General features: G+C 33.3%; 7 protein-coding genes and 1 pseudogene across 19 annotated transcripts; 7 read left to right on the plus strand and 1 right to left on the minus strand.

Annotated features, from left to right (window-relative positions):
* The first annotated feature begins 4,359 nt into the window (after positions 1 to 4,359).
* LOC18035547 (helicase protein MOM1) lies at positions 4,360 to 19,765 on the plus strand. Of its 5 annotated transcripts, XM_024179633.1 has the most exons (14): positions 4,360 to 4,530; positions 5,223 to 5,843; positions 6,107 to 6,488; positions 8,280 to 8,376; positions 8,466 to 8,774; positions 9,254 to 9,427; positions 12,179 to 12,740; positions 12,840 to 13,100; positions 13,264 to 13,427; positions 13,587 to 13,691; positions 14,795 to 16,492; positions 16,869 to 17,708; positions 17,800 to 18,019; positions 18,787 to 19,765. In XM_024179633.1, the coding sequence occupies exons 2-14, from the start codon at positions 5,231 to 5,233 to the stop codon at positions 19,518 to 19,520; spliced, it is 6,159 nt and encodes a 2,052-aa protein (XP_024035401.1). In that variant the 5' UTR covers positions 4,360 to 4,530; positions 5,223 to 5,230; the 3' UTR covers positions 19,521 to 19,765. The 5 variants fall into 5 exon arrangements, with proteins under 5 accessions (XP_024035401.1, XP_006424539.1, XP_024035400.1 ...); XM_006424476.2 differs by having other exon boundaries at positions 12,179 to 13,100; XM_024179632.1 differs by having other exon boundaries at positions 8,469 to 8,774; positions 12,179 to 13,100.
* A 171-nt stretch (positions 19,766 to 19,936) lies between these two features.
* On the minus strand, positions 19,937 to 23,817 carry LOC18034906 (phenylalanine ammonia-lyase). Its single transcript, XM_006424477.2, has 2 exons — positions 23,200 to 23,817; positions 19,937 to 21,892 (listed from the first exon to the last, which is right to left on the minus strand). The coding sequence occupies exons 1-2, from the start codon at positions 23,592 to 23,594 to the stop codon at positions 20,143 to 20,145; spliced, it is 2,145 nt and encodes a 714-aa protein (XP_006424540.1). The 5' UTR covers positions 23,595 to 23,817; the 3' UTR covers positions 19,937 to 20,142.
* An 18,113-nt stretch (positions 23,818 to 41,930) lies between these two features.
* LOC112096107 lies at positions 41,931 to 46,845 on the plus strand. Its single transcript, XM_024178956.1, has 2 exons — positions 41,931 to 42,568; positions 44,500 to 46,845. The coding sequence occupies exons 1-2, from the start codon at positions 42,323 to 42,325 to the stop codon at positions 46,429 to 46,431; spliced, it is 2,178 nt and encodes a 725-aa protein (XP_024034724.1). The 5' UTR covers positions 41,931 to 42,322; the 3' UTR covers positions 46,432 to 46,845.
* Positions 46,846 to 48,839: 1,994 nt separating this feature from the next.
* LOC18035406 (receptor-like serine/threonine-protein kinase NCRK) lies at positions 48,840 to 56,096 on the plus strand. 7 transcript variants are annotated; one of them, XM_024178749.1, is made up of 12 exons: positions 48,840 to 48,972; positions 49,095 to 49,211; positions 50,135 to 50,191; positions 50,863 to 50,949; positions 51,294 to 51,413; positions 52,164 to 52,280; positions 52,762 to 53,031; positions 53,258 to 53,496; positions 53,647 to 53,943; positions 54,150 to 54,431; positions 54,767 to 54,994; positions 55,542 to 56,096. In XM_024178749.1, the coding sequence occupies exons 4-12, from the start codon at positions 50,880 to 50,882 to the stop codon at positions 55,860 to 55,862; spliced, it is 1,944 nt and encodes a 647-aa protein (XP_024034517.1). In that variant the 5' UTR covers positions 48,840 to 48,972; positions 49,095 to 49,211; positions 50,135 to 50,191; positions 50,863 to 50,879; the 3' UTR covers positions 55,863 to 56,096. The 7 variants fall into 7 exon arrangements, with proteins under 7 accessions (XP_024034517.1, XP_024034516.1, XP_024034522.1 ...); XM_024178748.1 differs by having other exon boundaries at positions 48,840 to 49,211; XM_024178754.1 differs by having other exon boundaries at positions 48,840 to 49,211; positions 52,167 to 52,280.
* A 1,631-nt stretch (positions 56,097 to 57,727) lies between these two features.
* On the plus strand, positions 57,728 to 60,654 carry LOC18034699 (exosome complex component RRP41-like). Its single transcript, XM_006424481.2, has 7 exons — positions 57,728 to 58,010; positions 58,450 to 58,528; positions 58,755 to 58,857; positions 58,943 to 59,063; positions 59,701 to 59,789; positions 59,968 to 60,117; positions 60,399 to 60,654. Exons 1-7 carry the CDS (start codon positions 57,860 to 57,862, stop codon positions 60,486 to 60,488), a joined length of 783 nt encoding a protein of 260 aa, XP_006424544.1. The 5' UTR covers positions 57,728 to 57,859; the 3' UTR covers positions 60,489 to 60,654.
* A 950-nt stretch (positions 60,655 to 61,604) lies between these two features.
* On the plus strand, positions 61,605 to 64,614 carry LOC18034502 (annotated as a pseudogene).
* A 5,832-nt stretch (positions 64,615 to 70,446) lies between these two features.
* Positions 70,447 to 74,195, plus strand: LOC18034702 (protein CNGC15b). Of its 3 annotated transcripts, none has more exons than XM_006424484.2 (8): positions 70,447 to 70,555; positions 71,026 to 71,082; positions 71,198 to 71,735; positions 71,813 to 72,025; positions 72,255 to 72,550; positions 72,697 to 72,808; positions 73,019 to 73,255; positions 73,370 to 74,195. In XM_006424484.2, the coding sequence occupies exons 2-8, from the start codon at positions 71,054 to 71,056 to the stop codon at positions 74,036 to 74,038; spliced, it is 2,094 nt and encodes a 697-aa protein (XP_006424547.1). In that variant the 5' UTR covers positions 70,447 to 70,555; positions 71,026 to 71,053; the 3' UTR covers positions 74,039 to 74,195. The 3 variants fall into 3 exon arrangements, with proteins under 3 accessions (XP_006424547.1, XP_024035426.1, XP_024035427.1); XM_024179658.1 differs by lacking the exon at positions 70,447 to 70,555 and adding an exon at positions 70,574 to 70,635; XM_024179659.1 differs by lacking the exon at positions 70,447 to 70,555 and adding an exon at positions 70,644 to 70,818.
* A 23,492-nt stretch (positions 74,196 to 97,687) lies between these two features.
* On the plus strand, positions 97,688 to 100,917 carry LOC18034687 (cytokinin riboside 5'-monophosphate phosphoribohydrolase LOG1). The gene is made up of 7 exons (XM_006424485.2): positions 97,688 to 97,927; positions 98,532 to 98,629; positions 98,830 to 98,860; positions 99,454 to 99,553; positions 100,223 to 100,293; positions 100,389 to 100,532; positions 100,625 to 100,917. The coding sequence occupies exons 1-7, from the start codon at positions 97,793 to 97,795 to the stop codon at positions 100,715 to 100,717; spliced, it is 672 nt and encodes a 223-aa protein (XP_006424548.1). The 5' UTR covers positions 97,688 to 97,792; the 3' UTR covers positions 100,718 to 100,917.
* The last annotated feature ends 9,426 nt before the right edge of the window (positions 100,918 to 110,343 follow it).

Below are 110,343 nucleotides of genomic sequence, written 5' to 3' on the forward strand. Positions count from 1 at the left end.
CCGAAACTCGAACAACCCGAACCGAAACCCGATTTGCCCACCCCTAGTTGTAAGATCTGAATCTTTGCATTCGGGTCGACCTGATCCACCCATTAACCCGTCAAATCTCAACCGTTCTTTGACCAAATCAGACGCTTTACAAGATGCCACATGTAATGTTGACTTTTGATGTTTGACCAGCTGTAGGATCTTGATGTAGTGGTTGTGAGGAGCGCATGCATGAAGCTTATGATGGACCACAAAACACTGGATTACGAATTTATTTTTAATAAATAGAGCCTCATTTTTATGTTTTTAATCATCTCTCTTCTTCTCAATTTCTCTTAATCTCCTTGTAATCTTGTTTTTTAGGTGTGTTTTTAATATTTTGCTTAATTATTTTTATAAATAAATTTAGTTTTATTTTCAATTTTAGTTGTTTTTATTAATTTTAATTATGAGTAATTTAATTTTAATAATCACTTTTATTTCAATTATGCTTAACTAAATAATAATAATTAGGGTAAAGTGAAACTCTTAGGAAATAAATATGATTTAATCAAATTCTATTTTTAATTTTGTAAATTAAATTATTTTCTATTTAATTTTACCATACCTTATATTAAGATATTAAGAATTTATTGTGTCAAGTTGTCTACAATAAATCACAATTTCAAAATATAAAATATGTATAAAATTAAATAGAAAGTAATTTAATTTATAAAATTAAAAATAGAATTTGATTAAATCATATTTATTTCCTAAGAGTTTCATCTTACCCTAACTATTATTATTTAGTTAAGCATAATTGAAATAAAAGTGATTATTAAAATTAAATTACTCATAATTAAAATGAATGAAAACAACTAAAATTAAAAATAAAACTAAATTTATTTATAAAAATAATTAAAAAAAATTTAAAAACACACCTCAAAAACAAAGATTATAAGGAGATTGAGAGAAATTGAGAAGAAGAGAAATGTAGAGAGATGATTAAAAACATAAAAATGAGGCTCCATTGATAGAAAAATAAATTCATAATCTAGTGTTTTGTAGTCCATCATAAGCTTCATACATGCGCTCCTCATAACCATTAGATCAAGATCCTACGGCTGGTCAAACTTCAAAAGTCAACATTACATATGGCATCTTGTGAAGTGTCCGATTTGGTCAAAGAACAGTTGAGATTTGGCGGGTTAATGGGTGGATCGGGTCGACCCGAATGCAAAGATTCGGATCTTACAACTTGCTTCACCAACCATTGCCACGTGGCACAATCGTGGCCATTGAATCATGAACGATTAAGATTTAGTCAAAATTGACAGCTATCTCATGCACTCACATTTATTGTAAGCTCGTTTTATCATATAATTAGTGTTTGGTCAACAAAAAAAGTCAATTTTTTTTACACAAGCCTAATTTTAAGCCGATCTTGACTCATCTTAAGGTTTTTGGACCTTCGGAATCCAAATTTGACATCCGTTTATCTGTTTGGAGTCTCAAATTACGTGGAATTAATATTTTACCTAATAAACACACAAAAATACACAAAATTAGATATATTTTAAACACAATTAATAGTCCCTAATATATTGCATACACACGAATATAAGTTATAACATAAGCACAAAATAACATTATTATTGCTTGATAATTAAACAATTTTTAATATTAATCACACTCCCAACCAACTTATTACTAACCCCTAACAACTAAAGCGTTATATTAAATTAAGATTTACAAAATTCACATGCAAGTTAATAGTTGTTCGTAGAGCTGGCAAAACGGGTCATCGGGTCGTGTTCGTGTCGTGTCAAATTTAGGTCGACCCAAACCCGACCCATTTAATAATTGTGTCAAAATATTGAGACCCAAACCCGACACGGAAAAATAATCGAGTTACCCAATAACTCGTTTAATATCTATATATTGAACAAAAGTTACATAAAATATTTACACACTATCATACATACGTATGTACATAAATACATACATACATAATTTATCGATATTATAAAATATATATATCTACCAATATATTACACATTTACACTATTGAGGTTTTAATTATATATATATATATATAATATTATATATCAATATTATAAAATATACATGTCTATCAATTTTTACACATTTACACTATTGAAGCTCTAAATGTATGTAAAATTTTATAAATAAAACATTGTGTTTATATTCACAATTTTAAAGAATAAAAAAAAATATCTCTAATATTTGAGTTTTAATTATAAGAATATGTAAATTATTTTAAAATAGAAAATATAATCGGGTCATTGATCGGGTAAATGGGTCAAGAATTTTAACCCAAACCCGACACGGAAAAAAATCGTGTTGACCCGGACCCGACCCATTTAATAATCGTGTTAAATTTGACGACCCATACCCATTTATTTATGTCGTGTTCGTGTCGGGTAATCAGGTCGTGTCAAATTTTACCAGCTCTAGTTGTTCGTCTATCCTCTAAACTATCAAATAAATAAACTCTCCCAGATTTCTTTACCTCTTTGTCGTTCACTCATTATTCAGAATATCATCAAACCTTCTTTTGTGCTCAAATAATTAACACAATACTTATGGGGTTTCATTAAAAGAGAAACAACATTTTTGTTCCAAAATTCATTAGAAATTCTATCTTTAGACAGTAGATTATTCACACATATCTCAAAATATCATATTTTTAACCCATGTAGCGAGCTTTAGGCCAGTGACTCCCAGATCAATTGGCCTTAGGACACTAGGTGTTGAAACACCCCTACAGACTTAATTACTCGAGTTCTAGATATAATAAAATTAAACAAAAATTCACGTAATAATGTAATTAAAACCAATACTCACGTACCCCTTCCTCCTAAAGTTCAAAAAAGGAAAAAAAAATTCAATACTACACCCAACACCGAGAAGTTTTTTATTATCAATTAAATCATCCACTAAATGTTATAACAAATTCCAATAAGAGATTTGGTTGAGTTCTTACAAATTCATTGACATTTATTTTTGAATTTACAAAAATACTCTTTAAACATAAATTACTATTTTGAACTAACAGCTCGCCTGTCACAAGATGAAGTAAAGTTATGTTTTGAATGTTTCTATTTCATTTCCTACAAAATGATTATTTTTTCAGCGGCGTCGTTTTAGTACGGAGGAAACATCAGTTTTCATTTTTCGCGCCAACATATCGCGAAGCGTGAATGTCAAAGTGGCAAGTGCCAAACAAGCAAGGACTCATTCGTCATTTGCACCTCTAAGGATAAAACAGTAATTCTAAAAACCACTGTAGCATTTACCGTACTGTAGCAATCACAATTCACACACACGAAGTCCACACCGCCCAACAGTGGAAGCGTGTGAATCACCAAAACAGAACATAGGGATGGCAAAAATCCCCATGGGAACGGATATTCTCGGAAATTTTCTCTATTTAGAGAGGATATATAGATAATTTTATACCCAATTTCTTATTTGGAGAAAAAATAAAAATTTTTTTTACCTAATTTCTTATTCGGGGAGAGGACGGGAATAAGGTGGAATCCTCATTCCCTACCCATTTCCCTATTTTAATTTTTAATTTTTAAAATTACTAGTAAATAAATAATAAGATTTGAATTATAAAATTATAAAAATTGGTAAAAATAACAAATATCAAAATATTTATATTATTAAATTTTTAGGTCTAATTAACTAATTAAAGTTCTAAATTTTTATTTAGGACATTAAAAAGACCGGATAGATTCTATTAGCTCAAAAATTTTGTTTTAATTTTAAAATTCATTAAATATTTTAAACTTAAATCTATTTTTTATTTTTAGATGTTATAATTATCTACAGCGAATCACAATTTTAATATCTAATCTAATGTTTGCTCTTGATTTGCTCCGACTTAACTATTGTGATGTAAAGGGAATAGTCCACATTTATAAAGTACCCACGCCACCATTGAAAAAGTTAATTTTGAATCTAAATTTGATTTTATTTATAACAATTTTATATTAAACTATTAATTTGTTCATGATAATTTGTAAAAGAAGTTTATATTCCTTGCATGCTGCGTTACTTACTAATTTAATATATGTAACTTTTATAATGGATATTAATGTAAGATATATTTCAAACTTTATTTTTATTTAAATTTTTTTATTTTAATATAATTAACTCAAAATTTAAAATTAAAAAATATATTAATTATTCAGAGATCAGGAACCCTCGAAAATGTCATGTTATTATTCAAAAATTGAATGAAGATTCTTTCAAATAATTTTAACAAAAACAAAAAAAAGACAAAAATATACGTAAAATATCATGAATGGGTACGGAAAATTAGTCCCCTCCCCTCCGCTCCCAGTTGACATCCCTAACAGAACATAACACAAAGGAAAAGTAAAACAAAACATCTCGCGTTGTCCATACTTCACTTATTTTCTCGGAAAATCTCGTGTCACCACGGATTTTCTCGCGAAAATCCAAACCAAAAAGCATCCGTCTCACCATCACCTGGAAAATTCAGTTGTGCAATTTACATTTTGCCTGCAGGTCAGTCTAGTCCTGCTATCGCAAATCCCTTCTTCAAACTAAATTGTTAAAATAAACTCGTTAATTTGTTGTAATTATCGAATTAGGGTTTGATTTAGGGTTCATGTAGTTGTGTTAGTAAATTTGCTTGCCAATGCTGTTGAGTTTGTTTGATTACTTTTGCTAAAATTTGTGAGTTAGGGCAATTAATGGTTCTAGCCTTGACATTGCTTTTAGGTTATATCTTTTCAAGTGAATTTTTGAGTTTTGGTTTTTAGTGATTAGTGAGGTCGTTTTTATATTGGACCAAATTTAAGCTATAATATATGTCTATTTTTTATGTATAAATTTTTTATGATCATGGAAATGCATGCTTTTGAGTTGTAATTGAGTGAGCTTGCTTTATTGAGTAACTTATGCTGTTTTAAGGCTTAAATTGTTAGGAATTACACTGCTATCAATAATTTAACATCCTCAGTTAGTCCATTAAACAAAGTGTCGAAGTGATGCTTTGGGATACTATTTGTGTGCATGTTGCATCTTCTTATTATATTGCAAAGAGGGATTTCATCGGAAAATAGGAGTTGTAGAAAAATGTCAAAAAGCTTTTTACTTATTGTTAATTTGGGTTTTGAATTGATGTGTGCTCAGAAAATAAAATTCTTTTAATCGTTTTCTTGTTAAGTTTATGTGGATTTCTAATTTCCTTTCAGCTAAAGTTATGGCAAATGATACTCGATCTGGTCGGAAAATTAAGGACGATGGAAATAGTATTTCAAAAGGGAGGCACACTGGTGGGAATGGAGTGACTAGTTCGAGCACTGAAAGTCCAGATACATCTAATCTAAGGAGGTCATCAAGAGAAACATCATCATCAATGAAAAATATGATTTCAGAATCGTCATCATCAAAGAAAAATACGACTTCAGAAACCCCACCATTGAAGACGAATGTGACTCCAAGTCCTTCAAGTATCCGGAAGTCTGAGCGTATTGAGAAGCGAACCTCGACAACTGCTCCAGTTAAGAGGAAATCAGAGAGACTTGAGAAGCAGTCTGAGCCAATCCCTTTGAGAAGGTCTGAAAGGGGTAAGGGGCCCTCCTCATCAAGTTCTTCTGGTTCAAAGAAGTCTGATAAAAGCTTGGTCTCATCAGAACTGAAACAAAAGAAAGAGAAAAAGGAGAAAAGTGTGAAACAGTTGACTATGGAAACCAAAGAGGTTAGCTGTGAAAGTAAGAAACAGGATGCAGATCGAGTCCAGGTGCAAAAAAGGAGAATAAATGCACATTCTTATAGGGCATTGCTCAAGCGAAATAAGAAATATATAGCTAAAGGTAATTGGTAGTCTATATCTTCTTCAATCCCCATAAATGATGCTTATTGCTTTTAAAATCACGCTATTTCTTGGGAAAGCTATACCATAAACATAATGGAAGCTGCATTATTATGAGTACTGATATTTTGTGGCTTTGATTAGGAAATGTGCCATTCATTTTTACATTAATGCAGTTTGTAGCTGTGGGAATTTTATCTGTTGCAAAATTATTTGTTGTACTCCTTTGAAGAATCATCTTATACTTTATTGCTCCACTCATAGATCATAACAAGGAGCTGAACAAGATAGAAAAGTCCTCTCAGGAATACAGCAGCAATTGTGAAGATGGCAGCTCTGAGCAAGTCAATGAGGTCAGAGGGACAAGCAGTGATGCTGAACAGGCACAGGTGGAGTGCTCTACAGAAGAAAATTTTCTGTCACCTGAGTCATTAGAGTATACAACGGAGAGTAGAACGCTTGATGATGATATTGGTTTGAAAAGGGGTCAAAATGTTATGCATTTGAAAAGAAAAAGAAATGAAGTTGACATGGTTTCTGATTCTTCTGCTGTGGTTGCAAGTAAAGAAACATGTGTCTCTCAGGCTGATGTCAACCCTTTATCACCAGCAAGAAGTACTGGAATATGTGGTGATAAGAAGCAAAGGTATTGGATCATACAATATCTGTTTGGCTTCCGTTCTTTGGAGTTTAGATCTGTAAATGATTTGAAGGTAATCAAGTGATGTTCTACTGCTTTCATTAGCAATGAAAATAAATAATCACTAAGAAGCATAGGTATTGGATCATACAATATCTGTTTAGCTTCATTTCTTTGGAGTCTAGTTCTGTAAATGCTTTGTAGGTAATTAAGTGATGTTCTACTTCTTTATTAACAATGAAAATAAATAGTCACTGATACTTATATATTGTTAAAAATTACAAAATCTAAAGGGCTCCACATTCTTACTATCCTGTGCTGCTCTAATCATGTTTGCAGAGCATGATATATTCTATTTCTGTATTGGAATTTGAAGAAGTTAAGTTTATGTGTCTTCTCTGATGGTTTAGTTCCATCATTATTGCATAGCTGATTTGGAGCATCAGTATATTGGTTTGATAAAGTCAATTTTTTTTTTTTTTGTGGGATAATGACATAAAGTCAAATATTGGTAGGGGACAGCTCTAGAAATGAAGTTATAATTTCGACCTAGAAGAACTTTAATGATGAAACAAGATTAATGTTGACTAAGGTAGTTGAGTTTAAGCTTCTGTCATGAATAATTAATTTTGACAGGGGATAATAATGGATTGGAGATCTGATAGTTTGTGTTGAAGGGTGGTTAGTGACTGGTATTGGGGTATGCAGTTGTATATTCTTGACTGTAAGGAAACTTAAAACTGTTTCCGGAGATATTATAGAATGTATTTATGCTTGAAGAAGTAGAATTCTGAGGATCAATGGCTTGAAGAAACCTGCTTGTGGGTGAATTATGTGGGCAGTAATATGGTGATTAAAAAAATACAGGAAGAAGAGAATGATATATTTAATAGTAGAATAATTTTTTAACCTTTATTTGTCTTTGAGGAGCAGCAGGTCTTGAGAATCTAGGGAATGTCGTTGTTAACTTAGTCCAAAGTCAAAACGATTTGTCATTAATGACTTTCTTACTATTATTATATTCACAAGCCTCGTTTATTTAGGATATTTGACTCCTATTTTTAAAGCTGGAGATGTACTTGAATTCTTGAAACTTCTAGTGGTTGTGGGGTAAGGCTTGTGTCAATGAAAATTGGCAAACTTAATGAGCTAATGGTTACCTATTTTGTTAATAAAATCTACATGTGACTAAATGTATTTTAGCCTGCCCTTCGAATTATCAGAGTTCTCTTTCTAATAGATTCAACCGAGTAGCTTAAATCATGGTCCACAAGAATTATTGCTTTATCATCTAGCAATTACACGGGGACCCATTCGTCGTGGCCCTTGGCGGTCTTTACAACATTGTGCTTAAAGAGCATGCTCAAAGGATTTGGTCCCCTTCCATAAAATTTCGAGGGTCTTTACCACACTTTTTAAAGAGCATGCTCGAAGGATTTGGTCTCCTTCCATAAAATTTGCATCTCTTTTGATTTCCAATTTTATTCCTCTTTATTAACTTTATGCTAGCTTCCTTAAGATGCAAACAGTAAATTGTCTCAAAATAAGGAAATGTGGTTTTCACTTGGTGCTCAGTAATGTTTCATTTTGGTGTTCTTTATTGGTTTATTTGTGGCATTGACAGGCATCCTAGACTGTAAATTATAGTTGACTATGAACCTTATTTGTGATGGTAGGTGTATTTTGTTTTTAGGACTATATATACTTTATTTATGAATTATTTGTCTTTTTGTAAGTTTGTAACACTCAGACTCATGGAAGAGTGATTTATTTATATGACTTACAAGTATTTTGCAGGGCTGACATTGATTCAACAAAGCAGGAAATCTTGTTTTCTCTTCCAACATCAAGAGAAAAATTGGACGGGGAATTATGTGATGCCTCTATTGCTAAGGTTGGTGTGACTGTCTTTTTCTTTCTACTTACAATGTTCTTATGTTCAATTATCTCGTATCTTATTCTTCAGTTTGTTCTTACCTTTAGCAGACAACTGAGTACCATAATATGCCGTCTCTGCATGAATCTCGTGGTGATGTACACAGGAGAGATGACTTAATGGTAGATGCTAATGATAATCTTGGCAGTTTGAAAGAGAAGACGTCAAAATATGTTGCATATGGAGGCAAGTTAGACTCCTCTAGGTTTGTGGAGTATTGGATTCCTGTACAGATATCCAATGTGCAGCTTGAGCAGTATTGTGGTACTTTGCTTTCAAAATCTTTGTCACTGTGCTCACCCTTAAAGAATGATCCTGTTGGGGTCCTCCATGATATTCTTATTTCCGCTCGAAAGGTTGGGTTTATTCGATTGTTTTGCATTAATTACATGATTACATGAAATTTAGATGATACTGCTTTTGAGTGTAGCTTTCATTTGTGGCAGCTGCTGAATATTGAATCTAATTTATTAAACATTTGCTGGTGGTATGATCTTGAGTAGGCCTGGATATGGTCTGTGCGAATTATTTGAATTTGATCTTTGTCTTATTACTACATGTATGGTTCATAATTTGCACCTTTTATCGCACATTCAACTTTAATTCTCATTTACTCATAAATCTTGATAAATAATATTATTTACAGTTTTTAGGATGAATTTAGTTTGAGTTGCAACTTGGTCAAGATATTTAAATGGTCTTAGCCTCTTTTAGGTTCATATGGGTTTGAATTTGTTAAGAGTGTTGATTACTTTATGTGGTTAATGATCACTAGTGGATAATATGATCAAATTTCTTCATGTTGTGTCATGCATATTTTCGTACTCTTTTCCAGTGCTGTGACCATCCATATCTTGTGGATAAATCCTTGCAAAGTTTGCTTGTTAAAGACCTCGAGTTGGCTGAATATTTAGATGTTGGAGTAAAAGCAAGTGGCAAGCTGCAACTTCTTGACACAATGCTCTCAGAGTTGAAAAATCAAGGTTCAAGAGTCATTATACTTTTCCAGGTACATGCTTTCAGACTATTAGTGCCTTATTCGTGAACTTTTATCGGAATGTGTTTTCTAGAGCTTCATGAATTCTGCATTAGTTGAATCGATGCTTTATAAAATTGCTGTGTCAATATTGAATACTATTTCTATTTGCTTGGCATGACTATGCTTAGCAATAAAACACGGACAAGGAAGAGTTCATTACTAGAATATTATTTGCCCGCTATAGTATGCATCTGATTTGATAGGCTGCTTCCGAAAATGGTTTATTGGCCGTATAACAATTTATTCTTATGTGTTGCATATCATCTAAAGAACCAAAAGGATGCTACTCATCCGACATCAAACCAATTGGTAGTTCTCACTTTTCTTCCCCATATCATAGTGAGAAGGGATACCATTTATATATAAGACAACCTTATTTAACATTTTGATAACTAATATAAATCAAATTGGATCAACTGACAATGAAACTTTTCTACATGATTTAAAGCATATAAAAAGGAAAAATTACTGGAAAAGCTTGTTGGCTCTAATTATGGACTAATTTTTTTCTTTTTAATCGGAAATGTGATACCAATTAAATTAATAATGTGACTGGTTATAAAGATTGTGAACCAGCAGTCCATGTTGAATGTCCCAAACTGTACAAATGAAAATAAGCAGTTAAAAATCTTATTGGAAACATAGAAACTTATATTAAGAAGAAGACATGTACAAAAAGTGAACAAGGAATCCACAAAGAAATGTAATTAAAAGAAATTCTTAAACTACAATATCTTCCAATCTCTGAATGAAGTAAAAGAAATATCTGCAAATTGATTTAAAATTGAAGCTGTGAGGAAACAAAGAAATGGAAAATGTCCCACAGAAGATCAGCCTGCTTCTTCAAAAAATTTCACTCTCTCCATCCAAATTACTCAGTAATAGCAAATGGATATCTTTTCCGTACAAACAAAGCTTTTCCTTCCCCACCCTAAGCATATTGATTCTCAGCAAATAATGCAACACAAGGACTTGGAATAACCCAAGAAACTAAAGCCTTGCTGAATGATTTGAACCATAAAGATTATGCAGTTTAACAACAACGAAGGAATAATTGGTTTATACTTTCTGAATTTTTCTTGCACATACCACACCATAAAGTGAGAAACATGCCTATGGTCAGTGCCTTTGAGCAGTATCACAAGCGTTAACCCTTCCAAGAGAAATGACCAGAAGGAAAAGTTGGGAGGGATTTTGTTATGCAGTACCATGGAAGCTAGTTGGAATTGAAGAAAATGGTGTCCACCAGTAGTTATATATCTAGGTTCAATTTTGTTGCTTTGGAAATTTCTTGTTGGATTACACATGCATCGTTAAATGGATGTGAGGCTTGCATAATAAGACCATATTTAATGTTTTTGTTAACATTAACTCTTAATATGGGTGTTTGGTTTGAGATTACTTTTATGCTCTGGCACAGATGTGATCCTGCTTCTCTAATGCATTTAAGGGGGTGTATTTGTAATTTAGTACAGAGAAGTTTAGGAGATTCTAAGATTCCAGGAGCTGTTATAGACTGATAATGACCTATGTACTCTTGATACTTTCCCTAAGTGTTTTCTTCACTTGGAGATTTGGAATGTTTTGATATTATAGTAGTATCAACTATTTATTATTTTACTTATGGGTCCCAAATTTCAAGTTATTAACAAATATCAATATTGTTAAATAGTCATCTATATTTTGAATCAGTAGTTACAACTATTCTGCGAAATTGGGTACTAGTAATTTCTTCCAGTGGGTATTCTGCTAGTTTGAAAAATTTGCATTTCAAGAAAGCTTTCTAGTCTACAACCAAGGTATGATTGTTTGAGAACGACACTGGAGGTTGATTGTTGAAGTTGGTGTATTGGTTCATTGATGGCATAAGGGTTTGAAGAATTTGCTCTGTCCATACTCTGTTTATCTGCCTATTTTCTTCTAATTTATTGGTCTTGAAGAACTTGCTTTTCTATGTTTTATTTAAATAGATTCTCATCATCAGAGCAAAAGTTTGCGAGAATGAGATTTTAGGCTATTGTATATCACTTGGCCCAGGAGTGTCCCCAGAAGTTGTGGTTTCCCCAACAATTGTGCGATGCATCATCTTGGCATTGTGCTACTTCTGGGGATGGCATATTCCGAAGGGAATTGACAGTGTGCATGATCAGTAGGTATATGGTAGTCGCTTATAACACTTTTGAGCATGCACCTTCTTAGGGTCAATTGTATACTCTAGTTTGGGACCTTAACTTGATTGGTTGCATTTGGAGAGATTTTAACTGGCAGTTTAAAAAGAAAAAAATAGATAAAAGTAGAAGAAAGAAATAAATTGGTTTTATCTTCGCTTTGAGAGTTTTATTAAAAATAAATAAATTGGTTTTATCCAATCATTTGTATTAGTCTTTGACTACCTGGTAAACATTGACAATTACGTAAATTTTTTCACTGTCTTTAATTCCATTGCAATTGCTTCACAAATCTACGAGAGCACTTTGCCTGAATATGTCCCTCCTCTCGTATCAATTAGTCTTTTGTTTTGTTTTGTTTTGTACTGTTGTCTTTTTTTCTCTTTTTATTTTTTACAGAGTACCCAAACTGCATGGATAGTCTCTCTATCAGGCTACATGTGCCTGTTTGCATGTGTGTGTTTGCTCTTGCATTGTGCATTTTTCTTTATTCAGTTGTTCTTGTTTTGACATTCTTAGTTCTCTTGTTCTTATTTCGACATTATGTTGACAGTCTATTGGTGGTGGATCTCTTGGAGATATATTGGATGACTTTGTACGTCAAAGATTTGGTTCAGATTCTTATGAACGTGTGGATGGGAATGTTTTAGATTCAAAAAAGAAAGCTGCTCTGCAGAATTTTAATAATGGGAGCGGAAGATTTGTGTTTCTATTAGAAACCCGTGCTTGTCGTCCCAGCATCAAACTGTCTTCGGTTCATGCTGTTATTATATTTCATAGTGACTGGAGTCCGGTGAATGACCTGCGAGCCCTGCAAAGGATAACTCTTGATCCACAGCTTGAACAGATAAAAGTATTTCGTTTATATTCATTCTGTACTGTGGAAGAAAAAGTTCTGATCCTGGCAAAGCAAGATAAAACTCCTGATGGCTATGCACAGAACATGAGGCCAAGTACTAGTCATGTGCTGCTTATGTGGGGAGCCTCCTACTTATTCAATAGATTGGATGAATTTCATAGTGGCAAAATTCCAGCCTCTAGTTCAAGCAACTTTTTTGAGCAATCACTTCTAAACGATGTGGTGCAGGAGTTCTCAACCATACTTACCCAAAATGGTGAAGATAATGATACAAGAAAATTCAATATAATTTTGAAAGTCAAACAAAGTCAGGGAACTTACAGTACTTCTTTTCCTTTGTTTGGTGAGTCAAAAGTTGAAGGGATGGACGAAGAGCGGCCGCATATATTTTGGACAAATTTGTTGGAGGGAAAACATCCATGCTGGAAATATTATTCTGGTTCATCTCAAGGAAGCCGGAAAAGGGTTCAATATTTTGATGATTTACAGAAGAAACCAGAGTTAGAGATTGATGAAGTTGCAAAGAAGCAGAGGAGAGTGGCTAGCAATTGTGTTAATCAGTCCTCTCTCAAACCTGGACTAGAAGAAGGAAAGACTGTTTCGAGGGATAAGGAAGGTAAATGCACAATACCACCTCCGTTTCATCTTATGAGAACACCAGCACAAACCGTCCCCAACAACATCCCCATCCCCATCCCCCCCACCCCAACCCCCTTCTCTCATTCTATTGAATCTCTTGTTTTCTTGAATCTCTGAAAAATATTCTCTTATATCTTCAGGAACTTCTGTGGATAGTAGCACAATTCACTGGACGTGTGCTTCTTCCTCAACGTTGGTCAATAATTTCCCGGAAACTTCCAGAGAATTGAGTTATTCGCAGAAGAGTCTTCATCTTCTTTTGAAGCCAGAGATGGCAAAACTTTGTGAAGTTCTAAAACTCAGAGTATGCATCCTGTCGCCATTTTAATGAAATTAATTTTTGGATCTGTCTTTTCCAAAATCTGATGCTTCTTTTCCACTTTTCTCTTTATTTTCTTTGTTAATCTCTTTCGTCAAGATCTTGCTTCCCAGGGATAGGTTTGATGTGTTATTTTCTTTGCAGGAGGATGTTAAGGATACGGTTGGGAAGTTTCTTGAATATCTGATGATCAATCATCGTGTTGATAGAGAGCCCCCTTCAATGTTGCAGGCTTTTGAGATATCTCTGGTGTGAAACTTATTCCTTTCAGCATGTCCCACTTTTTCTTTGTCGTCTTGTGTCTGATGGTACTTCTGCATAAATTATAAATAGTTGGCTATTACTTGTGTTTGGATGAAGAATTAAATCATGCTTAGATGTATGACTTTTCGTCCTATTCAAATGGAAATTGTTTCTTTAGTATGCTTTTTCAGAAGTGGGACAATTGTCTTTATAATCCCGGCCTAACATTGTCTTATAGTTTCTGTGGACTTCCATCCATTTTAAAAGGGAATAGATATTCTCCATTTTACTGCATCATGCTTATTCTGTGGATGGAATTTTTAACACTCCCCTTAAGCTGAACCATAAATGTCATTTGATTTAGCTTGTCATATAGATAATAAGCAAATGTTGTTCAGGCCTCTTACTGGGTTGGGCTATGCCAAAAGCGAGTGAAACCCCATCACTGCTCTTTTTAAGCCCCTATGTCAGCACAAGTGGTCTCTTTTTACAGTGTAGGTCACTCAACAAATTTTTATCAAGCTTTTTCTGCTTAGATTAAGTTTAATTTCCTAATATTTAGTCTTGAGGAAAGTTGGATTACTTGCTATGCATTTAGGAGAAAATGGGTAGAGATTTGGTGAATCCAATATATTTTTCACAAGCTTGAGATTCTGGTTGTTGATCTCGTGGACTTGGACGAGGAAGAAACCTTTTATTAATTCTTGACAAACATTGCCTCTTGGATACGTGCCATGTGCATCAAGTTCTGTCAGTTTTTTGTTCATGGGGAGTGAGAAATGGAGTTATATAGTAAATGAGAACCTGATTGCACCCAAAAGTTCACCATAATGTAGGATCGTCACCTGGAAAAATACTTGCAGGTCCTCGTTATATATTTATTATGCCCAGATTTTAAGTGCTGATCTTGAATCCAGCAAGTCATTTCTCGCTCCTCTCTGTTTACACCATTTTCTTGTCATTTGCTAGCTTTTGTATGCACATGTGGACAATGGGTTCTCGGCATCTCTGATTAAGCATATTGATCTTGTCTGAACATTTTATTTATGCATATTACTCATGTGGCATGTCTAATAGCATGCTTTATTGCTGTGTGGTACAAATTTCAGTGTTGGACTGCAGCTTCTTTGCGGAAACAGAAAATTGATCATAAAGAGTCACTTGAGCTTGCAAAGAAGCATTTGCATTTTAGCTGCAAGAAAGGAGAGGCAGATTATGTTTATTCTTTGTTACAATGTCTGAAGGAAGTGTTTGAATTGTCCATGAAAGATGTTAGCAAGTATCAGTCAAATGCTAGACTGTCTCAGTCAGAAATAGTTTCTCATCGACAGGAACTTTTCAAGGTGGCCCAGAAAGATTTTTCAAGAAGTATTAGAGGAATCCAGAAGAAATGTCAAAAGCAGATGGCGAAACTTCGCCATAAGCAGCTGGAAGAGAAAAAAGACATTGATAAAAGGTATGAGGAACAAAAGGCACAACTGGAGACTAAGAAAAGAACGGAGGCAGCTGTTATTCGTTATCATTGTAATGGTAAAATGCAAATGGATAAGCTAAAGGTATTGGAAAATGAATATGCAGAGAAATTTAAAGAACTTGAACGTGACAGAGATGTGCGACTTGAAAATCTTGAGGCACTGCATGTGGCTTCCATGAAGAAGCTGAGTGACAAACAGACTAGTTGGGTGGAACAAGTGAAATCCTGGTTACAAATTCAGTTATCAAATAAGCCATCATCCAATGAATATGGACATAGTGTGGAATGCTTGCAGGCTGTTGAACAACATAATGCTCATGAGAATCAGGAGAATAATGCCTCTAATTCTATTCACATTTCTGCAGGGCAGAATCACGACAAACTTATTAACATTATTACACCGGTCAGCGGGGAGGGACGGTTGGAGTCACCTGTAATTCAAGAAACTGTAGCTGGTCCACTTAGGCTCAATAACGGAGGTGATAAATTGGATACCATAGCTTCTGCAGAAACATCAATTGCTGGATTAAAGGAACGTATAGAAGATAGCAATTCAGGTGACAATCAAGAAAACAATGAGCCTTTGAATCCTTGTTCCAGAGAACAGATTCTTGATGGAGCCACGTTAAGCATGCCAGATGGACATATTCAATTGGGAGTTACTGAAACTATTAGTTCTAGTGATGGTGCTGGGAATTGCCTTCTGCCTGTGCATTCTTCTGGTGGAAAAATTTGTGATGAGGCTAGATTGAGTCCAGAGGCGCAGGTTCCTGGGGAAGTAGCCGAGACAGTAAGTTCCAATGATGATCTTGAGAATGTTGTTCCTGTGAATGCACCAATATCTAAAGACCAAATTCCTGATGGAGCCACAACAAGCATGCCTGATGGAGAGGTTTTATTGAGGGTCCCTGAGGCTGCTAGTTCCAGTAACTGTACAGAGAATTTTATGGATTCTCCTCCAGGGGAAGAACAGATTGCTACCGTAGCCATATCAGTCGTGCCTAATGAAGAAACTCCTTTGAGAGTGCCTAAGAATGTCAATTCCAGTCATGGTCTAGAAAATGCCATCTCTCTCAATCCTTTATCTAAAGAACAAATTCCTGATGGAGCCACATCATGTATTCCTAGTGCAGAGGTTCTATTGAAGGTTCCTGAAAGTTCTCCTGGTGAAATAGTGGAGAGTGGTAATATTAATGGAGATAAAAATGAAGCATTTGCTACGACCTCTGAAAATTTCAATCATAATTTGCCTCTGCATGAACGGTCTCTCGCAAACCCACTTCCAGTTCTGACTCATACTATCATTGAGGAAAGTCCAGTGCCATCAAATCAGGTATAGTACTCACATATTATATCTATACTCCACAGGATTAACCAACATACTATATCTATAGGGATTATTGTTGGTTATTGTAAGTAGCTGCTGGGGACATTTTCTGGGCTATATTGTTTATGTTCTTTTTTCTAGTATGAGGAACTAGGCTTTTGGTTATTTTGAATGTCCAAAAGAATTGTTCAAAAACTTGTTTTGGGGCATCTATATAACAAAATTGTTGATTTGATGCCTTCTACATTTTTAAGGTTGTCTCTTCATTTGTTGAGGTACTGTTTCGCTCTTCTTCTTTTTTTTCCCAGCTGAGATAGTCTTAAATGAGCAGCAATGTTCGTCTATGCAGTATTTTTAATTTAACAATTCCTCTCCTGGGCAGGCTCTCCAAGACGTATGTTCTGAACCCACCGCATCAACTGGAGTGCAAGATGGAGATGCAACAGCTAATGATATACAGATTGCTTTGCAAGTTGATCCTCCTCTATCTAATCCTGTTGATGCTGTAGCATCAGATGATTCTAGTCACAGAGCAGCAGGCACAGGACATCAGCCAAGCAGTGAAAATTGTTTCACCAATCAATTTCCTCAGTTAGAAAACCGAGTTCAGATCTCTAATCAAGCTCTTTCAAAGCAGCTTGTAACAAGTTCTGCAGTCAATCCTTCCACTGATGTGCAGGCTCTCCAAGGTGTATGTTTTGAACCCATAGCATCAACTGGAGTGCAAGATGGAGAAGCAACAGCTAGTGAAATACAGACTGCTTTGCAGGTTGAACCTCCTCTACCTCACCCGGTTGATGTTGCAGCATCAAGTCAATCTATTCACGGAGCAGTAGGCATAGAACCTGTAGTTAGTGGGACCAGGGAAGTCAGTGGAGTAGGACATCAGCCAGGCATTCAAAACTGTTTCGTGAATCAGTTTGCTCCATCTCCAATAGCATTGGTAGAAAGCCAAGTTGAGCACTCTAATCAAGCTCTTTCGGAGATTTTTACAAGTTCTGCACTCAATCCTGCCACTGATGCTTCTGCTGATGGGTTGAGAGCAAATTTTGTGGACACCGGGACAGCGGCAATGATTTCTGGCTACAATAATCGTGCAGTACAAAATTCAGCCCCAGTGGCATCTCGGTTGCCCCCTCACATGATTTCGGACCCTCTACAGAATGAATTAGAAAGATTACGCAAATCTGCGGATGAAGCCATTAGGAGCCATGAAGAAAATGTTAGTTTACTCTTTACTTAATTGCTTCTTCGGTAAAAAATGTAGGGCCTTGTTTGTGCTTCTGTTAATGGTTGTCTTGTCTTTTGAACAGAAGCTTAAGCTGAGATCTGATTGTGACCGGGAGATTGAGCAAGTTCGTAGGAAGTATGAGATAAAGCTTCAGGAGATGGAGTCGGAATTTATGCTCAGAAAACAGGAGCTGGATGCAAATGAAAGTAAAGTTCTGATGAATAAGATTGTGGCAGCCGCTTTTAGGTCTAAGTGGATGGATATGAAAGATATGAAAGCATCCAGTGCAGGGATGCAACAAGGTATGCAACTCATTTCATTGCCATTATTTTTGTCATGAAAATATAAAGATTTTAGATAGAACTTCTGAAATATCTACTTACAGACAGTCTCTCTTTGAATATGGGGTATTGTATCTTGGAGTGAAACTCAGCCTACTAATGTTGATAATTGGGTTTATTTTTGGGCAAAACAAAGTTGACACAGTACCAAAAGGCAAGGCAAAACTCATTTGTATGGGCTGCTAGCCAGAATAGATGGCCATCCCTCACTAGACTGCAATTGTTAACTTTTTGTACGTTTCCTGATTTTGTGTGAAGTAAATATGCATGATATGACTAATGGGCCTTTGGTCCAATGGGAGAAACCTTGCACTTACAATGTTGAGTGCAAGGGTTCAAGTCTCCATAAGAGTTTTATAGAGGTTAGTTTCAGTACTCCCTCAGTTATCAGCTAATTGAGTGGAGACAGTCTCTCCCTTATGAAATGTGAGTGGAGTAGGTTTAAAGTATCTGGACAAGTGTTTCAAGTGGGTCAATGTATGGCGGTAGTCCCAGTTATATAATATGATTGTAAAAATTAGTTGTAATGTTTGATGAAATATCAGTAACAATCTGTGTATACCAGAATTCAAAAAAAAAAAAAAAAATGCATGATATGGTGATCTATTCAAATATGCATGTAATGGATGCATGTTTACCAACCCAGTGGATGTGTCTGGAGTTCACCTGCATGGTTTTTTTGAATGGCTTTCATCACCAGTAAGCTCTATGCATTACTTTCTTGGCAGAGGTTTCTTCTAGCACCATTCATCAGCAGCTGGCATACATGCTATCATGGCAAACTATGCAAAGACCTCCTGTTTTGGCAGGTTCATCTGGCCCACCTGCCACTTCTGTGCAGACTACTTCCGCTCCTGCAGCCATATCGATTACATCTCCTGCAGCCATATCGATTACATCTCCTGCAGCAAGTCAACATACTGCAGTTCCCCATGCCTCGGCACTTTTCCCAGGCATTCCTTCAAGACCACCCCATGTTAGCTCCAGAGTCTCTCCTACGATAAATCACCAAGTCAGCAGAGGAATTCGTGCTCCTGCTCCACATTTACAACCATTTAGACCATCAACATCCCTTGCTTCAACCAGTCTTCCTTCTTCTGTTTTGCCAACTCTACCCAGTAATGCCCGTCCAACCTCTATCCCACTTCTCCAGCGTCCTCTTCTATCACCATTGGCTACATGCAATACTAGTCTTTACAACAGGGCACCGGGGCCTGAAACTTCTGGAGTAGTGCCATCTGTTCCCAACCCTTCTCTGTCAGCCATGGATTTGCTTATGGATTTTGTTGACAATAGAAGTGGGGCAAGTCAAATTCTGCCCAGCAGTTTGCCCTCAGTATCAGAATTCAGTTCATCAAGTGTTCCAATTGTCCGACCTGAATCTAACATGCAGAGTTCGCAGACTAACCCCGGGCAGATGAGTGAACCTGTAGACATTGTTTGTTTGTCAGATGATGACTGACCATTTGTAAGCTACACATTTTGCATTCGTTTAACTTAGCTCCACGACGAAGAACTTTGACCGACCGTTAGTAAGCTATACATTTTGCGTTTGCTAGCTTAGCTTCACCACCATGAAGAACTTTGAGCTCAGCATTCTTCAGAGGGTTTTCAAGATGGCCTGGGGGTTTGAAACTGTATTGTCCGGTCTTTTCTGCTAGAGAATTTTGTTGCTGTATATACCTGGATACTTTAATTTTTATTATAAGTAAAAAGGGAAAAAAAAAAGTTTTCAATTACCATTATTTTCATCATTTGATTGAATCTTTCGAGTATGTTTAATTTGAGTTGAGAATATATTTACCCCTAATAAATTATTTTATAAAAAGGAGACGGCCAAAGAAATGTAACCGAGAAGTGGCTTAATTTTGCGATTGATTATCAAAGGCCCATCTTATTATTGAGTTGCAACTGTACATAAATTTCACCAAAATTACAGACTTTAAGAAGGGGGAAAAATAGAATTAAGAACACAAAGTAAAAGCATAGAGACAGTATCATCCTCACAGTAGAAGAATTATATTTGTTAACCTTCCAAGTGACATTAAAATATATATATATATAAAAAGGCATAAAAGAAAGCATTAACAAATTGGAAGAGGACTCCCATCCCATTCTTTAAGACATTCAAGCAGTGGATCAATTATTTTTCCCTGACAAATCGCTGTAAACACCTTATCACATTCCTCGCCTGGTGATATCGCCTTCTCTCCTGTCAGATACCGAGCCCCCAACTCTTCCCTTACAAACCTATACAATGGGTAGGACCTGCACTCCTTAATCCTGTTTGGTATTTCCAAATTACCACTCTCAAAAGCACTTCTAGCACTCTCAACTTCTTTCGGCAAAAGGGTCTTCAACTCCTCCTCGAAAGCACCTATCTTTAAGAAGATTGAAGCATTTGCATTCTTCAAATCTTCATTGTTTGTCAATGCATGATCAACAAGGACTTGTCTCAGTTTCTGCATCAACGGGTAAGTTGCGCTGCAGGGATCATCAGCGTATGAAAAAACGTACTCGCGATCAACTACTTTCAGCAAATCTTTCTCGCAGAATCTTGAAGGATGGAGCTCCCCATTGACCCCCATCGTCAGGACTTTCTTAGCTACTTGGCTGATTGTGCTCTTAACTGTGCTCTTCAGATTCTCCTCCAAGTGCCTCAAGTCTATAGCTTGGCAGAGTGCAATCAAGTAAGTTGAGGACATGAGCTTCAAGATATCAACAGCTTCAGCTGTTTTTCTGGCAGAGATCAGCCCTAAAGAGTTCACATCTTGGTTGTGTTGCTCAGCACTTTGGACGTGATTAGTCACAGGATTGGCTAGAAACTGGAGCTCGGAACAATACGCAGCCATTGCTATTTCGGCACCTTTGAACCCATAATCCAAGCATGGATTCCTACCACCAGACAGATTTGAAGGCAACCCATTACTGTAAAAATCATTAACCAGCTCAGAAAATTGAGCAAACATGAGTTTCCCAATCGAAGCAATTGCCAATCTTGAATTATCCATAGAGACACCAATTGGAGTGCCCTGGAAATTGCCACCGTGTAATGCCTTGTTCCTTGAAACATCAATCAACGGATTATCATTCACAGAGTTAATCTCCCTCTCAATAGACTTTGTCGATGCTCGAATCACTTCAGCTTGAGGGCCTAACCATTGTGGTGAAGTTCGAAGAGCATACCGATCTTGCTTAGGCTTCTGTAAAGGGTCAATTTCATGCAATTTTTGTGCTGCCTTAACATAAGAGCTACCATCCAAGATATGTTCCATTATAGCTGCAGCTTCAATTTGTCCAGGGTGATGCTTCAGCTTGTGAGTCAAATGATCCGTAAACTCAGGCTTTCCGTGCATAGCTTCCGCAAAAATTGCTGACAAAACTTCGGACAAAACAGTTAAAATATTAGCCTCAAAAAGAACAATAGAAGCCAAGCCAGCACCCACTCCTGTTCCGTTAACTAACGCAAGTCCCTCTTTAGGCTGCAACTCGAAGAAACCTCCATCAATTCCAGCCTGGCTAAAAGCCTCAGCAGCATTCAACGACTCCCCATTTGGCCCAACAGCTACAGAATTCGGACGGCCGGTTAGCAGCCCGGCGATGTACGAAAAGGGGACTAAATCTCCGGAGGCAGTGATGGAGGCACGCAGAGGCAAGCATGGAGTAATGTTGCGATTGAGAAACTTTGTTATAGCTTCAAGAATCTCAAATCTAATGCCTGAGTAGCCCTGGAGAAGTGTATTGATCCTCACCAGCATTGCAGCTCTTGTTGCTGTGTGGGGCAACATGTGACAGGATTCTGTCCCTTTGCCAAAGATCCCAGCATTCAAAAACCTGTCGTGACAGGACACAAGAATATTTATTGTGGTCTCACATAGCTTGCTTGATCGCGACTAATTATTTGCATCATGACAAAATGTGCACAAAACAAGATCATCAATTTTGCTGCTACCACATAACTTCAGCACATGTTGTATGTCTGAACATACAAAACGACAATAAAAGTTTGCCGGCCGTCGTCCGGGAAACTGTACAAGTTTGTGAAGGACAGAAAAAGGGGCCATACTGATAATTGATAAATAAATTTTATTTTTGTGGGACGTCTTACTCTTAGCACAAAACTGAGAGAATATCGTGCTACCAAATGAGAATGAGACACATCTGGAATTATATCTCGATAGTGAAATTTTTTAATTTTTGAGCACCCATATGCTGAAGGAGAAAATAACATTTTGACAACATGCATAATGTAATAAGACGGTCAATCTAAATTTTTCTAATAAGACACATGATGCATGTAGCCACGTTAACGACTTTTCGTGGAGAAAATATTTAGAATTTTGTTTTGTTTTTCTATTAACTGAGCAATTTCCCATCCCTTCTCTAATATCAATTTCTACCTTAAAAAAAAATTGAATAAATATATAAATGAATAGATCATGAATCGAGGGACCAAAAACTAGAAGTTCCTACTAAATTTTAAGCACATCTATGTATCAATATTCATTTATTATTCACATGACATAATTATATATGTCAGTAACTTTTGTTTAAAAAAAAAAACAATACACTAAGATAATTTGTAATAAAATATATTTTAAAAAAAAAACTTTCCATGGTTCATTTGGAACTTCTTTCTTTCATTTGTGAAAGGTCTTTCCACATAGCACAATTATTTCTTATTACGGTAAAATTATGTTGCAACCAGTCATTGGATCTATAGTTGTATAGTTATATTAACAAGATCCAATAACTGAAAACAACAATAGTACCGTACCACTGTTCCAACATAGTTAGACCCTTCTTATTATCATATTATTTTGTTTTGAACCATTTAATTAATTTTGTGGGACCCAAATCAAGATAAAAACAAACTTCAAACAAAAAACATATAAACAAATGAGAGTGACAGAAGAGAATAGCTCCAATGCTCCATGAATTTATATAAGCTACGGACATGTCACACATCATCACATACTAATCCTCAATCTACAGTTAAAAAAACAAAAAAGAAAACTCAATAAGGGTAGGCCTGAAACTCAGTAAAATAATCATAAACTTAATTACTTAATTATCATTTGATATTCACTAATCTTCCTCAATTAAGTATATAATACTTAAAAAGGCTTTTAAAATTTTACCTAATGAGCTCCTTTTGCAAGGCAGCTCCCTGTTTGGTCCTCCTATGAGAAGTTGCACCAAAACCAGTCGTGACACCATAGCTATCTGTCCCGTTGTTCATGCTCTCCATAACCCAATCACTGCTAGCCTTGACGCCAGCCCTAGCCTCCTCGTTAAGCTCCACCGTGACCCCGTCATCACGGCTAGCCACCGCCGCCACCTGAGCTATCGTCAGGGTCTCGCCGCCTAGCCTCACCACCGGCTTCCGGTACTCGCTAACCATCCTCTTCACTTCATCCAAATGGCTCCCCTTCAACGACTCCGAAGCTGATACCCAATTCAATGGATCAATGTTAGTGCACAATTTTCCCGAGGGAATATTGCCTCCACTTTGATTCTCATGCGATGCCTCCATAGTTTAGATGTTACCAAGGAATGAATATTTCCTTTAACGGGTCCAAAACGATATGTGTAGCGACCAAAAAAGATAATTATTTCAAAAGCCTTGAAACAATAAAGAGAGAGCGCACAGAAACCAAACGGACATTTGTAAGTTCCGCAGCTGTTTGGTTTCTAGGAAAGAAAAGGGGAATTTTTTTTTTGTAAGCTAAGCTAAGCGAATAAAAATAAAATCATGGGGGTTGGTTCACCAGCTTAAGAAATATTTGTTTAAATAGAAGAGAAAGGTTGAGGGGGTACGTATATCAGAAAGTGTTGGGTGGGAAGCTAGAGGTGTTAGTTGGAATAGAACGGTGGCCGTTGGATCTTCATGGATATCCTACGGATGTGATGATGACACGTCGATGTTGGAGGAGGATGGAGGTTGTTGGGGTGTCTGGTGCACGCTCACAGGCTGGTTAATGTCTGTCTATCTATGTCGTTTCATCATTTTCTGGGGCCAGAATTTTGTGGAAAATTACTTTATACTCCCCGGAATAGCCCTGTAATAACTTTATGGCCCACAGATTTTAATTTTTCTGACATTTTGTTAATTCAATAAATTTTGCTGACATTTATTCAATTTTAATAAATTTCTGTTATGGAAATTTTCAGTGGAGCACAAGTTGTCACATTAAAATGCTAAACAAGTTCAAATAATTGTGTTCTTCCAATGGAATCTAGCCTATTATTTCAGATTGAGTCATTATATATGATAAGTGCATTTTTTTTTTATATTTTACTATTAATTTCTTTAATTTTTTCTTATTTTGGTCTTAAATATTCTAATTATTTTAGTTAATTTTTAATTTAGTTATTTTATTAAATTATATGTTATTATGTTAATTTTTATCTTAAATTTTTTTATTATTATTGTAGATTTTTTCTTAATTTATAGTTGCTGGTTAATTATATTATTTTATTTGACAGGAAATTAATTGGAGGTTATGGATAAAAATGGCATAAAGAAGTTTAATTTGGGAAGCAATCAAGATTAAATTGGAAACCAATTGAAAGATAAAGGGAATAAAGTCAAGAAGCCGTGGCAAGCCAGCATTCGGTGGACATGCGTTAGCAAATAAAGAATTGGAATTGGCAATTGCACATGCATGACTTTATATGATATGGAAGGCAAATTGAAGAAAAAGGAAATTGTCATATTTAATCAAGCACGCACGTGAGGAAGAATGGCAATTAATGGCTTTGATTTGAAATCAAAGTGGATGGCATGTGGAAGGCATTGATTTTCTTGTTGATCATGGATTTGGAGGAGGTAAAGGGTACCAAATAAGTCCTCCACCAACAATTATAGAAGCCAACCTCTAGCTTATGAAGAAACACACAACTGACAGCCAATAGGAGAATTGGAGATTACAACCGCAGGAAAAGAAGAAAAAATAAAAGTAGAGTAAAGTGCCGTTTGTTTTTTAACTTAATGACTTAAAGTGACTCAATTTAATTAATTAAGTTAATTAGAGGTGTTTGTTTTTATAATTTAATGAGACTTTTTAGATAATTTTGATTTAATTTAGATTTCTCCATTAAGTAAAAAGCTAAAAAAATTAGCTTATTTTATTAAGTCAATTACTTACTAATGTAAAAAATATTCATGTTTTAAATTTATTTTTCATGTCTATCCCAAAACTCACCCATAGACATTTACCCCACATAAAAATATCACTATTTTTTCTTTCTTATATTATATACTATAAAATTTGAAATTTATGGTATTTTATATATTAAAATTCCAAAATAATTATGTATTCACTTGAATATAGTTTTACTTATAAATGTTAAAATATCATAGTATTTAATATATTATTTATTTGACATTCAAATTTAATAAGGATACAAATGTAAAAGTACACATTTTCAGCTTTTTCAGTTGAAAAAAAAAATAACTTCATACTTATTTTTCGATATTCAGACGAAAAAACAAACATATTATTCAGATTCAGACATTCAGATCTATTTAGAATTCAGATTAATTCAGATCTATTCAGATTTTAGATAAAAAAACAAATGCCGCCTAAGTCTTTTAAATTAATTTCCATGACTAGTTTTATCAACTCTTTTATTCCTAATTCAATTGTATTAGGCTAGATTTGGATCAGGATTCTCTGCTGATCTGATCTTCATCTGAACAAATTCTGTTAATATGATTGGTGGTTAATAAATTAAAAAGAAAAAATAGTTAAATCATAATCATTCACTAACACTAAAACACAGGTTATACAAGATTTGTAAAAGATCAGGAGTGCTCATATCAAGAGATGATCCCAATCCGCTAGATTTTCTATTAGTTGAGGGTGAATTCAAAACCCTAAATATGTTATATAATTAATATTCAATTTTTATCATTCAATTTATTTTATTGAGATTATTTATGTTCTTCTATAATTAATGTTTATGATTTTATTCTTATTTTATTTGAGTGGGCAATTAGATAGGACTTGAATAAATTCTACTGTTAGATTAAAATTCTTGATCCGTAATTGTCTTGATATTTTAATCATTAGTAACAGGTTGGAATCAATTATTTCAATTGGAGAACATAACCAAGGTTAAATAATCCGAGCTTGTGTGTTTATTGCCTAGATCAATCTAATATCTTTTTCTACTTAATGCTCCAATTATCTTAAATTTAAAGAGTTCGTTTTAAATTATTTAATGTTTAGAGACTAGGTGAAGAGTTTGTTTTGTTTAATGATACAGTAAGAAAATATTAAGACTAATAGAGCTTATTGTTGTCTACGGTTGATAATTTCAATAGAAATTGACGATAGATGTACATGTTTGGTGGTAGCGAATGATCCTCTAACTAAAGTTTTCATCATTATTATTTCTTTCTCCTTTAATCAAAATTTTTATTAAATTATGGTTTTCGTAGTTCTAATTTATTTATTTCTTCCTATTTAGTTAAAAATTCATAAACCCCCTTTTTTTATTTTTAGCTGGCATTTTCTTTAGTTAGATTAATTTATATTATTATGACTACTATTATTTTATTTTAAGTCTTGCTTTCGAGTTGATAATAAATATAACTAGCATAGTTTTTGTGGAATCAATCCTTACTCACTATGTATTAATTGTTTATATTATTAGTAATGTTTTAAATTTGGTGTACCCTAACGACACTACCAATAGATATGTTTAAATTTTAGATCCTTGTTAATTCTTATGTTTTGAATTGTTTTTTTATCTTGAAGATACCATTTAATGGTGTTTTTTTAATTAAAACATGGCTATTAGTTTAAAAAAATAATTAACTAATTGAAAATAATCTAAGCTTCTTTATAGACTTAAAATTTTGGTTTTTGCTAATGAGGGTTCCCTCTTTTGCAATTTTTTAAGATATCTCAAGTATTGACATTTGTTTTCATTTATATTTAAAAGGTATCCCTAATTCCTAGTGAAATGATAAAAATGGCTAATTAAAGTTAATTTACGCAGCTTAATATATACCATGGTCACAAACCCATCCATCTTAATATAATTTTTAAAACAACAATAATACAACTACAATTTTCTTTTTGTACATATTGATATGGCATAAAATAATGATTGAACGAAATATCACTTAGCCATATAATTTATTTATATCATTTTATATCTTACTTCAACTACGCATGTTATGTCACATCAATTTATACAAAAAAAAAATTATATAGGAGTTTGTAGTTATTATATTGCATTCAAAAAAATATATTATATTTAAAAATTATTTTACTTATTCTGATAAGGATCTGCTAAGGGCATGTTTAATATTAAAAGATGAATTATTATCTTCTCGTTAAAGAAAGTAAAAACTGACTATCCATCGATTTTTTTTCTTTAATATTTCAAAATAAGTGTACTATGATAATGCTATTAGAATTTTTACTAGATGTGTCAATCAGCAACCTCAATAATGAAACTAGGAGATCACAACTATGTGGCCAATAGTTTTGTTGTCTTCCCATAATTGTCTTACGATAATCATAAATGAAAAGTCCTTAATAAAGACAAGTAATTCTCATTCGCTTAAAGAATTTCCTAGTAAGTGCACAAATTTGTTGTTTTAATAGAAAAAATAAAGCAAGATTTCATTCTAACTAATAATTGATTCTCAAAATTTTGTTAACCAATAGATCCTACACGGAAAATAAAAATGCCTTCACATTAAATGAGCCTACAATCATTTATAGTAAAAAAATATCTTTACAAAGATGTAGAGTTCTCGTTAGGACTTAAAAATTCTTATCCTTTCGAATAATTATGAATCAAAACGATTTGTGAATTAATTATTATATTCTCGTATACATATGTTTGTCAAAGAAAGGAAAAAAAGGAAAAACAAAACAAAAGAAAACAATTAATTATTTTAAATTATCTCAATTAACGAAAAACTATTAAGAAATTGTAACTAAAATTTCGGCAAATCGTGTGCCGAAACCATGCTATATTCCTCTTCAAATAGGAACCACCGATTTGTATGGTTCTCATCTCATGTTCCATTTACAAAATATTCAAAGAATTTTATTTGTGCTGATAACTTTTATAAAGATATTCTTTCGCCAGCTTCCTTTTAGAAGCTCTAAAACGGATTTTTATGCATCCTAATGCAAATATATATATATAAAAAGGGGTTATTCACAAATTAACCATAAATTTATTCCAATTTTATTTGAGCATAAACTAACCAATTCTCCTTTTCAAGGGGATTTTAGTAAATTTATTTTTACACTAATTTGATCATTTTGTAATATAAAAATTTGACAATTGAAAAACAAATCAACTTTTTTTTTTCTTAAAAGAAAACGAATCAACTTTTAAATTCATTTTGAAGTAAAAAAATTAAAAAAAAATTGACAGTAAAATACTATTAACGTAAGGGGATTTCAGTAAATTTTAGAACATGAGAGATAAATGACTAATTTTACCAGACAAATGGGGTTAATTTTCTCCTAAAAAAAATTAGCTATTGGTTGATGACTTTTAAAAAACAAACTACTCTTTATTATTATTATTTTTTAATTTTCTTTTTGTTCGACCAAAATTCGCATGGTATTGGGATATACCTAAATTTGATGTAAAATTAGGGATTAGTTAAATGAAATAATTTAAACACTGCATAAAATCTGCCAAGGAAATTCTCACGACTTGCATAATTACTGTAACCTTCTGCATGAATCTAAAATTAGTGCCAGTTACTGCCATGAAATCATCTCATGCATACCGTGTACTTGTTTGTTAGCTTGTTGAATACCCTTCATCAGGTAGCTACCTGCTGGTTATATTTAAAATTAAAAGTAAAACAAAGTAAAATTAAATGACAAGATAAGAAGTAAATTTTATTTGACCGTAAATTTACACCTGAATAAATCAAAATAATAATAATAATTATTAATATTTTGAAAGTAGTGTGTCGTAATCTTACTGCTCAGATTTGGCCCTACATGCGTCTCATCAACCAAATACACCAACAATTACAAAGACCTGATATTTAGGTAAGTGTGTTGGTTGCCACCATTAGTTGCTCTCACCATTCAAGATCATTTGCTGTCTCTCAAAAAACATTTATTAAGTTCTTCAAATCATATTTTTATTTGTTGAAATGCGTATGCACTGCGACTTATTTGGACCATATGATTGAAGTTGAAGACACAGCCAGTCTAAAAGTGGAAATTCAATAACGGGGATTAAGAGAAGGTCAATTAATGAAATGGTAATCGATAATATGAAGCAAGTAATGGACAAAAAGGTTCTCAATTCTGAAGTAAAAATCAATCCATTTCAAATTCTATAAATATAATGATACTTCTCACATAAGCGAGCGTCCGAGTATATACATCAACCAAACTCTTCAATCAAGCTAGATCATCAAATCAAACTCAAAATCTACATCCACCTAATTTATTTAGGTGTTGCTTGAAATTCCCATTTGGGGATGCAATCAAATATATTTATATGAAGAAATTTACCGGTAATATGTTGAATATTTCTTTGAGAATCTAATTAATTAATTATTTTATCAATCATAAAAGTCTCCTTTTGAGAGTAGGGACTAGGGAGTTGAAAGAGCGATATTTGAAATGGAACTCTATTATGTTAATTTGTCTGATTGTATACTCTATTGGATGATTTTTTTTATATAATACAATCTTCATATTTTTCATAATTTTTTTTTAATTTTGGCATATGAAATTATATTTTCTTGAGCATTTGTTAATTAATAAAGTTTTTACAAGTATAACTTTTTATAGTAAATGATATTTTAGACATTTTAATATTTTTAAACCTCTATTCTTACAAACTTAAAATTTGAGTTTTTATCAATAGAGACTAGGAGTGTTCGCGGACAAGATTTTGCGGATTAGGCATCAATCTATATATGATCCACGATTTTGCAGATTATAAATTTTTAATCAAATCCAACCCACGGATTGGTGAAATTCAATCCATATGTCAGTAGATCGGATACAGATTTAACTCAATCCATATCCAATCCACCATTTTACGGTTTGATTTGCGCGCAAAAAATTTTGAATCATGTCCTATCCACGAACTAACTAAATAAAAAATAATATAAAAAATGATTTTACTATCGATCAAATTCTAAATTAAATAAGATTTAAATAAAGCTAAAAAAATACTTTCAAAGTTTCAAAATATAACACACCAAAAAAAATCTCATTTGTTTAGATCAATATATGAAAATTAACTTGTTAGGAAGCTATATTTTTCATTTAATTATTTTTATTTTATATTATTATCGGATAAGATATAATATGGTGTTAATGTAACTATATTTTAAATTATTTATTTATTAGTAAGTATAATGCCATATTTACAAGTTTAATTTTTTTATTAAATAAATATTTTTTTATTTTTTTATAAATTCACGAATTTTTGCGGATTTACAAAAGTGAATCTATATCCAATCTACCAACTGCGGATTTTTAAATTTTCAATTCAATCCAATCCACCAATCCACAGATTGAATTTCTACGAATCAGACGAATTGAGCGGATTGAATTGAATTCTAAACACTACTAATAAAGACAAAATAATTTATTTAATCTTCAAAAATTTTACTTAAATAACAACTAAGCAACAAAAAAAACTAAAAACCATTAAATACGTCACACTAAAAAGGTAAAACTATGTGGTGATGATGCAGATAAATAACATGATTATCGCATAAATCAATTATTTAACAATATGATTGTAGATTATAAAGGTAATGCTTTGGCATGTGTGCTCACATACCATAACTTCACTTCCATGATATAAATTTTTTTTGGGCAGCCCACGGAATTAAAGATGCCGGCAGTATTAATTATAAGATCACCTAGAATTCTTCTGTGGATATGTCATCGATCATTTACAAAGAAAAATTACCATTGGAGAAGAGAACCAAAACTTTTTTTTTTTTTTTTTTTTTTTTGGCGGTTGGTGAAGACTTTTATAGTTTCACCAACCCACTTGAATTTGAAAACGTGCATCCTTTTTCCAGTTCCACTACGGTGCATCAGCTGTACCGTACAGTTGTCATTGATTTCTTGTTATCCCTGACCTGTTTTTCGTTCATAATAATGGTATTATTATGGTAACTAGTTCTCGTAACCTACATTATCCAAAAACGGAAGTTTTATGTTCAACGAAAAAATTATAACTAATAGTAAAAAAAAAATTGTTACTAATTACAAAAAATTAATGCGACTGCTGAATGCACCCGATGCACGTTAGTCAGATGCCCTACATTGTATATATCTTATTTTATTTTTTTAATTTAAGAGAATCACGCGTGTGGGTGGGGAAAAAAACAAAAAGGCAAACGAGTTGGCCCTTTCTGTGGATGCACAAGAGCTTGGTTGGTGGAACAGCAGCATGCGTTTAACCTACCAAGCATTTGTAAACCTAATCCAACTCTATTCCACTCCCTTTTCTCACCAACAATCACGAGTTTCGATTTTCATACTTGTCCTCCACTTGAAAGTTAATCGCTCCTCTTTGCTTATTTTCTTTCCTCTTCATTTCTCCAGCATTCCTCTTTGCTGCAGTTTCATCCAAATCGATATTGCACCTTAGAAACCTTAAGTGCCTCTTTCTTATAACATGCAATGTTTTGCTTAAGTATTTCTAGTAATTTCGAATTAGGGTTTTGTGTTAATTTGAACTTGTCTAATTTTTATGGGATTCTTTAGCACATGTATACTCGATCGGTGTAATTATATCCATTGTTTTATTATTATTATTATTATTATTTTATAAACAACTAACCACATTCATGTATTCATGAAGGTGTAAATTCAAATCAAGAGAAAATATTAAATTCCTTTAAATGAATAGTGTAGATAGATCAACATATAGCAAACAAAATTTAAGACATTTACATATAATACATGGTAATTTTTATTTTTTTTTACTTTCCATATGTATGATATCTTAAGTTCCTCGTAACCATAAAGTTAAAGTGAAATAACCAGTGTAATGCTTGATTAATTCAAATGCCTTTTGATTAATCTTCCTACTCATTCGAGGGCGAAGCAAGAATTAATTATTTACTGCTCAAAGTCTGAAAGATCATGTAAAAGTAAAGAGTAAAATATTATGCTAGCTATTAAGGCTACAGCACAGAGGTCAATTCATAAAAATCTGTTTTTTAAGTAAATTTATAAACATGTGATACTTTTTTTTTTTTTTCTTTGGCCTACAACTATCCGTCAACCATAATACTTAAAAGAGTCGTGAATTGTGGGAACTTAATTATGAAGGCAACTGAAATATTGTATGTCTAAAGTCTCAATCAATGACTAAGATCATTTTCTTTTATTCTTTTTCTCTTTTTGTCTATCTTTATCTTCATAATTCAGAGAAAAATTAATTTAACTCAATTCTAATCACTCATTCCAAAATAAATAAGGAAAATAATAATAATAATAATAATAATAATAAGTAGAACATCCATATCCGTCACTTAATAGAGAAGTTGATGGCATATTTTTAAAAGTGTGATCAAGACGCATCAACTGCACATGACAGCCGTATTCTGAAGCCGGCGTCCTAAGAACTCTGATAGATTCGTGGACATGCTATAAACTGCATAATTCACCTACCTCTGCTATATATATATATATATATATATATATATATATATATATATATATATATATATATATATTTTATTACATGAAACTATTGCTCAGATTACAACTCATATTACATGAGACTATAACTGATATTTACAAATCAGACAATTACTGGGATCAACTTACATCAATGCTAATTGAGCTATGCTCAGATTTTAACGCTCACAAATATTCGAGAGATGTCTACTCTTCACTCATGGGTAAGGGAGAAGACTACCTTCACTCAAATTAATTGAGAAAAAAAAATACCCTATAATACTTTTGTGGGGGTTTGAACTGCTGCCCTCCAAGCCCTGGCCACTCGGTTGCCTATATATTTAAATCAGCCAAACGTCTCCTCAGCTTTTTATTGTTCAATAATTGCTTTTAAATTGTTCCTTTTATTTTCTTTTATTTTTATTTTTGGGTAAGATTGTCAACTTGGGAGATATTAGAGTACTATGTAAGCACAAAATTCATTGAAATACAATTACTTGAAAGTCACTCTGCCAGAACCCTGGAGATCCAAGAAATTTTACTAAACTTCTCTCTATCTGTTTATCTCAATGTGGGTCTATAAGACAAAATATTGGGGTGCTACTCCGGCCCAAACTCATATAATCCCAATGAGTGGTACTATTGGCGGCCCTAAAAACACCTTATCAAACCCCTTTCCTGAAATTACGATTTCATCACTTTATAGATTTACAACAAATCGAAGGCAAAAAAGAAATTAAATTTTAATCAAATCACTTGTCTCCATAACCGTGATTTTGTGAAACCAAAACCCAAGTGAACAATTTACTGTTTATTTTGACAATATTTGATTAGCATTCATTATTTACCGAACTGCAACTTTATTTCTTTAAATCTTGACAAAGATTTCCTCTTTTGTTTTTCATATTTGAGATCAAATCTCAAAATATCAATAACTAATGTGGGTTGTTGTTTTAAGAAATTTTAATGAAAATATTATGGCAACAGATGTGAAAAGTAATGGAGATGCATGCTGATCGTTCAAAAGCTAAACCCATCAAATTTGGAGTTCCAAGTTGAGCAAAATGGGATTGGGTGTAAAGCCAAGGGTATTTTTGGAATCAACCTATGTGGGTTGGAAATAATATTGTATTTCAACTGATTTACAGGGGGGGCATTTTGAGTAAAGGCGTTATATGAAGACTTTTTAAGGGTGCAAATAGTTGTACTCAATCCAAACTCTTTCCATCCTTTTCACCATACTACTTACTTGCACCCGCCTTATCAGAAGAGAATTAAATCCAGCCATACAAGTATAAAATGTGAGGCGGCGCGCGCGCGCGCGCGTGTATTACTGCATCTTTTAAATTTATTTTATTATTTTCAAAAAATACAGGATGAACAAAGTCCAAATAATTTGTAAGTGTGTCTATGTATTAATTTAAGTTTAAAAAGTCTAATAATGAAATAAGGAGCGAGTTAGTCAACTTGCGTAAATAACTTTAATAAAATAAAATAAAAGAAGAAAAAGAATTCACTTTTGAATATAATCCAGTTTGGTTCTATCATGACCAGCCAATTAAGCAATCAAAGATTATTTTTCTATTTATTTATGTACATCAATCGCCATGTGTAGCTTCATATTTTATACATTCTTCAGTAATGAGTATTGACCAAATTGCCTTATAATTTTCCTCTTCAAATCACATTTTTCAGACCCAATCCTCTTACGAAATTTCAGAGATAATATTCTTATTCGTTTGTCATCCACAGAGATATTTATATCAAAAAAAAATTTGAAGCCCCACATGGCAGATGTATTGATTATTGATATTTTCAATACATTTGCTAAAATTGGACAATGGGTCGGATTAAGATTAAAAAAAAAAAATTCTAATCCACGAGGATGATCCAGCTTTGAGTCTTTGACCACCTTTGCTTAATTTGTTTATAATAGACTTTGATGTTCAAATGTTATTCAATATTAGATAGTTTAGTAAAATGAGATAATAGCTTTTATAGTTTGTTTCATGTGTTTATCATTTATTGGGCGTTAGGTTTCATTTGATAATGGTGTTAAAATAAGATAGAAGTACACGTTAATTAAGTTTTTATCCTCTTATTTTAGACTTAGTTTTTGTGTGGTGCAAATCGTTGTTCTCCTAATTAAATTTAGTCCAAGTAAATTTTTATATAATTGTGATATTAACTAACAAAAAAAAAATCATCCTGCTTTGTGATAACCTAATTCGTGCAGCATATATTGGGAAATTAAAAATTAAAAGAATAATTTTTTTTTTGAAAAAAGAAAATTCATGTGAATATTTCTATTTATTTATTTATTTCTAAAGGCATAACTCAGTCAAAGGTTATACAAGTCTAGAAGAAAGACAGATTTAAAGATGCCAAAAGTGGCGTGCAAGCAGACCATCGGGCATCAGCCACAAGTTTGATTTGTTATTTTCTTATCGAACAAATAAGGTCTGTGTTTTTATTTGACAATTGACGATATTGTACGCAACGCAAGGCCGGCGAGTGTTACACAAATCATGGGGATTGAAGTTTCAGCCCCTTCATGAAGTGTAAGAATGTTCTGAAGTGTAGCTTCAATTTGGATGATTTTGATTTTGAGCCGCGGCCGGCGATCAAGTCCAAGTAAAACTTTTCTAAAGCTTGACCTAAAAGTTAGGAAAACATAAACACAAACAAAATTGAGTTTAGCTCTTTCAAAATCAGAAGTCAGAACATGATAAATTTATATAGGTCAGAACATTAAAATTCCAACCAAATTTTAACTGTTTACAATATTCGAATAGATCAATTTCGATTTATATTTAATTAAAAATTTGAGGTGATTAATTTTTTCTCCACTCATATTTTGGATAAAACAAAATAAAATTTATATAGGTCTCTTCGGTCACTTCAACATGTTGAGGTGATGAGACGGTCCAATAGTGTTCTGCCAAGTGACAAAACTGTGCGTTACAAATTGAGGCCTATTGGTGACATGTTTATTTTTTGTTTAATTAGTGTGATATAGGGTCTTCGGTTTTTTAAACATTAATTAAAATTATAGAAGATTGATTTTTGTGTAAATCCATCATTGCAGTAACTGAAATAACCAAATTTGATGATAGAGAACAATTGGAAAGAGCTTAGGAGCGAGGCATCTCTTGTATATAGTTCTAGTTTATCTCCTGTCTATTTCTCTTTTGCATCATATATTCATATTCTTCTTGTTCGTCAAGGTGATGATAAAATTAAGGTTTGACTAATTATTTATTGTATTGATGTGTCTATAAATCAACACTGGCGTTAGATTTGAAATTATATTACTATTGCACTATTATCTCTGTGTTGAATGAAAAATTATATATTTTAAAACAAACTTTGACAAAAAAATAAAATTATGTTTTAAAACATACTTTCTGTAACAATATTTTAATAAGTGATATCGTGAATGAGAAGACACTGTCTCGTAAGATTATCTAAATAACCTTTTATAAAGTATTATTAAAACGAATTATATGTGCAGTAGTTTGCTATAAAGTGGCAGATGCTTGCTTGATGATTATGTATTAAAATGCTCTCGAACTCATCCTTTTATTTAACTATATCGCCATCACATAAATAATAGAATTTAGTGATATTTATGGAATTTCAATGGTATCACATGATTGGTTTCTGTCAAAATTCAACAGTAGATAAAGCAATAACTGGATATAAATATGCTTAAAGATTCGTGCTGTAATGTCATGGAACTAACATGTTATGGTAGATAGCTAGCTTGCTAGCTTTTTATTAAATTCAACTTCGAAAGTGATGTGATACCGTAGTGCCCCATTAATTTTGTGATACCAATATATTTGACTTTTCTTTTTTCTTTTTTTTTTTTGGGGGGGTTTCAAACTTTCAATTCAATTTCAGAAGCAATCAATTTTTGACAACAATGTCCCCAACTCCATTCAATTTTCTCAACTCAGATCATGCACTGCATCCTGTCATTTCTGCCTCAACCTCTAAATATTAATTTATTAGTTGAGTATTCAAAATTGGTAACCATTTCTTTTTTCTCCCCATTAGTTCATCTGTTAGGTGTTTAAGCATTAAAAGAAAACTAGAATCACTTGCGTTCAGTCTCACCATTCTAGAAATACAGCTAAGCAATAACATATTTTCGTTAAAAAAAAAAAGGTCTAAAACTTTTAAATAATATATAGAACGGCTACAGAACAACTACTTGGCCAACCAACTTTGATGAAAGTCTTAAATTTTCATTACTTCCTGAAATTTTCTCTTGCTGACCATCCTAATTTTTTTAATTCTAGACCCAACTCAGTTATAATAAGTTATTATGTATATAAAGTATATGAAGAATTGAAATTCAAAAACAATAATTTAGGAATGTTACAAAAAATTTGTAAATTTTAGTGAGGGCATTGCACCATACAATACAGCAGTTGCTTTGCATGCATATTGATAACCCTTTTAATAAACACTTGTCTAAGTTCTATTCTAAATTTTAAAAGTATTTTTATTTAGAAAATTTGGAAAGCATTTGCCCTAGCTTTTAAATTCTCACGACTTACTGTTATTTTTGTTTTCTTGGGGGTCCTTATAAAAGGGAGGGCTGTTGTCTGGAAGCAAAAGTGATTCCTCCATACAAGAGAACATGAAGTAAGGGACCCAAGACAGTGGATATGTGGATCCCTTTTTAATTTATGCATAACTTGAGCTCCTTTTGAGGGAGAAAAAGAGAGAAGGGTTTAATTACAGTTAGTGGAGAATCATTAGAAAAAGATACCCATGGGGCTGCTTTGCTCTCTTTTAACCCTAAATTTGCCAGACTTTCTGTGGCAGCAAGTCAACAGAAAAGTTAGAAAAAGCCGGCTTTTCTCATATGCCAACATCCCCCTCTAATGCTGTCTCTGGCATCTTGTTATTTAATTGATTACCAACATGCAATAATAATAAGAATAAAGCATATATAATAGCGTTGGCAAAAAAATAAACTCCATGTATGGGCATCCGTTTGGTACATTAGCTCATCAACTAGTAAACAAAGACTATTTAGCCACCAAAGCTTTAATTTTTCTAAGGACAAAACCCTAATGCGACAATCTTATTAGGGCAGCGAGCCAGCAACATGTTGCGGCTCTTCTTGTATTAATTCCGTACCAACATGCAATAAAATGTGTGTGTGTGTGTGTAAATATATATATGATCAGTAACTGTTCACCGGTTGGTGTGATATGAACTAAACCTATTTATGAACAATATTAAAGCCATAAATTTAAATAAAAACATCATGTAAAAGCCTCGCTTATATTTATGTACGTGTATATATTTATCGATGTGTTAGCTCATCAAGCAGTAAACAATGACTATTTAGCCTCCAATGCGTTACTTCTCCTTGACCATATAGCCCTAACAAGACAATCTACTTAGGGTCAGCAACCATATTGTCTCCTAGTAATAATAATGTCGTAATAGTTCATATTCTTATTTATTTTCTTTTTGGTGTGTGTCTATATATATATATATTTCATTCTAGATAACAATGTTTATCTTTGTCATTACATTTAGTCATAAATGGTGGGATGTAGCCTGTGGGTAAGCGATATATAATAATATCTACGTAACCATCATTAGAAGGATTATTTAGATAAAAAAAATTTGGATTAAAATTGACCTTATTTATCCAATATAACGGTGTATTGCTCTAGCATGCATTTTGTTAAATGTAAATGACAGCACCAAATATATATATATGTGTGTGTGTGTGTGTGTGTAAAAGTATTTTTGACCTTATTGCCTAACCTATCCATTTCTGTTGAATATGTGCACCGCAAATGTAGTTTAGATGTTGAAGCATGGAGATTGAACTATAATAAATAATTAATACTATTGTGAAATGAGATTCGCACTTACTCAATGATTGTCGAAGACAGGCTATAAAATTCTATCTGGTTGTATTAAAGGTCAGCATATCTTTGGTTAATGTCATGGGGGTGTCTCTCATCAACTCATGTCTCTGTGGGGACGATTCAACACTCAGAATTTTTACATACACAAATTAACACCTACGCTAACACACACATATAAGTTCTCTATTTTTCAACCAACCCCATTTTTGATAATTGACACTAAAGCACATTCTTTTGATAAAAATTGCAAAAAATAGGAGAATCTACGACCTTTCGGTTCATCAAATTTAACCCCACTTCATGACCAAATTGAAGTAATTGAGTGAAAGCTAGACAAATATGGTCCATCTGTAGCTGCTATGAGTAGTCATTATTAGAGAAAGCTAGCCAGCACCCATTTGTTCATCCATGCTCTTCAACACCACATTTACTTTATTTTCTTCGTAAAGAAAATTAAAACATCCAACATTTTCTTGTTTTACATAAGCCCTTTTGGGATTTTCTTTTAAACAGAAAATCCCTTTGGGGCTTAATCAATACTTGGAGATAATTTCATGATTCAATTGGTCAACAAAGATTATTTCTTATAGCCGCCTAGTAGGGTCCTAATAAATGAGTGAAGCTACGCACGATTATGCATCATCATAAGGTTTGTAGATGATATATGTGTTTCATTATTAACCTTAAGTTGTATCATTTTGTCTCACTAAGTATTAAATGTGCCTAACCTTGCAAAAAAAAAAAAGTTAATTTATAGATAGGTACAAATATATACAATTTAATACTTATGGTTAAATGTACATTTGCATTTATCAAACATTAGATATAATAAAAAATATGTTTAGATGACTAAATCCGTAACATTAATAATTTAATCAAAATGTTTTACACGACGATTCATCATGAAAATCGTTTTTATCTTTTTGTTAATTAGAGTATTTATTCTAATTCAGTCGCATTAGGACATTTTTGTTTAATTTTATTGTAGAAGCAATATATATACACTTTTTTTTCATAATTATTCATGTACATAAAGGGAATTAGTTATGATGATTCATGGCCAACATAAAAGTTGATCAATATCCATATACGACTCTAATGCAAGACAAAAATAGTGAACAACTAATTCACTATAGAGATTTGAATAATTGTTATATGTATACATATCCACTTTAACAATTCAGCTGGCTGACATTTTGACATGCAATTCTTGATTAAAGTTATTCAAAGTCTCATTAATTTCTATTGAATTGATGTTATTTGATTAAAATAATCAATGTAAGCTTCTTGACCATGAGGTCGTTTTCAATAAAAGGGTGATGAAACATGCCATGATGAGGCAATTCCCACCGTTGGTTCATGCCCTAACTAGCCCAATTAACCACTTAGATCGGCCAGACGGGATCCTCTCAATTGAGTCCAAAAAGGGACTTATAGAATTGTGGGTAATTTTAATTATCTGAAAATGACATCAATATTAAAGATTAATTAGAAAGAAAATTAAATTAGTTAATTCTGTGGTAACAAAACAACTGTAAGTTTTGGATTAAAAGGTACTTTAAGGAAAAGCCCCCGGTGGATAAGAAGAAAAATCATTTTATATTTCAAGTTGCGCTGTATTGTATTAGATATTAATTGGGTTTGTTTTTTTTTTTTTTCGTTTCTTTTTTTGGTAATTTTGTATCATGCATTTGGATTTTTCTTTTGACAAACTTGATGGTTAAAGATCGGTGCGGGGAATGTTTTGTATGCGTGTTTAGTTTAGAAAAGGATGCATACTTTCGGAAAAATAATATTAGAGATATAAGCTTGTTTATACAAATTATTATATACTTCAAAAAATTATAATTAATATGCTAGTCAACGTTTTTAAGAGGGAATATATTATGGCAACGTTTTTAATATGCTTAAGCTATTAGACTTGGACTTTGAACTCTCAAGTTCTCCTGTTATCTATAATTATTTTTCACCTACGTTTTAGGATTTATAACCATATAAAGGTGAATAAAAATTCAGTGTTGAACTGAGTTTTTGCTGGGCACTAAATCAATAGTTGTTAGGTAAGAGAAATAAAAAATGAAAAAACTAAAATAAATCTTAACCATTGATTCAATGCTTCGAAAAAAACTCAGTTCAACACTGAATTTTAATCCTTTAGAGATATGAACTAATGCCAGAAAATATGATGCATTTTTTTTTTCGAAGAGAACAAGTTCTTTAAAAATATATATATATATTACATAAAAATTCTATGAATTAATGATATAACTAATAAAATCTAATGTTATTTAAGTGTTAATAAGAGGGGGAAAAAAGATACATCTAAATTGGCCAATGAATTATTTATTTGCATTTTCATATTCAAAGTGGTGCTAACTGTCGTACTTACATTTGTACCATCTTAAATGATTTTTTAAATAATCTTGTGTGACTTTTTTTTTATATTGTTTTTGTAGATTAGACTCATCTAAATTTCCATCCCAAAACCCTTTTTTACCACCATTCCAAAGAAATTATATCATTGTAAGTCAATTCTTTCTTCTTTTTTTTTTTCAGATGCAAAAGAATATTATATTAAATACGGACCTTCTTAGATCCAAAAATAAGAGAGCAGAGAAATAACTAATAGGTAACAAGAGTTATGAAAAAGTAAAGTCATCATTATTTTATGCTAATAAGGTGTATCCTTATAGAATGAAGAAAAAAAAAAAAAGATCAGAAAAGAAATGACCACCTAATCGAGATCTGAATGGTGAAAACAACGATTTCGATTAAAAAGATAGTGACATCAATTTACTCACAAAAATATTAAAAAATAAAAAAATCACATATAAGGTTAAAAAATTCTTACAAAATAGGGCAATAGACAATAATTTTATGCGTATTAGCATAAGTGATTTAGATATTAAATTAATAGCTTTATACGTTAATATTCTTTACAAATTATTTTGTTCAATTTCATTTCTTTAAATAATTTCACACCTTCTACTTGAGATTAGAAAAAGAAAAAGAATTATATACATTAATGCAAGTGTACAACCACTCAACCACATTCAACCACCAAAGCATTCAACTATTACCCTATCAACATTCCTAATAGACCTCCCAAAAAAATAAAAATAAAAAGCAAAAAACAAGGGCAACTCTAAGAAATAAAATAATTACAAAATCAAACAATATAATCTTCCCTAACTTTCCATTATTCAACAGTCTATCACACACACTCATTGGGCCCCATCATCCATCTCAATCTCACAATAAACAAAAAGGCTGCTAACCTCTGACCGTCACCAATCAGCACTCACCATTTCCATTACATGTAACATTACAAACATTACAACATTACCCACCGAACTTAAAACAAAGACAGAGAGTCAAAAACCAACCCCATCAACCCATTAGCCATTAAGCCATTAACCTTCACTTGTAAATCACTCTTCGCTCTCTCCTCATCTCATCTCATTCATTCATTCTTTCATTCATTTTGGTCCCTTTTTTCATGGCATGTAGCTACCAGGAGTCCAAGACCAATATCTTATTAACAAAGCATTTAATGCCGTAGCCATGTTGCCTTTTCATTTCAGTTTCAGGATCTAAAACTTCGAACCAGACTCTTATCTTTTCTTTTGCTTTGTTTGTTTTGTTTTGTTTTTTTTTTTCACCTTGGTTTTGTAATTGTAAGAGATCCAATGGGTAGCGGCAGCAAATGGAGAAAAGCAAAGCTGGCTCTTGGCTTGAACATGTGCTTATATGTTCCTGAAGCTAGAGACCGAGACTATTCACCGTCACCATCGTCACCTTCATCAAACTCAACAACAACAGCAACTCAGCCAAGACTCTCCGACGCCGTTTCCCTCTCTCCGTCCGGTCAGGCTACCTCTCCCTCTTCCTCCGCCCACCGCTTGTCCAAATCCGGAAACCCCAAATCCTCCAAGGTTATTTCTCGCCAAACCCACTTTTACTTTTGCTTTTGCCATATTCTATTAAAAGGTTATTATTTTTATTTTTTATTTTTGGCTAATCTTAGCTGTTTCTTTATTAAAGTTCATTTTTTTGGTGTCTTTTTTTTAATGAGTTTAAGTTATCATGAAGATAGAAATTTTGCATTGTAATTCTGTTATTTTGGGTTTTTTCTTTTTTAATTTTATGTGGCTGTTGTTGTCATTTTTGAGTCACTGTGAAGTTTGGATTTTGATTTTTCTTTTAACTAGTGTAGTTAGCTAGCTAGTCGCAAGGCTGTTGTCATGTGGGGCATAGAATTGGTAAGTGATAATGTGATAGATTCTGAATTTTCAGAAGATGGGAATTTGTTGTCTTGTAATTTTCAACTCTCTTGTTGTGGCCTGTGGGGGGTGAAGGTGAGAAAGTGGGACTAACTAGACCTTTTATTAGGGACCATTGTTCATTTGGCTTATTAGAAAAGGAATACACTGTCACTGTTATCTATCTTAACTTTTCTCCTTCTCTTGATGAAATATCTCTCTCTCCTTTTAATGTTATTTGAGGAAAAAGGGCTGTATACAGTTGATTCAGAAATAGAAAATGGATCTTATCAAAAAAAGAAAAATAAAAAGAAATAGAAAATGGAAATAAAAATTTTGAAACTAGCCCATCATTTTTTTTACTTCTTTTAATGTGCTCTTTGTATTTGTTTTTATGTTTTTTATTTTTTGGGTTACTGTGTTGAAAGATTCATGATTAGTATTATTTGATCGTTTTTTTACTTTTCAAAAAGTCACCAGTCCACTGCTTGGTGGTTGTTTAATTCCCCATTAGCTTTCTTTTGCAATGGTTTGACCACCTAAGATTTGACTTCTTTATTGGGTTGGCTTGCTGATTTACTGGTAAGATTTAACATTATTATCAATTTTTAATTGTAAAATTCTTGAGAGGGGGATTTGTGGTGCAGATGGGTTGTCTTCTAGTTCTTCTTTTGATGCACCACCAGCCTCAATAATAGAGCTATGTGCATAGACAAAGGGGGTCACTGAGACAATAGTGACATTTGAAATTTTCAATGCTTTTACAAGTTACAGCTGTTGGTGGTGTTACTTAAAAAGCCCATATAGCACTTTGGGATTGTGATATTGGAATGCTAGTTCCAATGCCACAACTAAATTTTGAAATGCATTCCAGTAATATGCAGACATATGCAGAAATATTTTATTCTTGCAATGGAAATTCACCAATGAAGAATGCTTTCAGGATTTCCTAAATGATTTCCAAAGAACTTCTTGAGGGGGATCTCTTCTCAAGTTTACTGGGACAGACTAGGCTATGTTGCAATTTATCTTTGTAATGCTGTCATGTGAAGTTCTAAATGCCCTAAAATTGTTAGTGTCTCATTGAATTTAACTTGATGTGTTAGATCCGTTTGGTCCCTAGTTGTTTCAGAATTGTGAACATATAGATTAATTAATGACCAAGATAAAAGAAAGATATTCATGGAGTGTCTGGAAAATTTTGGTGCTCAGCATCGTGCCGCTTGATGCTCTGAAATATCTGTAACTTTCAGGTTTTCATTTGAGATGTAAATACGTCTAGAGATATTGGTATTTGTTGGCATAATGCTTAAAACTGTTTTTAATAAATTTAGGAAGAAATTTTTAAAATTACATGTTATTACTGGGAACCTTTTAATACTTTCTTCTGGCATTGTGTAATCGTGCTGGTAGTTATTTTAGCTTTAATAATTTTTCATTTCTTTCTCTCACTCTTAGTTAGCTTCCATAAGAAATTATAATTGCATCAGTAACTTCAATTTGTTTCTTCTACATGTGTCTCTTGGCTGTTGCTAGTCATAGTCTTATGTACAATGATTGAAGGAATCCTGTGCACTAATAGCTTATCCTTCTAAAAACTGCAGAGGACATGTGCAATATGCCTAACCTCTATAAAACTGGGCCACGGGCATGCCATTTTCACTGCAGAATGTTCCCACTCTTTCCATTTCCACTGCATTACTTCTAATGTAAAACATGGGAACCAAATTTGCCCAGTTTGCAGAGCAAAATGGAAAGAAGTCCCATTTCAGAACCCTGCATCTGATCTTCCCCCTGGAAGATCAAGAATCAATGGTGTAGGATGGTCTCGGGATGATGCCTGGATGACTATTTTACAGCAACTTCCTTCTCCTCAGCTAGATATGAGTCGGCAGGTTAATTCAGTTTTTCATGCCCCTGAACCTAATACCTTCAATGATGATGAAGTTTTGAATCTCCAAGATGAGGTCCCTGAGAATGGCAATGAAACTACAACAGAAACTGCCGAAAACAATTCTAGTAGAACAATAGAGGTCCAAACATATCCTGAAGTTTCCGCTGTCCCAAGTGCAGTATCTCACAATAATTTTGCAATACTGATCCATCTCAAGGCTCCTAGAGGTAGACATATCAGCTGCCAGAATCAGATGCCAGTATCTCAAAATTCTCGAGCTCCAGTTGACCTTGTAACGGTGCTTGACGTTAGTGGCAGCATGGCGGGAACCAAGCTTGCTTTGCTAAAACGAGCAGTGGGGTTTGTGATTCAGAATCTTGGCCCCTCTGACAGGCTTTCTGTCATTGCCTTCTCCTCCACGGCTCGTCGCCTTTTCCCTCTTCGTCGAATGACTGAGACTGGTAGGCAGGAGGCTTTACAGGCCGTTAATTCCCTGGCTTCAAATGGTGGGACAAACATTGCTGAAGGCTTAAAAAAAGGTGCCAAGGTGTTGTTAGATCGCCAGTGGAAGAACCCAGTTGGCAGTATCATGCTATTATCTGATGGGCAGGATACATATACTGTGACTGGTGGCGGTGGGGCCAATTCTCGAACAGATTACAAGTCTCTTCTCCCGGTTTCAATCCATCGCGATGGCGGTACTGGCTATCAAATTCCCGTACATGCATTTGGGTTTGGTGCAGACCATGATGCTGCCTCAATGCATTCAATCTCTGAGATATCTGGGGGCACGTTTTCTTTCATAGAAGCCGAGGGTGTGATTCAGGATGCATTTGCGCAATGCATTGGAGGACTATTGAGTGTGGTAGCACAGGAGGTAGGGGTCAAGATTGAATGTGTTCATCCGGGTTTGCAAATAACTTCAATAAAGGCCGGAAGTTACCAGACCAGCTTGATGGCTGATGGAAGAACAGGCTCTATTGATGTTGGGGACTTGTATGCTGAAGAAGAAAGGGATTTTCTGGTTACAGTTGACATTCCAGCTAATGTTTCAAGCAAAGAGATGTCATTGCTAATGGTAAAATGTGCTTTTAGAAATCCCATTACAAAAGAAATGGTGATTTCTGATGAACCTAGTGAAGTAAAGATCCAGAGACCTGCGATGACTGGGCAACCTGTTGTCTCCATCGAAGTAGACAGGCAAAGAAACAGGCTTCGCTCAGCAGAGGCAATGGCTGAGGCCAGAGCTGCAGCTGAACATGGTGATCTATCAAATGCTGTCTCTCTCCTGGAGAGCTGCCGTAGGGCTTTGTCCGAGACAGTCTCTGCTCGGGCTTGTGACAAGTTGTGCATTGCGTTATGTGCCGAGTTGAAGGAGATGCAAGAAAGGATGGCAAGCCGTCGCATATATGAGTCATCTGGAAGGGCTTATGTTTTATCAGGTTTGAGCTCTCATTCGTGGCAGAGAGCAACCGCACGAGGTGATTCCACTGATAGTTCAAGTCTTGTGCAAGCTTACCAAACGCCATCAATGGTTGACATGGTGACCAGGTCTCAAACCATGATCTTGGGGAATCGTCCTCCGTCTCAACGAAAACTCCGTCAAGCTCAGTCATTTCCTGGCCGGCCGCAGCCGAGGTAATGGTTATGATTGGTCTTTGAAAATTCTCCTCACCCTACATTCACATATTCTATATCCATGGACCTTTCCGTTTTAAGTTTTTATTTGTTTTCCGTTTTGTGATTTGGGGTATAAACTGAAGAGAGAAAGAGCTAAGGTGCAATGGTTTTACATGGTGATGGTGGGTATATATACTTGAATTGCTATGTAAATGAATAAAAAAAATTGGGGGCGAGCTGAGTTGAAAAAGGAAAAAATGGTGAAAAGGAAAAAGAGGGAGTAGGGGGTTTACATAGTTTGATTCTGGGATAATGTATATATCCTGAAGTGGGTGTTTTTTTTTATTTGAGAAGAGGGGGTATAAATAGTGTAATTGTGGGGATACTTGGGGCGAATTCTCCAACTATATATATCATTGGTATAACTGCTTTTTTATTTTTTATTTTCCAAAAAAAATTATGATCAATCTTGTTTTGACAAAGCACGCTCAGACGGAATTGGTGCTGAATTTCATGTCTGATTTGTCAAGTTATGTGCAAAAATGAATCTTTTGTTAAATCCAGCAACGCGGCAAAAGTTATTAAGACTGATGAAATGCAGGTTGAAAATTTTTGTCTTATATTTCATCCAAAGCTTGAAACTTTGAGGCATCATATTTTTGGGTAAAAAAGGCACCCGTTGCCGCAACAAAACAAAGCAACAAAAAGAATAATCTGAATGCGTCCGATTGTATATCAACAAGGCTTTGAATCCCTGTGCCACCAGCCCAATGAGTCCATGACCACCATTCAATGGATTGCCTCCTAAGTTGTGGATTTTGTTGATGATGCATACTCAACATCAGACAAGAACTCCCAAATCCGAATAGATAAGAACAACGTACAATACTTGATTTGAAGAATAGGAGCCGTCAATTTTTCATAAAATGGGGACAAATCGACTGATTTAATAAATTCCTTGAAATTTAAGGAGAAACGTTAAACATGAAATTTGGAGAACCCATGTTGATGGACGCTGAAATACTATTCATTCAAAGATGCCCCGGAAAGAATTATATTACAATTATAGGTACCTTAACCTTATTTCAAAATTTTATTGTGAATATTTCTATATTAGTTTTTGATTTTTTTTTTGGCATTATAGTAAATAATTAAAATTTATTTCTCAAAGATAATTAATCTATTTGAATTAAGATATATTCAAAACCCTCATCTTAACATTCAAAAATTACTTTTTTTTTTCTATTGAAATAAATATTAATTGATAAATATACATTTACAGAGTGTTTGGAATACAAAGTTTATATTACAACATGTGATATCGATATAAACCCTCATTAAGTACTGATTAATTAATTATCAACGATTCCTATGAGATATTTTTGGAAGAAAGAAACTTGGAAGTGCCGATATTTCCATCATAACGATATACATCGTCGTCCTGTGTCAGTGTCTCCCTTCGAATGGTATGAACCTTTTCACTAACAACATCAATGAGTTATTTAATTCAATAAAGTCAAGACTAATCATAGAATATTATCTTTAATCAGACGGATCATAATCTGTCACGCCCATATTAAAAAAAAAAAAGAAAACAGTTGGCAGGTATGCACATATCGAGTATTGGACTGCCACGTGATCCCCTGCATTAAGCATGGAGGCGCGACCTCGTCATCAGTGCATGGAGACCCCATTTCTGATGCGCTTCATTTCATTCATTTGATTGCCCACATTTTCTGTTTTTGCATCTAGTAACACGAGTACTTTAACTAAACTACAGAACTACAGAAGTGCTTAAATGCAAGAAGCTGCTTTTTTTTTTTTTAAAGTGCTTCAGTAGCTAAGAGGAGACAGCGTAGCATTAGCATTGCTGTTGGAGACACATACACGCTGACAACAACAAAAAACAAAACAAAGAAAAGAAAAGAGAAGCTGTCACTTCTGTTTAGGTACGCCATTCTCGCCGTCTTTTTATAAACTATTTCAATTTCCAAGTGCTTTTATGTTTAACTTGTTGCATTTTTTTCAGTAAAAGTTTCTACACAGTCTTTAATTGGCATTTTACTAAATTGAGCAGAGACCAGTTTTTTAGTTTTGACTGGCATTGTACTAAATTAAGGAGGAGGAGATTCATTAGTTTCAATGATCGATGGTTAACGGCTAGTCTGCGGACGAACCCCACGTCATTGATCATCACCATCTGATCTAAAAAATACAGCACGCGTTAGTTTGATGGTCAGAAGGTGGTCCCCATCTTCGTCGCACCGGGGCCCACATGATGCAATGTTCAGTGTCTGTTCTGGGCAGCCGACACCCACTCAGGTGGGGTCAACTTTGAGCGTTACGTTTGAAACTCTACTCTACAAAAAATGTAACATATGGCTTTGATTTGAAGACAAGTTTTTGTAGACGTTGCCCCGTTTTGGATTTTATAGAAATTATTATCTTTTTTGTTTTGAAAAAAATTTTCCTTTTCTAAGACAGAACCATGTAGGAAAATTTATGAGCTTTTAATTTTAAGCAGTGATTTTAGCTACTAGAATGGTTGAGGAGTCTCTGTCAGGTGTGCAAATGGGTTGCTTTCAATGAAAGTGCTGATTTATTTATCTAATTATTGCTAGCTAAATCCAATGACCCTTTTGATTATTTTTCATCAACTCATCAATCTCTTTCTGTTTTATTCAGCATTGTCCTTTATAGACTTTTTATCCTTTTAATAGTTATCAGTTTATCTTCTGGGTATGATCGCTTTGCTTGGTTCTGCATTTTTTGTCAAGAATTTGAGGAGTTTTGACTAAATTGGTATGTCATTTTAGTGCTTTTTATTTAATTTTCTCTATTGAACTCTGGCTTTGGATTCTTTTTTGTTCTAGAAATTGTTGATGAAATTGCATTAAGTGCATGACTCTTGTCGACAATCTTAGTGAACTGTGTGATTCGTTTTGAGGGGTCATTAGTTTATAAAAGAACTTGCAGCCCAGCTGAGCTTCTGTCTTAATTGCTTCGTGTAACTAAACTGCATGCTGTTGCAACTTGTATTGAAATACTGTACATGTGCCTGCTTCTTTGGACAGACAATAGTGCATTTATGACTTTTGGTTATGTATCATTATCTTACAGAGTGCAGCTAGCTCACAACAGTTGATTGCTAATAGAGTGCATATGGCATTTGTCACTAAACTTTGTATTAAGAGTACCATAAATGGTTGTTAATGTAGAACCCTTTATAGTAGTAGACTAGTTGTTTTATCTTTCTACATTGGGTACTTTGTACTGTAAATTGAATAGGATTGGAAGCTTCCCTTGTTTGTTGGCCAACCCAGAAGTTTTCAATTCCTAATCCCTCCAATTTCATTTACATTGTTTTCTTGGTTTTTTAATGCATTTGAAATGTTCTTGAAATATCACAATCTTAACTCTTGGTCTGATAGCAGGAGACCTTTATTCAATTGAACTTGAGTTTCCTCCCCTGTAAATATGTAATTTGTCTTAAATATTTTCAAACATCTTTGTTTGTTAACACCATTCTATTGATCTACAGTGCAATTTTTCCACCATGTTTTCAGGTTCTTGTATATGCTTTTTATTTATTTATTTTTAGGTTTCTTCATTGGATCGTCCATGTTCTCTGGACCTGGATTTTTCATAGTTTTAAATCTAATGGTTCCTCTCTGCGTCTTGTTTTGCACATGCTCAAAGCTTTTGTTGTTGTATGTTTTGGGCAGATTGGCAGATCTAAGAACAAAAGAGTCTGAAGAGTAGACTTCTGGTTACCAATGAAGGTTATTATTCTCCTTTCTTATTATCTCTCAATATGTTTTGGAAATTTTTTTTATCATAATGCTCTTTTAAATGATTCTCCCAATAAGTTTGAGTTTTTGACTGCTTTAAACTATGTTATTCACTTTGTAATTATTTCTGGGAATTACTCATGATTGTTGTTCACATGGCTTACCAGATAGAATTATATATCTGCAAAATTTACCTGATGGGAATTATGTATTTTTGTTATAAGGAGTGATAGAATCAGGAGGAACTAAAATATTTAGTCTAATGCTTCATTTACAGTTGCAAATTCAATGAGGATTGAGTGTCTATATTTCTCTCATCAATACTTGTTTGGCTCTCATTTTGTTGTCTTATCACAGGTTTGGAATTACTTGGAGAACTACTGCTTATATTCTTTTGTCAATATCTAATCTCCAAAGCTTGTAAATGATATGATCCACCATATTATTTATGAAATCTAGTAAATCAATTGATCTTCTCAAAGATCAAAGTGCTGATGTCGCATGATAAGAGTGAGACGGGGGGATCTGTCGGATTTTAAATAAATGTTGTTTTGTTATTGTAGGATTAATTCTGGAATTTAAACATTCGATTAACTGATGTTATTGTAGGATTAATTCTGGAATTTAAACATTCAATTAACTGGCCTTTTCTTTCTCTCCAGTGTCTGCATTTGCATAAATGAAGCTCCAAGTGAAAGTTACCTTTGCTTGTCTCATTGGTTTGATCTGGATTCAGCGAAGTATTTGTGGTTGGTATTAATGTTTGTGATGTTTTGATTTTCTATATCTACTTTTCTGTCCCATAACAAAATTATAGGACATAGTATATACACCCAAGGGTGGCTGGGATAAGGTATGGCAAAGCCTGTTATCTTGCTTGACACAATTCGTATGCAATGAACCTTTAGAAAATGTCTGCTTGGAGAAGTTAGGAAAATTGCAAAACCCAAGGGTGCTTTTTACATCCCCAAGTCAACAATTTACTGCAGACAAGATTTTCTGTTTGTGCAATGTACAAAGGAATTGCACCATAATTGCTACTATTTAAATAATAGCTGCGAAGCTCTCATTTTGGTTGTTTACTATGTGGCAGATAAACTTTCTGAGAGATCAGGGCAAAAAAATTGGAAGTGCACTTGTTCTTCATCATTGCAAGGAGACCAGAGTAATATTCTGAAATTGAACTGCTCTAGATCCTGTGATTGCAGTCCTGGTATGCTGCTGATTTTATGGTATAATCATCCAGAATTTTTAAATTGCTATTAGCATTTTTTTTGTTGTGATAAAATGATTCAATAGTGCATGATCTCGTTACCTGTTAATAGTTTACTTCACCTACATATATGTTCACTTTAGTGGCAGGAAAATATTTAGGAGATGGAACGAAAAATAAGTTCCAGGGAAGTCTATGTAGCTATGTGCTAACCTGGATTAACGCAGAATATTCACGATTCTAAAAACCCTTATCTAGAGTATACAAGGCCATTTTTCTCATATTTGACGGTTAAACAATATGGGTTTCTTGATATCTCTGTCAGTATAATGACTATAAAAGTAAATAAAACCTCATCCATTTTTTAGTCAATTTCCAACTAGAAAGTAGGATTGAATAATTTAGAGTCCTTGACATACTATTTTTAAAATATTCATTTTGGAATCACTAGTTGTCAGATTTTTTTATTCTTCAGGAAAGACCACTCGACACTCTAATGTATTCCACTTACACACTCTCACCCCAACCCGTTGTTTCTTTCTTTTATTATTATTAGTATTTTTAAAGAATAAAAGAACCCTGTACGTAAAGTCACGATGTTTGATGCTGTACATTCATCTTTTTATTTGAGAGTAAATTTTGTTGAATGACTTAGGAATACCTCATGCCAAGGCTTTATGTGTCTGCAAACATTTATGTACATCATGTTTGAATGATATGAAAGACTGACTGCATTAGTCATCTATGTAGCAGTTGGAGGATCAAGTGAAGGTAAATGGACATGTATATGTGCTGCTGATGGATTACCTAAAGTAGCAGCTAACAGCTATGATACCACCTGTTTTGCTAGCTGCACCTGCACGTCAGGTACCTTTTCCTTTATTACTCCTTACAGAAATAATATCTTTGAACAATTCAATAGGTCTTAGTGGTAATATATTTTATTGACGCATTTACATTGACTCGTTTAGTTTCAAAATAATCATTTGTTTTTTTCAAGCAAATTGCTTTATTAGGACTACTTGTTCCGAGGAATCATGAATAATCAAAGATTTGATACCTTCTAGTATTGGTTTAATATTAAATCAATGGCTGGATAAAAAAAGAACCAGATTGTTAGGCTTTTTTGGATAGAATTTTTGGTAACATATAGTATGAATTCAGAAATATTGCCCCAATGATTAAAAATCATGCAGTTTATGTATACATGAAAGCATGTTGTATTGATAGTGTATATCTTCTCATTTCTGCATGATACTTATGTTTTATATATTAGATTATTATTCATTTTCTGATGTTCAAATGATAGAGTTCAGGAGCTTACCAGTGGCATTCAATTGCTTAACAGGTTCTGTCAGCGGCGTGAAAGCTTCAGGGAAGCACATTTCAAGTAAAGTTGTTGTGATCGTTCTATTACTATGTGTAATACTCACAACAATTGCATTTCTCATGCTGGTACTATGCTACGTCTATCGAAAGGGCAAGTTCCGTCTCCGATCATCTGTTATTTCTTCGGATAAAGAAAGTTGCAACAGTGCTACCAACTTAATAAGTCACAGGATTACATCAGTTCCTGAAACTAGAGTTGAGGTTGTCTCCCCTATTGATCTTGCGACAGGTAAATGGGCTAATACAAATGGTTATAACCTCTATCCATGATGAAATTAAGTTGTTTATCTGAAAATGACCTATCAGTTGCTAATCATTCCTTAGGTTTACTAATTCTGAAAAGCTGAATGCATATATTCTACTATTTGCACACAGTACTAACATATTTTCATCTTCCCCCCACCCCCAACTTGGACTTGATAAATTTCTGTAATTCTGTATTTTCTATTTTCCAGGCTGTTTCCTGAAGACTACATTTTGTAGGAGCAAAACATGGACTATACATGGAACGATTATCCGATTCTCATACTCTACTTTGGAACATGCAACAGATAAGTTCTCTGGTTCCAATATTGTAGCGCAAGGAGGAAGTAGCTATGTGTATCGAGGTCAACTCACAGATGGTAGAATTGTGGCGGTTAAGCGATTCAAAACTCAGGGAGGGCCTAATGCTGACTCTGTCTTTTTAACGGAGGTACAATGTCAACTTGACAGAGGGTTTCATGTGTTGTTTAAATTTTAGCCTTTTCTCTCTTCATTTATTTCTCAAAATAAATAAGGTAAAAAAACCAAAAAAAAAATCCCCTTGACACTGGAGCCACTGAAAATTTGTTGTTCTCCTCAGGTTGATATGTTATCAAGACTTCATCATTGTCATGTGGTGCCGTTGGTTGGCTACTGTTCGGAGTTCCGTGGGAAACGTGCTATGAGGCTACTGGTATTTGAGTTCATGCCTAATGGTAATCTGAGGGATTGTTTGGATGGGGTGTTGGTAGAGGGCATGAACTGGGATACTCGTGTAGCAATTGCAATTGGAGCTGCTAGGGGTTTGGAGTATCTACATGAAGCAGCTGCACCAAGAATTTTGCACAGAGACATCAAATCTTCAAATATACTTCTTGATGAGAATTTGAATGCAAAAGTAAGAATCTTGATTTCTCTAAATCTCCATAAAAAGTATTAAATTCGAGTGAGGCAGCGCCCGGGGGGGGGGGGGGGGGGGGGTGGGTCAAAAAGTGGAGTTGACCGTGCATATGGTTGAATTAGTAATACATCTATAATTTCAATGTTCATAAATTTATATTCTTATTTAGCATTGATATTTATTTAATTATTAAACATGTGCAGATAACTGATCTTGGTATGGCTAAACGTTTAAAAGCTGATGGCCTTCCCAGTTGTTCCAGTTCTCCAGCAAGAATGCAGGGAACATTTGGCTATTTTGCACCAGAGTATGCTATGGTTGGAAGAGCGTCTCTCATGTCAGATGTTTTCAGTTTTGGGGTAGTTCTACTTGAACTTATTACTGGTCGGCAACCAATCCATAGATCAATTACCAAAGGGGAAGAAAGCCTTGTTCTGTGGGTAAAGTCCATCATAACTGATGCTTCTATTTGTCAAAGCTTCATTGTAAGCTGATTTAATAATTAATTATTGGGCAATCACCTAAACTTTTATGTTCATTATAGACTAAGATCATGCCTCTTAGCTTATAATTACTCTGACATCCAGCTTATGATTTCATCAGAATGCACACACATTGGTATAAAACACATTGCACTTATGCAAACTAGGTGAAGTGTCTTGTCAGTTCCAATTTCTAGTTTCTACTGCTTACAAGTTTCAGAGCTGCATTCTCATAATCAAGATTGTGTGGTTTTGATTTTGCAGACTGCGACTGGTATATATCTAGATCATATTTGACAAAATGTGGATATGATTTGTCTGTATCTCGTCTTGTGTAGGCAACCCCTCGTTTACAGGACAGTGGAACAGTGATAGCTGAGTTGCCTGATCCACGCTTAAAAGGGGATTTTCCCAAAGAGGAGATGCAGATTATGGCTTACCTTGCAAAGGAGTGCCTACAGTTGGACCCTGATGCTCGACCAACCATGAGTGAGGTTGTGCAAATCCTCTCAACCATAGCACCGGATAAGTCCAGAAGAAGAAACATTTCTCTGAATCTCTTTCAGGTAATTACCATGTTACTAAGTAGTTTTATGTACTTTCAGTTGACATCCACCCTGAAAATCAATTGCAATGTGTGCATGTCGCTTCACACTCTTGAGACTCCATTAAGGAATTTTATAAATGCCCTGTTGAGGATCTACTAGTGACTGCCTGTGTTATTTCCAGTTCTTGAGAAATTGGATGGTTAACCAGTGTTTATTCCATGGTATTCGGACTACTTTATGAAGTCTGAGCTTCAACCGCAACTCATTCCCAAGAGTTTCTAAAGAATTGTCATGTGCTTCAATATCAGATAGGGAGTATTACTTGCTCCATCGAATGCCACAATATGGCATTTAAAACTTTTTTAATCTAGTCGTTCCACTTTCTGTGACCCTTTCTAAAATATTAACAAAATAAAATAGTTATTTGCTTTTTTTATCTTCTTAACAGTAGTTAACCATGAAGAGATTTAGGTGTAGCACTTATCTCACTTGCTCACTGTTTAGTCATATTTCACTCAAACTTGAAAAAAGATGTGTGGATTTACGCTGTTGGTAATTTTTCTAGATATTTTCAGCCGGTGGCATGGAGAAGGAACCATCCATAGAAAGACCAGACAATCTATTTGAGACACTCATTGAATCAGAAGAGTTGAAGAAGGCAACATCTTTTGGGTCACCTAGGTGCTCACAGGCAGTAGACACTGACATTACTCTTAATACCGGAAGCAATAGTAAGGAAGAAGATACAGTTTCAACTGAGTACATGGAGAAGCTGCTCCTTCTTACCTCAGAAGTTAGGAGTAGCCGTGCCCCAGACATTGAAACAGTGGACTTAACTGAGCCTCGGTTTGAATCGTTCTGCATGAAAAATGTTAATTCCCCCTGACAAAATATCCCACATGTGCGAAGGACTCTGGAAAAGAGTAACTATTTATTCGGTCCAGAATAAATTCCTTTGGTGTAAAAATTTGTTTTGGTTTCTTGGTGCTGCTCTAGGCTGGACGAGGTTATCTAATTATTTTAGAGGAAGCAAAGAGGTTTTTCGGAGGACTTGCTCCATTTGATTCATTTTTCTGATGCATGAACAAATTATATCAAAGGCTGTTTTTATATTTGATCATTTCTTTTTCTTTGTTGTTGTATATATGTTCGTGTTTGTACAGTAAATCATTTATAATGTCAAATTTCAAACTAGTTACTGTCAAAAAACATTATGTTTCAATGTGCAAGTATTTGATTCATTTATTTATTTTGGAATTAAGGCATAGTTGAGCTGAGTTGAGGGTTACTCAAGTTTTAACGAGCTTGAGAAGCAAGTGTGGACATGATCTTCTTGAACTCCAAAAACAGGAAAAAACCGCATCCGTTTTATGAAATTGTGGAGGCTTTTAGACTCTATGGATCAGCAACGTGGAAGCAACTGAATGCTTCCAATTATGAGAGTTTATATCATGCCTTGTTATGGGCTGATGGCAAATATTAAATGATCCTTTCTTTTTATCGCCAGTACTTCAAAAGTAGCCGTCCGCAAGTCTACTACGTGTACCTTTTACAATCCTGAAGCCTCTCTTTGAATGGCAGATGAGAATTGACTTGGAAGACAGGAAGGTGCAACTTTTGGACATGATAGTAAGTTATTTACTGAGACAACCCCAACAGCCTCTCTTAAGCAGAAGCAAGTCTCTCGTTGCCTGTCATTTTGAGCAGCTGTTTTAAGCTTTTTGGACCAGTAATGGACCCTCCTCCTCCGCCAAGCACGCCACTGCTGCAGCCTGCACGCCCTGCCGCACCCAGCAGAGGGTTCTTGGACTCATGGTAAGATGTCGATTTCACTTTTATTTATATTTTTTCCTTTTCCTTTTATATTTGCATCAATGAACTTGCCGCAAAGTTTGGATATGACAATGATTATGCATTTCTTTTTTCCATGTATTCTTTTGTACACATCGGGTAGTTTGTGGTTTCTGAGCTGCTGTGGGTTGTTCAGATGCTGCTGCCCTCCACTCTTTGAGCCCGGGACTTCCCCTTCCTAAAGCTTCATCTGATGACTGGCCCCTGCTGGTTTTTAAGTGTTTCTGTGAAGGAATTAGTGAATGAAAGTTTGTAGAAATTTTAATTTCTTCTGAATTGACCTTAGAATCATGTTAAGCACATTCAATGATATTCATATCCTTGTAATTCTATTGTACTATTTGTGGCATTGATTCTTCTTCTTTATTTCATTTATATTCATCAACTCCTGAGAACCTGCAAGATTTTTCTCATAGCAACTTACAGCTTTCTTAATTGGCATTCAGCAGGAGGCAGGATTGCTGTGTTTTGTTTCACTTCTTAGTTAAAAGAAATGAAAAAATCCGCTGAGCCATCCCAGTCTCTGAGATGATATCAAGATTCATGAATTGGTATGCTGAAACCAAATAGCACTGGAGCAAGTAGCAATTTCAAAATGGCACACCTGTACCTTTTATATATAAGTCAAAAGAAAAAGCATGTGCAATAGCCTAGTAGTTCATCTTCATTTATAAGCAAACTAAGAAAACGATATGCAGTCCATAAACTACATTATCAAATACCAAACATGGCTCGCTTAACTTTTACAACAGGATTAAAGTTGTATGTCATGTCGTGTAAAAGCTTAGTAAGTAGACGACATATAGTACCCTTGTAAAATGAAGGGGGTATTTCGGTATTTTCAATTTATTATTGCGTTAGAAGTGAAAGTCATTACACGGGAATTATTTCTCATAATACAATACTTCATGTGGCGAAAATATATATATATGTATGTATATATAACTCACAGGGCAAGTGAGCGTTTCAAGTGAGAGCTTCGCGAGATGTTTTGAGGAAGTTACAAAAGGAAGAAGAAGCAAAACAAAGAGAATGGCAGCAAAGCCTAGTACTACAACAACAGCAAAAGCCACGTACTCTCCGATTGACCCTACCAGAAAAACTCGCCCACCCATTTTTTCTGGCTCCGATGTGGACTGGCTCCGACCCGACTCCCGTGGGTTTCACCAGTGCAGACCCGCCTGTAAGCTCCCCCTTTTTTCTATTTTGCTAATATCTCTATTTTTTTTTTTTTTGGGTTTCCTTTTTGAGCTCTCTATTGAGCAAAATAGGAACTTGTGTGACGTTTGATCAGGCTTTGAATGTTGGTCCTTTTTTCCCCCCTTATTAATGTTTTTAATTATATTTTAAAAAAATTGCATCTTTGGGTTGCTATTTAAGTGCATGTATTCTAGCATGTTTGTTTAGTTTATATGAAATTTTAATTTTATTGCCTTGGTCTTTACTATTGTTCTGTTAGTAATTCCATGAACTTGGAGCCAAGAAATGTGAACTTTTTGCCTTGAAAACTAAAGGATGAATCTTTAATATGTAGTGGAGTATTGATCAAGATTTGCATTGAATACATCCCCGTTCCACTTTGAAAGTGTTCTTATTTCGTGATGTCTTGTTGTTACTTGCAGTTTTCCGCACTGGCGCTGTGAATTCAGCATCGGGGTCTGCTTATGCTGAATTTGGAAACACCAAGGTGATTGTGTCCGTGTGAGTATGTTCCGAACCTTTTTTAACAGTCATGTCTGGCTTTCTCTATATTTGGAGATGGGATTTATATTCTCTCTTGATTTAACTAGAAACGGTTCTTCTGTACGTTGACAGTATTTCTCTGCTATTTTCTACTCCTGCTTCTGTGGTATACGTATACCTCAAGCAATTTGAGATGATCGTGACTTGAGTTTATCTCAAATGTACTTGGTTTTTATTTGATCAGATTTGGGCCTAGAGAAAGTAAGAAAGCAATGATGTATAGCAATATAGGTCGATTGAATTGTAATGTTAGCTATACAACTTTTGCTACCCCTATTCGTGGACAGGTACATGCGACACCCATTTATGAATATAAAAAAATTCTTTTTCTTGTTTTCTTCTTATTATTTGATGTAAACTATGGAATGCTAGGGATCGGACCACAAAGATTTTTCCTCTATGCTTCACAAAGCTTTGGAAGGTGCAATAATATTGGAAACATTCCCTAAGACAACCGTGGATGTATTTGCATTGGTTTTGGAATCTGGAGGCAGTAAGTTTACAGTTTTCAATAATGACTCCATCAATTTGGAACTTTCACCTGAAGAATTTTCATTCAAGAAAAAAAATTAAAGGAACCAAAAAAGTGGGAAAAAAAAGTGACGAAAAATATTGTTAAGGAATTTAAGTTTGGCTTCATGTTTTCTTATATCAAGCTGCAACGACAATTTTGACTGTTTTTGCTAATCACTTACATTTCCTTTTTCCCTGATGTATGAGAATCTTATTTCTATGTAGTCCAAGCTATTGATTTATTGAACTTTCCGTTTTTCTCTAATGTTTTCTGTACCTCAATCATTTTCAGTATTAGTCAACCAAGAATATTATGCTTCTAATGATAAATTATGAAATTGAAAATAAACTGTAGCTCACCTTAGTTCGTCTAGTAGGTCAAACTATCTTTCGACGGGCAATAGTCATCATTTTGTGAAATGATTGGGCCAAATATGGAAAGGAAGTAGCCTTAGGAAATTAAGTGGCCATTCAAGGAATGGAGGACATAAAGCATGATAATTCTTTCATTCTCTATAGCAGTGCTTTTATAGTTTCTGTTAAATCCTGGCTATTGCCAGGCATAAGATTTCTTGTTAAGCAAGTTGATGAGCTCGATACTCTTTGGTTTGCTGTAGGTGATCTCCCTGTGGTGATATCATGTGCTAGTGTCGCCCTGGCGGATGCGGGCATTATGATGTATGACCTCGTTGCCTCTGTTTCTGTGGTATGAATCTTGTACAGATATGGATCTTCCTCTTTCTATTTGCATTTTCAGTATGTTGTTTGTTTTATAAAATATCAATCTTATTGCTTAAATGATTTCACTTCATGCGGAACTTTTGCTCATTTTCTGGTTCTTTATTTGTGTTCTCATGCTATTGCATATATTTTTTGGTGCCTAGTCTTGCCTAGGGAAGAATCTTCTTATTGATCCAGTGCTGGAGGAGGAAAGCTACCAAGACGGAAGTTTAATGATAGCTTGTATGCCTTCTCGTTATGAAGTCACTCAATTGACGGTTACTGGGGAATGGTCAACCCCTCATTTTAATGAGGTACATTAATGAGCTTTGTCATATCAACTATTTTCTTCATCAAAACCTTGAGGGTTGGTGGTGGCATTTCTATGTGAAAATGTATCTTTGTTTAGAAGTTCATTTATAGCCAATATTACTTCATACAAATTAAGTTGGTAATATCAAATATGCTAATGAAAAATGATCCTTCACAATTTCTCGGAAAACTTCAGATAAATTCTAAATCATGAATGCTCATATGTTTCCATGAGCTAGGATTTGAATGGTGCCTAAAGATCTAACTTTGCTTTTGCTTGCAGGCAATGCAGCTTTGCCTCGATGCATCTGCTAAGCTTGGAAAAATCATGAGATCATGCTTGAAAGAAGCAGCTTCTGACGAGCAAGAATAGGAAGAAAGCTCCTCCCCCTCCCCCCTCCCCCTCTTTTTTTATAAGTTAATGTGATAGAGGTCTACTGTTCAGATATCGATGTTCTTCTCTTCTTTTTCTGTTTTTCAGAAAAAGAACTTGAACAAATTTTGTGAGAATTTTATGATAGAATTCGGCTTTCCAATTTTGATGATTGTATATTCGTTTTACTTCCATTAAATTTCCGCTTTAGAAATGGTAAAACAATTGCAGAGATTCAAGGTAAATAACCAGAGAGTTTCAACCAGAAATTGACTACCAGTCGGCTGTCCCTTTGAACACAATTCCATGACTAAAATTGCAACGTTGAAACGACAGTATAAGACAAATTGATCTTTTTTCCTTTTTAGGAAAACATGTGTTACTTTTCCATGAGCGTGCATCTATCTAACGTTGTTAAAATGTAAAGCTCTTAGAGTATATTTGCAAAAATGTGAACAAATCCGCATTTAAGTACTTGATCTTGTTTTAATTCTGAACCTGGATTTCTTTAATAAATGTAATGTACCAATTTTTTTTTTTTTTGTTTATGAGATAATATTAATAAATGTACTTTAAAAGCAAGGATATGCACTCTTTCATATGGGATTTTCTTCTGATCTTAAAGTATTGCAAATCAATGAAGGAATCCGAAAAGGAAAGAAACAGAGGAGATCAAAACAAAAGTAATGCATAACTTGTTAGAGCTTAGCTGTGACAGAGAGTCCGTAAGTCCTCGGTTTCTCTCCTTTTTCTCTTTTCTATAACAGAACTTGTGTGCCTTTTCAGTTAAGAAACTTAACATCTTCATATGAATATAGGCAGATTTAATTCGATTTTAATAACCAAAAAAAACAAGACTTAAAGAGTTTATGGGCATATGAAAATATCTGTTCAAGTATCAGTTAAGTGAAGAAAACTATTGATCACTCACATGTTCTGTTCTTACAACTCCTAAAACTTTTGGCCTTACAAGAAGGCATGGTCTCTAAAAGGGAACATGTTCAGACTCACTCTATATATAAACTTTCACTTCTACTCACATGTCTCTCAGTGAAAGAAGCCATTAAAGTCCCTTCTCGTTCTCCATTTTATTTATAGATATTGAGACATCTAACCCACAATGCTTGGCTTTTGGTAAAGCAAGATGTGTAAGGTCATTGGTCACTTCTATGTTTTGGTATATAACATTAAGTGATGTATGTCTATAACCTTCTTCCTTTTTGCTTTTGTAGAGTTCAGGATGATCTGGAAGAAAGTGGAACTGATAAGATAATGCAGAAGCAAAGAGGTGAAATGGTTCAAATGCCTAAACCACAAAGCTCCAAGAAAGCAAGTGAGGCTTCCATTGAGAACAAAGGAAAATCTTTGAAAGCTAAAGTACGTGGCAGAGTATTTTCTGAGGACTATGAGAAGGTGAAGAAGCACATAATACTTTATCCTAACGGCAAAACCATTCGCCTATGGAGCAAGATATTTTTAGTAGCATGTTTGGTTTCTGTGTTTTTGGATCCTTTGTTTTTGTACTTGCCAATCGTAAGACGGGAAGAAATGTGCATAGATAATGGAGTTAGAACTCTTGAAACTACACTTACCATCATAAGAATTTTAGCTGATGTATTTTATGTGATTCAAATTTTTGTTCGTTTTCGTACTGCTTATGTTTCACCTTCTTCTCGAGTTTTCGGGAGAGGAGAGTTTGTTGTAGACCCTTCAAAGATTGCATCAAGGTACCTACAGAGAGGGTTCTGGCTAGACTTCATTGCCGCATTGCCTCTACCCCAAGTAAGTCATCAAAATTTTTTACAATATGACGGTACTCAATGTTTTAGTGAGTGAAAAGTAATGTATTTGAGGAATGTATCTTTCAATTACAGGTCTTAATATGGGTTGTTATACCCAATCTTAAGATTTCAGCAGTTACAATGACAGTTAGCATTCTTCGGATTCTCATCCTATTTCAGTACCTCCCAAGAGTTTTTCTTATATTTCCTCTCACATAAAAGATCGTTGAGGCCACCGGCATCGTCACGCAAAAAGCATGGGCAGCAGCTGCATACAACCTTCTGCTTTACATGTTAGCTAGCCATGTCTGTACTTAAAGAGTCATTTTTTAACCATATCAAGCATTGAGAAGGTTTGTTCAATAAGCTGAATAACTTCAATTTTTTTCTTTTTATTTCTCTTCTTTTAATGAAGGTTTCAGGAGCTTGCTGGTATCTGCTATCAGTTGAGAGACAAGAAGCTTGCTGGAGAAGTGCTTGCAACCTTGAGAAGCCACTCTGTGAGCTAGGATTCTTTGACTGCTGCAGGCTTGAAGACCCTCAAAGGATTAATTGGTTCAAATCAAGCAATGTTTCAAACATATCCCAGGACAGCTATAATGGACCTCATACCAATATTGGTTTCTATCAGTTTGGTATTTATACTGATGCTGCTTTAAACAATGTTACTGGCTCCTCAATCCTCAACAAATACTTGTACTGTTTCTGGTGGGGGTTAAGGAACTTGAGGTAAGTTTTAAAGTGCATCTCAATAATCTCCGATTCACTAGTACTACGTATATCATTTCGGAAGAAATCAAATGATGCCAGTCTCTTTATCTTCAATGAGTGCAGCTCCTTGGGACAAAATCTTGCAACAAGCACTTACATTGGTGAAATACTTTTCACCATCGTCATTGCAACTCTAGGACTAGTTCTTTTTTCATTGCTTATTGGGAATATGCAAGTAAGTCCTTCAAATGATGTCTTCTAATGTCTGATTAATCAACATCTTCAGCACTATTCAGAAGGAGTTGTAGAATTAGCACACGCTTGCTTTATTGTTGGCAAAGTTGTTTACGGGGTCATTGCTGTAATTTTCCATTTACTTGAATTATAAGTCATTAACATTTTACTTCCAGAGATACCTGCAATCTACAAGCATTAGAATGGAAGAATGGAGGATCAAGAGGACTGATACAGAACAATGGATGCATCACAGGCAGCTGCCTCCAGAACTGAGGCATTCAGTTAGGAAATTCGATCAATACAAGTGGGTGGCCACTAGAGGAGTTGATGAAGAAGCCATTCTCCATGAACTTCCATTTGATTTACGGAGAGAAATCAAGCGCCACCTTTGCCTCAACCTAGTCAGACGGGTAAGTTCTTTGATCTTATATCATTTTTTATTTATAAAATTCTTATGGGTGTTTGCATATTCTTTTCTAGATTTTGACCCCTTAAAAATTTAGATTATCGGATTCACTGCCGAGTTAAATTTTTACTTAGCAATGAATTAATGATCAAGATTTATTTTTTATTTTTATCTTTCTCAATCTTTTCCCTAACAATCATTGACTCCCTTACCCTAAAATTTACCTTCAAAACTTTCAGCCCCTTCGGATTTTCAACCCTCGCTCCGTTCCTGACAGTAGGAAGATATATTATGATGCTGAAAAGTTACCCATTTTAACAATAATTTCCAGGTTCCATTGTTCCATCAAATGGATGAAACAATACTAGACGTAATATGCGAGAGGCTAAAACCTGTGTTAGGAACCAAAGGCATCTTCCTTGTGCGGGAAGGTGATCCTGTGCAACAAATGCTGTTCATAGTCCGAGGACAACTGGATTCCTACACCACAAATGGTGGCCATTTTGGATTCTTCAACTCAAGCCGGATTGGCCCTGGTGATTTCTGTGGCGAGGAGTTGCTGACGTGGGCCCTCGACCCGCGGCCAACTGTCATTCTTCCATCATCTACACGCTCTGTCAAGGCTATAACTGAAGTAGAGGCATTTACACTTATTGCTGAAGACTTCACATTTGTAGCTTCACAGTTTAGGAGACTGCATAGCAAGCAACTTAGGCACAAGTTCAGGCATCATTCACATCATTGGAGAACGTGGGCAGCATGTTTTATTCAAGCTGCGTGGCGCAGGCATAAGAACTTGAAAGAAACAGCTAAAGTGAAGAGTGGATCAGAGCCCGGACAGCCATCAGGTACTGGTTCATTTTGGGACCACTATGCTGAGAGTTTGATTGCTAGAAATAGTAGTGGAAGTTTCAAGCAAGCTGCTGGCCCAAGTTCGGATGTTGTGTACTCATCATTGCAAAAGCCTGGAGAGCCTGACTTCGAGGAGTGAAGTAAAAAACTTGCTACAAGATTGAAAGAGTAATGATTTAGTGGATGACATTATTGATGTCACAATGAGCGACATTGTCATGTGACGTTATTTAATTAATTCATAATTTTAATATTTTTTGTAAAAAAAATTATATAATTATTCTATATATTCACTTGCTCATCATATAATGGACGAGATTGCTCTTTTGATTATTTATGAAATTAGCCATGTGTAATATGTTTAAAATTTTAACACCATTGAGTTTTATGATAAATGTTAAGAGCACCAATGAAACAGTTATATTTTCGGACTTTTGTTTTCTCGTACTATGTTTTCTGGCTGGCCCAAAAGTTCAGTGACCGGTGGGCCTTTGCTTGAAAAAGACAGGGAGAAAGCCTTTTAGAGTGGAGCTTTTGACACCCCTCTAAAATTCTTATAGCACCCCTTTTGAAATTTAATTTCTTAAAATACCTTAGTTTTATTAATAAAATACAAACCCATATATTGAATTAATCATCTTCCCATATTATTTTCCTCTAAAAAAATTATTCATTTTAAGTTTTTATTTTTAAAATGAATACAAATTATAATATCTTAAGTTATTTTCTTTTATTATATAATTTCTATTGTCATAACTCTAAACTTATATAATTAAAAAAAATTAATTAGGGTGTAAAATTTTTCAAAATTTTTAATTTATTTAATTGTTTAATTGAATTCCCCATGTAGAAATGAATTAAGTCCTGTTTAGTAATTTAGGCATTCTCAATTAAAAAAAGAAGTTTATGAGATATTTTCAGGGATATCAAAAGGCCTACTCAAGCGTTAATCAGTAGGCTTGATTTTGATCTTCTACAATTATGGGCTTACTTGAGCTTAAACATTAGGGTGGTGATCGGTAATACTATTAACTATTCCCTGCATTTTGTGTAGTGATATTAAAATACAAAAAGCATTAGTAATCTACACACACACACACACACACACACACACACACACACACACACGCATATATATATATATATATATATATAATTCGTACAACTTTTTCATTCCTTTGTATCTCTAGTAATGGTAATGTGTGTGTGTGTGTGTGTGTGTGTGTATAATTCTACAAAACAAACTTTCACCCATCTTCTCCGCTCCTTGATCTTGAACTTCTTGATTACAGTGATGAGTAACTTTATTTAGTTTTGAGCTATTTGAATTACTAATTTGTATTAAGTGTTTGAATAGAAATGGCTACGGCGACCATGAATTAATCATCCACGTTCTGGGTTGAGGGGAGCTTGAAAAGTCCGTAGTAAATAGTAATGTGTAAATGGGCACAAGCCGAAACAATCCATGTATAGGGTTGTTTAATAATGGAGAAGGGTGATTGATGCCCGACGTCAGCACATTATCATTTATAATCCACGTTTTGTTCATTTCTCATTATTTGAACCTTGACCTAGTTTTGTCAAAAACATCATCCACTTTCCAAGCTGCAAAGCGTTGTCAAACCTTCAAGTGGGATTCCCTTTCTTTCAACCATTGAAAAAATATTGGGACGAACTAAAATCTTTGACATTTCAATTATTAATATCTAACGGATTTTTTTTTTAAAATTTTATATGAATTCATGAAGTTTAAAATATATATATATATAACCATATATATTTGTCTCATTCATAAAATCATATACATTTGTTTCCTTTGAAATACATACAGCTTCTTTACTCATTTTTTTTTTTATTACAGAGGAAGATTCCAATTTCCTAATTATATCACTAATCTCTCTATTGTTTTCATAATACCTAATGACCCTATAATACTATAATTTTACAGTATTACTCTTATTTTTAAATATAGTTTTATTCCTATTTATTATATATTAAATAAACCATATAAATTGATATTAAAATAAAAAATTAAATACAGAGATAAGAAATATAAATTTTTTGCTATGAGCAAAAAATTATTTTTCTTGTAATTTTTGTTATTTTAATATATATTTTATATTTACAAAATCAAATATCCAACAAATGATCTATTTATCCTTTCTTTCCTTTAATTTTTTTTATGTTAAGACGATTATTAAATTTATAAAGACAGTAAAGAAATAAATAATACATATCCATTTCAATAGGGGAACCGGCAGCAATCTCCCTTTTCGAAATTTTCTTTTCGTGATTTTCTGTAGTTCTCCATCATTTAGATATTATATTACGTTTACGTGTGGGTCACAAAATCCATGCATGTCAACTGCGCAACAGACCTGTGATCATCTTCTTGGGGTCGTCGGAGGGTCCCTCACACATGAATCCAGTCTGTTTTAATGAACAAATTAATGCTCTTGATTAATGCTCACACAAGCCTTGTCCAGTGCTTTTAATTAATTCAAACCATAGGTACACTCCTACCATAACTCATGATTTTTTTTTTTCTTCTTTTTCCCCACTTTGGAATTGTTACAATGATAAATCTATGAATCTATTACCAGAAAGTTTAAATTTTTACGTTTATACCACATCCCAATGACCTACAAAGAATAATTCAGAAATGATCTGCGCTATGTGTGTGTGTGTGTGTGTGTGTATATATATATGCACACTCTCTGGCTAATATTTAAGAAGTTATTAATATATGATTGGCTATAAATTAATCTAAACGTCTCTTAAGGATTTGTTGCTTGTTTTCATTACTATTTAGAGATTAAAAATAAAGAATGGTCTCGTGCATACACTTCTTCCTCGTCACTTGTTCGGGATTAGGCAGCAAGGCATTAATAGTAGCAAGCTGGTTGCAAAGCGAGATCTCGCTGGCTGGTCGGATTAGATCTATAATAGCTAATACATCGCAAAATTTTCTAATAATCCTCATGATTATGATATTTACGATGATGGCTTTCAACAAAGCACTCAGAACTTTTCAAATTAAGGATCCAATTATGAAAAAGAAAAGAAGATTAATTGGATTGTGTAAAGCAAAAGACTCGCACCGTCACAGGACAAGAAGACAACAGTTAGGTTGCGGAGACTGACCCTTTTGCATCTAATTAGTCCGTGCTTGTGAATTGAAGAATACGGTGACCATAAATTTGTTTTATCCTCCCTTTTTCCAATTTACAACAATCCATTCAATGAAATAATGGGTTTGTGTATGGCGTTAACAAGTTTTGTCCTACTAAAATAGGGACGTGTGTTTATGGAGGTTGGGTTTTTGTTATGAAATAAAAATTGTAATATAAATTAATTATTGTGACAATTATTATTATGATTTTAATTTGGCAGAGAGTTTTTTTTTTTTTTTCAAATCTAGAATATATGCGTGCCTCCTGCGAAATCATGTATATTGTTATTTAAAATTTTGAATTGGATAATCTGATTAAGTATTATTCTATGCATTTTGGCGAAGCATTTTCAACTCAGTTCTCCAAATTAAACAACTAAATGATTTTGTCAATTGGGTCCAAAAAAGAGCTAAGTTCCATATGTGTGTGTGTGCGCGCATGATATATGCCCAATGAACATATAATATCATGCTTTTTCATGCCTGAAAAGGAACATCTCTATCATTTTCCAGCTACTAATTAACGTAATCTTGTACTAAACGAATCCTTATCCACCCGAATCCTTATCCACCTTTCATCACCCCATGAGGCTGCCACGAGAAACTATGAAGATGCTTTCACAAGGATCAATTTATGTAAGCACTTCTTACAAGTCAGAGATTTTTTAAACCATTGCCAACAATCAAAAGCTCTCTCTGGATAAGATCACCTCCCCAAACTCAACAATTTTATATATACTATTTCAGAAAAAAATAAAAAATAAAAAAACTGAAAATTTCTTTTGGCCTTATTAGCAGCAGATCCCAAGTGAGAACACCAACTGCATTAGTGCAAATATCATTGCTTCCAAGCTGTCATGGGATTTTCTTCAAAGCAAAAGTCAATCGAGTTCGGTGGTGACAGCTACTCACATTTTCATTAAAATAATTTCATAATGCAGAATGCTGTGGAAATAATAAAAAGTCAAAAAGTGTCGCCATTAAAGCTAGCTTAGCTTGTTCATTTTTCAGTAGGATGAGGAAATAGAGAAAGAGAGCGAGCAACGTGTCGTTAAAAGAACCAATAGGTGCTTGTTCTGTTCTGTTTACTCGACTCTCACGTGACTGATTGAAGAATATAGAAAGGATTGTATTTTTAATGGTTTACTTTTAATTTGTTTACCCCAAATTGATGTTCATCTACTTTTGCTAGTTATTGGAAGAACGCCAGCTTCATAATCATACGGTTGGTTGTTGTGAGGAATTTCTTTCCTATTTTAATCATATCATGATTGCAATGTGACTATGTATAAGGAATCGCCTTCGATGTCGATCAACTTTTCAAATTTTTTTAAATTTTTAATTAAGATAATACTTGCCATATATCATGTCAAAAGTGCATCATAATAAAAATGAAATTATTATTTTTTATATATTAAACTATTTAGTATTCGAATATCACATTGAACCCTAACTAATATATATTCGAGCTGAGTAGGACCAGTAGGGTGGCAAAGCTCTCTTAATGGGTATATAATGCAGCTGAATTCATAAGACTCAAATCAATGACGTTGATTAAATTAGAACAACTTCATACTAGCTGACCTACGCGCTTGTAGGTTAAAAAAAATAATATTTAGCTAATTAAACTCCACATAACATCTCTTTCAAATTTGGTGTAGGTAAGGATTGGATTTCCACTAGTGACAAAAAATTGATAGATTTCCCTGTTATTAATTGAGGTGGAGTTCTCTTTCAAGGAAATAATTTTTTTTTTTTTTTTGGAGATCAATACTGGTCTCGATAAATTAGCCGCTATACTCATTATCTTTGGGTAAATCAAGATGATCGAGACAAATTTTCAATTGTAATGTAAATAGATTGTATTCTCATATTTTTAAGTAGAAAAACTAGACCCATATTTTATAGAAGTAACAATATTTTTTTTCTCAAATTACATTCATGTTTTTTAACAATACAATGATTGATTCAATGTTATTATATTTATGCATTTGAAACTGATTTTCAATCCGTAGGAGCTAATTAGTACAATTAATAAAATCTCCTGTGTTGAAAACACAGACCAAATCCTAGTCACATGAGTGGGAAAAAATTAAATTATCTTCAGCCTAAAAATTAAAAAAATTTGATTTTCAATTTGCATTTATGTTATTTAAAATTTCCTTTTTTTTTGGATTTGTTACCCAATAGAGAATCCCTCTTTAAAGTTAAAAATGGGATAATTCACACAACAATCTAATAAAATTTCAGCACAACAGTTTCTAAAGATTTTATTACAATTACTAGATAATTTTTTCCCCTAATCACATTAAATTTAAGGCTTCTTAGTTAATCCGTAAAGAAAACACACACACACACACACACAGGGCCATCAGCACCGTGCACCATCATCGGTTGCAGGCACACGTAGCCAAAAGATTCCATAGGCATGCACCGTATCTAATGCAGTCAACTCCTCGGATCTTTACAAAGAAAAGAAGTGAAAAAATCATTAAGACATCAAAAGTACAGTCCATGGACACTACATTAAACAATAACAAAAACTGAAGCATCTTCTTCTCTCCTGTTTATACGTACCTTCTCTTCTTTTCTTTTGGATACACTCATTTGGTCCTGTCTTTATGTCTTTATTTATATTCCCATAAATTATTCAATATTTTTTTTCCTTCTACAAATTGATCATCAACAATAATTAAAACCCCTTAATTATTTAATTCTTTTTTCTGTCTTTTTCACAAAATATATTCTGAGTCTCTTAGACCGAGTCTCGTACATATTTTATATGACTGCAATTCGCAAAACTCATTATTATTTTTTAGGCGGGTTTCACAAGGAGTCTCATCACATCCTAACAATGGAAACTTTTCATTGAACCCGCATTACAACTTCCCATTTCAGTTTCGTTTGTGTAAGAAAGTCCTGATCAAATGTTATTTCTTAGTCTTTGATTATAAGAAAAGATAACAAGATTTTGAGATTCTGGGTTAGGTCTGTAATGTTGATTACGTGTGATGTGATATAATAATGATGATTTATAGTCTTTACACATTTCTTCTTCAGCTGATATCTTGACTTTAAAAAACGTATTAACCTCTGATGCAGATTTAAAGTAGCATTTATAGTAATTAGTCACAACTCACATGTTTGACCTGTCCTTTTTCTCCTGAAAAGGTGGGATGCTCTATTGTTCTTTATACAAAGCTTCATGTACAAGTTGAGCTTTCTTTTTCTGTTCACAAGATTCCTGATGAAAGCAGCCATTGGTGGAATTCTTTTTTGAAGTTTTTGTGGCTCTACTGCTAAAGAGCTCTTGCCTAGTCAATTTTACTTTATTTTGTGGTGCACTATATAGAACCCTTTTGCCTGTTTGTACTGCAGATCAAATCGTTTCGTTTGAAGCAGCATCATGGGTTACAATAATTCAAGATCTGTCAGGTTAGTTAGTCCCTTCAATATTCTTCTAAGTTTTTGTTAAGTTCAGTTTAGAAAATTAAAAAAAAAAATGTTATGTGTAGTAACAAATTTTAATATTTTGCATACAAATTTTCAGATTTCAAGATGATCTTGAATTATCAGAAAAGCCCCCTGCAATGAATGGAGACGGTGTGATTAAGTTCAAATACAAGTTTGATGGGAAGCAAGTACCCGAGAAGGAGGTATCCGGGAAGCCTGTAAAATCCTTGAAAGCTAAAGTACTGTCAAGAGTCTTCTCTGAGGATTATGAGAGAGTAAAGAAGAAGATATTGGATCCTCGAGGGCCAGCAATTCGTCGATGGAATAAGATCTTTTTAGTAGCATGTTTAGTTTCTTTGTTTGTGGATCCTCTGTTCTTTTACTTGCCGGTAGTTAGACATGAAGTGTGCATAGATATCGGGATTCCCTTGGAAGTGATTCTCACTATTATAAGAACACTGGGTGATGCCTTTTACATAATTCAGATATACATTAGGTTTCGCACAGCTTATGTAGCGCCTTCTTCTCGTGTTTTTGGGAGAGGTGAGCTTGTTATAGATCCTTCAAAAATTGCATCAAGGTACCTGAAGAAGGGCTTCTGGATTGACTTCGTTGCTGCCTTGCCCCTTCCTCAGGTTTGTCACAAGAACTCTATATTGCCTTTAAGATGTTAATTTATGGGGCTTAATTCTTTTCCTTACTTAAATTTCAGGTTTTGATTTGGTTCATTATCCCCAATCTTAGGGGCTCGACAATGAGAAACACGAAAAATGTCCTTCGTTTCATCATCATTTTTCAGTACCTTCCCAGACTCTTTCTTATATTCCCACTCTCACAACAAATTATTAATGCCACTGGTGTTGTGACAGAAACTGCTTGGGCAGGGGCTGCTTATAACCTTGTACTCTTCATGTTGGCAAGCCATGTGAGTATCAAGAAATTCATATTAATCGAATTGTTAAGTGAACCGAGGATTAGATTTCAAATAATGCTAATGTCTGTTACATAATATGGTTGTTAGATGGGTAAAAGGAAGGAGAAAATTTAAGAAATTGTTGCGAAAACTTAGCATAGTAAATTGATAGTAATAAGATGTTGCAATCTGCAGTTGATTACTGATAACTCTATCCTGGTTACTTTCTTCTTTGAAATAGGTTTTAGGAGCTTGTTGGTACCTTCTTTCAATTGAACGGCAAGAAGCATGCTGGAGAAGTGTCTGCAATAGTGAGAAGCCATCATGTCAATATGGATATTTTGATTGCCACAAGGTTGAAGATCCTAATAGGGAGTCCTGGTTCAAGTTCAGCAACATCACAAGCCTTTGTGATCCGAACAACGTAAGCTCCTACAAGTTTGGTATTTATGCTGATGCAATTACATTTGATGTCACAACAGCACCTTTCTTCAACAAGTACTTTTACTGTCTCTGGTGGGGCTTGAAGAATCTGAGGTAAGATTAAATCTTTCTTTTTCTTGCCAGTCAATTGAGCATAATGTTGTTTATCACAAGCTTAATAGATATAGTACACAATATCGATCACTCCCAATGGAATGCCTAATATAGATTCTAATGTTCTGTTTCACCAATAAGTGCAGTTCTGTAGGACAAAATCTTGCCACAAGCACTTACGTTGGAGAAATAATTTTTGCCATCATTATTGCAACTCTCGGATTAGTTCTCTTTGCATTGCTCATTGGGAATATGCAAGTAAGCATTTCTCACAATGCCTTCGAATCTATCATTTCTTTTGCAGTCATTAATGCTTGAACATGTCACTTCAGAGAAGTTGAATGCAGCATGTATGGAATATGTCTTGAAACAAAAAGCTCCAGATAATATCCCAATCATTTTCATTGCTATGGTTTGACTATGTTATTTCAACCAGTATATAATTCTGGTTGTGCATTTCACTCGCAGACTTACCTCCAGTCGACAACTATCAGATTAGAAGAATGGAGAATCAAGAGAACCGATACAGAACAATGGATGCATCACAGGCAGCTACCTCCAGAATTAAGGCAATCTGTTAGAAAATATGATCAGTACAAATGGGTAGCCACTAGAGGTGTTGATGAAGAAGTTCTTCTAAAAGGGCTTCCCACGGATCTCAGGAGAGACATTAAGCGCCACATCTGTCTTGATCTTGTCCGACGAGTAAGCCAATGCTTCATTTTCACTATGATATATGTCCTAACCCAGTTGTAGAATTTGATGTCGATGGAGTGACAATGCCAGCATGATATAATAATTACGTAATATGGTGAACAGGTTCCATTGTTTGATCAAATGGATGAAAGAATGCTTGATGCAATATGTGAGAGGCTTAAGCCTGCCTTGTGCACTGAAGGCACGTTTCTTGTACGTGAAGGTGACCCCGTCAATGAAATGCTATTCATAATCCGAGGGCACCTTGATTCTTACACCACTAATGGTGGCCGCACTGGATTCTTCAATTCGTGCCGTATTGGCCCAGGTGATTTCTGTGGCGAGGAACTGCTGACATGGGCTTTAGACCCTCGCCCAAGTGTCATTCTTCCATCATCTACTCGTACAGTCAAATCCATATCCGAAGTTGAGGCTTTTGCTTTACGAGCAGATGACTTGAAGTTTGTAGCATCACAATTTCGAAGATTGCATAGTAAGCAACTTAGACATAAGTTCAGATTCTACTCACACCAATGGAGAACATGGGCTGCGTGCTTCATTCAAGCAGCTTGGCGCCGGTATAAAAAACGAAAAGAAGCAGCTGAACTAAGGGCTAAAGAGAACATTCCTGCTGAGCCTGACTCTCCCCAGCCTCCTTCAGGCTTATCAATTTATGCAGCTAGATTGAGTGCTAGCACTAGAAGGGCCAATAAACATTCCAGGTCTGATTCTGGTGTCGTCACCACATTGCAGAAACCGGCAGAGCCAGATTTTTCTGTAGATGAAGAATGAATGTTAACACACAAATTGAGATGGGGTTTGTGATTCATTTGTTCATTGATATACATTTGAAGTCATAACTGGCAAATATTTTTGGCTTGTAACATGCATCTTTGTTCTTTTTATTAGAAATGATGCATATAGTAGCTGAAAAAATGCAAAGAAAATAGTTACGACAATGTATTGTGGAAAAATTAAAATCATACATTGCATGTTATCAAAATGTGAAGTCAATCACAGCAAATTTCTACTGCATATGCTTCTGCCTACGCCAATATGTGAGACATTTGAGTAGAATGGATAAACAATGAGAGCTAGGCATTGTTTGCTTTTTTGGGCTTGCAATGCCCTGAATATTCGCTGGAGTGGAGCTATTCAATTCTTACCTTTTATCTCATCAAATAATTGCAGTTTGACTTTGTCAAAAAAAAAAAAAAAAAAATATGTATATATATGTATATTGGCAAATGGAGTCTGATAGGATTAGTAACGGGGGCTGAATAGCTCTGCCAGGTATTCACTGGCTAGCTAGCCCACCAACATTTATAAAGCCCACGAAGTTGCAACCCAAGCTTCACTTTCATGGGCCACCTGGGCAAAGTTGCTGGGGTTACCACCCCTGCCAGTATTTAGCGGTGAGAAGTCTCGTAAACGACTCCCCCAATCTTAGCGGGGTAGAGATTTAACTCTATGGTAGCTTCAGATTTTCAGATGATGCTATTACAGAGTTAATTTACAAAATTTGAGTAGATTTCTAATTTTATATATCAGTAAATTATAAATAAGGTAACACTTGGCAGAACAATATCACTTTCATGCGGACCAAAATGCTCCAAAAGAGGTTAAAGGTGCACGCGATTTGTTCAAATGTTATGTCATTTGCAAAAGCGTGTAGGGGATACAGGAACATGAAGTTTGATCGGCTAAAAACGGTGCCTCATGAAACTCGACTAAACACGATGAGCTACGCCATGCAGAAGCAGAAAGTCAAGACGCTTTAACAAAAGCTATACTTATGATTAATTAGCAGTTACTAACAATTTGGACCATTGTGAACATACAAACTTGTAAAAGTGATTTTATTAGGGAAAAAAAAAAACCAAAAATATAAGAAATAAAAAGTGATTCTTGCATAGCTTTTGGAGCGTAATCTTTGACCGGGCGCCGTTGATTAAAGACAAGAAAATTGTCGTTATGCTAATTCAACTAATTAAACTTCTAACATTGTTCTCCTTTTGGTGATCAATTGTAGGGAGATTAAAGCACAAGCAATTGCTTTTGCATACACCATGTGAAAGCAGCAATTTCTTTTCCAAGCAAATTCGGTGAAAAGCAAAATGAGGAATTCAAAGGGTTTAATTACTAATTAATTTGTAATACTAATTGGTAGGATGTATACAAAATAGAACGCACTATACATGACATGTGTGAAACACCAAATTGTATTAAAGAAAAGCAAAGTAAAAGTTTTCTTCATAATTTATTCTTTTTAGGGTTTGTAATTTTACGTGTTGTAGTTAGTAATTATACATGAAATTGGGGCCATAGACACATTGATGGCATGAAACATAAAATTCTCTCTAAAAGAGGAACAATATAAGTAAAAGAGAAACAAAATTTGGCCTTGGAAACTTTATGAGAGTCCCACATTCATACTTTCACCATAACATTGCACTTGTCGAAGTGTCATAAGCCATTCTTTTTGGGGTGGGCTCAGTCATTGTTTGTGGATCCATTTTGACTAATGGCCTCTTTGGGTTGTTTTGATTTGAAGTAGTCTTGAAAATAATAAGTACAGTTTTTGCGTTAAAAGTGAGAGTTAGAACAACCCTTTCAACTGAATTTTCAAAGTGAAAAAGAAACAAAAGGAGGAAACAATCATATAAAAGAAGTTTAAGTACTCTTGAATTTATGTACCTTACGGGTCGTTTTGGTTGTCTTTAATTAGTTATTATTAATTAGCATTGGATAAGACACTTGAATTGAGTTAAGAAAGCCAAATTCAATGGAACAAATCTCTCAACACCTTCAATTATGTCATTGACCACTGACAATTAGTTGCCCAACAAAGAGGGAAGAATTAAAAAGAAAAAGGTAGAATGAGATTAATGAGTGGTTGATGACCTAATCCCCTATAATCAAGAAATTATGTCTCCCTAATAATCCAAAACTTAACTGTAATACCCTTTTGAAAATTTTCTTACGAGAAAATTGATTGAAGCATTATCATATTATCGACTAGATTTTAAGGAAAAAAAAAAAAGGAAAAAGATAGTAATATTTCTTAAATTACCTCAAAATTTGGCAAGCTCAAGTGGCCAACCCATAAACATTTTCATTTTTTGTTCCACAAAATAATTTTAGCCTCAAATTGGAATGCTGAGTTCTGAAACAACTAACTATATGCAAACCATTAACTTTTCAAAAATGCTTATGTAATCCACATGAAGTTAGTGACTCAAAAATACCTTTAATTTAGTTGCATAGTACGTAGGATTGCACTTTGTAAATTTAGTCATTGAAACATTCAAAAACTTGCCACCCTTTTGTCAAAGACATAATCAAGTTCTTTTAGCTTATCATGCAGAGCCATAAAAATGGAAATTTTTGACACTAAAGATGATGATAATAATTAGTTTAGATGGGTGTGGCCCTTAATACAGAATTTTGAACAAGATGATTGGACATTGCAACTATAATTATCCTTTCTTAATTGCTATGTCATGATATTTCCCTGGAAGAATAACAAAAATCAAATTCCAAATGCTCTCTTCAATCTCATCATGATGATCAAGCCCCACACTGGCTCATGCTGTCATGTGATAAATATAAGAAAGTCCAATATCAAAGTTGATAATTTAAGGGCATAATCATGGTGATTAGTTGCACATTTTTCTTTTGTACTTAGACTTGTAAGCTTAATTTGTTAGAAACTAGTTGGACTAGGGTGCTAAACCACTTCTGTTTATTTGTATGAAAAATAGTTCGAATCTCTCTTACACCTCAATGGAGTGAAATTTCCTCTCAAATATTTAAAAGTACATTCAATTTATTCGAGACCTAATGTCAGATTATATTATAACAGAATCGATCTAGAGAGTGTTGTCAATTTTTTTGCAATATACTGAATAAGAAGAAAAAGAAAAAGAAAACTTTATATTTCAACGTTGAACTTTCTTTTTCATGGCTTCTTTGGATCATTCTTAATATCTTTTTACTTGTCATAAGATTTCAAAATTTCTCTTTCTCCTTCTCGGTAATCAAACCACCTAATATATTCAAACGTCAAAATATAATCATGGTCATGGAGGTAACAATAATCATTCATGTGAGGACCAAGAACCATTAAAATGGATTTGTTAATTCTCACTTATCATCTATATAACAATATGATATATTATAAACCCATTGTCATAAGAAGCCTCGAGTCCGCCACCAACCAATAAATGCATGTGAGCATGATGGAGGTCTTTCATTTTCTTCCACGCAGAGGGGTTTAGGCTTATTTTATTTACTAGATTGTTAAATTATCATCAACAAAGAAGATAATGATGGCAAATGATTTTGATGAGGGTATATTCTCATAATTTAGATTCAAATGAGACATTTTAGTCAAGGGTAGTTGCAATTATATTACGGATTATTCAATTTGAATGAGACCAAGGAAGCAGGAGACAAGTCTTTCAAGGTTTAGGGGAGCAAAAGCACTTATTATCCCATGTTCTTGTGTCCAATCTCCCTTCTTTAAAATATGCGAAAGGTTGAATTAAGCAATTCAAAACAAGGAAAGCAGTAGAATTAGATCAATAGTCTGCAATAATGATTGAATCAATAAGAAATTTAATCACATAGAGTTAAAAGCTTAATCAACTTAGTCAACATATCGATCGGTCACAAAGAAAGAAAAATATTTTTTTAAAATAAAGAAAGGCTAGAAGGTTTAATCACATGATTAATGTGATTAATTGACTGCTTTAACCTTTTTTCTACTTTGTCACTCCATACGGATTGTGTGCAGATTTCTCTATAACTCTACATTTACGATAATTTTTCCTTCACCCACATCTAGATATGTCGCAAATTTAGTTACTTGATTTTTTTGTTTGTTATAATGAAAAGTATTTCGAGATCAAACTCCAAGATAGATTTGTCAATGTATCAATTAATAAAGGCATAGTGCTAGCGACCCTGCTAGGGATGATTAGTTGAAACAGCTGAAGTGTTCCCACAGGACTTTGGGGTCGTCATGAGGATAAGATTAGATGAATTAATTATCAGATACAGCAGCAAAAGGTTATTATTAGTAACCTTTATTGTTCTCTTTAGCTTCATGCAAAATAAATTTAAACTTACCCGCCTCTCGTGAAGGCTAGTAGTTCAAATTACCAAATAGATAATGCTAACAATTTATCAGTAGCTGGATTCACATGTAACATGTATCAGATGAATTAACGACATGCAACTATATTATTCAAAGAAAGGGTTTTGCATTGTTTTGATGTTGAAATAGAAGAAAGTGACACGACGTGAGAAAATAACGTGACATTCTTTTTGTGGACACTGGACAAATTAGAAGTCGGTGGTCAATTTGTATTTTAGATTTTTTTTTTAAATTAAAAAAAAAAAACAACTTTTGTTTGTCAAAAGTTGAAAACCACTAGACCTTCTTGGTTAATTTAATGCTTCAAATTCCTTTTGAGCGATTGTTGACTCTTCTCTTTGTATAACTATTCCAATTATCATTATTGTAAGATTGCATGTGAAGAAAATGTTGAATGCTTAATGCAATGATGGGTTTATACGTGAATAATTTTGTGTTTTGAATTGTCATATAAAATTAAATTTATTTAAAAATGATTTATTAAGTTTTTTCTGATAATTTGATTTTTTATATATTTGATAGGTGGTGGGTTTTTAATGCGTAAAGATTTAAGGGTAATTTTATTTTGTGATGAATTAAAATATGAATACCTAAAGATAATAGAAAAATTTTCTATATAAGTGGTTATAGTCCCCGTATTACATGTAACTTTCTATTTTTATTTTTTTTTGATATCCTATCATCATAGAGTTCAGGGAGAAAATTAAAGGATTTTCTAGGAAACATGTTGATTTAAAAGTCAAACCACTCAGCCCAAGAGAGTAATCTGTCATAGAGATTCTAGTACGCTTTCCATATTTGATTATTGATTTTTGGTGATACACACAATATGATTATTCCTGAGATTTTAGGTTATGATTTTTACCAAATGATTATTTTTCAACATATAAAATTAATTATAGCTTAAATTAAGTTTTTCTTTTTCTTATATATATATATAATTATGCTGCTATTTTCAATGAAAAAACTTACTAAGACAATCTAAATCAAGTTTCTCTAGCCAGTGAGTTTTTATCCCAGTGGTGAACCTCAACTCTCACAGTTAAGTATGATTGTGAGGGTAGGGGTTCGAGTCTTCATGGACTCAAACTCCCTCAATTAAGCATTATGCATGATTGTGTGGAGTTATTTGCAAGTCTTTCTCCCTTGCGAAATACGAGTGGAGTGGAGACGTCCCTCATTTGTGAAGGTTATTTGTCTGGACAAGTACTTCATAACATTTAATATAATATTGTAGGTCTCAGTTATTTGTCTGATTGTAAATATCAGTGTACTGTCTACTATAATAGCAGTTGTAAATATCTAATGTAATTCAGTAGATCTGATGTAATTCAGTAATCTGATGTGTAATCAATATTAAAAAAAAAAATCAAGTTTCTCTTATGTGACAGTGAGATTTCTACCTTACAAATATTAGAGTAAAATAGAGATAAGATAATTATCTCTAGTCAATTCAAATATTAGAGTAAAATAGAGAGAAGATAATTATCTCTAGTCAATAAATTGTGCAGGTAGAAGAGTCCAAGCATTTGTTAGTACTCGAGCAAGTGCCTCTAAACTTTTAATGGCATAGATTACCAATGGCCTCCTAGCCCATTAGCAGCTTAATTAACTAAGTTAAAAATTCTAATGAATTACCCTTAGTTTAGTCTAAGTTTTATCAAGGGACTATTTGTTTTTTTGACTTAATAGCTTAATTCACTTAATTTCAATTAGTTAAGTTATTAAATCTGTTTGTTTTTTCAACTTAATGAAAATTTAGTCACTAAGTTATTAAGTCAATTTTTTTAACATTTTACTTAATCTAAAATGTCTGAATGATATTATTAGAAAATATTCTCTAAAATTTCTCTATCTAATTAATTAATTTTCATCCTTACCTAAATACAATTTAATAATTAACATTATTTTTTTTTTTAAGAATAATTAACATTATTACCCATTTCTCTAACTTGTAATAATATAGTGGTAGACTTTTTTATCTTTTTATTTTCTTCAAATTAGTATTAGTTATCTTCATAATTTTTTATGAATATTTTTCATATAAAACATCATAAACTATAATAAAACTCATTAACATATACTAATTTAGAATATAAATGGTTGTATTCAATTGAACATGATTTATTTTATAATAATATATGATCTTATTTAAGCTCTTTGAGATGTTTACTATTTGTTTAGTATTATAATTTATAGGGATATTATCAATTTACTATCAAAGTTTTACTGACATATCATGTCAGTACCAAGGTTTGCCGAAAAGTGCATTTTACTACCAAAGATTTGCGCGGTTATCATTTTACTACGAATCCGTTAACAACGTTAAAAAATTGCTGATGTGTTGCTGATGTAATAAGGGCATAAAAGCCATTTCCGGATATAAGGGCATTAAAGACATTTTGAGTTGAAGCAAAACGCAGCGTTTTGACAGAATATTTAAGCTAAACCCCCTCTCTCATTCTGAAACCTCCGTCTCTGATCTCTCTTTATCGCTGTTGAGTGACGGTCGACTCTACTGTGAAACCTCCATCTCCGATCTGTCTCCCTGGCAGCTGAGTGACGACCGACTCCACTAGTGAGTTGTTGACTCTGCCTTTTTATTCACTTATTGTTCATTAATTTTTTTGTTAATTAAATTGTTATTGTTTTTTGTTGTGAATAATACTTGAATTTCATATATTATAATATTAATTTTGTAGCATAATTTTTTGTTAATGTGTTCTTTGTCGTTGTCCATGGTACTGACATTATAATTTTGTTAATTCTGTTATTGTTGGAGATCTAGCTTTGATAATTTTTCCTTATTTATTGTGGATCTTGTTACCAGTATAAGAATTTCTGTTATTGTTTGCTTTTTATAATTAAGTTGTGAATTGTGTTATGTTGATATTACTAGAATTAACGTTACCAATTTTTGTTCACTAGTTGCTTTTTGCAGATCATGTTACCAATACAACTACATATAATCTACAAAGGCAAGAACCATTGTAAAGGGTTGATTGAACCAGATGAATGCAGTCTGCTGCAGCTGAAGAATGAGGTGGTAAAGATTACAAGTGAAGACGGGTTAACCACTCTTGAAAGTGTGCAATTACTTGTCACCAGCCCAAAGAATAATGTGGAAGTTATTGTAGATACTGATGCAATGTTGCGGATTATGTTCACGGCACATGACTCATTACAAGTGCCAGTATTTAAAGTCAGTGTGTTGCCAACCCTACGTCCTGATTTAGAACTTGGTGGGGTGATACAATCCATGCTACATGCCTTAGGAGTTCAGCTATCTGCAGAGCAAGTTGCATGGGTAAACGAAAGTGGAAATGAACCATTATCTAGGCCTGGAGGCATTCATGGGCCACAAACAAACCTTGCTGAGAATGTTGGGTGTGAGACTGATGCTGATGAAGATGAATCACCTTCCAAGAGTGAAGGCAGAGATGTTAGGAATGAGAATGTTCAACAGAATGTTGATGACAACGACGATGATGATTGGTTGTCATATTTTGAGAAGGAATTTGCTACTGATGGTAGTCGTATAAATCACCAAAACATAGCTGAGGATGCAGAAGTTATGGATGATGAGGGATCTAGCTCTGACGATGAATCAATTGATGCAGATCCTCAATTTTTGGCGAATACATCTTACTCATATTTTGATTTGGGCACTACTCAATTGAAAGATTATATTGAAGTGCATATGTATAAGCCAAGGAATGATGGTAAGCATATGCTGAGGTTAGGAGACGTGTTTGATGATGTTGACCACTTTAGGAAGGTGTTGGGTGAAGTGATGGTGGATAAAAGCTTTGAAATTACAAAGGTGTACAATGACCGTAGGAGATTTTACGGTAAATGCAAGACTGATGGCTGTCTATGGTATGTGGTGGGAGGTAAAATCAGGGGTAAGGGTGGATTTGTAATTAAAGAGTTGCAGAATAAGCATGATTGCAGACAGACCGAAATGTTAGTGAATGTGACCAGCAAATGGATAGCAAAGAAAATAAAGAGTAAAGTCGTTGTGGATCCCCATGTGAAGATTTCTGTTCCTCACGAGTTTATGCAAGAGACATTTGGTGTGAGGATAGGGAATTTGAAGCTGTATAGAGCTAGAGAGAGGGCAAGGACAGACATTCGTGGAGACCATGCAAGGGGCTATGAGAATCTCTTTCAATATGCTGCAGTGATTCTGAAGTATGATCCATGTGTAATTTGCAAAGTACTTTGTGATGCAGTAACTAGGCCAGAAAAAGTATTATTTTAGAGATTTTTTATGGCATTTCCAGCCTAAAGAAATGCGCTTTATAATGGTTGTAGGTCATACATTGGGTTAGACGGATGTCATTTGAAATCAAAGTATAATGGAGTTCTATTAGCTGCTGTAAGTATGGATGCTAATAATGGAATGGTTCCATTAGCAATAGCAGTGTGTGAGATAGAGAAAACTGAAACTTGGACATGGTTTTTAGAAATTCTGCATTCGTATTTCGATAATGGATCAAATCAGATCACCTTTTGCAGCGATAGGCAAAAGGGTTTGTTGGGAGCAATTAGGAATACATGGCCGACTGTATTTCATAGGCCATGTGCTAGACATATATATTCTAACTTCTCTAAAGATCATCCTAGAGTTACTTTGAGGAATTTGTTTTGGAGAGCTGTCAGTAGCACTAATAAGTTTGACCATGCAGCTGCAATGGAAACGTTGAAAAAAAAGAAGTTAGAGGCATGGCAGTGGTTGGAGAGAGAACTTGGTGGGTTTAATTGGTCAAGATATGAGTATGACAATAATTGCAAAGTAGATCGCACAAGTAATAACACTTCGGAGTGCTTCAACAGCTGGATCTTACCCCATAGAGAGAAGCCTTGCCTGACTATGGTTGAAGAAATCTGATGCATGTTTATGACATTATTCACAGAAAGAAGAAAAGAAGCACAATCTTGGTCCAATATTCCACCTCGAGTGAAAAAGGAATTAGATGATGCTTATGAGACCGAAAGCAAGATGACTGCAATGGCTTCTGGTGATCTTCACTTTCAGGCATAAATCTGAAATATTTTTGTTTTCAAATATATTTTTATATAGCTGAACTGTGAGTATATCGAGTTTAGAGTAAAACACATATTTATAATTCCTTGAAATTACAATCTGAATTCACTTGTAGTAGAGAAAGAGTTATATGTATAATATATGTTTTTTTTTTTAAATTCTATTGCTCTCAGGTTAAAGACAAAAGTTATTATCCAACGAGGAGGTTCATCGTTGATCTGGTGAGCAGGTCCTGCGACTGTGGTCATTGGGAACTATCCGGACTCCCCTGTGCTCATGTTATGGCTGCAATTAGTCATGCAAGACACACAACAGAAGAGTACCTACCAAAATACTTCACGAACAAGCATATTTGAACACTTATTCTGTGATGTTTAAACCAATTCCTGATAAGGTTACTTGGGACCCGTGTGATAGACCAAAACTTTCTCCACCTGAGATTACTAAGAAGATTGGAAGGCCGAAGAAGTCAAGGAAGAGGGCAGCCACTGAGCCAGTGAAAAAAAATAGATCATTCTATGTATGCTGCTCCTTTTGCAGTGGGATGAACCACAATGTCCGAAAGTGTGCATTGAGGCCATCAATAGCAAGACAAATAAGAGCTCAGAATCAGGTATCTATTTATTACTTTTTTAATTATTTTTGTGTATACCGAGCTTAATTCTTTATTAATTTTTGTTGAATATGTAATTTTAAATAGGGTCTCAGTGGGCCGGGAGAAAGTTCTAATGCAGGAACTACTTCGAAGAGAAGAAAAAGAATGGTAAATATTGGTTTGAATATGGAATAATTTTTAGTTTGTTGTAGTTTTGCATAATTTTTTATATTTATATATTTCAATTTAAATAGACTGTGAGTAATCCAGACAAGAGGTTTACGCATAGTAGGGGAAGAGGAGGTAACAGGGGTCGAGGTAGCAGAGTAAGATGAGGTGACAGAGGAAGAGGAATGGCATCTAGAGGTAGAGGTCGAGGTAGTAGAGCAAGAAGAGGTACTGTGGTGTTTTTTGATATTGTTATAATTTTCTGAATGCTTCATAGATACTGAAGTTATATATATATATATATTTGTGCAAGCCGATATGAAGCTGACAATCTTTCTCCAAATCCAACTCAAGGCTCACAAGCTTCACAGATCATAAATGGTTAGCATAGTGTTATTGTTAGGATATTATGTATCTGAAATGCACAAATTGTCACTGGTGCATTAGGCTACTGTGGTGTTTTTTTAAATGCACAAATTATTATTAGTGCATTAGGCTGTTGTGGTGTTTGTTGATTGCACAAACTATTATTAGTGTATTAGGCTGCTGTGGTGTTTTTTGAATTCACAAACTGACAGTTCTGCGAATAGGCATTTCAAGCACAAACTCTTATTTTCACCATTGATAATGGAAGTACTTTAGATTACTTTTGACTTTGCTTACATATTAAATTACTTCTATTACATTACTTTCTCATAAATAAGCCTATCAAGAGGCCACAAATAAAAACTATGACCAATTTTAGCTTCGCTTCAATGCATCGTAGTCTTTCATTCATCTTCAGTACATCTTCATTTAGGTTCAAGCCATAACTAGATGTGTTGTTACGCATTTCTAAATCTTCTTTTGCTACCCATTGCCAAAAATTACACTTTTTATACCTGCATATCCAAAATAATTTGTTAGGATTTTCCGACGTAGTAGATACCATAGCACATGCCTGTACTCCACAGTTGCAATATTTAGGATTGCAGGTTACTTCTGCAGGTTTCTTAGCTCGACTCCTAGAACTAATGCTTGTGTGGCTGCTGGAGGCCATTTTTCTTTTTGAATTTATATGTGTGAAGGGTGAAAAATTGTTTGGTTTTGACTGAAGATAGGAAAGAGGTGGATATTGTGTTTTCAATGAATTCAAGTATTTGTTGTGCCTTATTCTTGTTGTTTTTGTATGACAAAAGTATTTAAATTTCAGTACTTTTGGTGTGAGGTTGCTGGTGTTTAGTCTGAGGTTGCAGGTGTTTACTATAGGGTTGCTGGTGTGTTTCAGAATTGTAGGTGTTTAGTATCAGGCTGCTGTTAATATAGGGCTGTTAGGGTTGAAATGAGGCCACTAGTGTGTTTGAAATAGGGTTGTTAGTGTTTAAGTGAGGTTGCTAGTGTGTTTGAAATAAGATTGTTGCTGCTGAGATGGGGTTGTTAGTATTCAAGTGAGGTTGCTGGGGTGTTTCAAACGAGTTTGCTAGTGTGTTTATAAGGCTACTGTGTTGATTATGACTGTGAGGCTGTTGGTGTTGATGAAATGGTTTGCTAATTTGTTTGTAAGCCTGTAAATTCTAGCTTTTATAAGCCAAGAAAATAGCCGTTTTTTGGTTCTAACGGCTATTTTCTTGGGCATTTCTTGTAATTTTTGCTTCTGTTGTTTCTTTCTTTTCAAAGGGTAAAATTGTCTTTTACGTTCCTGGGGCAAAATCGTCTTTTAACATTATTTCCATTGAGCACTAACGTTTTATTAACGGATTGGTAGTAAAATGATAACCGCGCAAACTTTTAGTAGTAAAATGCACTTTTCGACAAACCTTGGTACTGACATGATATGTCAGTAAAACTTTGGTAGTAAATTGATAATATCCCTAATTTATAATGACACAAATATAGAAGTGCTAGTTTCCAAATTCTTTTAAGTTAAAAAGACGAACAACTAAATATTTGTTTTTAGCAATTCAGACTAAAGAAAACCAAATATATCATCCAGATTCAAAACTTTAGTTCTATTCAGATTCCGACTAATTCAAATTTATTTAGATTTTAGATAAAAAAATAAACGCCACCTAAATTTTTCTTGTTGTTAGTAGTTTGTAAGATTTTCTTTTTCTCATTTTTATTTTCAAATAAAATGAGGTAAGGACTTATGATTAAATTAGAATGACGGTTGCAAAACTAGGATTATAGTGCGTTGTAGGCCCTAATATAAAAACAACAATAATAAGAGGGTTGTAACATTAAAAGGTTAGAATTCTTTGTCAGATAAGCATATTAACCTTTAATTTTGACGTGTGCGTATTGTTGTCATACCCAGTCAAAATATTTTATCTTATTATTATTGTATTTTATATTTCACTCAGAATGAAAATTTAGGTTAGAAGAGAATCTTGGTCCAAACTTTAAAAAAAATTCAAATAAATTCGTAGATAATATCCCTTCTCAATTCTTCTTTAATGAAAGAATAATAAATTGATTCCTTTAATTTGTTATTATTGTTATTATTTTTAAAGAGAATCGATATTAAGTAATTGGGCCTTTAACTGCCGACCAAATTCAACAAGGCATGCAAGGCACCCAAATTTTTTGGAGAATTTACAGGCATGAATCTGTACCTTTTGACTGCTTTATAGGTACATACATTTTCGGTCTTTGATCTTCTTTTATTATCATTAATTTTCACTTGTGAATTTTTTGAGGCATCAGAATTTGAACACATCACTATATGATGGTTTCTAGCGTTTTGAAACTATGTAATAAAAGTCAAGAAAGCAACATATACATGCATGATTCCAGATGCGCTTTCAAATGACGGTGGGAGAAAAGCCAAAAGCTTTTGTGAAAAATGTAATGAAACCACGACTTGGTTGATCCACACAAATCAAAAAGCACTTCTAGACAGACCCTTTTGGCAAGAATATTCCAATGAACTTATGAACATATTGTGCGTATATAATTATATAAAATTTAAGGGATACATATTCATATTTTGCCCTACAAGATAAGCAAAGCTAGCTAGAAGTTTGAAGAAATTTTCAAAAGTGTTTTTTTTTTTTTTTTAAGGGTGTCTGCTGTGTGAAGGAAAGTTCATTAAGTTTTTGTCCGGTTCGGTGAACCATCTTAATTAATTATTCTCTAGCTACAACTGTAAATATCATTAAGAGGATTCGGGAGGCTAAGGCCAATAGATGTGATGAGAATTTTAGTGGTAGTGTGACTCTTATTAAAGTGTGAAAGTGATGTGCATTATATACATCATCTGAACATATAAAAACCAAACAAGATTTGTATGTGTATGTCAAGACAATTTGACAATGGTCCTTGTCAATGCCCCCATTCTCAGGTTTTATAAAAAACACACAAACTTCCCCTACTACGAGAGAAGGCGTCGAACTTAACGTGGGTGTGCCTTTTTGTCTTAATATTCTAGCATATTCGCGGTGCTTCTATGTGTGTACCAGCTTAGTTTTAATCTCATATAAACTATTCTATTAATGAAATTCAAGGTAAATTTCGATTGAATATGTGCAACCAACTTCTGACAGTAAAACATATTGATCAAATTAATTTTAATAATTGGGCGATTCTATATAGTAATATAGCAAATTGAATTTCAAGATACTTGAGTTTACAACTTTCTTCAAGTTCATGTTTCATGGTTGACGGGTTAAATACATGCATAAGAAAAAAAAAAAAAAGGGGTCCTGTCTCTTGTAGAAGCATATTTCCACGCCATGTTCAGCCGATTTTTGGGTTGTACTATTAGTATATGTATTTTAACTCCAAATAGATCCGTATTATAATTCATATGTAGATTGTAAAACTACAATAAACCCAAAAAAAAAAAAAAAAATAGTGGTTATTGTTAAAATAATATTATGTTGCAGTATATAACATTGTATTACTCAAATTTGCATTTTATAAATTTGTTAAGTTAGAAATTTTCTCGCATCCATGCATATAGAAATGCTATCATTTGAACTAACCCATCTTGTAATTACCTGTTACTGGTTCTAGTGACAAATGTTTTTGGGAATAATGAGAATCGTAATGATTGTAAAAATATAAAATATCATCATCACAAAAGGAAAATTAAAAAACCAAAAAGTGACGGCTCATGCAAATTTATTTTTGACGGGTGCGGATCAAATCAAAAAGGGAATTATAAAGAAGTAAGGTGAGCGATGTTCCTTAGAATAGGGACAAGACATGATCTCAAGAGCAGTAATTGTTCTGTTAGTGGGAAAGAAACTAAAAACCACAATATCTTATCACAATCGCAAACATTGATAGTGGGATAATAGAATTTAATTAAGTGGATTGGAAGATCAGTTCTTTATGAGTAGGAATCCCACAAAATTTTTGAAAGTGGAAATCAATCATATTATGAGTTCAAATAATTTATGGAAGGATAATTTTTAACCCACTTTAAATAAATTAATATTTTGTATCGCACATTCAATAAAATTGACTCGTTGTACCGCGCTTTTAATTTCGTTATTTTCTCAATTAAGTTTAATGATGGAGGGGTAAAATTAGAAGTTCGTTTCTTAAATTAATTTTAATGGAAATTCTCTTTATTACAATTGAAATAAAAATCTTAAAAAATTTAAAGGAAAATAATAATGGTGACAGTGTACATGTAACAAGAATTTTTTTTTTTATTGCAATTGAAATAAAAACTTTTAAAAAATTAAATGAGCTTAAATTTATTTTTCTTAAAAAAGGTATGTGCTCTATAATGAACCTTTTATTGGAGGGTATTAACGTAAATATAAAATATTGGACTGGGCTTTGTGTAATTAAACTTATTTGAATTCATATAGAGAGGTATTTTCGTCATTCGACGGAGCCTTTAGAAATAACTGAAAAATTAACGAAATTAGGGGCGCGGTGCAACGACTCAGATCTTTTGGGGACGTCGTGCAAAATATCAATTCATTTGGGGGTAGGTTAAAATTTTCCCTTTATGGAAATACAAGCATTTTCATGTAATTAACAACAACCCAACTAAGAAGGCTGCTAAGGAAAACATAGATCTGTATCCTTCATTAGCTTCCACTAAGATCGTGAAATAATTATGGATCAATGAAATAATACTAAGCAAGCAGTCGTTGACTAATTAAATATTTCTCTTTTTCCCTTTTCTTTGGTAGGCTTGACTAATTAATTATTTCACTTGGAATTAAGCTTGGAGTGATTGCACCTTGACATCCTAATAAGATTGTTTATGTTGTTTAAAATATATATGTTTGTACTCCTAAATAATTACCAACTAACTTTCATGTTTTTTAGAATTATTCAAAACACCCCGGTTGTAACTTTCATAATTGTTCGATTGAACTTTTCAAGAGTATTACTACATGATAAAACTTAAAATTTAAAAAAAAAATTAAGTGAAAAATAGAGAATAATTAAGTAAATTCTAATGAAAACAAAGATATTAACTCTAGGTAATTGATTCGAGCAGAATATATGTATCAGAATGGCACATCAGGAATTGAAACCGCGTTGTAAGTGCATAACATTTTTCGCTATGAAAATGAAAGATCGAGTCGTAGTTGTTAGTGGTTACTTATCCAAGTGCTAGTACGTTGAGAGAGAGATAAAGATTAGACGGTACTAAAAACAGAGGGCCGGTTTGTTTTGTTATCATTTTTGGGTGAGGCAAGAATTTTCTTTTACACATGGGTGGGCATTTTCAATCAATTTCTGCCACCGCTACTCTTATCATTATTATTCCTTTGTGCTCAAAGTAAACAATATTTCCAAATTTGTAGAAGCCAATTTGGCCACGGTACTTTTTACGTGTTAGTTTGTGGCTGGCTGAATTGATGAAACAAGAACCTTCTTGGATGGTGTATGTTTCCATTTTTTTTTTTTTTTTTTGTGGTTTCCAAATATATAATTAATTACCGAAAATTATTACGTGCACTTCTCGATCAAAGAAGCTTCACTATGTTTTCTTCTGTGTAGCTTATCGGTGTCAGATTATTGGTTTCCATAATTTCTTAAATAAAACATTTTAAAATAAAAGGATTGTTTTCCCTTATTTAAAAATTACTCATTGGCCGGGAGGTAAAGCCTTGTCCGCCCTACCACGTGGACAATCAACTAAAGTCACAACATATATAATAATAGGGAAATCATCAGCTATATACCCGTAAATGACAGTCGTATCAAACGTGTGTGAACACTTTTCAAGTGTATCACTCGTATACCCTAAGTTGACAAAATACTTCTGTCATCCATCAATCTGTTAACTTCTGTTAGAAAGTTAATAGAATTGTGGTAAATTGACTATTTTGTCCTTAAAACTCAAAATGAGGTAAAAAGATAAATTTACCCTAAAAATTAACGTAAATTTTCAATACACAAATTTTTTTATTTTGTTATTAACAATTTTTTTTATTAAAAAAATAAATTATTAATGGTACATATTATTAACAATTATCCATAAAAAAATATCAATATATACTATAAAAAATTATTAACAACATATTATTTACAATTATACATATTATACCATAAAAATTTTTAGTTGGAGCTTGGAGGAGTAGATTCGGTTGTAAAGTAGTTTTTTTTTAGCAATTATTAATAATTATCCGATAAATGGGATGACATGTCATTTTTATCAATATATCATATGACATGTCAGTTTTTACTAGGTAAATGGGACGATATGTCGTTTTTTTAAAATCAAAGTTTCGTCAATCTTAAAAGACTAAATTACCCTTATGATGTCAGTGCTTACAAACGGAAGTTAACGGATTGGTGGACGACAGAAGTGTTTTGTCAACTTAGGGTATACGAGTGATACAATTGAAAAGTGTTCACATACGTTTGATACGGGTGTCATTTAAGAGTATATGGTTGATAATTTTCCATAATAATATGATGAAAAATGTATTATTTAAAGACGGATTCAAATTCCATAACAGAGCTTCTTAGATAGATGGGTACAAATGTCAAATTTATTATTATAAATATTAATAAATTATAATAAGTTTAAATATCTGTTCATGATTTTTTTCCCCTGTTTTTCAGACTTATGTCATTATATTCGGTCACAGTAAATAAGAAATAAATGTACGTATATACAAATATTTTTGTCTTATGTATGATATTTCATAAAAAGAAAATAATAAAAATGAATCTGGAAAGTTATGGGTGTAGAAAAAAAAAAAACCTGAAGCTTTTGCATTGGGAAGAGAAGGTAATAAAGGGAGATCGGGTCGGGTGATAGCGTGACCTGAAACATCTTTTTACAGAAATTGCAACCAAAAGTTGTAACACTCTTCCCCCACCCCCCATTTCTCTCACTGCTAATGCTATCTCTCCGCCTGCTTACCCATCTCCTTCATTTACTCTAAACTCTTAACACAACTTGCTCTCAAAGCTGTAAATTTAATGATTAAATAAAAATTGTTCAAAAATATTTTACTTAGAGCCCAGAAATTTATTGCGACCATCATGATGGTCAATTCATTTTTTTTTTCCTGTGAAGAGGAGAGACAAAGAGTAGGATCTAATTCCCAACAGGAGGATGATAAACTTTCCGTAGAAGCGTCCTGTTGTTGAGGAATGGTAGATGGGAAAGATCCCAGAGTGCCCTTGAACTACAGATCAATCATAATAAATAATATAAGAAAAGAAATGGATTCTCCACCAGCGAGAAAAAAAAAAAAAAAAAAAAAAGATAGTGTAGGCCTCTTCATTTTCTTCTCATGCGGATAAACTGTTAAGTCATGCAATTTAATAAAATTAGTGCAGACTGCTATTAAATCGTACAACTTAACAGTATGTTCGTAATAAAAAATATAAGAGCGTCCGCACCTAATAATAATTTTTTATATACATAATTATTTTCAAGTATATGTGTCTTCATATTTTTTAATACGGATATGTTCGTAAACCGTGCAATTTAAAATTTAAGAGAGTTAAAAACCCTATATGCTTTAAACTTTTAATACAACTTTATTCATTTTTCTCATATAAGAATACAATTTCAAGTCCATTACAAACATTTAAATCGTTTAAAGATCATTGATACCGTCATGATGAGTAGGCAGGGGCGAAGTCAAAAAATTAACTCATTGCCTGTGGCAACATGATAACCCACTTCTTATACGGGAGAAAACTATGGTGCAACGGTGGTACCGTGTCACCGTTGTATCCAGCCATTAAATTCCAATAGATCTGTCCATTCAAGTGGATCCAACAGCTGGATGCAACGGTGGTACCGTACCACCGTTGCACCGTAGCCGGACCCTCTTATACGATCACGTATCAGGGGGAAAAAATATTATTTCATTATTATTTTAGTCTACGTAACTCAAGGGAAAAACAAAATTTTGACGGCAACTGTATAAAAGCAATACAACATCTATCATTTTAGTTGGTGTGGTTTAGGAAAAACAATATAATAATAAAGACTAGAGGCAATTCTGTAAACTAATAATGTAATGTCATAAACGAAATTATAGTGATTGAACAAAAAAATATTTTCCTTAACTCTTTTGAATAGATTTCGCCCCTTTCGAGTAGGGAGGAAAAATCAGTACACAGAAATACAATGTATCCGATACAAAAGTATGATTATATCATTTTTAATTTTTTATGGGTTAATAAAATCTATGCGCCTGAATATTTACGTATCACCAAATAATAACAAAGTTTATCAATTTAAATCAAATAACTTCACAAATTGATAAACCTTTCAAAACGATCGGAATAGAGATTAGGGAATTATTTGATACAAATAAATAGAATATATTTGTAATTTAAATATTATCAAATTTCGGGGACCCATATGTTATTATCGATCTCAGAAGGTGTCAAGTAGCATTCTGGTAACCCCCTCCTCCAATTTGTCGGACGACCGACCAATCAGAGGAAACTTATGGATGAGGATAAGTGGCAGTGAACATGTCTAATTAATAATTTATAATATTTGCCCCGTGGATCAACAGTAATTAAATATGTTAATGTTGTTAATTATCATATGAATTGCGACTTGACTCGAAGTATTGTCAATTTTAGAAAGAGATTGATGATGCAGTACCATTGATTTGCTTCTTTGACAAATCTTGTTGCATTAGGCGATCAGCTGATGATAAACGGCCAACAGTTCCCTCAATCTATATACATAACACGTTTGGTTAATTATCATTTAAATGATTCAATCAATCAATTCCAAAAGCACTTAGAATACTTCTTGATCATTATTAAACATCTAAATTTCTTCCTGCACTTTGAATGGTTAACTTAAAAGCGGCCGCCATGGAATAAATTATTGATGCTTTGAATGTAACCTTCCACCGCTTCTTTAGGGGGCAGGAAAAAATACCGTAAGAATACGGATATAATAATTTGTATGAAATCACAGGGTACGTATATAATACAACACTGTTTAATACAACATCCTCCACTATTTGTTGAAAGCCTCTTTTTTTTTTTTTTTTTTTTTTTTTTTTTTTTGGTCACTCACCCAAAGTTCAATTTTGTGTGTTGCTAACTTCAAGTATTACAGTTGTGTATAAATAATAAATAGGGTAAAAGCTACCAACAAAGTGTTGGCTCCACTGGCAATGGAGTCCCCTTAAGTGGTTTGACTGGGTTTGCTCCCCAGTTCGAGTCGCAGGGAAGTCGCAATTGTTGGGAGAATCTGTGCCTCCCGATTCGAGCGGGGACTTCTAGTCTGGGTTGTGGTACGGGCTTAAAGGTGCCTCCCACAGTTGGGGCCCTCCCCAGGATACCTCGTGATTAATATCAAAAATAAATAGGGTAAAAGCTCATTTAGTCCATGTATTTTATTATTAGTGTCTATTTAATTCATGTATTTTTAAAAATATCTCGAAACATCCCTACCGTTAAAGTATTAATACCCATGCCGTTACTTTTTATTTCTTTTGGCTTACTTTTACAATATTACCCTTTTATAATAATTTTTTGTTTGGACATTAATAAAAAAGAAAATAATTAAATTATCAATTTAACCCTAGAAAATTTAAAAAAAAATTATTAATTTTTTTGCAAGCACCATTTGCACACTTGGTAATTTGCATACAATTTTTGACAATTTAATTTTTAACAATTAAAAATTAATATAATTTTTTATTTTTATTTTTTAGGATTAAATTGGTAATTTAATTATTTTTTAATTAATGTCCAAACAAAAAAATTATAATAAAAGGGTAATATTGTAAAAGTAAACCAAAAGAAATAAAAAGTAATAGTAGTGGTATCAATACTTTAACAGTAGGGATGTTTCGAGACATTTTTAAAAATACATGGACTAAATGGACATTAATATTAAAATACAGTGACTAAATGAGCTTTTACCCTAATAAATATTATAAACTGAGAAATATGAATGAAAACTTGGGGGTTAGTAGCGAAAAATTTCGAAAACAAAAGTTTCTCTCAACTTAAAATTCAGTAGCGGAGGAGTGTTGTACCAAACAATGCTATATTGTAGTCAAAGTTGACTTTAGTGCTAAGTTGGGCTTGGTGTTGATGCCAACCTTTTACAAAAATATAATTAGTAGTTATTGGATAAAGATACATAGATAATTAAATTTTTCTCATATATTATTATAAATGCACGCATAGTATAAGAATATTATCAAAAAGTGAACACAACTTAACTTAGCATTAAATCCAAATTTACTGAAGTCAGTCTCAAAACTATCTTGACATCTCTAATGCATTTCTAAGAAGTCTTTATCTAGTGCAAATGTTTATAATATTTTGGACTAAATCTTAGTGAATAAATATGTTTTAATACTAAAAGTACCACGGTGTAACTCAAATTCACATTTTCGTTCGTAAAATTGTCCACTTAAGTATTTTCCTCAATCTCTCTCATTAACAGATTTACTTTTACACATGCATGAATGATAAAATTTAAATTCAAATAACTGAGATAAGGTAAGTACATAAAATAAATAAATAAATAAATAACGTAGCTTTAATTGAATTAATTAAGGAGGGGCAGGAGTGGGGTTGGAGTCTTGGAGACAGAAGGGTTTGGTCCAGCAGAGAGTGAAAATGTGGTGAAGTGGAGGGATTTTGTATTTTTTTTGTAATTAAAATAAAAAAATGTTTCCTATTCATACAGCACATTTGTCTACTCAAGTAGGGTTGTTGAGGATGCAATTGAGATGGGTCATCGGGCATTACCTTCTCTTCATGTGAACTTGTTGCCTATACATACAAAATACTACGTATACCGTAATAAGGTCTCATATACATGCATGCATAAATATACAATAGCTTTTTGATGTGGGTGTTCGCACATCACAAAAATCAAATTTGATACTAGATATTGTTTTGGAACTATGAACTAATGATGTTTTATAAGTAACTAGAGATAGTAGAAGTATCAACCTCAAATTTACATATTAAAATATAAAAACATTTTCACTGGAAAAAAGACTCGAGGCACAAAAATATACACATGCAATATGACATGCACTATTCCTCCTCTCCCATTTCTGATTCCACGTGCTGCCATGCACTATAAATTTTAAAAATATTTTTATGCTACGTATACACTGATTACGATACGGATGAAAAATGATGTAGATTGAATCTTTGGAAAATGAAGAAAGGAGGGAGAAAAAAAAAAAATTACCAGCGCCACTTACGATATCTTCATAACGTACATTCTATTTAAATTAATTTATTTTAGATATCAAATGATAAAACCCTAAATTTCCAGTACACGATTCGTCAATCAAAACCATAAATAGAATTAAGCAGTATAACTAAGAAGTTTTTTAATAATATTTTTACTATTGAGAATTGTTAACACACAAACACACAGAGTGGCAGATCTAGAAAAATAATTTACTAGGGGCTAAATTACATAATAAAAAATTTTAAAATTAAAACTTAAATGCATAAAATATTTAATAATACATTTATAATTCTCTCGACGTATTTTTAAGAATAAAAAAAAATTGTGATGGTGACCTCTCATTATTTTTAATTATAGTGTAGGTTTTTATAATTCTAAAAGTTAAAATTTAAAGTTTGTGAGTTTATAAATTTATAGGATCAATTTTAATAGATTTAATAGGAGTTAATTAGAAATCTTAAATATTTTTCTTTTATTTTTAGAATTTTTTTTAGCCAGCGAGGGCTACTGCCCCCACTGGTCACATACTGCATCCGCCCCTGAACACATATACATACATATCATATTTGTACGTATAGGATCAGGATGAACACGATATGTATCGTCCAGATTATGTCAAAATTTGTTGCCTTTAAAAAAATTTCAGCAGACCCAAGTGCTTTCAGTAGATTTAAAAAATTATAGTAAATTTACTACCAATACGTTGTGTCTACGGTCTACCTTGTAATGGAAGCGACATTATGGTAACAGAAGCTGAAATCATCTTATTTTGGTCTAACACGAGTACACGACATCCAGCATTTTATTTTATTGTCCTTTTAGATAAAAAAAAATATGGCTTAATTTGTGTGAAACGAATAGAGACATTTTGACCGGATGTAGTTATCTCTGAAAATGTAAAGTCTTTGAAGGAAACTGAAGTGAAATGTCACATTACAATGAGGCATCTTCTCAGAACTTAAGCAACAATTACCAGATCGTTTATTAGCGGCTACATATTTTTGACATTCTTTATCGACGATGCATGTACTACTAGTTCCATAAAAAAAAATTGAATTGAAACGAATAATAGTTTAGACATACTTGTATTAATTCTTAGTTCTCGCTTGATGTCATTTTCAAGGGAGGATTCCTGCACTCTAATATTGTAAATTCGTTTTGAATTTTAATAATGTATATATATATATATGTTCTAATTCAGAATTTTAAAGTGCGGGAACGTTTAGAAAAACACATAAACTGTACGGTTTAAGCACTTTAAGTTTTAAATCTTTAAAATTCTGCAGTTTTAAAACTTTCCTTGACTTTTCTTACACTTTAAAATCCCGAACTATATTCAATTTTAATTAAAAAATGAAAATCTTTTAACAAATAAATATTAATATTCCTAGAATATGAACCACTATTTTTCTTTTTCTTTCAAGAGAAGAGAAGTATCTTTTAACATTTTAAAGTTTAAAAAGAAAAAAAAAAGTACCTTTTATCTTTTGGTCAACTGTATGGATTATGGATGTACTTTTTTTTTTAATTGACTAAGTTCATTTAGAATCTAAATACATGCAATAAATTCATTTAGGATGTAAATACATACATTTATAGTTCAGTTCATATATCTATTGAAACCAACTCAAAATTTGATGTCAATAATATTTAGAGAAATAATTGCAATTGAAATTGCAATATTAATAATAATAAATAATTTGTGTATGTCCGTACATGTGTTGGACGGTTTAGACCTTACCCTTTTTTTTTTTGTTTGAAGCGCGGTTTAGACCTTACTTACGCGTGCTGATGTACGCCCGCTCTACCGTTATATATGCAGACCCCATGAAGCCAAAACTCTCAATAAACTTTGCAGGTGACTTCAAAAAAAAAAAAAAAAAAGAGAGAAAAAAAACAGTGAGGATATTTGTTCATAGTTTCTTTGGTTGTGAGAAAAACAAATAGAAATGGAAATGGAAATGGAGATGGAGATGGAAATGAATAACCAATCAAAATTCAACAGGATTTGTGTGTTCTGTGGAAGCAGTGCTGGAAAGAAAAGCACTTACAAAGATGCTGCCATTGAGCTTAGCAAAGAACTTGTAATGAATTCTTCTCTGATTTTTCTGCTCTGTTTTACTTTATTTCCTCTGTTTTAAGTGTCTTTAGAGATAGTCTTCACTGGTTTTGGTTTCTTTTTCTGCTTTCTTCATGAAAGTTTCTATTTTCGCGCTTCTGCTACTCTTCAATGGTTCTGTTTTGGGTTTTATTTTCAGAGTTCAATTAAGAAGTTTTTCTTTTCTTTTTTAAAAAATTTCTCTGCTTTCTGTTTTGTTTTTATTTGTTCTATTTCTCCTCTTTCTTTTCATGTTCTCATATTGTTTGAGGCTATCAACTAGGGTTCTTCTTGATAGGGATTTCAGTTCCAAGTTCTGTTTATGACTTTCTACTCAGTTCGTATTTGTTTTTTAGATCTAAGCCAAATGAACTTAATGGATACTTTTAGCTTATCTCCTTGCAGAATTGCTTTTTATATATTAGTATTTGTTTCTTCAACACCAATAACTTTTTTGGTTTTCATATGCTTAGTTCCCACTAGCTGCATTTGACATACTAGCCCACGTCACATATGGGTACCAATAGTTCATGTTTTTAATCATATTTATCAGTTAAATATCATTTTCTAACTTTTCCCCCCCTTCAAAGGTTGCAAGAAATATTGATCTTGTTTATGGAGGAGGGAGTGTTGGTTTGATGGGTTTGATTTCTCAAGCTGTTTATGATGGTGGGCGCCACGTCATTGGGTATGTAGATATATCATCGTCGCATTTCTCATTCTCTTTGCTTACAATGTGTTGGCTCCTTTAATAGTACTACTCAAATGTACCGAAAAGGAAAATAGATCTTTTGAGATTTGACAACCAAATTTAGTGAGCTTTTGGTCCATTCAGTTTTAATTACTTGATCTGTCTCTCAACTAATATTTGCATTTTATTGTTTGCAGAGTTATCCCCAAGACCCTAATGCCTAGAGAGGTATGTTAATAATGCTTTAAGAAAGAACTTAAAGAAAGAAATCAAGACAGTATCTACTGCTTTTTCTCTCTACAATACATCTATTTTTTATTTATTTATTTATTTATTTTTCATATTGTGGTAGCTACTTGTACATGAATTGCTACCTCAGCTTTGTTATCTTCAAGTATCAATTTCACACGTCTCGATTGGGATTCATGTTGTTTCGAAGTGGGACTACATCTTTGATTGGTTCTAAAATTATCTTGCTTTCACATATTTTTCTTTTTTCTTCTGATGAACACAACTTGCCCATCAATTTAATCCAACCACCCATCTGGGCTGCACCTTTTGGTCACTATCTTTTAATTTGATGACCACAGGCAAGATTCTTACGATATGTCCCAATTCCATCCATGTTACTTTTCAATTTTTGTTCTCTTTCCGGGTACAATACCATGATATCAGGTTTTATGATAATGTATATACATGAATATTTCTTGTATTTGAGCCCACTTCCTCTGCTGCACGCATCATTAAAGTTTTTCTGTGCAAAAAAATTAGTGTCTTTTTGTGCATGTATTTTGTATTCATTTGGATTCTACATTTTGCAGATTACTGGAGAAACAGTAGGGGAAGTGAAGCCAGTAGCTGATATGCACCAAAGGAAAGCAGAAATGGCTAAACATTCCGATGCTTTTATTGCTTTGCCTGGTTGGTACCTTTATGCCATAATGCCCTTTCCTTTCTCAAGGTCAACCAGTCAAACAAGTTGACATGTTTAGTTAGACTAAACATCAAAACACCTTTTTATCCTTCTGTTATTTCTTGCTGCATATTTTACTGAGTTGGTAGAGCTAGTGAAAGCAACTGCTTCCGGCTTGAACAGTGACTACTGAAGCTTCTGAGTTCTGACAGAAAATTTGGCTTTTTGGTCGGCCTAATTTGTGTGGTAAATATGAATTTTATTTCTGCACGCTTTAACAAGTGAAGAAAAATGATAGAAAAAGCTGGTAAACTTTTTTATTAAAAAATAAATATATGGTCCCAAGCCAGCACTCATTGCCTGCAGATGGTAACAGCTCCTTTTTGCAAAAGTTTTAATGAGTGTTCTGAAGGAATTTGAACATAGTTGGGTGATGGGGTTTGCTTTCATCATGAAACCAAAAGTTGGGCTTTAATGGGTTGGCCCAAACTTTCATTTAAATGGGCTAAACTGAAGATAGGCTTGTTGGGCTATGCATTTGCAGCTAGCAACTTGTGCCTTGTGCATTTTCTGTAATGCTTTAGCGAAAGTGGGCATTGTGTGAATCTTTCATTTCATGTCACATATTAGTCATTAGAACTGATTGATTAAAACTGCAATTTGTCATGCATATGAAGGTGGTTATGGAACACTTGAAGAGCTGCTGGAAGTGATAACCTGGGCTCAACTGGGCATCCACGACAAGCCGGTAAAGGCAGCTTAATGCTTGCAGTGTTTGCAAAACCAAACTTTGAAGGAACATGTACGCAGATTAAATTTTGATGTCGTTTAATGATTTTTCAGGTAGGATTGCTGAATGTAGATGGATATTACAACTCCTTATTGACATTCATTGACAAAGCAGTGGAGGAAGGCTTCATTAGTCCCAACGCTCGCCATATCATAGTCTCTGCCCCTAATGCAAAAGAACTAATGAACAAAATGGAGGTAAAATCACTTTTACCATAACTTTACAAATCTTGTGTACATTATTAAAGTTTCAATCAATAATCATATCATCATCATTTTCCCGTCTTCAGGAATATTTTCCGCAGCATGAGAGGGTCGCCTCCAAGCTAAGTTGGGAGAATGAACAATTCGGGCTCAACCCAAAATGTGATATCTCAAGGTGATCATGATGATCAGGAAACTGAAGCATTTGAAGACAAATGCCACCGCAACTAATTTTAGACAGACCAAGACATTCCTGAGATGGGATTTTTCTTTTCTTTTCTTTTTGTAATATCTTTCTTAATTATTGTAAACAACAAAATGTTGACCTCAGAATTTGAAGCTTGAGTTTTATTTCAAGCAGAAGTAGATTCTGCAGAAACTTTCTGCTGCTATGATTTTGTTAAATTCTATACTTACAGTTACATGCCATCATTTGATTGTGGCAAATGATAATGCTATCTAATATAACCTGACTAAGTGAATGGATTTTTTTTTTTAAAAAAAAAAAATTATGGCCTACCTGAAATCATCAGATCTTTCGATCAGTATTCAAAACCCATAAAAAATAACAGAACAAATAACTTACAAATAGATCCTAATTCTTTCTTCTTCCTGCATGGATTGAAAAAAAAAAAAAAAAAGAATCGAGAATTTCAGGTTCAACCTGGAGAATGTAACAAAGTTTCAAACAAGATTTTGACTCAAGTAATTCTTGAAAGTAGAAATACAATGAGATTTTGTTTCTCTAGTTGAAGATCTTACATTGATGAAACCCATGAAAGATTTGCATCCATAACAACGCATCTCTAACCATTTGCAATTGTTAATTGTTCTAATTCTGGGAGGGTCGGTAACCACTAAGTGGGTACTATAAAATACATGAAAATAAAAATAACAAATTAAGAATGGACATGTTTGTTTCATCAAGAATTAATACTCTTACGTAGTATTGGGTAGGATGATTGTTCGATTTTGTGTTTCCTGCAATTAGACAAAGAAATAATTATAATTACTTCACTTGATGCCTAAAACAAGATTTTTAGGCACTAATTAATCAATTAATTAGATGAATTGCTGAGCGACAAAAATGAATGCTACCAACCAGGAAAGTGTTTCCACGCCACAAAGCAATGCGAGTTTCACATTCACGACACAATAATCTGCTGGGATTTGGATTCTGACGATCGTTTCGATAGACGACTCGACATTTGGAGTACCTGGCCAAAGCCGAACACTGCTGCCATTTTGGTTGCTTTAAGAAAGAAAGAGACTTGTCAAAGAACTTCAAGTTCTTGAGAGAAGGGAAAAAAAGAAAGGAGACGCTTCTTGAATCTTTATTATCGACTGGCCGAATAAAAAGCAGAAGCTGAGATAATAAGCTGAGTTGAGTTGAGTATAGATAAAAGACAGTAAGTGGAGGGAAGGTTTCATTTCAGTTTTTCGGTTATATAACTGCCGTCTCCATTCTACCGAGCTCGAATTCTGAATGTTGAAACGAAATATGGGCTTTTATAAAAAATTTGGGCCTAAGCGGAGCCTGCCTAGAAGGATTATGATGAAAAAACAAGCAGCAAGCAATTGGTACTAGCGCACTTTCTCTAAACAAAGAAATTTCAAACTTTGTGAAGAAAAGAAGAATTCAAATGGTTGGCCCCCCCCCCCCCCCCCCCCCCCCAAAAAAACTTGTACTTGTGCATTTTCTGTAAATGCTTTAGCAAAATTTGGTCATTGTGAATCTTTTATTTCAGGTCACATCATATTCACTAACAGTGTTTCAATTAAAACTTCAGGATTTGTTTTGTGTATGAAGATGGTTATGGTACTCTTTGCAAATAAAAGAAATTATTGAAAATTAACATATACGACATGTCATTATACGTAATTACGGGAAGACGGCATGGCAATGTTATTTACTCTGAAGTAGGACGCGTCGGATCGAAGTTGAATAACCGCTAACTAACTCGGCGGGCCCACCGTTTAACTTATTTATTAAACGGAATTCAAGGCGGGCCCTACAGTCCAGAAGTAATGCGGGGCTTTTAGATGGCATTGGGCTCATGACAAGAAAGCCACACAGAGAAGATCAAGAAACTTAGCCCAGACTCGAATAGGAAAAATCAGTTCAAAGAAAATGGACAGATTTGTAGATGGGCAGATAAATAATATATACGTTAGAGAGATTACTTGGTCGAAATATTTAAGCTGATAAATAATATATACGCATATATTCAGCTTAAAAGCTTAGGTTATCAAGACGTTTCTAAGGTAATTGATTTCGATGTCAAGCCACGTGATATGGTGGCCTAATAATGGGCTGATACGATTGTACTAAACCTTCGTTCAATCAAATGATGAAACTATGAAGAAACATTTTCACAGTATTAGGTCCAAAATCTTTAAATAATCTTACTTTTTACCTCACAAGCTTTGTATCTTGAATGCCTCTACTTAGGGTTTTCATACGATTATTTCTCATATATTATTTTCTTACGTGTACGACTATATATATTAAATCAGTAGCACTTGTTGCGATACGAAACCTAAGATCCATGCAAGTGAAGGGAGTAGCATGATTCTAAACCTTCATTAAAAAGTTCAGTTGTAACTTTTTATTTTTTTTAAGAGTGCTGCTAAATGGCCAAAAAAAGAGAGAATGACGATAAAGACGACAGCATGTGCTACTGTTTCATATTCCCTTCTCTCTCTTACTTTTGGCTATTAGCAGTATTCAAATAATAATGAAAAATAGCCAAAGTTAAGGAATTTTGAGTCTTATCAATGCTAAAATAGATATCATTTTATACCAGCACTCCCCTCAAAGTGAAATCTGCATAGTCATTATGTTTTAAAAAAAAAAGTCATTTTGTGACAAACAGAGTCGCTGATGGCCCAAGCTGATGACGATCACACCGATGATATGTTATCTCCTTGATGATCAACTAATGATCTCTTAATAATAATAATAATAATAATAATAATAATAATAATAATAATAATAATAATAATAATAATAATAATAATAATAATAATAATAATAATAATAATAATAATAATAATAATAATCTTGCAGTCAACAGAGCCATTGCCACCAGCCGACAATATCATTGTCAAAGTTCCCATTTAACTTTTTCTCTCACTCATACATAGTCAATTTTTCGTATCAAATTGTTGTCAAATAATTAAAAATAAAAAAATTCAATCATGTGATTTATGATAATTTTGGAATCATTAAGGTATAAATAGTTAAATAGGTTTTAATATATTGTATTTCTATAATGATAATTCTATGCTATGAGAGTATAATGTTTTTTAGCATTGATAAGGCTCAAATTATCTTTTTTTTGGGTCATTTATTATTATTATTTTAATATTAATAATGGCCAAAAGTAAGAGAGAGAAGGGGGCATGAAACAACAGTACATAAGCTGCCGTTTCTATCGTCATTTTCTTTTTCTTTTTTTTTTTGGTCATTTAACATTTTTCTTTTTTCAATCATGTACTAATCTTATCGTATTCTTATTGTGCATAAAATATACACTTTTACCAGGAAAACAAGAATGTGCAAACTATTTTTCTAAAAATATTTTTTTCCACACGTACAGACACAAATTAAAAAAAAATTGAACCAATTCTTTCAATCTCTTGATTTCATAACAAAGGCCTAACCAATATTGAGTGATCTTTCGTGAATCACGTAACCATATACTTTAGTTAATTAATAATATAAGATTCGCCTTTATTTTTTACATTCGATCAACTAACGATCTCAATTCCATATTTCAAAAATGACTTCTTCTTGACATTTTGGCAAAAATTCAATCCATAATTTTCTTATATAGCAACCCAGCACATGGTTTAACTATATTGTCACACTACAGTACCGAAACTACATTTGAGGAATGAAATATTTTGTTTAATTTGTTCATCATAGTATAAATCAACAACAACAATAATTTCATTTATGGATCGCTTCATATGATCAAAAGGCAAAACTAAATAGGCAAATCATGCAGCAAGGCTCAGCAAATTATTAAAAAGTCCTGCAAGAATATAATAGTTAATCAACTTGGAATTTTTGGCTCTCTTTAATTTCAAGGAGCTGTGGCTAGAAACCATGCGAAATATTGCCTATAGAAAATTAATCCATTAGGCATCCCTCCACTTATAGGACACTAATAAAGACCAAAATCTTCACATTGACTCGGTTTTTAATTAGGATAAAGTATACAAACATTAGCTCATATATATATATTTATGGAAAGAAGAGATGCACATGAATGCAACTCATACCGAGATTTGATCATTGATTCATCATTATTTTCGTTAATTGTTTGGTCATGAAAAACTAGAATTGGATTGCATCTTGGCTTAGGTGGCTTCCACTAGATCTGATTTTCTGGCATCGTCAGAGCTCAACGGCCCGTCAAATCTGACACCTGGCCGGAGTCAAAACTGTCAAACCATCTAGGTGCACTTGATCTTGTAAATTAGTTTAGCATCAAAGGTTGACTTTTCTTAGGGTTTAGGGTTTTGACCTTAACATGCATTGTTCTATTATTATTATAATGAAGGGAAGAATGTTTAGTTTTGACTCTGAATTCTGAAAATGGTTTAGGGCTTTGCATGTTCATGGCACATGCACATGCACGTGTGTGAGCTCCTACACGCATGCTCAGAAAGGCATGTGACGTTTGCATATGACGAATTGAATGCTCTCTTTCTATATTTTAGGAACATCTATTTTCTTTTTATGTGATATAATTCAGGATGTATCTAAAAGACCTTTTAGCACTATATATCAGATTTATCACATTACAATCTACTAGATAGTTTGAGGTATCATCAAGCATGGTTCAAAAATTCATATATAATGCACAGACGAGACGTACGCCACACTGATTTGATTGGAAGAAGAGTTTTTACAACATGACCAATAACTCAAGTGATCAACAATTATCAACTTCAATAAAAATAAAATGCCTTCTTTATCTATTTGATCCGTTTAATTGCTGCTAAATACTGTTAGTAAACTTGTTTTCATGATGATTTTAGGCATCACTAAAAGATCCGTTTAATTTTATTTTTTTAAATACTTATTTACTTATGTAGCAAATAGAAGAATAAAAAAATAAGCCATCTCCCAAAAGACTTTTCAAATGGAGATGAGTTTAATTATTTTAATTAATTTCTTCTCTCACCAAATTTAATTATCCTCCATTTTTTAAATAATGTACTTATTGTACTTCCATCTCTTCAATAATAATGATATTGAAAATACTATAACATTATTTGAAAAAGGAGAAGTCACTCTTCAATATTAAAGAGAGAGAAGAATAATCTCAATTGAAGAATTTCATTTAAAGATCTTATTGGAACCCATGTAGTGCCTTAAATAATTTTTTTTTTTTAATGTTTTGGTGATGCTTTAAAATTTTCAATAATTTTTACTCTTCGACTAATCTCTTTTGAATTTAATCATCATTAGTCAATGGAGAGAGAGTTTATGAAATGGGTCGAAATGGGCTTTTATCATTCATTGTAGTGAAAAGAAAATGACAGCCCCTATTAATGAGTAGCGCAATTAATTAATATTCACAATTCATAACAAAAGTTATGAGAACTATAATTATGCCTAATTGAAGTTACCTAAAAGTCAAAAGTAATTTGCCTTGGTACTGTTATAATCTTTCAAGTTGTTGGTCATGTGCTGACTTTCATTTTAAAACAATAAATTACCACTTAAATGTTAGACTTTATGGTTATGTATGAACAAGCATCAGCATCAAGCTCATAATCCAATTTTGGTATCTAGCTAGCATATATGAAAACACTCGCTAATGGATTTATTGATTATGGGTCCCCTACTGCCCAACATGCATGTCGTATTGGGGACTAACAGTGACAAATTCTTTCGTTAATCGGAACAATTTTAAACGCATATTCACTTATAAGTTATATCCACACATCAATTATATTCGATTTTTTTTTGGAAATTTTTAACCTACCCCCAAATAAATTGACATTTTGTACCGCATCCCCAATAAATTTGACTTGTTGCACCGCGCCCCTAATTCCGTTATTTTTTTAGTTAAGTTTAACAGTAGAGAGGTAAAATTAGAAGTTCATTCCTTAAATTAATTTTAATGGGAATTCTCTTTATTTCAATTGAAATAAAAATCTTTAAAAAATTAAAGGAAAATTAATAGTGGTGACAATGTACATGTAACAAGAAATTTTTTTTTATTGCAATTAAAATAAAAATCTTAAAAAATTAAAGGAAAAATAATAGTGGTGACAAATGTACATAGAGCAAGAAAATTTTTTTATTGCAATTGAAATAAAAATCTTAAAAAATTAAAGGAAAAATAATAGTGATGACAATATACATGTAACAAGAAAATTTTTTTATTGCAATTGAAAAAAAAAAGCCTTATAGAGGGGCATTTTGTTTTTTTTTTTCATATAGAGGGGCATTTTTGTCATTCAATTAAAAGTTAGACGGAGCCGTTAGAAATAATTGTAAAATTAACGGAATTGGGGGCGCGGTGCAACACATCAATTTTTTTGAGTGCGCGGTGCAAAATGTCAATTTATTTGGGGGTATGTTAAAAATTTCCTTTTTTTTTTGTTTTCCCTGAGTTAATAAAAAAGTTAGGATGCTAAAAGTTGTTAACTTGTTAAGTTCAAAATAATTAAAAAAAAAAGTAATAAGTTAAAAGTAAGTGTGCTAAGTTTAATGGATTCCTCTATGATGCTGTAATTTTTTTACAGCATCAATAATGTTTTTAATTGTGCACCATTGGATTTAATCAATGGTACACAATATTTGTAGGTAAAAATAAAAATAAAAATAAAAAATAATGGTAAACGGTTAACAAACGTGTAAGGGGTGGAGAAGTTTGTGAAATAACTATGACCACCCTTAGAGTTTGAAACAATTTCACTTAAATATCATTATTTTATTTAAAATTATTTTTCAATCCCCCTTTAAATTTGAAATGTGATAATCTTTTTTAAATAAATCTTCCAAAATCTATTACCATTAAGTATAAAATATAATGGTAGGTTATTTAACACAAATCAAATAAATAAGTTGCAATTGCAAAATTTATATATGATATAACACTAATAAATAACACAACAAGCACATATAGTTAAGTAAATGTCATAGATACATCAATAAACTCATTGTTGAGATTGCTTGTAACATAAAAATTACTTGATCACACATGTTTTAATAAAATTTAATATCGTATATTAAAATACTCATTATTTTATATAATATTAAGGGCCATTGTATAATTGATCATGAAGTATGTATCATTTTTAACACCCATTTAACATACTTATTTTCTGTACTTTATATTTATCTTACAGTTAATATCCTTACATGGTGGGAGTTTTAAGTTTTATAAGCTTATATATTTTCATTTTATTTTCAAATCACTTTGTTAATTTCATAAAAGTTAAATCGAATATATATTCCTAATGAGTTTTAGTTTATGAATCATGAAAGATTATTTTATTGATATCCTTGGATTGTAATTATAAAATTTTATGTTATGAAGAGTCATTACTTTTGTTATGATAGTTAATAGTGACAATAAATAAAATATTGCCTCCGATAATATTTACGTGGGAAAAAAAGTGAAATAAAATCATTTATATTTTTAGATTTTTATTGACATGGTAGAAAATTATTTGAGCCTTATAAAATTTAACTTTCACAAGCTTGTTTTCATTTTATTTTCAAATGTCACTTTGTTAATTTCATAAAAGTTAAATCTAACACATATTCCTAATTAATTTTAGTTTATGAATCATGAAAAATTATTTTATTGTTATTCTTTTATAGTAATTATAAAATTTTTATGTTACGAAGAGTCATTACTTTTATTATGATAATTAATAGTGACAATAAATAAAATATCACATCAAATAATATTTAATGGACAAAATGAGGAAAAAAAATCATTGCATGTTTTTATATTTCCATTATAAAGATATGATTTGGGATACCTTAACTTAAAATTTTGACACAATATTTGAGCCACTAATATATCATAATCTAATGGTTGATATTGAAAGTCAAAGCAACATTTCATAATGTTATATCCTCCACCATTGAATTGCATGAAATAAATAGTTTAATCTTTTGTTAAAAATTTAAATCAAAATATTTCTCACTCTATAGTTATATAGACATATATATTTTTCAATAATAATTGGTGAATAAAATATTTCTCATTTGTTGTGACTCATATAGTATTATTAATAAAACACATATAAAATAGTTTATTTAAATGCCTTCTATTATCATTATTGTTTAGGTATTAATGGTTTGTAATTAAATTCATACAATACAAATTATTATAAGACTTTGTGTTAAATAACCTACTTGATATTATATTTTATACTTAATGATAGTTGATTTTGGAAGATTTATTTAAAAAAGATTATCATATTACAAATTTAAAGGAGGGCTGAAAAGTAATTTTAAATAAAATATGCTATTTAAGTGAAATTATTTCAAACTCTAAGGGTGGTCAAATTTATTTTACAAAAATTCTCCACCCACTTGAACGTTAACAAACTGTTTACTATTATTTTTTAATTATTTTTTTAGTACAAATATTGTACACCATTGATTAAATCTAATGGTTCACAATTAATACATTATTGATGCTGTAAATTTTTTACAGCATCATAGAGGAACCCAAGTTTAATAGTTTAATCCATAGACAAGAAATTAGGTTTGAAACTGAACTGCCGTCTTTTACTATGATTATAATTTATACGCCATGCTTATGAATCACACATTGTACCCTGTTGGAGGGTCTAATTCTAGAATTGAGTTACTGCTTAATAATTGCTTATAGGTGTTACGTGAGATAGCCCATCACTGTATTTTACGTTTTGAATTTGACCATGTATGGAATCTTGAACAGTGAAGTTTTAATACAAGTTATGCCAAAAATTAACTATTCCAAGTTGGCTAGTTAATTAAGCACCGAAATTAATATATGGCATGACCTTGAAAATCTCTTTATAAATTAGAAGCAGCATGCCCAAAGAGGCCATGATTCAAAGTCAATGTACTCTTAATTTGGCTACCACCCTCCGTTGTCTGTATAATGATCTTTTTTAATAAAATTTTCTGAATATATTCAAAAAAGTCAATGTAATCTTATTAGAGCTTTTCTTAATAAAATTTTGTGTTATTTTTTTATATTTAACCCCAGAGTTTTTTCAAATATAAACCGATAAGATAGTACACGTAAATATTGTTGGTTAAAAAACATTTTGCACAGCAGAAAATCATTGGATCATGACTCTTATAGAGTATATAAAATTATTGTAGTCTAACAATTATACCTTAGCTATTTCATAATTAATTTTTTTTTACTAAATCGTCAAGTTTCAATTATTGAATCTGTCACCAATAATCTTTTAGGTTATAACTCAAGTTCAATAAGTGTGAGCGCATTTTATATTCTCAACAAATACAAAATAATTCAATAACTAATTACTAAAAATTAGAATAGATATTTCCTAAAATTTCTGGTTTCACATATTCGCTTTTTTTTTTCTCTCCTTAAAGATAGCAATAGCATATTCTTTTTTCTTAATCTAATTTAATTATTCATTAATTAGCAAGTACATCCTTATTAATTATTTGATCACTTAATAATTTTCTCAAGCCTAAACTTTTCGTTCTTCCTGCTGGCTAGCTTCTGAAAGCTAATGGCAACTCACCCGAAAAAAAAAATGACTTGTAAAGAAAATAACAGAATTTGTGTTCATA

The sequence above is a fragment of the Citrus clementina genome, unplaced genomic scaffold, assembly GCF_000493195.1.
Source record: "Citrus clementina cultivar Clemenules unplaced genomic scaffold, Citrus_clementina_v1.0 scaffold_8, whole genome shotgun sequence".
Lineage (NCBI taxonomy): Eukaryota > Viridiplantae > Streptophyta > Magnoliopsida > Sapindales > Rutaceae > Citrus > Citrus x clementina.

Bases quoted from the DNA above. Each gene is read 5' to 3' on its own strand.
- LOC18034906 (XM_006424477.2), bottom strand. From the start codon at position 23,594: ATGGAGGCATCGCATGAGAATCAAAGTGGAGGCAATATTCCCTCGGGA. The intron at 21,893-23,199 runs GTAAAATTTTAA...CTGTCACGACAG, and splicing joins TTGCAAAAGGAGCTCATTAG to GTTTTTGAATGCTGGGATCT.
- LOC112096107 (XM_024178956.1), top strand. From the start codon at position 42,323: ATGGGTAGCGGCAGCAAATGGAGAAAAGCAAAGCTGGCTCTTGGCTTG. The intron at 42,569-44,499 runs GTTATTTCTCGC...TAAAAACTGCAG, and splicing joins GAAACCCCAAATCCTCCAAG to AGGACATGTGCAATATGCCT.
- LOC18035406 (XM_024178748.1), top strand. From the start codon at position 50,880: ATGAAGCTCCAAGTGAAAGTTACCTTTGCTTGTCTCATTGGTTTGATC. The intron at 51,414-52,163 runs GTATGCTGCTGA...TCATCTATGTAG, and splicing joins ATCCTGTGATTGCAGTCCTG to CAGTTGGAGGATCAAGTGAA. The intron at 52,281-52,761 runs GTACCTTTTCCT...ATTGCTTAACAG, and splicing joins TAGCTGCACCTGCACGTCAG to GTTCTGTCAGCGGCGTGAAA.
- LOC18035547 (XM_006424476.2), top strand. From the start codon at position 5,231: ATGGCAAATGATACTCGATCTGGTCGGAAAATTAAGGACGATGGAAAT. The intron at 5,844-6,106 runs GTAATTGGTAGT...CTCCACTCATAG, and splicing joins TAAGAAATATATAGCTAAAG to ATCATAACAAGGAGCTGAAC. The intron at 13,692-14,794 runs GTGTGAAACTTA...TACAAATTTCAG, and splicing joins AGGCTTTTGAGATATCTCTG to TGTTGGACTGCAGCTTCTTT.
- LOC18034699 (XM_006424481.2), top strand. From the start codon at position 57,860: ATGGCAGCAAAGCCTAGTACTACAACAACAGCAAAAGCCACGTACTCT. The intron at 58,529-58,754 runs GTGAGTATGTTC...TTATTTGATCAG, and splicing joins ACCAAGGTGATTGTGTCCGT to ATTTGGGCCTAGAGAAAGTA. The intron at 59,064-59,700 runs GTAAGTTTACAG...GGTTTGCTGTAG, and splicing joins GGTTTTGGAATCTGGAGGCA to GTGATCTCCCTGTGGTGATA.
- LOC18034702 (XM_006424484.2), top strand. From the start codon at position 71,054: ATGGGTTACAATAATTCAAGATCTGTCAG. The intron at 71,083-71,197 runs GTTAGTTAGTCC...ACAAATTTTCAG, and splicing joins AATAATTCAAGATCTGTCAG to ATTTCAAGATGATCTTGAAT. The intron at 73,256-73,369 runs GTAAGCCAATGC...TATGGTGAACAG, and splicing joins GTCTTGATCTTGTCCGACGA to GTTCCATTGTTTGATCAAAT.
- LOC18034687 (XM_006424485.2), top strand. From the start codon at position 97,793: ATGGAAATGGAAATGGAGATGGAGATGGAAATGAATAACCAATCAAAA. The intron at 97,928-98,531 runs GTAATGAATTCT...CCCCCTTCAAAG, and splicing joins TTGAGCTTAGCAAAGAACTT to GTTGCAAGAAATATTGATCT. The intron at 99,554-100,222 runs GTTGGTACCTTT...ATGCATATGAAG, and splicing joins TGCTTTTATTGCTTTGCCTG to GTGGTTATGGAACACTTGAA.